Source organism: Dendrobates tinctorius, unplaced genomic scaffold (assembly GCF_039654945.1).
Source record: "Dendrobates tinctorius isolate UK_male_01 unplaced genomic scaffold, ASM3965494v1 ptg000192l, whole genome shotgun sequence".
NCBI classification, from domain to species: Eukaryota; Metazoa; Chordata; class Amphibia; order Anura; family Dendrobatidae; genus Dendrobates; species Dendrobates tinctorius.
In genome coordinates this window covers 4,878,929-5,023,107 of record NW_027361859.1, presented here as the reverse complement: position 1 = coordinate 5,023,107, position 144,179 = coordinate 4,878,929, and the positions used below count along the sequence as shown (strand labels likewise).

At 45.0% G+C, this 144,179-nt stretch overlaps 1 protein-coding gene across 1 annotated transcript; it reads right to left on the bottom strand.

Annotated features, from left to right (window-relative positions):
* Window positions 1-39,647: 39,647 nt before the first annotated feature.
* On the bottom strand, window positions 39,648-143,159 carry LOC141055826 (uncharacterized). Its single transcript, XM_073552544.1, has 14 exons — window positions 143,028-143,159; window positions 135,611-135,771; window positions 135,305-135,481; window positions 135,099-135,222; window positions 134,600-134,694; window positions 127,004-127,094; window positions 124,209-124,369; window positions 122,041-122,202; window positions 121,834-121,957; window positions 121,653-121,750; window positions 121,363-121,453; window positions 86,042-87,637; window positions 49,208-49,213; window positions 39,648-41,583 (listed from the first exon to the last, which is right to left on the bottom strand). Exons 2-14 carry the CDS (start codon window positions 135,686-135,688, stop codon window positions 40,331-40,333), a joined length of 4,056 nt encoding a protein of 1,351 aa, XP_073408645.1. The 5' UTR covers window positions 135,689-135,771; window positions 143,028-143,159; the 3' UTR covers window positions 39,648-40,330.
* Window positions 143,160-144,179: the final 1,020 nt, after the last annotated feature.

The following is a 144,179-nucleotide window of genomic DNA, read 5'->3' as shown; positions in this document are numbered from 1 at the left end:
GAGTTTCATCAGGGTCAGATTCTGGCTCAGTACACTGCGAGGACAATGTAGTGCTCTGAGTGAATGTACCAGCAAAAAATCTAGCAGTGGCTGTGCATCAGTGCACTCCATGTCAGATTCATCTTGGACTGGGGAATTCACGATTTGACTTGATAACCCAGGCATGGTATGTGAAAAGAGCTCCATGGAGTAATCTGTAGTGTGGCCAGCCACATCCTTCACTTTTGGTAGGGGTGAAGGACACAAGGAAAGGTTTTGTTCCTGACCAGGAGCCTCCACTGATGTCTCAGTGCTTTTATTTTTTGAAACTTCAGAAGAGGAGGCGATAGAGCTGGAGGTTGTGTCAGCAATGTAAGCCAAAACTTGTTCCTGAAGCTCCAGCTTTAAAAGCGGTTTACCTACTCCCAGAAAAGGGAGCCTTCGAGGCCTTGTGGAGCCAGATGATGATGCAGGCTCAACACCTCCTGCCTTAGGTGCTATTGTGCTTTTGCCACTACCAGCAGATGCACCACCACCATCAGTACCAGATGGCAACCCCCGCCCACGTTCACGGACTCTTCCACCATACTTCCTCATTTTTTGTAAAATGTACCCAAAATAACACCATCTATATGGTACTGTAAAACAAGGTACAAGGTGTATATAGTATTGGGGAGAATTTGAATCTCCCTACAGATTTTAGGAGGCTGAACTATTATCTCAGGCCCACTATAGATTACACCTCAATTTAACAGGCTGAAATTGGCTGGTATATGACAAAGTGCAAGGTGTATATAGTATTGGGGAGAATTTGAATCTCCCTAGAGATTTTAGGAGGCAGAACTATTATCTCAGGCCCACTATAAATTACACCTCAATGTAACAGGCTCAAATTGACTGGTGTATCACAAAGTACAAGGTGTATAGAGTATTAGGGAGAATTTGAATCTCCGTACAGATTTTAGGAGGCTGAACTATTATCTCAGGCCTACTATAGATTACACCTCAATTTAACAGGCTGAAATTGGTTGGTGTATCACAAAGTACAAGGTGTATATAGTATTGGGGAGAATTTGAATCTCCCTACAGATTTTAGGAGGCTGAACTATTATCTCAGGCCTACTTTAGATTACACCTCAATTTAACAGGCTGAAATTGGCTGGTGTATGACAAAGTACAAGGTGTGTATATAGTATTGGGGAGAATTGGAAGCTCCTAGAGATTTTAGGAGGCTGAATTATTATCTCAGGCCCACTATAGATTATGGGGTACTCGGTACCGGGCCGGTGTCAGGGGGGATGTGTCACAGCGGTGGCGGTGACCCGGTCCGTGGCCCTGGATGCCCAATATCAATGTGATGGTTTTTGTGGTAAATGGAATAGTTCGTGATGCCACCTGTGGTGTTTGGCAAGTAAGATGTTAAGCCAACGCTGCTTACAGATCCGCTGGGACTGATGGTGTGAAGCAGCAAAGATGGTGTAGCTCCCCACAGGTGGAGCTGTAGTCCCTGGGCAGTGTAGGTGCAATGGATCTGGAGAAGTGCAGGATGGTGTGGATGCTGGTACCCAGATGTAACGGTGCTGGAGGTGTTATCGACGAAGGAATGGAGGCCACCAGAACTTGCAGTTTCAAAGCTTTACTCACAGTTTGTGGTACACACTGGTGCCTGCCTCCGTGCCATGTCCTCCGGGGTAAAGACTCAATCAACCTCCCGGGCAAGTCAGTGCTCTCCTCTCCAACATTCCGCCAACATGTTTCCTGAACGACTCCTCCAATGTGCCTTGTCGTGTGAAGCACTCCAGTACTTAGTTACCCTGGAATGCCTCCTGTCCAGATGTTCCTAGAACTCTACTTATATGACAGACAGCTGTAGCCTGCTCGGGGATGCTCCTGGATCCTGGCTCTCTATCCGTGCTGCTGTTGTGTCCCAAGTCTTGGATGGGAGTAGTGCATTTACAGCCAACTATTACACCGGTGTCTGCTGCAGAACCATAAGTGTCCATACAACCTCGGGGACCGGGCCCTGGCCTTGCGCTGAGAACCTATAGGCAGGGTTCCTATCCAACCCACTCCTCCTCTCTGTTCTCTTTACTCCTTTGTTCCGTACTTGTCTCTCCTTCGTATGGATGCTTAGGTTACAGTTCTACGTCTCTCTCCTTCTCCTCGGACCCGTCCTCAGACTCTCCTGACTGACTGTCCTTCTGTCAGACGGCCCCCCCTAAGGGACTGACTTCCTGTCAGACTACCCTCTCAGGGACTGACCTGTAATTCTAAACCTTCCCAACCTTTTATATGGATCTAAACTCCACCCACCTCCCAGCACATCTCGTGTTACGAAGCAAGGACCCACGAAAGGTGCTCTGCTACCCTCTAAGCATGGAGCTGCAATCTGGTCCTTTGCTGAACTATCCTGTGTGTGAATGCAGGTGTTGGAGTGTGGAAAGGAGTTCCCAACTTACCAGGATGGTGGGATACCACACCTTAGGAGAAGGTGCAGTACCTCTGTGGCGACTGAGCCTCAGGGGCGCCACAATTACACCTAAATCTAACAGGCTGAAGTTGGCTGGTGTATGACAAAGTACAAGGTGTATATAGTATTGTGGAGAATTGGAAGCTCTCTAGAGATTTTAGGAGGCTGAACTATTATCTCAGGCCCACTATAGATTACACCTCAATTTAACAGGCTGAAATTGGCTGGTGTATGACAAAGTACAAGGTGTAAATAGTATTGGGGAGAATTTGAATCTCCCTACAGATTTTAGGAGGCTGAACTATTATCTCAGGCCTACGTAACATGCTGAAATTGGCTGGTGTATGACAAAGTACAAGGTGTGTATATAGTATTGGGGAGAATTGAAAGCTCCCTAGAGATTTTAGGAGGCTGAACTATTATCTCAGGCCCACTATAGATTACACTTCAATTTAACAGGCTGAAATTGGCTGGTGTATGACATGGTACAAGGTGTATATAGTATTGGGGAGAATTTGAATCTCCCTGCAGATTTTAGGAGGCTGAACTATTATCTCAGGCCCACTATAGATTACACCTCAATCTAACAGGCTGAAATTGGCTGGTGTATGACAAAGTACAAGGTGTGTATATAGTATTGTGGAGAATTGGAAGCTCCCAAGAGATTTTAGGAGGCTGAGCTATTATCTCAGGCCCACTATAGATTACACCTCAATTTAACAGGCTTAAATTGGCTGGTGTATGACATGGTACAAGGTGTATATAGTATTGGGGAGAATTTGAATCTCCCTATAGATTTAGGAGGCTGAACTATTATCTCAGGCCCACTATAGATTACACCTCAATTTAACAGGCTGAAATTGGCTGGTGTATGACAAAGTACAAGGTGTATATAGTATTGGGGAGAATTTGAATCTCCCTACAGATTTTAGGAGGCTGACAATGATGCTCTCAGTCCAAGTATGGCAGCAGGCAGCCTAATAAGCAGGGCTGCTGCACACAAAAGTGTGGAAAAATGGACGCTTGGTAACTGTGCAGAAAAGAGGAAGAAAAGTATTTTTGCTTTTAAAAAGCAGCTTGCACAGCAGTGTGCAAACAGCAATGCAGCTATCAGGGAGCCTTATAAGGCAGCCTAATAACCAACAGAGCTGATGCACAAAAGATATACCCTCCCCTGTCACTGCACACAAACTGTTGTGTTGTACAGTGAAAATCGCTACCAGCAGAAGCAGTTTTTTTGTTCTTCTTCCCTGCCTAACGCTCTCCCTTATTCTAAATCAACAGCTGCAACCTCTCCCTATGCTAAGATCGGCAGAAGTAAGATGGCGGTCGGCGTGCACGCCCTTTTATAGCCCCTGTGATGCCACACAAAGCCAGCCAATCACTTGCATGCCCGTCTCAAAGATGGTGGTGACCGCTGCCCATGTCATCGCGTTGCCCACAGTGTGCGTCCTCAATCATTGACTGAAAAAGGGCGCTGGAAGTATAATTTGAAACGCGACTTTGGCGCTCTGGTCGCCGACCTCGTGGCCGACCTCACGCTACGGTCGGGTTTAGTTTCATGAAACCCGACTTTAATGAAAGTCGGCGACGTATGAATTTGACCAACCCGTTTCGCTCAATTCTACTTCTCAGTCTTTCTCTTCTGTGTTCTTGACAAGCAAAGGCAGCAGCCAACTTCAGTTGTAAATCCAGATCTTCTAGGATGCTGTCCAGGTCAAGATCCATCTTGCAGCTAGATACAGAAGCCAAAGACTAGGATTTCCTCAGTGCAGTGTCTCTCTCTCTCTCTCTCTATATATATATATATATATAGAGAGAGAGAGAGAGAGAGAGAGAAATTCCATGAGACACGCCTACTGGGTGTCTGATGTCAAGAGAAAGCTACTGGAAAAAATTGGAAATTTCTAATGTATGCACATAAAAAATGCAAACGCATGCAAAAACGCATACACATGCATGTAAATTCTACGTTTTTTTTACGTCATGTGTAAGATGATGCGGATAAAAACCACTGCATTAACATACGTTTGCATGCGTTTTTGCATGCGTTTGGGAATGCGGATGATACGCTGCGGAATCAAACGCAAATGTGAACCTAGCCTAAGACGATGGTGCAGACAACAAGGATTCAGATTCCTGGACCACGGCATGAATTACCTATATGATGGACTCCTCCCCAGAGACGGACTACACCTCAACAAACCTGGAAAACACACATTCACCAGAAGACTCGCTACACTCATCAGGAGGGCGTTAAACTAGAAGAAGAGGGGACGGGAAGAAAAATGTTAGACACGAACATGAAGCCAAGATGGAAGAACTAGATGGAAGAACTAGAAGCAGAAATATCTACAGGTAACTATGACATAGTGGGAATATCTGAGACATGGTTAGATGAAAGCTATGACTGGGCAGTTAACGACAGGGGTACAGTTTTTTAGAAAGGATCGTAAAAATCAGAAAGGAGGAGGAGGGGTTTGTCTTTATGTAAAGTCTTGTCTAAAGTCCACTTTAAGGGAAGATATTAGCAAAGGGAATGAGGATTTAGAGTTCATATGGGTCGAAATACATGGAGGGAAAAATAGTAACAAAATTGTCATTGGGGTCTGTTATAAACACCCAAATATAACAGAAATCATGGAAAGTCTATTAATAAGGCAGATAGATGAAGCTACAACCCTTAAAGAGGTCCTTGTTATGGGGGACTTTAACTACCCGGACATTAAAGGGAATCTGTCACCCTTTTTTTTGCCTTTCAACTGCCGGCATTGACATCACGGGCTTATCAATAGCATTCTGTAATGCTGTAGATAAGCCTCCTATGTAACCTGAAAGAGAAGAAAAACACGTTAGATTATACTCACCGGGGTGGGCGGTCCGGTCCGATGGGTGTTGCGGTCTGGTCTGAGGCCTCCCTTCATGCGATGACGTCCTCTTCTTCCCGTCTTGTAGTGGCTCTGGCGCAGGCGCACTCCTCTGCCCTGTTGAGGGCAGAGCAGAATACTGCAGTGCGCAGGCGCCAGACCTCTCCCGATGCCTGCGCACTGCAGGACTCTGCTCTGCCCTCAACAGGGCAGAGCAGTGCGCCTGTGCCGGAGCCACTACAGGATGAGAGGACGTCATCGCATGAAGAAGGGAGGCGTCGGACCGTGTTTTTCTTCTCTTTCAGGTTACATCGGAGGCTTATCTACAGCATTACAGAAGGAGAGGAGACTCTCTCCTTCAGGCCCTGGGTACCATAATCCTGTAAAAAAAGAATTACAGAATGCTGTAGATAAGCCCTTGATGTCAATGCTGGCAGCTGAAAGGCAAAAAAAAGCGTGACAGATTCACTTTAACTGGGAAACAGAGACCTGCAAAACCCATAAAGGCAACAGGTTTCTCCTAATAACCAAGAAATATTATCTTTCACAATTGGTGCAGAATCCAACCAGAGGAGCAGCACTTTTAGACCTAATACTATCTAATAGACCTGACAGAATAACAAATCTGCAGGTTGTTGGGCATCTAGGAAATAGCAACCACAATATTGTACAGTTTCACTTATCTTTTGCTAGGAGGACTTGTCAAGGAGTCACAAAAACACTGAACTTTAGGAAGGCAAAGTTTGACCAGCTTAGAGATGCCCTTAATCTGGTTGAGTGGGACAATGTCCTCAGAAATAAGAATACAGATAATAAATGGGAAATGTTTAAGAACATACTAAATAGGCACTGTAAGCGGTTTAGGCTGGTTTCACACTTGCGTTTTTTTGCGCAAAAAAATGCATGCGTTTTTTTCCCTATACTTTACATGGGTGTGCATACACATGCATTTGTACGCGTTTGTATGCGCATGCTTTTTTTGTAGTGTGCGCTCGGGTGCACAAAATGCATCCTGTTGCATTTTTTGTGTGTCCGACTTGTCCCAAAAAAATGCATGCGCACGCAATGCGTTTTTTTCACCCAACCACCCATTCTAGTCTATGGGTGCACTGACATGCGCAAAGTAATGCGCACGTTAGCGCAAAAAACCGCATGCGTTTTTTTAAAAAAATGCACACAAACCGCAAAAAACGCATGATGCGTGTTTTATGTGCGGTTGCACTGCGCACGGTGCGCAGTGCAAAAAAAAACGCAAGTGTGAAAGTAGCCTTATACCTTGTGGGACTAAAAGGACAAGAAATAGGAAAAACCCAATGTGGCTAAACAAAGAAGTAAGAGGGGCAATTAACAGTAAAAAGAAAGCATTTAGGCTGTGTGAACACGTTGCGGGTTTTTTTGCGCTTTCGCGGCGTCTTTCCGCTGCGGAATCATCGCAAAAACGCATCCCATGCAATCCTATGGGATTCTGCAATGCTGTGCTAATGCTGCGGATTTTTCTGCTGCAGAATCTCATAGCAGAAAAATACGCAGCAGACTCATACTTTTTGCGGAATTGCGGCGATTCCGCATACATAAGAATGCATTGATCCGCTTACTTTCCTCATGTGCCAATGCCCACCTTGCGTAAAGTAAGCAGATTATGTGCGGATGGTACCCAGGGCCTGGAGGAGAGGAGACTATCTCCTTCAGTCCCTGGGTAACATAGTTCTGTGAAAAAAGAATTAAAATAAAAAATAGAGATATAATTGTGAAGATCTAGAGTTGTGGGTGTTAGTAATCACCTAGGCAGGTTAACGATGCAACAAGTTATATTTGTATCCATGCAAGCATTTCAGTAAGTCCAGGTAGATGACTCCAATGTAATGCCCCCAGTCCACGGGATCAGCAACAAGTCAGTAAAAATAGTCCATGGGATAATTCCTAGGGGAATATAGATCTCACGACCAAAGCCCGAGAAAACTTAGTTCCAAGTTCGATAGCCCATTCATGGGTTCCAGGAGCGGCCTTAACTCTGCTCCTTTCGCTTCAGACCCCAGACACAACTGCTCTCCCCCATCAAGTCTCTCAACTCTACTCCCAACCCCCTAACCAATGTACATTGAATTTACAGCCAGTGAAGTCTCCGGCCAGTCTGGAGTGGTGTGAACCCAAGTGGCCCCCCTGCCGAGAGAAAGAAAGGCGCATATTCCCCCACTAGATAAGGTCATTGCATGTAAATACAACATAAATTGAGGTAACTAGTCATCTGTGCTGGGAAAGTATTTCAGTTCCTCACATTCCTCCCCCACTTTTCCAGCACGGCAAGTATTGGGCTCCAATTCATGAAATTGACTATCCTTCTTCTGACGACAATTACCAGAGTTCGTGGCTTCCTCAGTCTGTCTCGATAGTCCATCAGCAATGCCGTGCTCTCTCCCACACTGGCGGGAGGTTATTTGGCATGTCGAGGTCTTCTGATGCAGCGGGAATGAGGCCTCGGCTTTGGGTTGCGACACTGGTCCAGTGGCACACCAACCCTGCTCCTAAGTTGTTGCCCAGCAACACATCCACAGGTAGGTGTCGCACTACCCCCACATCCACCATTCCCTTGCTGTGTCCCCAGTCTAAATGTAGTCGGGCTGTCCGAATGTTCAGAGATTCTCCTCCAGCTACGTGGACTCGAATGTGCCCGGCATTCCCTGGCGAAGTGTCCCCTGTGTCCGCAGTTATGGCAGCTTAATCCACCTCGCCCTGATGTGGGCCGTACTTGGGGTATTGGGGACCTCCCCCTCTTTTCTCGCCCCCAGCATTCCAGCCCCATTGCAGTACACTGTTCACAGGTTGGAAATGCGGATGACGTGGACCCGAATGGGCCCAGCATTCCCTGGCGAAGTGTCCCATGCGTCCACAGCTATGGCAGCTTAATCCCCCTCGCCTTGATGCTGGCTGTACTTGGGGTTTTTGGAGACCTCCCCCTCTTTGTAGAGTACGAAATCCTCGCAGTTCCTCCTCTCGCTGGACCATGGGTCTCGCTGGCCTCTCGGGAAGCCCCTGTTCCCGACTTGCCGGAGCTGTTCTCCCACACTGCCCTGGACGATTGGCAGACCAATCATCAGCCAATCTTGCAGCCTCCTCCAGACTCCGCGGTTTTCTATCCGCCACCCTTTCCTTTATGTCACGTGGGAGCTTGGACATAAATTGCTCCCGCATGAATATATCCAAGACATGTTCAGCTTCCCGAGCTCCCAGTCCTTCGATCCACTGAGCACATGCTGTACGTAATGTGTTGGCAAACTCCCGGTGCGTATGTGCATTGAGCTTTTCAGTCTCCCGAAACTTCCTCCGGTAGGTTTCAGGTGTGACGGCATACCTCTCCAGTAATGCGCTGTGAATGGTAGCGTAACACCTCTGATCCCCAGAAGACAAGTTATTAAAAGCTTCTCTGGCTTTCCCGGTCAAGCCAACACTCTAAAATCTCGGCCAGTCCTCTATGGACACCGCATGAAGCAGGCAGAGGTTCTCAAATAATCGAAGATGGTCATCAATACCCATGGTGTCTTCATTAAACTGTGGTATGTTCCGGTACCTCAAAGATGCGGGTCCCTCTCTCCCGTTATCCACTGTCATCTGCGCAGAGGGTGGTGGGGTTACGGCTACATGGACACCCAGATATTTGCTTATCACAGCTGCCCGTTCTCTTTCTGTGGCCCGCTCTCCTAGCGCAGCCAGCATCCGCCCCAACTCGGTCAATCGATCCTCTGCCATCGGAATGATTGCCCGCGGCTGTTGTCCGTCCACTGGGCTGTCCTCTTCTACATCTGGACTGATCTCCTCCTGTGGGTGTTCTCGATCCCACTCGTCCAAGCGTTGTATTAGGGCCATCCGGTTGTCCGCCATCGACCACGCCAGCTCTCTCCCAGAGCACAGGGCTCTCAGCTGCTCATACTTGAGTCTCTTGTAGATGGAGTCTGCCATCTCTTCTGCCAAGTCACCATCAGTAACTTTCTCTGTTACGCTGTTCAGAGATAGGTGATCCCACCGCTGCCACCACTTGTGAAGATCTAGAGTTGTGGGTGTTAGTAATCACCTAGGCAGGTTAACGATGCAACAAGTTTTATTTGTATCCATACAAGCATTTCAGTAAGTCCAGGTAGATGACTCCAATGTAATGCCCCCAGTCCACGGGATCAGCAACAAGTCAGTAAAAATAGCCCATGGGATAATTCCTAGGGGAATATAGATCTCACGACCGAAGCCCGAGAAAACTTAGTTCCAAGTTCGATAGTCCATTCATGGGTTCCAGGAGCGGAGTTAACTCTGCTCCTTTCGCTTCAGACCCCCAGACTCAACTGCTCTCCCCCATCAAGTCTCTCAACTCTACTCCCAACTCCCTAACCAATGTACATTGAATTCACAGCCAGTGAAGTCTCCGGCCAGTCTGGAGTGGTGTGAACCCAAGTGGCCCCCCTGCCGAGAGAAAGAAAGGCACATATTCCCCCACCAGATAAGGTCATTGCATGTAAATACAACATAAATTGAGGTAACTAGTCATCTATGCTGGGAAAGTATTTCAGTTCCTCACAATAATCACCCTCCGTCGGCCCCTGAAGTCCTTCCCGCCTCTCACCACGCTGCCTGCATCTTCTGGTCCCAGTAATGCTTTGCGCGAATGACAGCTGATGATGTCACGCTCTCGCGAGCATGACGTCATCTCAAGTCCTTCGCGCAAAGCGTTACTGGGATCAGATGATGCAGGGAGCGCCGCAGAGCAGATTGGGGGCCGTCGGAAGGTGAGAATAACAATATATATTTTTTTATTATTATTTTTAACATCCTATCACATTTCCAAGCAATGCTTGAAATCGCTTGGAATGTGCAAGCATTCCGCAAGCGAAAAACGCTTGCAAAACGCTTGTTTTTCGCCGGAAAAACGCATGCGAATTCGCATGCGTTTTACCCACAGCGGGAGTTGCAGAAATGTTGTGGACATTTCCGCAGCATTTCTGCACATGTGCACATAGCCTTAAATTACTAAAGCAGGATGACACCATTGAAGCTATAAAAACTATAGGGAGAAAAATACTAAAAAAAATCTAAAAACCTAATTAAAGCTGCCAAAAAGGAAACAGAGAAGCACATTGCTAAGGAGAGTAAAACTAATCTCAAACTGTTCTTCAACTATATCAATAGCAAAAGAATCAACAGTGACAGTGTAGACCCCTTAAAAATTTGTGAGGAAAGAATGGCTGTAGATGATGAGGAAAAAGCTAATATATTAAACACCTTCTTCTCCATGGTATTCACGGGGGAAAATGAAATGCTAGGTGAAATGCCGAGAGCAGGGCCGCCATCAGGGTATTACTGCTCTGACTGGCGTATGGGGCCCGATCAGCAGAAGGGGCACGCATCGGGCCACATCTCTTCTGCTGATTGGGCACCAGCGGCAGGATTCTGCTGGTGCAGTAACTGAACCTGCATCCGAGACGCAAGTTCAGTTACTCTATTGCCTTGTGGGCCCGCATGGCAATAGTTAAAGCTGCCAGCCAATCGGAGGCTGTCAGCTGACATCAGCGCGTACGTCGTCGGCATAAGACATCATTGTCATTCGCTGGCACGTGTGTGCTTGAAATGCTGGGAAAGATCATCGCCGCGGGAGCGCAGCTAGGTAAGAAGAAAGGTTTTTTAAAATTTTTTAACTGAAAGCGACAAGCTGCAATATGTTTCACTAGCAGGATGGAGACACATGATGGAGACACGGGGGCAGGATTGGAGACACGGGGGGAGGATGGCAGACACAGGGCAGGAAGGGAGACACAGGGGCAGGATGGGAGTCATGGGGCAGGATTGGAAACATGGGGGCAGAATGGAGACAAGGGGGAGAAATTATGGAGACAAGGGGAATAATGGAGACACAGGGCAGAATGGAGACAAGGGGGAGAAATTATGGAGACAAGGGGAAGAATGAGACACAGGGCAGAATGGAGACGGGGCAGGATTGGAGACACAGGGCAGGATTGGAGACACAGAGGCAGGATTGGAGACACGAGGGCAGGATGGGAGACATGGAGGCAGGATGGAGACAGGGGGGCAGAATGGAGACACGGGTGCAGAATTGAGACACGGGGGCAGAATGGAGACACAGGGACAGGATTGGGTACACGGGGCAGGATGGGAGACACAGAGACAGAATGGAGACAGGGGACAGAATGGAGACAGGGGGCAGAATGGAGACATGGGGCAGAATGGAGACATGGGGCAGAATGTAGACAGGGGGCAGAATGTAGACAAAAGGGCAGGATTGGAGTCATGGGGGCAGAATGGAAGACATGGGCATATATGGGCAGAATGGAGACAAGGGGCAGGATTGGAGACACGGGGCAGAATGGAGGCAGAATGGAGACAAGGGGCAGGATTGGAGACACGGGGGGCAGAATGGAGACACGGGGCAGGATGGAGACATGGAGGCAGAGTGGAGACACGGGGCAGGATGGAGACATGGACGCAGAATGGAGACATGGGGCAGAATGGAGACACGGGGACAGGATTGGGTACACGGGACAGGATGGGAGACACAGAGACAGGATGGAGACATGGGGCAGAATGGAGACATTTAGCATAATGGAGACACGGGGGCAGAATGGAGACATGGGGCAGAATGTAGACAGGGAGCAGAATGTAGCCAGAGGGGCAGGATTGGAGACACGGGGGCAGGATGGAAGACCTGGGCAGAATGGAGACAAGGGGCAGAATGGAGACAAGGGGCAGGATTGGAGACACAGGGCAGAATGGAGGTAGAAAGGAGACAAGGGGCAGGATTGGAGACACGGGGCAGGATGGAGACATGGAGGCAGAATGGAGACACGGGGCAGGATGGAGACATGGTGGCAGAATGGAGACATGGGGGCAGGATGGAGACATGGGGGCAGGATGGAGACATGGAGGCTGGATGGGAGACATCAAGGCAGGATGGAAGACATGGGGTAGAATGTAGGCAAGGGGCAGAATGTAGACATGGTGCAGAATGGAACCAAAACAGGATGGGAGACACGGGGCAGGATGGGAGACACGGGGCAGGATGGGAGACACGGGGCAGGATGGGAGACACGGGGCAGGATGGGGAAACGGGGGCAGAATAGAGAAACGGGGGCAGAATGGAGACACGGGCAGAATGGAGACATGGGGCAGGATGGAGACAAATGGGGCAGGAATATGAGGCAGGATAGAGACAGATGGTGCAGGATCATGGGGCAGGATGGAGACAGATGGGGCAGGATGGAGACAGATGGGGCAGGATGGAGACACATGGGGCAGGATGGAGACAGATGTGCAGGATCATGGGGCAAGATGGTTATGATAGAGACAGATGGGGCAGGATCATGGGACAGATAGGGCAGGATCATGGAACAGATGGGGCAGGATCATAGGGCAGGATGGAGACAGATGTGCAGGAACATGGGACAGATGGGGCAGGATGGGACATCACATGGGAGCAGGATGGGAGAACATATGGCTGGAGCCAGGAATGAGACACGGGTGCAGAATTGAGACACGGGGGCAGAATGGAGACACGGGGACAGGATTGGGTACACAGGGCAGGATGGGAGACACAGAGACAGAATGGAGACAGGGGGCAGTGTTATGAACGAGTCACCGTAGGAGGCAAAAACAGAAATGCTAGCTAAGTCCAGAAAACCAGAGAAGTTGGCAGCTATCAGATTGCAGACCCCTGAACCTATCAACAACAACTAGCAGTAGCCGTGGGGGGTTCCTACGGTGCCCTAGACCCCTCGATCACAGCCGGAGAACTACATAGCCTAAAGACAGAAAGGGAAATCTAAACTGCCCCAGAGCAGACCCCAAAGCAATAGGCAGCCCCCAACATATAATGACGGTGAAGCAAGAAGAAAAAACACTAACACAGATAGAAAGATAGACTGAGCAAATGATGGGGCCCAAGCTAACTAGATAGGACAGGATAGAAAAGCTGCTGTCTGCAATCCACCAAAAACCCTATCAAAACAAGAGCCAACAGACTGACAGGGAAAAAGGCCCTGAAGACGCTAGGCTTCAAAAAGACTATGTCAGTACTCAGGTATTTTCTGAAGACAGAGCAAAAAGACAAAGGAATTCCGCTCACCCCAGCAGGGAATGGCAGAATCCAGAAAAGCAAGGCAAAATTAAACCAAAACACAAATGCAAAAAGCAAGGCAGAAAACTTAGCTTTTGAGGAGCAGGAATCAGACTGGTCTCCTAGAATCCCTCAGAGAAATCACCAGCCAGGCAGAAGGGCGTTGGCTGCCTTATATCCAGTCAGCAATTCCCGTCACCCAGTCATCATCATCCAGCTCAGGTGTTTGATAATCAGCCTCACTACCTTCCTTCACCAGAAGAGGGAGTTCATCAGACCTCAATGGTGAAGGGGAAAATGAACTCATAACAGGGCAGAATGGAGACAGGGGGCAGAATGGAGACAGGGGGCATAATGGAGACACGGGGGCAGAATGGAGACATGGGGCAGAATGTAGACAGGGAGCAGAATGTAGCCAGAGGGGCAGGATTGGAGACACAGGGGCTGGATGGAAGACATGGGCAGAATGGAGACAAGGGGCAGAATGGAGACAAGGGGCAGGATTGGAGACACAGGGCAGAATGGAGGCAGAATGGAGACAGGGGGCAGGATTGGAGACACGGGGGCAGGATGGAGACATGGTGGCAGAATGGAGACATGGTGGCAGAATGGAGACATGGGGGCAGGATGGAGACATGGAGGCAGGATGGGAGACATCACGGCAGGATGGAAGACATGGGGCATAATGTAGGCAAGGGGCAGAATGTAGACATGGGGCAGAATGGAACCAAAACAGGATGGGAGACATGGGGCAGGATGGGAGACACGGGGCAGGATGGGGACACAGGGGCAGAATAGAGAAACGGGGGCAGAATGGAGACACAGGGCAGAATGGAGACATAGGGCAGGATGGAGACAGATGGGGCAGGAATATGAGGCAGGATAGAGGCAGATGGTGCAGGATCATGGGGCAGGATGGAGACACATGGGGCAGGATGGAGACAGATGTGCAGGATCATGGTGCAAAATGGTTATGATAGAGACAGATGGGGCAGGATCATGGGACAGATAGGGCAGGATCATGGAACAGATGGGGCAGGATCATAGGGCAGGATGGAGACAGATGTGCAGGAACATGGGACAGATGGGGCAGGATGGGACATCACATGGGAGCAGGATGGGAGAACATATGGCTGGAGCCAGGAATGAGACACACGGGGGCCAGGATGGGGGATATTATTACCATAGGGGCTAATTATATGTTATTACTGCAGTGATGTATTTATTTTATCTTTTGAGGATACTGTTTTAAATGGGGAGGCGTTCCTGTTACTGTGCAGAGCAACACTGTCGCCTTTCTTTCTTCGTCTGATGTAGTTTAGAATTTGGGAAAAAATAAGTAATGTGATCTGCAAGCGGTGTTATAGATAACTGTGTTATTTCCTGCAGAATCGACCTCTGGCTGGAAGAAGTGACAGCGGTCTGTGCTGGATGAAGATTAAAAGCGAGGATGAAGGACTTCACCTAGATACGTCACTGGTGAGTCAGTGTGTTACCTGTACACTGACACTATACACTATATACTATATACAGCGATCCTGTGTACAATGTCACCAGTGATCACTGTATTACCTTAACATTATACACTATATATAGAGTTTCTGTGCATAAAGTCACCGGTGATCACTGTATAACCTGTGCAATATATACAGTGCTTGTGTGTATAAGGTCCCTGTTGATCACTGTATTACCTGTACACAGACACTGCATACTAAGTACAGATCTCTTTTGTATAATGGCACTTATTATTAGTATTATATATTAGTATTGTTTTCTTTATTACTGATCAGTATTGTAGTATTCAGTCACTATGTGGTGGTAATATGTTGTCCGGCCATGGTGTGGCGGTATTTGTTCCTTGTATGTGCTATTATTTGGTCACTATGTGATGGTAATATGGTGTCTGGTCATGGTGCGGTGGTATTTGTCCCCTGTATGTGATATTATTGGTCATTGTAAAAATTGAAAAATAAATAAAAATATACCTAAATTGTATTGGATCTTTTAACAAATGTTTAATAGGATAAAATAGAGTAGGGCCCGGCTAAAAAAGTCTACCTTGTCGTGGTGGCGGCTTAAAAAAATCTTTTGACTATGGACAGTTCGAGGGATGGAGGCGGGGCTGGGGTGGAGCCTGAGCGGAGTCTCAAGGGGGCCCCAAATAGTAGTGGCAGCCCTGGCCGAGAGACAAAGAAAACCCTATATTAAGGGTCACCAATCTAACCCAAGAGGTGCGAAACCAGCTAAATAAGATTAAAATACATAAATCTCCGGGCCCAGATGGCATAGACCCTTGAGTACTAAGAGAACTAAGTAATGTAATAGACAAACCATTATTTCTTATATTTAGGGACTCTATAGCAACAGGGTCTGTTCCACAGAACTGGTGCATAGGAAATGTGGTACCAATATTCAAAAAGGGCTCTAAAAGTGAACCTGGAAATTATAGGCCAGTAAGTCTAACCTCTATTGTTGGTAAAATATTTGATGGGTTTCTGAGGGATGTTATTCTGGATTATCTCAATGAGAATAACTGTTTAACTCCATATCTGCATGGGTTTATAAGGAATCGCTCCTGTCAAACCAATCTAATCAGTTTTTATGAAGTGGTACGCTATAGACTGGACCAAGGTGAGTCATTGGACATTGTATATCTTGATTTTTCCAAAATAATTGATATGGTACCACACAAGAGGTTGGTACACAAAATGAGAATGCTGGGTCTGGGGGAAATTGTGTGTACCGTATTTTTCGGACTATGAGACGCACCGGACCATAAGACGCACCCCAATTTTCAGAAGGAAAATAGGGAAAAAAATAATAATGTGTCAAATGGGGGTCCGTCTTACAGTCCGAATTCAGCTTACCTGGGAAGGGATCCGGCACAGGTGGAGGAGTGGTCACAGGGGTCATTCAGTGTTCCAGGCTGGTGCAGTGGCGGCGGCTCTGTACTGGGACAGGTGGGCTGTGCTGGGGCAGGTTGGTTGAGCTGGGGCAGCTGGGCTGTGCTGGGGCAGCTGGGCTGGGCTGTGCTGGGGCAGGTGGACTGTGCTGGGGCAGGTTGGTTGGGCTGGGCTGTGCTGGGGCAGCTGGGCTGTGCTGGGGCAGGTGGGCTGGGCTGGGGCAGCTAGGGCAGGTGGGGAGAGTGTGGTGGCAGGCTGTGCTCCGGTGCAGGGGCGGCAGCTCTGCCGGCATTTCCTCGAAGCCCGGAGGTCCCCGCACATCCATTGCTGGCTGCTGCCATGTTGCGGTGGCCTCCGGGAACATGGACGCCGGGAAGATGGCCGCCGGTCCAGGGACGGCGCATGCGCAGGTTCAGATCTCGTCCCGAGATCTCGGGAGATGAGATTCAAATCTCGGCAATGAGATCTCGTCCCCCAGGATCTCGGGACGAGATCTGAACCTGCGCATGCCCCATCCCCGGACCGGCGACCATCTTCCCGGCGTCCATGTTCCCAGAGGCCACCGCAACATGGCAGCAGCCAGCAACGGATGTGCGGGGGCCTCCGGGCTTCGAGGAAATGCCGGCGGAGCCCCCCACGGAGCACAGAGAGATGCTACTCCTGCATCGGAGCATAGCCTGCTGCCACCACCGCACCACAGAGCCCTGCGGCACCCGCACCAGCCTCCAGCCATGGATGGATGCAAATATATTGCGACAATAAGACGAACCCCCCACTGTCCCAAAAAATTTTTGGGGAAAAAAGTGCGTCTTATGGTCCAAAAAATGCGGTAAATGGGTAAGTAACTGGCTTAGTGATAGAAAGCAGAGGGTGGTTATAAATGGTATATTCTCTAACTAGGTCACTGTGACAAGTGGGGTACCGCAGGGGTCGTTGTTGGGACCTATTCTCTTCAACATATTTATTAATGATCTGGTAGAAGGTTTACACAAAAAAATATCGATATTTGCAGATGATACAAAACTATGTAAAGCAGTCAGTACAAGAGAAGATAGTATTCTGATACAGATGGATCTGGATAAGTTGAAAACTTGGGCTGAAAGGTGGCAGATGCGGTTTAACAATGATAAATGTAAAGTTATACACATGGAAAGAAGGAATCAATATCACTATTACACAGTGAACGAGAAACCATTGGGTAAATCTGACATGGAGAAGGACTTGGGGATCCTAGTTAATGATAAACTTACCTGGAACAACCAGTGCCAGGCAGCGGCTGCCAAGGCAAACAGGATCTTGGGGAGCATTAAAAGAGGTCTGGATTCACATGATGAGAGCATTATACTGCCTCTGTACAAATCCCTGGTTAGACCGCACATGGAGTACTGTGTACAGTTTTGGGCACCAGTGCTCAGAAAAGATATAGTGGAACTAGAGCGAGTACAAAGGAGAGCAACAAAATTAATAAAGAGGATGAAGGAGCTACAATACACAGAGAGATTAGCAAAATTAGGATTATTTAATCTAGAAAAAAGACAACTGAGGGAGGATCTAATAACCATGCATAAGTATATAAGGGGACAATACAAATATCTCTCTGAGGATCTGTTTATACCAAGGAAGGTGATGGTCACAAGGGGGCATACCCTGCGTCTGGAGGAGAGAAGGTTTTTCCACCAACATAGAAGAGGATTCTTTGCTGTTAGGGCAGTGAGAATCTGGAATTCCTTGCCTGTGGAGGTGGTGATGGCAAACTCAGCCGAGGGGTTCAAGAGAGGCCTGGATGTCTTCCTGGAGCGTAACAATATCGTATCCTTCTAAAGAAGGATGTAGACCTGGGGATTTATACTGATGGAATATAGGCTGAACTGGATGGACAAATGTCTTTATTCGGCCTTGCTAACTATGTTACTATGTTACAATGGGGTGTACTGAGCAGAGCCGTGTGTGTAAGAGGTGTACGGAGCGGAGCCACATGTGTACATGGTGTACGGAGTGGAGCCTTGTGTTTATGAAGTGTACGGAGCGGAGCCATGTGTGTACGAGGTTTATGTAGCGGAGCGCGCGTGTACGAGGTGTATGAAGTGGAGCCGCACGTGTACGGGTTGTACAAAGTGGAGCTGTGAGTGCACGGGGTGTACGAAGCGGTGCCACGCGTATATCGGGTGTCCAGAGTGGAGTCGCAGGTGTATTGGGTGTACGGAGCGGAGCCGTACGTGTTCGGGGTGTATGGATCGGAGTAACGCATGTACGGGGTGTACGGCGCAGAGCCGTGTTTAAGGTTTGTATGTAGCGGAGGCGTGTGTACGGAGTATATGTAGCAGAGATGTGCATATATAGCGGAGCCGTGTGTATGGAACCTATGTAACAGAGGTGTGTACGGAGCGTATGTAGTGGAGCTTTGTGTAAGGATCATATGTAGTGTAGCTGTGTGCAAGGATCGTATGTAGCGGAGATGTGTGTACAGAGCGTATGTAGCGGAGTTGTGTGTACGGAGCATATGTAGTGGAGCTGTATGTATGGAGCATGTGTAAGGGTTAAAAGTTGACCAGCGATTTCTCATTTTAGAACACCATTTTTTTTAGGGACCACATCACATTTGAAGTCACTTTGAGGGGTCTATATGATAGAAAACACCCAAAAGTGACACCATTCTAAAAACTGCACCCCTCAAGGTGCTCAAAACCACATTCAAGAAGTTTATTAACCCTTTAGGTGCTTCATAGGAATTTTTTGAATGTTTAAAAAAAATTGACATTTAACTTTTTTTCACAAAAAAATTACTTCAGGTCCAATTTTTTTTATTTTACCAAGAGTAACAGGAGAAAATGGACTGCAAAAGTTATTGTGCAATTTGTCCTGAGTATGCTGATAACTGATATGTGGGGTGGAACCACTGTTTGGGTGCATGGCAGGGGAAGGGAATGAGCGCCGTTTGACTTTTTCAATGCAGAATTGGCTGGAATTGAGATCGGACGCCATGTCGCATTTGGAGAGCCCCTGATGTGCCTAAAAGGTGGAAAACCCCCACAAGTGACCCCATTTTGGAAACTAGACCCCCCCAAGGAACTTATCTAGATGTGTTGTGAGCACTTTGAACCCCCAAGTGCTCCACAGAAGTTTATAACGCCCGGGTGTGGAAATAAAAAAATCATATTCTTTCCACAAACATGATCTTTTAGTCCCCAATTTTTAATTTTCCCAAGAGCAGGATAACTTGGACCGCAAAAGTTGTTGATCAATTTGTCCTGAGTAAGCTGATACCCCATATGTGGGATAAAACTACTGTATGGCCACACGTCGGGGCTCGGAAGGGAAGTAGTGATGTTTTGGAATGCAGACTATGATGGAATTGTCTGCAGGTGTCATGTCGCATTTAGAGTGCCCCTGATGTGCCTAAACAGTGGAAACCCCCACAAGTGACCCCATTTTGGAAGCTATACCCCCAAGGAACTTATCTAGATGTGTGGTGAGGACTTTGAACCCACAAGTGCTTCACAGAAGTTTATAAGGCCCGGGTGTGAAAATAAAAAAAATCATTTTATTTCCACAAAGATGATCTTTTAGTCCCCAATTTTTTATTTTCCCAAGGGTAACAGGAGAAATTGGACTGCAAAAGTTGTTGTGCAATTTGTCCTAAGAAGGCTGATACCCCATATGTGGGAGAAAACTACTGTGGGCACATGTTGTGGCTCGGAAGGGAAGTAGTGACGTTTTGGAATGCAGACTTTGATGGAATTGTCTGCGGGTGTCATGTCACGTTTGGAGAGCCCCTGATGTGCCTAAACAGTGGAGACCCCAACAAGTGACCCCATTTTGGAAACTAGACCCCCCAAGGAACTTATCTAGATGTGTGGTGCACACTTTGAACCCCCAAGTGCTTCACAGAAGTTTATAACGTAGAGCCATAACAATAAAAAAGCAACTATTTTTCTCCACAAAAATGATCTTTTTGCCATCAATTTTTTATTTTACCAAGGGTAACAGGAGAAATTGGACCCCAAAAGTTGTGCAATTTGTCCTAAGTAGGCTGATACCCCATATGTGGGGGTAAACCACTGTTTGGGCACATGGCAGAGCTTAGAAGGGAAGGAGCGGCATTTGACTTTTTCAATGCAAAATTGGCTGGAATTGAGATCGCATGCCATGTCGCGTTTGGAGAGCCCATGATGTGCCTGAACACTGGAATCCTCCCAATTCTAACTCCAACCGTAACCCCAACACACAACAAACCCTAATCTCAGCCCTAACCCTAGCCCTAACCCTAACCCTAGCCCTAACCTTAGCCCTTACCCTAGCCCTAAGCCTAATGGGAAAATGGAAATAAATACATTTTTCTTAATTTTATTATTTTTCCCTAACTAAGGGGGTGATAAAAGAGGGTTTGATTTACTATTTATAGCGGGTTTTTATGTTTCGCAGCTGTGACACGATAAAAGATGCTTTTTATTGGAAAAAAATTGTTTTTGCATCACCACATTTAGAGAGCTATAATTCTTCCGTATTTTGACCCACAGAGTCATGTGAGGTCTTATTTTTTGCGGGATGAGTTGACGTTTTGATTGGGACAATTTTAGAGCACATGACTTTTTAATAGCGGGTTATTTCGATTTTTAGGATGCAGAATGAACACAAACCAGCAATTCATGAATTTCTTTTTTTGGGGGGGCGCTTACACCATTCCGCGTGTGGTAAAATTGATAAAGCGGTTTTATTCTTTGGGTTAGTATGATGACAGCGATACCTCATTTATATTTTTTTTTGTTTTGGCATTTTTATACAATAAAGACAATTTTATATAAAAAAATAATTATTTTTGCATCGCTTTATTCTGCGAGCTATAACTTTTTTATTGTTTTGCTGATGATGCTGTATTGTAGCTCATTTTTTGCGGAACAAGATGATGTTTTCAGCGGTACCATGGATATTTGTATGCGTCTTTTTGATTGCGTATTATTGCACTTTTTGTTCAGCGTTATGATGATAAAGCATTGTTTTTTGCTTTGTTTTTTGTTTTTTTAAGGGGTTCACTAAAGAGGTTAACTAGTGGGACAGTTTTATAGGGCGGGTTGTTATGGATGCGGCGATACTAAATATGAGAACTTTTATTGTTTGTTTTTTAATTTACAAAAAAAAGAATTTATTAGGGAATATTTTTTTTCTTTATTTAGGAATTTAAAAAAAATTATTTTTACAAGTTATTTTTTTTTTTTTAACTTTATTACATTGTCCCAGGGTGGGAAATCACTATATAGTGTCAGATCGCTGATCTGACACTTTGCACTGCACTCAGCAGGCACTGAGTAGCCACCTCCCTGCAGGATCCGGGGGCTTGCAGGGAGAAGGCCCTCGGAATAATGCGAGCACATCGTGTTGTTTTGAGGGTCTCAGGGAAGCACGCAGGGAGCCCCCTCCTTGTGCGATGCTTCACTATGTCCCCGGAACACTGCAATCTTATTCGATCACAGTGTTATCAGGGGTGAATGTGCCAGGAGTGGTCCGTGACCACTCCTGGCACATAGTGCTGGGTGTCAGCTGTGATAATCAGCTGACACCCAGCCGCGATCAGCCGCGGTCCCCCCGTGAGCACAGCTCATCGCAATGACGTACTATCCCGTCCATGGGTATTAAGGCCCAGGGCACATGGACGGGATAGTACGTCAAATGTCGGGAAGGGGGTTAAAGAAAGCAGAATTTCTGTGCAAATAAACAGCAGAAAAAATGCAGCATTTACCCTACATGTGAACATGGCCGAAATGTCCAAGCAAAGTGGATGTGATTTCCTGAATACTCTGCCCTCGGTGCGTCTAAAGATACTGCTGAACTGTGCAGTTTTTGTGTGTTTTTTGTCTATAGGCTTCTAAGTGGTGCCTGAATAAAAAGCTTTTGCATTTATACATGCAAAATCAAAGCTTTTCTGTAGTATTAAAAAAACAATAAAACGTGTCTTAAACCTGCCTAAAAAACGCATCAAAAGGTAAAAACACATAAAAGAAACAGCAAACACGCAATAATACTGGACAATGAAGATTTTGCTTCCTGAATGCTTTTAGGTGTATGTGATGTAATTTGAGCTGCTGATCATGAAAATCACCTTGAAATTGTCCTCTCACGTACATTTTTTGTGAAATATTTTCAAGCTGTCCATGTTTTGTCCATAAGCCGTCACCATGACACAGTAGACCCTATTCTACTCTAACCTATTAAAAATAAATATATATATATTTATGTATTTTTCTTTAAGGGAATGAGTCACATACATTTTTTTTAAATTACCATTAACACAACATACAAGGGACAAGTACCGTCACACCATGAAAAGACCACATATTACCACCACATAGTGACCAAATAATACCACATATAAGTAACAAATACCACACCCACATTTCATCATGTGCAGTCCCCTTTACCCCATGTCATCATTTGCAGTTCCTTTTAACCCCCACATCATCATGTGCAGTACCCCTTTAACCCCCTCCCCACATCATCATGTGCAGTTCCCCTTTAACCTCCCCTCCCCACATCATCATGTGCAGTACCCCTTACGCCTTCCCCATCATCATGTGCAATTCCTCATCCTTCTCTAACCCATTTAATTCATTTTGTACAGAAAACAAAAAACATTTTATATGCTTACCTCACAGTTGCTCCCCAGCAGTGCGGTTCTGTCTCCAGTGTCCGGTACATGTTGGGCGGCGCATACGCGATGACGTCATTGCATTCGCGCCGTCACCTGACAGAAAGCACACAGAAGACGGAGGGAGCGGGAACTGCGCAGCCTTCAAAGTAAGATGGCCGTGCACAGCTTCGGGAAAGCTCCCGGGCCCCAGCGCCGGCGTGTGCGCTGCAGCGTGCATCACTTAACTGCACGATGGGACCCGATGAATAGTAGCACATAAACGGGGCCCCGGACCTGCGGGCCCGTCTGTGTACTGCTGTCCACTGGGCCCCATACAGCAGTAAGGGCAGTAATGCTCTGATGGCGGCCCTGCGCATGGATTATAAGAAGCACCACCATTCTATTAAAAAAAGGTGTTTTTTTGCCTTTTTTTCTCCTCAAAACTTGGGGTGCATTTCATAATCCGGAGTGTTTTATAATCCGCAAAATACAGCATATGTATTTTGAGCGATTTTTGAGTTGTGTCCACTTTTTCTATTTTTCAAATAATTTATGAGGCATAATAGCAATTTTTTTATCTACTATCCCTTCCAGGGACACAGTATTTTTATTGATCACCACTTTTTAATATAAAATTTTATATAGATATATATTTTTACATATATGTGCACTTTAATTTTATTATGGGACTGTCATTTTCATCATTTTATAGTCACACAATGTTTTGTCTATCATATTTTAATACTCACATTTACAAAACACATATCTTTTTAATAAGCAGGTATATTTTGCAGATCCTGGCAATTTCACCTTTAATTTTACACACACCCCACTACTATCCACTTAATTTCAACTTCTATTCATAAAGCTCACATAATAGTGTACATATATTTTTATATATACTGTATATTTATATATATATATTTGTCATCTTTTTCACATCACATCTTATAGTGCATTTAGTCTCTGGTTGTCTCATTCAAGCATCAGGTTGCGTCCCAGATCTCATACAGTACATTTGCTCCACTTTAGATACATACACCCTTATTTTTCTTAGACGTTCTGATACTCTGAACATCGTGCCTTGAGACATCACATGTCGCCAGGGGCTGGCTGGCATTTTTCAGTCTGGGGGGCAATCACAAGGCAGTGGTCCTCCTTTTCCCTGCTTATCTCTGGTCATTCAATTAAAGCAGCAGAGATAACAGGCTTTAAAAATATGCTGGTACGTAGATATGGGAACAGATCGGAGCTAGCTGCATAGATATGGGAGCAGAACCGAGCTTACTCCAGAGATATGGGAGCAGAACCGAGCTTACTCCAGAGATATGGGAGCAGAACCGAGCTTACTCCAGAGTTATGGGAGCAGAACCGAGTTTACTCCAGAGATATGTTAGCAGAACTGAGCTTACTCCAGAGATATGGTAGCAGAACTGAGCTTACTCCAGAGATATGGATCAGAACCGAGAATGCTCCAGAGATATTGGAGCAGAACAGAGCTTAATACAGAGATATGGGCGAAAAACCAAGCTTATTACAGAGATATGAGAGCAGAACCGAGCTTACTACAGCGGTATGGGAGCAGAACCAAGCTTACTACAAAGATAAGATAGCAGAACAGAGCTTACTACAGAGATATGGGAGCAGAACCGAGCTTACTCCAGAAATATGGGAGCAGAACAGAGTTTACTACAGAGATAAGGGAGCATAACCAAGCTTACTACAGAGATATAGGATCAGAACCAAGCTTACTGTAGAGATATGGGATATATATAGTGCGATGGCCCCAGTTCCCTCCATAAATATAGTGCAATGGCCCCAGTTGCCCATATATATGGTATGATGGCCCCAGTTCTCCCCACATTTCTAGTATGATGGCCCCAGTTCTCCCCATATATACAGTATGACGGCCCCAGTTATCCCCATATATATAGTATAATAGCCCCCAGTTCTCTCATATATATAGAAGGATGACTCCAGTTCTCCATATTAAAAATAAAGAAGTTTATACTCACCTCGTCCTTATTCCAGGCACTGCAGCCTCCATTTTCTCTTCCGGTTCGCAGAGTGGCATGAGACAATAATGTCATCACGCCGCCTGCGTGAGCACGCTGAAGTCTCAGGAAGCTGCGGTCTGCAGCTTATGAGACAGACCACGGCTTCCACTAGGAATTTCGGGGCCACATACTGGCAAAATTTTTGGGTTCCCTTGAGACTCCTCCCAGGTTCCACACCAGTTCCACCTCCACCTACCCACCACCCACTCTTGGGAAAACCCAACTTCACCACCGCATCCTCACTGATCAGATATTAACAGTTCACATTAAACACCAGATCACATTCATAACCAGTAGCTTCTGTTCTGGCCGAAATAATAATTAAGCTGATACCACGACACGGTAGACTCTTTCGGCCGGGCCCTACTCTACTCTAAACTATTAAAAATAAATATATATAAAAGTATTTTTCTTTAATGGAATGAGTCACATACATTTACATTTTTTTTTTAATAAACCATTAATACCACATACAAGGGACAAATACCGCCACACTTTGGCCAGACCACATATTACCACTACATAGTGACCGAATATTATCACATACAAGGAACAAATAGCGCCACACCATGACCAGACCACATATTACCACCACATAGTGACTGAATATTACAATGCTGATCATTAATTAAAAAAAAACAATACTAAGTGCCATTGTATATAGGAACTCTGTATTTACTGTTGGTGTACAGGTAATACAGTGATCACTGGTGACATTATACACAGGAGCTCTGTGTATAGTGCCAGTGTACAGATAATACAGTGATCACCAGTGACATTATACACAGGAGCTATGTATATCATGTCAGTGTACAGGTAATACAGTGATCACCAGTGACATTATACACAGGAGCTCTGTATATATCGTCAGTGTACAAGTAATACAGTGATCACTACTGCCAGTGATATTATACACAGGAGCTCTGTATATAGTATACAGTGTATAGTATCAGGTACAAACAACCAAGGTGACAAGCATAATACATGTATAGAGACAAAGTCGATGTACTGCAATAATATCTAAAATCGTACATACATGTCTAAATTGGACCTTACAAGGACCAACTGCACAAAAGTGCCAAACAATAAACCACAGTCATATGGTCCAATAAAAAGTGTACTTTATTAAATATGCATTCAAAACAAGTAACAACAGGTACAAGGGCATAGGAGGGGGAACATATGAACACTCAGTGTCCCCATAGCAATCTCAAGGGCTTCAAAAACCACATTCCCCTGCATCCAGCATATTCAATCATGGCTACATAGCTGCCATGTCCTACCCACACCACTACCTATCAGCAAGTGCTATAATAATAATCTCAAACAGGCATCAGCGAAAAGAGTAAAAGGTAGATACCTCAGGGATGCAAAGAGCAGAGGTCTGTCAGCCCACCCCAATGTGCTTTTCGGAGCTAGGAGGCTCCTTCCTCAGGGACGTGTATAGTGTCTGTATACAGGTAACACACTGGCTCACCAGTAACGTCTCTAGCTGAAGTCCTTCATCTTTGCTTTGCTTTTTCATCCAGCACAGACCGCCATCACTTCTTCCAGCCAGGACTTGTCCCTGCATAAAATAACAGTTACCTAGAGCACCAGTTCCAGAGCACATTCCCCACTTTTTCCGTTTTTTTTACACTACACATCTGAATACAGACGTGCACCCACAATCAATGTATAATTTGTTATTATGCTGCCCATCATTCCAAATATAAATTATAATCAACCACTGTGCACCCACTAACTATAAATAGTCACTTTCCTCATTTAATATATAAATTAATTAGCACCTGTACTCTTTTCCTCAGTTCATTACCAGGCACTTCATCCTCAACGCCCCCCACTATGTACCTCCCGCTCTAAGGCTGGGTTCACATGTAGCGGAACTCTCACGGAAATTACCACTAGAATTCCGGAATTCCATTCCGCGGGAAAATCGCATTTTAAATTCCCGCGATTTTCCCACGGAAAAACTAGCATTTTGCAAGCGTAATTAGCTTTGCAGAATCGCTAGTGTTTTCCAAGCGATCTGTAGCATCGCTTGGAGAACTGATTGACAGGTTGGTCACACTCGTCAGACATAGTGTTTGACAAGTGTGACCAACTTTTTACTATTGAGGCTGCCTATGCGGCATCAATAGTAAAAGATAGAATGTAAAAAATAATAATAAAAAAAAAAATATTGTTATTCTCACCTTCCGAAGTCCCGCGCAGCCTTCCCGCCTCTCTCCACGCTCCCGGTCCCAGTAATCCTTTGCGACAATTACCGCGATGACGTCCGTTCTCGCGGGATCGCGACGTCTCGCGGTCATTCGCGATGACGTTGCGCGAATGACCGCGAGACTTTGCGATCCCGCGAGAACAGACGTCATCGCTCGCAAAGGCTTACTGGGACCGGGTGCGTGGAGAGAGGCGGGAAGGCTTCACGGGACGTCGGAAGGTGAGAATAACAATATTTTTTATTTTAAATTCTAATTTTTACAGGGATATGGTACCCAAAGCCCGGAGGACAGTCTCCTCTCCTCCGGACCGTGGGTACCATCCGCAACTGTTCTGCTTACTTTTCGCATGGTGTGCACAGCCACATGTGGAAAGTACTCAGAACAATGTATTCTTATGGGTGCGGGATCGCCGCGATTCCGCGAAATTAATGAGCATGCTGCGTTTTTTACCGCGAAGCGATTCCGCCGCGGTAAGAACCGCAGCATTAGCACAGCATTGCGGAATCCCATAGGAATGCATGAGATGCTTATTTTTCACGTTTTTGCGGAAACGCGAAAAAAACGGTACGTGTGAACGAGGCCAAACCCTTACCCCGATTCATTATATTTACATGCCCCTCCCGCCTCAATTCATTGTCATATCTTTCTCTCCCACCCTCTATTTATCATCAACTGCTTTACCCCACATTCAGTACATCATTTACTCCCCCACTCTCAAAATTCATTATTTGTTCTCCCCATAGATCATCATGTGCTCTCCCCAGCCCCCACCTTCAATTCATCATTTGCTCTCCTCACCCACCACCATCAATTAAATTGCTGTGCCCCATCACTTACACTGAATTCATCATTTGCAGTCCCCGTCCTCTCCCCCCCTTCATCATTTGCAGTCCCCCCACTATAATTTGAAGTCCCCTTACTTCATCCATGGCAGTCCCCTATCACCCCCTCACTTCATCTGCAGTGCACCTTCATCATTTTCAGCTCCCTATCCCCCTTCCATTTCATCATGTGCAGTCCCCCCTTAGACACACTTCATGTGCAGCCTCACTCCCCCATCATCATGTGCAGTCACTCTTACCCCTACATCATCATGTACAGTCCCCCTTACCCCCACTTCATGTGCAGTCCCCCTTACCCACAAATTCATCATGTGCAGTCCCCCTTACCCCCAATTCATCATGTGCAGTTCCCCTTAACCCCCAATTCATCATGTGCATTCCCACTTACCGCTAATTCATCCTGTGCAGTCCCCTTACCCACACTTCATCATGTGCAGTCCCCCTTACCCCCCACTTCATCATGTGCAGCCCCACTCCCCCCATTTCATCATGTGCAGCCCAACTCCCCCCACTACATCATGTGCAATCTCCCTTACCCCAAGTCATCATGTGCAATCCCCCTTACCCTCGTCATCAAGTGTAGCCCCACTCCCCCCACTTAATCATGTGCAGCCCCACTCCCCCCACTTCATCATGTGCAGCCCCACTCCCCCCACTCCATCATGTGCAGGCCCACTCCCCCCACTTCATCATGTGCAGCCCCACTCTCACCCTCCTTCATCATGTACAGCCCCACTCACCCCCCTTCATCATGTACAGCCCCACTCACCCCCCTTCATCATGTGCAGCCCCACTCACCCCCCTTCATCATGTGCAGCCCCAATCCATCAGCCACACTCCCCCCACTTCATCATGTGCAGTCCCACTCACCCCCTTCATCATGTACAGCCCCACTCACCCCCCTTCATCATGTACAGCCCCACTCATCCCCTTCATCATGTGCAGCCCCACTCACTCCCCTTCATCATGTGCAGCCCTCACACCCCCCTTCATCATGTGCAGCCCCACTCACTCCCCTTCATCATGTGCAGATCCCCGCACCCCCCTTCATCATGTACAGCCCCATTCACCCCCCTTCATCATGTGTAGCCCCACTCACCCCTTCATCATGTGCAGCCCCACTCACTACCCTTCATCATGTGCAGCCCCAGCACCCCCCTTCATCATGTACAGCTCCATTCACCCCCCTTCATCATGTGTAGCCCCACTCACCCCTTCATCATGTGCAGCCCGCACTCACCCCTTCATCATGTGCAGCCCTACTCCATCAGCCCCACTCCCCCCACTTCATCATGTGCAGCCCCACTCACCCCACTTCATCATGTACAGCCCCACTCACCCCACTCCATTATGTACAGCCCCACTCACCTCCCTTCATCATGTGCAGCCCCACTCACCCCCCTTTCATCATTTGCAGCCCCTGCACCCCCCTTCATCATGTGCGGCCCCACTCACCCCCCTCCATCATGTGCGGCCCCATTCACCCCCTTTATCATGTGCGGCCTCACTCACCCCCCCTCCATCATGTGCAGCCCCATTCACCCCCATCATTCATGTGCGGCCCCACTCACCCCCCTCCATCATGTGCAGCCCCACTCACCCCCCCTCCATCATGTGCAGCCCCATTCACCCCCTCCATTATGTGCATCCCCATTCACCCCCCTTCATCATGTGCAGCTGAGTCACCCTCGCTTAACCCAGGGCAGCGGGGTACTCGGTACCAGGCCGGGGTCAAGGCGGGAATGTGTGTCACAGCAGCGGTGACCCGGTCCGTGGCCCTGGGCTCCCAATATCAATGGCGGTGATGTTAATGGTGTTAAAGTTTATATGAATAGTTTGTGACGCCACCCGTGGTATTTGGCAAGTAAGGTGTTAGCCAACGCTGCGTGCAGATCCGCTGGGACTGATGGTGTGGTGCAGCAGAGATGGTATAGCTCCCCACAGGTGGAGCTGTAGTCCCAGGGCAGTGTAGGTGCAATGGATGAGGAGAGGCGCATAATGGTATGGAGGCTGGTACCCAGGTGTAGTGGTGCGGGAATAACTGGAGGACACCAGAGTATGCGGTTCCAAAGCTTTACTCACTGTTTGCAGTTCACACAACTGCCTGCCTCCGTACTGTGTTCTCCAGGTCAGGGCTCCAGCCAACCTCCAGGCAGGATAGGATTCTCCCTTCCACACTCCGCCAACATGTACTTTACTGAATGACTTCTCCAATGCGCCTTTAGGGGCGAAGCACTCCAGTACTTAGTTACCCTGGAATGCCTCTCTCTAGGTGTTCCTAATCTCTACTTTTATGACAGACAGCTGTAGCCTGCTCAAGGACTCATCACTATGTCCCGGCTCTCTATTCAGTTGCTGTTGTGTCCCAAGTTTATGATGGGAGCAAGGCGTTAGCGGCTCACTACTCCTCCGGTGTCTGTTGCCGGACATAAAGTTCCAATCAACCTCGGGGACCGGACCCCGGCCTTTGCGCTCTCTGGACTTTAAGGGTTCTCTCTCTTTCTCAACCTGCTTCCCACCATCCTTCTCTTCTCCTTCATTCCGATTTGTTCTATCTCTCTTCTGGAAGGTTAGGTTATCAATCTTATCAGTCTATCTCTCTCTGGTCTTTCTCGTGCCAGCAGCCCAGATCACTGGGACCTGCTGCAGCACGTCCCTCAGACACCCATCTTCTCTCTTCTCTCTCTTCTAACCAACTACCCAATCAATTTCACTCTTCCCTCTCTTTTATATCTAACTCCACCCGCCTCCCCAGCACCTCTTGTGTTACGAAGCCAGGGACCACAAAAGGCACCCTATGACCTTTCCAGCATAAAGCATGGATGGGTCCCTGCTGAACTATCCTGTGTGTGGGGTGCAGGTGTTGGAATGCGGAAAGGAGTTCCCAGCCTACCTGGATGGTGGGGCACTACACCTTAGGAGAAGGTGCAGTACCTCTGTGGCGACTGAAGCCTCAGGGGCGCCACCCCCCTTCATCATGTGTGGCCCCATTCACCCCCCTCCATCATGTGGGGCCCCATTCACCCCCTTCATCATTTGCAGCCACACTCACCCCCTTCATCATGTGGGGCCCCACTCACACCCCTCCATCATGTGCGGCACCATTCATCCCCCTCCATCATTTGCAGCCCCACTCACCCCTTCATCATTTGCAGCCCCCGCACCCCCTTTCACTTTCATCATGTGCGGCCCCACTCACTTCCCATTCATCATTTGCAGCCCCCGCCCCCCCTTCACCCATTTAATTCATTTCATGAAGAAAAAAAAAGTTTGCCAATGCCATACTTACCTCACAACTGCCCGTTCCCCAGTAGCACCTCTCTGCTTCCATGGTCCGGACTCTGCTACATGTCGGCACGCAATGACGTCATCGCGCACGCCTGACACCTGACCCAGAAGTGGAGAGGGAGGAAGCGGGACTGTGGAAGCTGTGCAGCCATCAAGGTGCTGGCCAAGCACAGCTCCCGGCCCTGGAGAGCATGATACACAGTGACGCGGGCGGCTGTGTCTGCTTCCGGCCGTGTCACAGTACAGCGGGCATGGCAGCGCACAATTTGCTGTGCGGCCGGCCCTGTAGAGGTGCTGGGGGAGTGGCCCGGGGTGCACTTGCCTTTCTGCCACCCAGCCCAGCCCGCCCCTGCAGGTCACATGATCGGAGCTTGGATGCCTCACCTTCATTATGCACCAGATCTAGCTTGCGCATCCACCGTTGCAGCCAACAACCACTGATGTCATCAGCACCATAATTTCTCATTGGGCAAACTTAGTATTTAAATTCACACACCTCCTGCACAAAGACACGCCCCCCAAAGAAGCAGGGTGAAACGTGCATCGGGGCATGAAGGCAGAATCTCTCTCACACTCTCCAAGATAGCAGCCGCAATTTAAGGTAAATCTGACATGGGGTTTCACTCTCTTATATCTGCCAGATATCTTTCCGGATAAGAGCAGGTCTCTGATACTTTCTCTATACCAGCGTGTACTTGCAAACGCTGATAGTTGATGTCTAATGCGCAAGCACTTTTCAAGGCGGTGATTGTGCGCAACCTAGTGTTCGATTATAAATATTACATCAATGGATATACAAAAGAGAGTTTTTTCCTTCTAAAGTGCCTTTTGTGTTTCTTGCTTCACTGTGGAGGCTCTATAGGCACTATTTATTAATTTTGCTTTTTAATGTTGATAATGCCTTATTTTTGTTGCCAACAATGATAAGAAATCTATGATAAAGCTTTATATAACTTTGATAAACGTTAATAGTTTTTCTATTTAAGCTTGTGCAATTCAGAGTCTCTATTATTAAAATGCCACCTGATGATTAACTATTATTAACATAATATAATCAATATCCTTGCTGCTAATTATATATTTAGAAGAGTTTTTTTAGCCTCCCCTTTTTCCTAGCACCTGTTCCTAATTTTTATATAAGTGTTAGATTTTATTCATTTCATTCATTAAAAAATTATTAATTTTACTTGTCACTTCTAATTTTTTGCTCATAGATACCCATTCGTGGTCTCTATGGCAAATCTTTTTGTATGAGAATATAAGGCAATATAGAAGTGCTACTCATCCCCATGAATTAGTGTGGATTGTGGACATTTACTATTATTCATCAATATACCTTAGTCTATCTGTACAACATCTTAATCTTCTCCAGAGACTTGAATTCTAATTGCCTTTATGTTCTTTTCATTCCATTATTATTATTATTATTATTATTTATTTATATAGCACCATTGATTCCATGGTGCTGTACATGAGAAGGGGTTACATACAAATTACAGATATCACTTACAGTAAACAAATTAACAATGACAGACTGATACAGAGGGGAGAGGACCCTGCCCTTTCGTGCTTATATGCTGATGGTGGGGAAGGAGACAGTAGTTGATGGGTTGCAGCAGTTCCGGTGTTGGTTGAGGTTATAGCACCGGTAGTGGTGAGAGAGAAGGAGGTAGCGGGGTCATTGCAGGCTGTAGGCTTTCTTGAAGAGGTAGGTTTTCAGGTTCTGTCTGAAGGATCCAAATGTGGTTGATAGTCGGACTTGTTGGGGCAAAGAATTCCAGAGAATAGGGGCAGTTCGGGAGAAGTCTTGGAGGCGGTTGGGTGAGGAGAGAAGGAGGTCTTGAGAGGACCGGAGATTACGTAAGGGAAGGTATCGGGAGATTAGTTCAGAGACATATGGGGGAGACAGGTTATAGATGGTCTTGTAGGTCAGTATTAGTAATTTGAATTGAATATGCTGAGTGAGTGGGAGCCAGTGAAGAGATTTGCAGAGGGGAGAAGCAGAGGAGTAGTGAGGAGAGAGATGAATTAGTCGGGCAGCAGAGTTAAGGATGGACTGGAGAGGTGCGAGGGTGTTAGCAGGGAGACCACAGAAAAGGATGTTGCAGTAGTCGAGGTGGGAGATGATGAGGGCATACACAAGCATTTTACTAGATTGAGGGTTGAGGAAAGGACGGATTCTGGAAATATTTTTGAGCTGGAGGCGACAGGAGATAGAAAGAGCTTGGATGTGCGGTTTGAAGGACAGGGCAGTCAAAGGTTACTCCGAGGCAGCGGACTTCCGGTACTGGGGAAAGTGTGATGTCATTGTTATAGCTAGGTCGGGTAAGGACAATCTGTGAGATGGAGGAAAGATGATGAGTTCAGATTTGTCCACATTGAGCTTGAGGAAGCAAGAGGAGAAGAAGGAGGATATGGCTGATAGACACTCTGGGATTCTGGACAGCAGAGAGGTGACGTCTGGGCCAGAGAGGTAGATCTTAGTGTCATCAGCATAAAGGTGGTACTGGAATCCGTGGGACTTTATGAGTTGCCCCAGACCAAATGTATAGATTGAGAAGAGTAGGGGTCCTAAAACAGAGCCTTGGGGGACTCCAACAGAGAGAGGGTGAGATGAGGAGGTGGTGTGGGAGTGGGAGACGCTGAATGTGTGGTTGGAAAGGTATGAGGAGGTCCAGGATAGGGCAAGGCCTTTGATGCCGAAGGAGGAGAGGATCTGTAGTAGGAGGCAGTGGTCAACTGTGTCGAATGCAGAGGACAGGTCTAGAAGCAGGAGTATAGAGTATTGTCCATTTGATTTGGCTGTAAGTAGGTCATTAGTAATTTTGGTCAGGGCTGTCTCAGTGGAGTGATGGGGGCGGAAACCAGATTGTAGATTGTCAAAGAGCAAGTTAGATGATAGGTGGGAGGAAAGTTCAGCGTGGACGTGCTGTTCCCGGAGTTTGGAAGCGAATGGGAGCAACAATATTGGGCGATAGCTGGACATAGCGGTTGGGTCGAGGGTTGGCTTTTTAAGGATAGGCGTGATTGTGGCATGTTTGAAAGCAGAAGGGAAGGCACCGGACGTTAGTGATAGGTTGAAGAGGTGGGTTAGGGATGGGATAAATGTGGTGGTGAGGTTGGAGAGGAGGTGGGATGGGATGGGGTCGAGTGCACAGGTTGTGAGGTGCGATTTGGAGAAGGGACGATTAAGCTCCCTTTCAGTGATGTTGGAGAGTGAGGTTATGGGGTTTGGGCATTGGTCTGGTATACAAAGGGGTTGTAGTGGTTGAGTGATGAAGACTTGACTTGTTTGGTCAATCTTATTTTTGAAGTGTGTGGCAAAGTCCTCAGCAGAGAAGAGGGAGGTTGGAGGAGGCAGTGGTGGGCGGAGGAGGGAGTTAAAAGTTTTGAATAGCTGTTTGGGGTTGTAAGATAGGGAAGATACAAGGATTGTGAAGTAGGCCTGTTTAGCAGAGGTGAGGGCAGATTTGAAATCGAGTGTTGCCTGTTTGAATGTGGTGAAGTCATCTTGTGAATTTGTTTTCTTCCAGCGCCACTCTGCAATCCTGGACACTTGCCGAAGCTTTTTAGTGGTGTTATTGTGCCAGGGTTGTCTGTTGATACGTCGCATTCTGCCATGAATGAGAGGGGCAACCGCTGATGCGAGAGTGGCTTTGAAGAAAGCAGCGGCACCGTCTGTGTCATGGAGTGAAGATATGGATACCAGTGGTAGAATAGAGTCAGAGAGCGCATGGGTGTCTAGGTGTGCAAGGTTTCTGCGGGGGTGCGCATGTTGCTGGACATGGGTGCCAGGTGAGGAGGACAGGGATGAGAAAGTGAGTAGATGATGGTCAGATAGAGGGAGAGGGGAGGTGGTGAAGTAAGAAAGAGAGCAGAGACTAGTGAAGACCAGGTCTAATGTGTGTCCGTCTGTGTGGGTAGCTGAGGAGGACCACTGAGTAAGTCCAAAGGATGAAGTAAGGGACAGGAGTTTGGAGGCTGCTGACTGAAGGTTATCAGTGGGGATGTGGAAGTCACCCATGATGATAGTAGGGGTGTCAGTTGAAAGAAAATGAAGAAGCCAGGTAGAGAATTGGTCAATGAATGCAGTGGTCGGGCCTGGAGGTCGGTATATGACGGCCACTTGGAGGTTGGAGGGAGAGTAGATGCGGAGAGTGGACTTCAAAAGAGGGGAGGATTAGAAAGGGAAGAGGTGGGATTGGGTTAAAGGTGCAGTTGGAAGAAAGGCGAAGACCCACTCCTCCACCATGTCTATTGCCAGAGCGAGGAGTGTGGGTGAAGTGCAGGCCGCCGTATCACAGCGCAGCAGGGGAGGCGGTGTAAGAGGGTGTTAGCCATATTTCTGTGAGGCCAAGGAAGGCAAGATTGCGAGAGAGAAAGAGGTCATGAATCACATGGAGCTTATTGCAGATGGAGCGGGCATTCCAAAGTGCTCTCGAGAGAGGGAGCAGGGGTTTGGCCGTAGTTCTTATTAGGTAGGAAGGGGTAATAATGGGGGGTATGAGCTGTGGTGGTCCAGGATTTGGAGATATGTCGCCAGCAGTGAGAAGCAGAGAAAGGGAGAGCAGATGGGAGAAGGAGAGTGGGCAGCTTGTTTTAGGTTTCATTAGGACAGATTTGAGGTTGAGGAGCAGTTCAGCAGAGGAGGTCAGGTGGGGAGGAAAGAGGGAAGAGGAGATGATTATTTGGTTAGAGGGTGCTGGGTTTTGCGGATAACGAAGGAGAGTGAGGATTAAAGGAGCAAACACTGAGGGCATATGTAAACATGGTGAAGAAATAAGATAGGTTAAAAGAAAAGCTAAGTCCAAGTAATAAGAAGGGCTTACTCAGCAGACATACCCAAAAGAGACAGGTACATAGTGTGGGGTCCTGACTCCTGCCGAGACTAACTGCCATAGTAATAACTGCATCTTCACGATACTTTTGCTGCAGTGATACTTATGCTGCAGGGAGACACGTGCCTGACCCACACACGTGCCCCCCTAGAAGGCATCTGAATATATAGGACTGAGTAGAGGATCAGGTGAGAGGGATTGTGGGAACTGATTTGGAATAAATTACCAATTGCCTAGCTCACCAAGGGATGCTAGACAATCAAAGGCACAGGGCCTGGCTACATCCATATGCTAGTAACACCTTACACCTGATAACATCTCTACTGGTCCCAACATGGCTATACAGCAGTAAGTATTAAGTTCAATGCAACAATCATTAGCAAACATTCAGTAGGCACTGCTATATACCATTAAATGCAATGTTGCACTAGATGACAGCAAACAGGGATTGTAGCAGTAGCAGAGATTGTACCATTAAATGAAATGTTGCACTAGATGACAGCAAACAGGGACATTATGACAAAACCTCCTCTATGCCAAGATAAAGAAAAGTCTCCATCATTTCTTCTGGTGGTCTTTCTATAGGCGCAGAGTTTCCATCATGCTGGATTGGCCACAGTAAGTCGGTCTCATGGCTTCTCAAAGATTCCTTAACTTTGATAATTATCACCACCAGATTAATAAAAACTACTCTCAAGTGGTTGCTCTGCTGATGATCCTAACTCGGAAGGGCAATAATTTCCAGAACTGATCAAATCTGCTGTTCAAACCCTTCTAGAACTCAATACTGGTTTCTATACTGCTACTGTCCTGACCCATCCTGCTGTTCAAACCCTTCTAGATGTGGCCACTGCCTTTCAGGGCTTATCTACAGCATTCTATAATGCTGTAGATAAGCCCCCAGTCGGACCTGCAAGAGAAGAAAAATAAGTCTCTATGGCAAATCTTTTTGTATGTGAATCTAAGGCAATCTAAGGCAATATAGAAGTGCTACACATACCTATGAATTAGTGTGGATTGTGGACATTTACTATTATTCATCAATATACCCTAGTCTATCTGTACAACATCCTAATCTTCTCCAGACACTTGGATTCTAATTGGCTTCATGTCCTTTTCATTCCATTACGACAAAACCTCCTCTATGCCAAGATAAAGAAATGTCTGTTTGAGCAACAAGAATGGCCATTCCTTGGCTCCATCATTTTTTCTGGTGGTCTTTCTATAGGCGCAGAGAAAGTTTCCATCATGCTGGATTGGCCACAGCAAGTCAATCTCAAGGCTCCTCAAAGATTCCTTGACTTTGCTAATTATTACCACCAGTTCAATAAAAACTCTGAAGTGGTTGATCTGCTGACAATTCTAACTCGGAAGGGCATTAATTTCCAGAACTGATCAAGTCTGCTGTTCAAACCCTTCTAGAACTCAAGACTGGTTTCTATACTGCTCCTGTCCTGACCCATCCTGATGTGGACAGACCTTTCTTCCTTGAAGTGGATGTCTCTGCTATTGGAGTAGAAGCACTTCTCTAAAAATATCTCTAGAGCAAGAAATCATACCTGTGGATTTTTCTCCACAAAATTTTCTCCAGAAGAATAGAATTATTCCATTGGTGACCATGAACTCTTAGTCATAAAATTGGGCACTAAGGATTGGCGACATCTAACAAGCTAATTTCCCAGTGACTATCTATACCACAAAAACCTGGAGTATCTTCAGTCTGCTTGTAGGCTTATTCCCCATCAAGCTCGATGGTCGCTCTTTTTCTCACAATTTGACCATTCTCTTTTGGCTGTTATGGACTCATTTGGAAGGAGCCATAAGAGGGGGAGAGAGGTACTGTTACACACCTGTCATGGAGTAGTAATGAATCACCACACACTCTTGATGAACATTTGCAAAAAGTTTATTTCACATATAGCAAATAAGATAAAAGCACTGATATGGAAGAAGGTGCAGGAAATTAATCAACAAAAAAATAGTGGCAAAAACTTTTAATGTTTCGACCCTGCCAGGGTCTTATTCATACTGTTGCTGGAGACAAATAAAACCAAAGGAAAAAACAATGTGTGCATATACGCTAATGAAAATAAATAAAAAAGCAAGTGCATTAAATAACTAACATAGGGTTCTTAGTAAACACTGTTTTGATCAAAAAAATATAAAGCTGTCCCACCACGGTATTTTAGTATTCAGTACAAATAGGGTGTGGCCTCTACAGAGCTGTGTAGTTCATATATAGACCCTCTTGGGCTGGGTGTCCGTTTGGGACCCAGAGACTCTCTGCCACTATTCACACTAGGTGGGTTTTAACATTAGAGAGTGTAGTTACTGTCCCAAATGGGTACACCTTGCCGTGGTGGGACAGCTTTATACTTTTTTGATCAAAACAGTGTTTACTAAGTACCCTATGTTATTTAATGCACTTGCTTTTCTATGTATTTATTTTCTTTAGGGTATATGCATACATTGTTTTTTTCCTATGGTTTTGTTTGCTTTTATGGCCACTGTGAACATGCTTTTACATCATGCATGTCATTCAAATCTACTTCAGTTCAGTTTTTTTTTGCTGAGACAAATGGCTGACAAGTTCAATTGTTGAAAATAGGAAGTGTGTCTGAGGGTAAATGGTGCCTTGTCTGGTATGTGTTACCAGGCACTCCAGCACCTTCATCAAATGTGTCCTGCGGTTTCCAGTGCATCTGGTACTGTCTCCCAGTAGTCTCCAGTGCTTCCAGTATCTGTTTCCCACATGCCCATGGCCTGTGCTCACCCAGCCCTAAGGCTTGGAGGATTCACCTCACCACATGAGACAAAACAGTATCAAACACTTCCAGATCTTATCTCACAATGCTGTCAGTTCTAATCCTCCCCCCACACTGACTGCCGTTTGATAAGATCTGGAAGAGTTTATAATGATACATAGCTCTGCGGTATCTCTAAATAGTAGCTGTAGACATCAGTGATAAAAGAAGGGTGTATTCTTTTTTTTCTCCTGCATGATGATGCCCACTTATGATTGTTAACCCCATGAAAGGGAAGTACAAGTCCCCACAGATAAATCTCTCGTAGCACCCAGTTGAACTATAACATAAATATTGGCCTAAACTTTATAAGCTATTATCTCTGCAAGGGAGAAGAAAAATTAAATAAAAGCAAAGTTTTACTCAGCTCTGCAGTCAACATTCCATGATGTGGCCAGTTAAAATGCCTAAACTGGTGAAAGGTCTTCTGAAAATCTTGTAGAGCAATGCAAAGCTGGGTAATTATAGTTGTTTCCTATAAAAGGATAATTTCAAAAATGGAAAAGTGTCTTAAACCTGAGCTCCTTAATGTAATTCTGCCTTCAATACTTCTAAACAAGCCATACCAGCTCTCCCTCAACTACACAGGTCATACGGCAATATCTTAACCCATAGACAATTCAAACAATAGATACAAAGAGATGGATATTAGTATTAGAAACAGTTGTTTATTAATCCTTGGTTACAAGTTTTAAAGGGGCGGTCCGACACCTCTCTCTTCTGTGTAGTCTGGTATCAGGTACGAGTAGATGCTGTTGAACTTGATTAGGACAGTTGAAGAGGGAACCATCCAGTCACCTGTTGGTCTCATCTGATTAATAAGACACCATAATTATTAGATGCTTGTTGTCTGACATTTGCCTCAGCAACTGTCCCGATCATGTATACAAGATAAGTGCTGGTCAACCTCTTTAAAATGCAGTTATATTGTTTGCTTTTTTTTGTAAAGTATTCTATACACATGATGAAATATTTTGGATTATTATATCCATTTACTTGCTGATGGCTATTGGTCATTGATAATGATTAAGAAACATGTTGAATGCATTTAGTGATTTAAATTGCTTTCCCTTTTAGGCTTGCGACTTAACTTTTGCTGTACATTTTCTGGTACTCTTCGTCAATAAAATAAATTTATAAATTATGAAGCGGCTACTTCCCTGTGTAATTTCTCTGATATATAAGAATAAATAAATTTGTTTTCCAATTCCCAATCTGAAAATAGCTTCTCCTCTGTGTGTATTCATTGATTTATAAAAGAGTAGATTTACAGGAAGAACAATTCTTTCATGTACAGTAAGACTTGTTTTCTGGGTAAAACTTGTCCCACATTATGAAAATGGCTTCCCTGTGTGAATAATTTTATGTTTAATGAGCTGCCCTTTGAAAGTAAAACATTTTCCACATTCTTGACAAGAAAATGGCTTCTCCCCTGTGTGTGTTCTCTGATGTGCACATAAATTTACTTTCTTATTAAAACATTTCCCACATTCCAAACAAGAAAAAGGCTTCTCCCCTGTGTGAGTGCTTTTATGTTTAGTGAGATCCCCTTTGCAAGTAAAACATTTCCCACATTCTGAACATGAAAATGGCTTTTCCCCAGTGTGAATTTTCTTATGTGCAACAAGATTTCTTTTGTAGGTAAAATATTTTCCACATTCTGGACATGAAAATAGCTTCTCCACCATGTGAGAGCTTTTATGTTTAATGAGATCCCCTTTGCAAGGAAAACATTTCCCACATTCTGCACATGAATATGGCTTCTCCCCTGTGTGAATTCTCTGATGTTCAGTAAGACTTAATTTCTTGGTAAAACATTTTCCACATTCTGAACATGAAAATGGCTTCTCCCCTGTGTGAGTGCGTTTATGTTTAGTGAGATCCCCTTTGCAAGTAAAACATTTCCAGCATTCTGAACATGAAAATGGCTTCTCCCCTGTGTGAGTTCGTTTATGTTTAGTGAGATCCCCTTTGCAAGTAAAACATTTCCAACATTCTGGACATGAAAATGGCTTTTCCCCAGTGTGAATTTTCTTATGTGCAACAAGATTTCTTTTGGAGGTAAAATATTTTCCACATTCTGAACATAAAAATGGCTTCTTCCCTGTATGTGTGCTTTTATGCTTACTGAGATCCCCTTTGCAAGTAAAACATTTCCCGCATTCTGGACATGAATATGGCTTCTCCCCTGTGTGAATTCTCTGATGTACAGTAAGACTTGCTTTCTTGGTAAAATGTTTTCCACATTCTGAACATGAAAATGGCTTCTCCCCTGTGTGAATGCTTTTATGCATAATGAGAGCCCCCTTGCAAGTAAAACATTTCCCACATTCTGCACATGAAAATGGCTTTTCCCCTGTGTGAATTCTCTGATGTATAGTAAGACTTGATTTCATGGTAAAACATTTCTCACATTCTGAACATGAAAATGGCTTTTCCCCAGTGTGAATTCTCTGATGTACAGTAAGATTTGCTTTGTTGGTAAAACATTTCCCACATTCTGCACATGAAAATGGCTTCTCCCCTGTGTGAATTCTCTGATGTGCAGTAAGATTTGTGTTCTTGGTAAAACATTTCCCACATTCTGGACATGAAAGTGGCTTCTTCTCCATATGAGCTTTTTGGTGTTCAGCATCCTTTTTGTTGTTTTTATTTTGCTTATCAGTCTGTAATAAATCAGAAGATAGGACCTGTTGATAAGGAATAGCTGATAGATTTTTGCTATGAAGGGCTGGAGGTTTAACTGGAATAATGTCATGCTCTTCGTATATATATGGTGTGGTACCATAATCAGCTGCTTCAAAATCAGTAACTGTTAGATGTCCCTCTGACGCACAGTCATCTGCCAAGAAATAAAAACAATATTTTCATAAATTTTGCCTTTAGCAACAAATTGTATTAAAATTCAATTACTAGCTAACAAAGACAGGTACAAACTGTAGACTTCAATGTGAGCACTAGTAGTTTATGATATTAAGCCAAGATGTTGCACAATTTTTAGTTCCTCTTCTAATGCTACCTTTTTATAGCTTTATGTTTCAATGTGCTTGTCAATAAATTATTGTAATGAAATATTCAGTGGAGAATCATAAAGAGCCCTGTAAGTCAGTGCTATTAGGTGGTGTCTGTCTCATACACTCCCTGACATCTACATGAATTATAGCACAGAACAAGGCAATGGGGAGGAGCGGGATGGTCGTGTACATAGAAGCCATGACTTTAGAGCAGGTGTAAGGTTTGACTAGTACATGTATTTTTTTTTATGTATTTTCATTACAAAATTAAGGAGAAATAAAAGGAGGAAAAGTGAAACATTGACTTTAAGACCTATATGGAAGCACTGGGACACCTGAAAATTAATTTGAAGCAGTGTCGTTATCCTGTCATGGTTGCCAGTCTCTGGTCCTAGTGGTTATTATCCAGCTTCAGCTACATAAAATGTATTGTATACTCCTTACAGAAAAGTTTGCCCATTTCTGCATCAAGATGAGTCCATTTTTTTGTTCAAAGTACTGAATCTTATACAAAAATATCATATTAACCCCTTCACCCCTCAGACTGTTTTAACCTTCCTTACCAGGCCAAATTTTACAATTCTGACCAGTGTCACTTTATGTATTAATAACTCGGGAACGCTTCAACGGATACCAGTGATTCTGAGACTGTTTTTTTCTTATTCAAAATTTTATAGTTTTATAATACACAACAAAAGCAATCATATCAACCGATTCACAGGAGCACATCATATGGCATACTAGCTACTAAAATAGAGAGTTAAAAACAACAAAATTAGTCCATATAAATAAACAAACTGGCACTTCATAACATACAAATCAAAAGACAAATTTCAAACTTATAGCCAAAAAGGAAGAGACCCAGTAAAATAATATTAAAATAATATATTTTATTGATATATATTAAAATATTGATTAAAAATCAAAAATGCCGAGTAGGAGGCTATTTAAACGCCATACAAATACAGAGTCAACAATAAATAAACATGTCCTTAAAGTTAAATAATTGTCCAAATAGCAGGATAATACAAGACTATGGCCGCTGTAAACATAAGTAAACGCTATCCCAATATAAATATGTGTATTAGTAATATCAAAGTAGAAACGGAATTCAACTAATATTGTGGCCACAATCTCAGTAACATCATACAAGCAATGTCCAAATCTCCATGAGATTCAATCCCATAGACACCGCAAAGACAGCCAAATAGCCTGCAAAAAGTGTAATAAACCCAGCTTATTTACCTATTATAATCGGACATCTGTGACACTGGATGGCGGGACCTCCTCCACCCCAACGCGCGTTTCGCACTAGCTTCTTCTGCGGTCTTTGCGGAATCAATATTTTAATATATATCAATAAAATATATTATTTTAATATTATTTTGCTGTGTCTCTTGCTTTTCGGCTATCTAATATATAAAGCTCAAAGTGTGTATGTTTGTATGTATGTGTGTATGTATGTGTGTGTGCATGTCCGGAATAGGCATCCGCACCGTCGCAGCTACAGCCACAAAATCTGGCACAGTCACACGTCTGGACCCCGAGAGCGTCCTAAGCTATGTTGTGAGGTGAAATTTTAACCCCGCGCGTTCCAATTCACCAAACAATTTTGCCCCTATCTACATACTGGGGAAAAAGTGTGTGCGCGTCAAGCCCCGCCCCTCATTATGATGTCATAATGCCCCTATTTGCATAATGGTGAAGCAGTGTGTATCAAGCCCTGCCCCTCATTATGATGTCACAATGGTTGCCATGGCGATGCTGATGTCATCATAGGTTGCAAGCCCCGCCGCCGCTCATTATGATGTCATAATGGTTGACTATGGGATGGAGGATGTGTGATGGGTATATGGGCACTTGACTATGGGATGGAGGATATGTTTGACTGGTATATGGGCACGGGACTATGGGATGGCGGATATGTATATGGGCATGGGACTATGAGATGGCGGATATGTATGATGGGTATATGGGCACTGGACTATGGGATGGAGGATATGTATGATGGGTATATGGGCATGGGACTATGAGATGAAGGATGTGTGATGGGTATATGGGCACTCGACTATGGGATGATGAATATGTATGATGGGTATATGAGCACGGGCCTATGGGGTGGTGGATATGTATGATGGGTATATGGGCACGGGACTATGGGATGGAGGATAATTATAATTTGCTATAACTAACCACATTTAGTTACTATGCCCGGGCAGCATGATGGGCATAGTATGTATGATGGGTATATGGGCACTGGACTATGAGATGGCGGATATGTATGATGGGTATATGGGCACGGGACTATGGGATGGATGATATGTATGACGAGTATATGGGCACGGGACTATGGGATGGTGAATATGTATGATGGGTATATGGGCATGGGACTATGGGATGGAGGATGTGTGATGGGTTTAACTAACCACAGTTAGTTACTATGCCCAGGTAGCGCCGGGCTCTTCAGCTAGTATAATTATATAAGTCCGAAATTTGTCTTTTAAAATAGAGAGTTGTTTAGCTACATCAAAGCAAACAACTCCATACAGTATCAAGAGTAGTTTGCAAAAGACAATTGACAACCTGTTAAACTAAATAACAAGAATGAGAAGAGAAAAGAGAAGAAATGTTTATAGGGACCAGGAGGACAAATCACTAAGGCAGATGGAGTATGAACTATGATAAGGGCATATCAAATATTGTAAAAGGATAAGGTAGCAATTATCTTAGCTTTCTTTGGTACATCGATGAGGGTAAGAGGGACTCCCAATTAAACCATTTTGCAGCCACTTTGATAGCCCATACACAAGAGGCAGCTATCAGGGATTCCATCCAAAGAACTCTAGCCACCTCCCCAAACCATTCCTCTAGCGAAGGCGGGTCTAAGGACATCTAGTGTCGTGGAATTACCACCTTAGCTGCCTGAAGAAGGTGCCTCAATAATGATTTCTTGAAAGCATTTTTAGCCATGGGAAACAAATTGCAGAATTGCTTCCGGGCTTTTAGAGATTGATACACCCGTCATTTCTTTAATCATTTTAACCCTAGAACGCATACCTGGGGCCTCGCAGGCCCGCCCTGTTAATTGTTTTCTATTTTCTGCAAGATTACTTTAGTTAGAATTTTGAAACTCTAGGTATTCCTCAGGTATATAGTTGTTTGTTATTCCCAGTTGTTCATTTATTTTTATGTTACAAGCATTTCGGTATAACAACTCTTTTTTTGTGAATACCCCATATTCACATACCTGGGGCCTTTTAGGCCCGTACTAGGTTTACATGTGATCCTAAGTCTTTTTGTCTTCACTGTTGCTGGGGAAGACTTTGACTCAGTCTTTATGACTCTGCTGTTGCTATCAAGAGTGTGAATTCTGCCTGACTACATGGTCATGTGATCTTGGGAAGGAGGCTCCCTCACAACGTCATGTGTTTCTGACATCATCATAGGCCCTGAACACTGTTCATTGTGTGCTACTTGCTGAAGAGACTTTGGAGGAAGGAGTCAGCTTTCTTGTTTCTTGAAAAAGAAACTTTCTGAGTTACAAAAATCCAAAAGCTTCTACTGCACCTAAAAGAAAGTGGTGACCTGCTGAAGGTGAGAGGAGGGGTCTGTACTTTGCCCTTAGCACACACACTAACAAAGAGTGTACAACCCTGATTGTAATCTTTTTTTTTTTTTCATTTTAGTCTACTGACTTCTAAGGTTACAATGGCACAGTCTACATCCAGGGGTTTGACTGACCAAGAAATCGAAGCAATCATTTTTGATAGTGATGAAGATAGTGAACTTTCTTTGTCTGATGAAGAGTACATGCCACCAGCTAATGTCTCTACTTCATCGTCCAGTGATTCTTCAGATGATGAAGAAGTAATGGATCCAGCAGAAGGTACAAATAGAACATCCAAAACTAATCTTTTTTGGAACAGTACTGCTGAGGTTCTTGGACGAACCCCATCACATAATATTGTAAGAGTTGCTCAAGGAACTGTAGGAATTCCACAATTCTTGTCCAAGAGATATGTTCTGTAAATTTTTTTCTGATGATATTGTAGATGAGGTAGTTTTGTGTACTAACTTAGAAGGAAAACGTATCGCTTCAGGAAGAAAAAAAACATGGAAAAATATAACAAAAGAGGAACTGTATGCTTATATTGGCCTTACTCTTCTGGTAGGGAGTACAAAATCATACGATGTTCCTATCAGAGAACTCTTTATGAACCCTTTTTCAGATCCACATTACAAAGCTACAATGTCAGTCAATAGATTTGAGGATATTCGGAGAAGCCTTCGTTTTGATGACAAGAGAACTCGTCCTGTCAGTTGTTGCGGTCATTAGTAAAGTAGAAAAGGGACCTTTGAAAAGAGATATTCCTGCAGCATGCTTACTGCAACTTTTATATAAAAAACTTTTAGACAAAAAACATTATTATAAAGAGTTATATCGAATGCGTATATTGGGCGTTTTAAGCCCGTTCAGTTACTCTTTTGTTTTTTTTGCACATAGTAATGTTTTGAATTATTCACATCTTAGGCTGTGTTCCCACTGGCGCTGGGGTCTGCCAGGAGGTGATCCGTAATGGATCTGATCTCTTGGTAACTCCAGTTAAGGCTGCTGGAATGCCGGGATTCCGCCAGCCTTAGCTGGGGTCACCAGGAGGTCAGATCCATTACAGATCTCCTCCTGGCAGACACCGGCGCTAGTGGGAATGCATCCTTACTTTGCAATTTTCAAATAAACTTTGAAAATTATTTTTGTTTGAGTTATTCCATGTTATTTGCACACGGGCCTAAAAGGCCCCAGGTACGTGAAAGTGTAGATTTTTAGGGTCATGCGTTCTAGGGTTAAGAACACCTTACCAGAAGCCCACCATATATGCAACACTGAACCCACCAACACAAGTTGGATACTCTTGGGAACCATTTATGCAAGACCGAAGGAACACAATACCATCTAGATACTATTTTACAACTAGTTTCCCGAGCTTTAGTGGCTATATTAGATTTATGAGAGAGATGGAAACATTTATACCATTGTTCTCTTGTAAAGGTTTGATGGAGTTCCCTTTCCTATGTCTTACAAAAAGGGGGAAGCATATCCAGATCACTATCCAATAGAAGCTTATAGATATCGTCTGAGACTGTTTTATGCAACACATTGTTCTTCATGTTAGTGGTAAATATAGGTTGATATTTTTTGTGCTTATTTGGGAAAATTTCTGAATTTTTGCAAAAATGTTTAAAGTTTTTGCCATTTTGCATCTTTTAATTTGTATGCCCTTAAACCAGATAGTTATAGCACACAGAATACCGTATATACTCTAGTATAAGCCGACCCGACTATAAGCCGAGGCACCTAATTTTGCCAAGAAAAACTGGGTAAACTTATTGACTCGAGTATAAGCCGGGAATGCATTGTCCCCTGAACCCTATCCTGATATACATGGCTCCCCTGTCCCTGTCCTTGTATACATGGCTCCCCTGTCACTCTCCTTGCATGCATGGCTCCTTATCCCCTATCCTTGTATGCATGGCTCCTTATCCTCTATCCTTTTATACATAGTTCCTATTAAAAAAAAATCCTACTTATCTTACCTGCGTGCCCTCAAAGCATCTCGTTTTGACGCCGGCAGCTCTTCCTGCTGAGCGATCATGTGACCCTGCTCATTAAGGTAATGAATATTCACTCCACGCCTATGGGAGTGGAGATGCCTGAATATGCATGAACTTAATGAGCGGGGCCACGTGATCGCTCGGCCGGAAATGCTGCTGGCGCCGAAACGAACGAGATGCAGTGAGGGCGCACTGGAAGGCGAGTAGGATGTGTACTGAAAGCCGGTGGCTGCAGCTGTCACTGTGTGCTATAAGAGAAATGAATATACATTTTTCTTTAGCATTGGCACAGGCTTCAGCCACAGCCGCCGGCTCCTGCCCCTTTGACCCGTTGCTCCCCTTCCCCGCTGGCTCCAGCCTCTGTGAGACTGTGTGCACACGAAGCAGATTTTCAGCGGATCCGCAGCGGATTTTACCACGCAGAAACGTTGCATATCCGCATTGTGATGTACAGTAGCCTTAAAATCAATGAAAAAAAAAACGCTGTGCAGACGTTACTTCTTTTGTGCGATTTTCCATCTCCCCTGTCACCAAATCCGCAGGGGGAAAACCGCAGTGGAAAACTGCACAAAAACCGCAAAAAAAACCGCACGGAAAATGGAAGAAATCCGCAGGAAAAATGCAGGTCATTTGACCTGCGGATTTCTTCCATTCTGCGCGGAAATATCCGCAGGTCCAAAAAGTACGTCTGCACTCAGTCTGACCCGCTGTTCCACCGCTTCTCCGCCCCCGCATTCTGGGACAACTGACTCGTGTATATGCCGAGGGGGGGCATCTTTAACACAAAAAAAATTTGCTGAAAAACTCGGCTATACACGGTAGTTAATAGACAACATTTAACACAAAACTACTTTACATCAGCACAATTTTTTAAACTTTTTTTTGTTAGGAAATTAAAAGGGTTTAAATTTTGATCAGCAATTTCTCAACTTTCCATCAAAATTTACAAAATCAATTTTTGTAAATACCACATCACATTTAAAGTCACTGTGAGGGGCCCATATGACAGAAAGTACCCAAAAGTGACACCATTTTAAAACTGCACCCGTGAAAGTGCTGTAAACACATTCAAGAAGTTTATCAACTCTTTAAGGGCTTCCCAGGAATTAAAGCAATGTGGAAGGAGAAAAATAAAAATTTACCTTTTTCCCTCAAAAATGTTGGTTTATCCCCAAAGTTTGCATTTTAACAAGGATAACAGGAGAAAATGGACATTACAATTCATTGCGCAACTTCTCCTGAGTGCGCTGATACATATGTGGTAGAAAACTACTGTTTGGGTGCACGGCAGGGCTTGGAAGGGAAAGAACGCAATATTGGCTTGAAGAGATAACGGACACCATGTGCAGAGCTACTAATGTGCTGAATCAGTGGAAAGCCCCACAAATGATCCCTATTTTGGAAACTACACCCCTTAAGGAACTTATCTAGAGATGCTTTACAGAATTTTATAATGTTGAGCCAAGAAAATGAAAAAATACAGTTTTCTGTCAAATGTTGGTTTTGCCCAAATATTTCATTTTTTCAAGGGTAGAAGAGGAAAAAGGACACTACGATTTGTTGTGCAATTTCTGCTGAGTTTACCAATACCTTATACCACTAATGTTTGGTCACACGGCAGGGCTTGGAATGGGATGAATGCCAACTGAATTTTGAGGTTAATTTTGGCTGGAATAGATTGCGGACGCCGTGTTATATTTGAAGAGTCCCTGACATGCCAAAACAGCAGACCACCCCCCCACAAGTAACCCATTGTGGAAACTAAACCTCTTGAGGAATTCATCTTGGGGTGCAGTGAGCATTTTTAACCTTCAATTGATTCACAGAATTGTATAACATTAGGCTGAGTAAATGGAAAATTCAATTTTTTTCCACTATAATTTTGCTTTGCCCCCAATTTTTTAATTTTCAACAGGGATAGTAGGAGAAAATGAACAGCACAATTTGTTGCACAATCTCTCCTCAGTACGCCAATACCCCATAAGTGGTCAAAACTACTTTTGAGGTAGAGCGCAATGCTCAGAAGAGAAGAAGCGCTATATTGGATTTCAGATTTTACTGGAATGGTTTGATGGTGCTATGTCACAGTGGCAGAGCTGCGGAGGAGCCAGAACAGCAGAAACCCCCCATAAGTGACCCAATTTTACAAACTACATGTCACGGTTCCACCCCTTAGTGTGTCTGATATGCAGTTACTGATAGCTCAGCCATTCAATCTACTAAAGGGACGTACTGAGCTGTTAGTGTGTTGATTAACAGCTCATCCATCCAATCTGAGACTATGAGGCGCTTGCTGTCTCCAGGTGTTCATTATCCCAGGTGATTGCCAGGCTCCTTACCCGAGCAGTTGCTCCCAGACCTCTGACAGATGTACATTCAGCTACTGTGTGCTTTGTCTCTCTGTGCCTTACGTTCTGTTTGTAGATCTTTCCTTGTCTGACCTTGGACCTTGTTCTGACCTTTGTCTATACAACCCCTTCTATTCTGACCTTGGAACGTTACCTGACTACGTCTTTGTCACATCCATCTGTTTAGGATGTACCTTCCTGGCTTTTGACCTTTGACCTCTTGACCTCTCTACCTCATGGCTAGTCCGTGAGTAGTGACTAGTGTCACATCATGTCTGGCCAATATATTTTTCTTTTTTGCCATAATGGAGCCTGTTCACACGCTCTGTGACCAGATGGCAAATTTAACGCAGATGACTCAGGATCTGGCTAAGAAATGCCAGAGTCTGGAGTCATCACAGTTGCAGGGTCAGATAACTAATTTGATGAAGACCTCCTACAGACCTCCACTGCCGGCAGTGGATGTGACATCAGTAACCTCTGATGTACAGCTGGTCACTCCCAAACTTGTAATGGCCCTCCATGATAAATTTTAGGGAGAGAAATACCAGTTTAGGTTATTCAGTGAGAGCTGTGGGATATTTTTTGCTCTGCATCCCTGGTCGTCAGGGGAGGAGATCCAGCAGGTGGGAATAATCATGTCCTTACTGTGAGGAGGTCCTCAGACCTGGGCTTTTTCCTTGTCACAAGCACCAGAATGATTTTCTATTGACGCCTTTTTTGACAGTATAGGTCTGATATAGGACTAACCCGACAGAATTGAGGTCGCTGAGGCTTAGATCATAAGTTTGATCAGACAGTGTAATGATCTTATAATTTGATGTCATTTTCCTCTTGGTGACTTTGAGGAAATTTACCTTGATGAACGGCTATTTCCTTGATTTATCCAATATTTTATTGCTTTACACCTTTCCAGAAGCAGGAATGAGTCGAATGCTCTCAGGCACTCCACAGGATGAAAGCTGGGTCCATCACTATGATCCTGAGATCCAAGGTTGGAGCCTGGGGTTATATTCTTATATGCTACCACCTTTCTTCCCAACTTTTGAAGGGAAAGAGGGATAAGAGCTTAGGCCACGCCCCTGACCACACCCATTTCACAACTAGTCACACCCATATCCACACCCCAATCGCACCCATTTAGCACTGATGATCACTCTGACTGGTACTGAGAGCACAGTGGCTGGTACTATGGGCACACTGACTGGCACTGAGGAGAAGAAACAAAGAACAAAGAGAAAGAAAGAACAGAGGGAAAAAGGAGAGAAACGAGAGAGAGAAAGAACAGAGAGAGAAAAAGAAAGATCAGAGAGAAAGAAAGAACAGAGAGAAAGACAAAGGGGAAAGAAAAAGAACAGAAAGAAAGAGGGGAAAGAAAGAGAACAGAGAGAGAGAGAGAGAGAAAGAAAGAAAGAAAGAAAGAAAGATTCTATAAAGATACTATAGCAGCCCGGCTCCCATTGTAATGCCCGCCTGAGCCTCCCGATGCAGGACATATCATGATCCGCTCACATGGCATCCCCGATTCCAAGGTGATCCCGCTGTCCACGCTAGTAAGGAGATAGAACAGACCTCAGGTACCTGCATGCCGGGTCCGGAACTAGAAAGGCTGCATCCATTGTTCCCGTGGAGAAGCCTGAGTGGGGCAGACCTTCCCCTGCTGCATGAAGGAAGCATGTGAGAGATGGAGCTTTCTGCTGACAGAAGGGGGCGGGGAGAGACAAAAAGTGCGCACAGCAGCAGGGAGATAAAAGAAAGAGCGCAAAGCAGAGCAGTTTGGCGCCAGGGCAGAGCAGCGGTCAGAGCGGTGAGTGGCGAGCTCTGCTTCTCTTGTCCCCTGCACGGAGTACCAACGCTGCGAGGGGTCACAAAGGAGCCCCGTCACCTGCAGAGCCAAGCGTGTACAGTACAATGCCAGAGAGAACGGCACGGAGCAGTGCAAAGCAGAGCAGAGCTGTGTACATAGAGCTGAGACATGCACACTGAGTAGAGCTGAGCCAGCCATGCAGCAGTCAGAGAGAGACGTGCGAAGCCCTGAGAACATCGGCAGTGTGCAAGGTAGTGCCAGACGTTGCCCGTCGCCAACAGCGGGGACCAGAGAGAAAGGGACATACAGTGTGAGTCCGGTGACTGTCAGAAAGCAAGGCACAGAACACTCAGTGTTAACAAACGTGCCCCATACGAGTGACCGAGGACAGGACAGACCCTTGTACCCTGACCGTGCTGTTAAACAACTTCTGAGCCACGTGGGGCCAGTACCAGATCGTGACCCCTTTTACCATCAGTCACTTTGGGCTCGCTTGACCAAGACTGTGAGGAGAGTTGTGCAGGAGTCTTGTCGAGCTTAAACAGTAGTTGTGGCCCTTACCTTTGTAGGAAACTGCAGTATATGGACTAGGGGCAGTGGACTGTACCGGAGACCTACCACTGTCACCAGAAGACGGGGGGTATTGTTGTCTGCTTGACCCCATTAATGAGGACACTGTGCCAGCTGTTGCCGCCACCATTGAGTTCGCAGCAGGAGCTGCAGTATTGACTTCCTTATACGCTTGCAAATATTTGAACCATTGTATTGTACTGTGATTTAATATTGTTTCTGTCAATACTGTTTAATTTTTTACTTCCCTGCGTGGAGTATTTCCTCTGTAAAGAAATCTGTTAACCCTAGCTCTGCCTGCGTACCGTCACTGCATCCCGCGTTCCTGCTCACAACCTTACACGCTGTCGGAGGATTACACGGTGATGGATCTGAAGCATTCCCTGAAGTGCCTCCATGGTTCTGTCACAATTTCCTCCCGAAATTACCTCATTTCCGGTCAGCTTCTAGCACGTCACTTCCGGGGGTACGTTACGTGCGAGTTTTAAAGTGCTCCTCGGGGCTCCGCCGTGTACTCCTGTGTCCGCGGGAAAAGTAAGCTTCCGGCCGGTACAGCGGGGCAGACTCTCAAAATGGACTGTCCCACTGGATCCAGAATGGTTGGGAGCCCTGTACCACTCTGTATACTCATCAATTTGACCTGTGATTATTTGCACACAGAACACATACCTGAAAATCCAGGACTGTAGAGCGGTGTCTTTCAACTTATAAATTTTGTTATGTTTACTGCCAGTGATGGGTAAATCCAGAAATTGGGTAGCAGAGAATTAACCAACAGGAGTGAGAGTATGCAGGAATTATACACAAATGCAAGATGTCAGCACAATGTAAAAGAATTGTTGGAGTATTCTGAATAACTGAACTCTGAAGTCTCAACACTAAGACAAGGGTACCTGGCCTAAGAAGATGATGTCACAGAGAGGCATCAGGCAACTTGTAAGCCTCAATGAAGAGCACAGCAAAGCACAGCAGTTGTATGGAAAAGTAACCAAGCCTGGCTTGGACACAGCTATCTCCAATGATTAGATCTATCAATGGGGACAGGGGGGACTGGCTCCTTATCAACAATGCAATAATGAAACTGCCGCTACCTGCCTGTTCACCAAGATACAACCTGTACTGAAAAGGCAGCCAGTGATAAAGACATCTCCTGCCTGTCCATTATGTTTCAAACTGCACTACAGCTGCTGCTAATGCCCCTAAACAGCCAGAAACCTTTTGCCTGTCCAATATGTTCCATACTGTGCTGCCCTGAAGATGGAACCCTGCCCTGCGCAGGGTAGATCTAAGAAAAATCTCCCAAAAAGGGATAATTTTTGGACTGTTAAAAGAAGTCATTGCTTTTTTACAGCCCCCAATGTCCTTCTCTTGGAAGGGATACCTACACAGCTCAGAATACAAATTTAGCAAGACATTAAACATATGACCTCCAAAAAATTAATTTCTCATAGCTATAATTATGCATTGCTTGTCATTTGGCATACATAGCAGTACATAACATAGTGTGAGTTCAACAGAATCAAGTATATATTTATACCAATCATTTAATAAGTAAAATATAGAGGCCACTACTTACTTGCCCTATCATCTGAAAGAATCTCTTGTTTACACTCCTCATCAATCCTCACATATGTCTCTGTAGTATTTATATGGGTCAGATCTTCACCCTGAATCAAATATTGTAAAAGTCACAGACAGATGGAGAAGTCACATCTATGATCAGCTCTAATCCTGCCATCTCCACCGTTCTCATTACACAAGTATAAAACATATAATACTGGTGGATAAAACAAGACTGAGCACAAGACCTTCACAGCCGTCTACACATCATAGGGGAGATCTCATGACACCTTCTCTCCAACTACCTGATGATCCTGAGAAACATTGGGATCTTCTTGTTTACAGTCCTGTGGAAGAAGAGGATGGGGACATCTCGCTGGTGTTGTTCTCTTACTGGATAGAACTGGAGGAAACACATACGGGGACAGTCTAAATACACACAGTCCTAATTATCTGTATGTAAAGAACTAATTCAGTCCCTGTATATTACCTGGTGATGTGAGGGGCTGGGGAACCTCCATCATGACGTCCTTGTACAGATCTTTGTGTCTTTCTAAATACTCCCACTCCTCCATGGAGAAATAGACGGTGACATCATGACATCTTATAGGAACCTGACACATACAATGATACCGTCATCCCCCGATCTCTTCATAGTGTTACTGTATAATGTCCCAGCATTCCCAGCAGTGTCACCTCTCCAGTCAGCAGCTCAATCATCTTGTAGGCAAGTTCTAGGATCTTCTGGTCATTGATGTCCTCATGTATCAGGGGGTGAGGTGGAGGCCCAGTGACTGGGCACAGGGGTCTTCCCCATCCCTCAGACACATGGTCCTGACAGCGCTCACTAGAGGTCTTCTTCACTACTGTGTAATCCTGGTTATGGAGAGACAGATTAATAAATCTCACTACAGACATTTCCAGAGCCCTCACCTCTCCAGTTCTGTCCATCTGTTATTCCCATAGATAAGAATGATGTAATGTGATGTCATCAGAATCTCTCACCTCTCCAGTAAGCCGGAAGAGGATCTCTAGGGTGAGGTGTAATATTCTCACTGCCATTTGCTCACTATTCCTTTCCATCCTTGATGGGTCAATCAGGAAAATTCTCTTAGGCCGGCGTCACACTAGAGAGAAATACGGACGAGTGAGAGGCGTAAAAACCACGCATTGCACACGGGCCAATGATACTCTATGGGTCAGCTCCCAACAGCCGTATATTTCTGGCCGTATTTTACGGGCCGAGACAATCGCAGCATGCTGCGATTGTCAGCGTATTCCGGCCGAAATACGCTAATGCAAGTCTATGGGGGCGCAAAAAATACGGATTACACATGGACCAGACGTGTTACTTGCGAGAAATACACACCCGGTGTCCTTTAACAAAAGCCGGCAAATTATTTTGCGAGACAGTAAAATCACACTGACATGTTTAATAAAGAAATGAAAGAATAGATATAGACACATAGAATACATATACAGATACAGTGGGGAAAAAAAGTATTTAGTCAGTCAGCAATAGTGCAAGTTCCACCACTTAAAAAGATGAGAGGCGTCTGTAATTTACATCATAGGTAGACCTCAACTATGGGAGACAAACTGAGAAAAAAAAATCCAGAAAATCACATTGTCTGTTTTTTTTTTCATTTTATTTGCATATTATGGTGGAAAATAAGTATTTGGTCAGAAACAAAATTTCATCTCAATACTTTGTGATTTATCCTTTGTTGGCAATGACAGAGGTCAAACGTTTTCTGTAACTCTTCACAAGGTTGCCACACACTGTTGTTGGTATGTTGGCCCATTCCTCCATGCAGATCTCCTCTAGAGCAGTGATGTTTTTGGCTTTTCGCTTGGCAACACGGACTTTCAACTCCCTCCAAAGGTTTTCTAAAGGGTTGAGATCTGGAGACTGGCTAGGCCACTCCAGGACCTTGAAATGCTTCTTACGAAGCCACTCCTTCGTTGCCCTGGCGGTGTGCTTTGGATCATTGTCATGTTGAAAGACCCAGCCACGTTTCATCTTCAATGCCCTTGCTGATGGAAGGAGGTTTGCACTCAAAATCTCACGATACATGGCCCCATTCATTCTTTCATGTACCCGGATCAGTCGTCCTGGCCCCTTTGCAGAGAAACAGCCCCAAAGCATGATGTTTCCACCACCATGCTTTACAGTAGGTATGGTGTTTGATGGATGCAACTCAGTATTCTTTTTCCTCCAAACACGACAAGTTGTGTTTCTACCAAACAGTTCCAGTTTGGTTTCATCAGACCATAGGACATTCTCCCAAAACTCCTCTGGATCATCCAAATGCTCTCTAGCAAACTTCAGATGGGCCCGGACATGTACAGGCTTAAGCAGTGGGACACGTCTGGCACTGCAGGATCTGAGTCCATGGTGGCGTAGTGTGTTACTTATGGTAGGCCTTGTTACATTGGTCCCAGCTCTCTGCAGTTCATTCACTAGGTCCCCCCGCGTGGTTCTGGGATTTTTGCTCACCGTTCTTGTGATCATTCTGACCCCACGGGGTGGGATTTTGCGTGGAGCACCAGATCGAGGGAGATTATCAGTGGTCTTGTATGTCTTCCATTTTCTAATTATTGCTCCCACAGTTGATTTCTTCACTCCAAGCTGGTTGGCTATTGCAGATTCAGTCTTCCCAGCCTGGTGCAGGGCTACAATTTTGTTTCTGGTGTCCTTTGACAGCTCTTTGGTCTTCACCATAGTGGAGTTTGGAGTCAGACTGTTTGAGGGTGTGCACAGGTGTCTTTTTATACTGATAACAAGTTTAAACAGGTGCCATTACTACAGGTAATGAGTGGAGGAAAGAGGAGACTCTTAGAGAAGAAGTTACAGGTCTGTGAGAGCCAGAAATCTTGATTGCTTGTTTCTGACCAAATACTTATTTTCCACCATAATATGCAAATAAAATGAAAAAAAAACAGACAATGTGATTTTCTGGATTTTTTTTTCTCAGTTTGTCTCCCATAGTTGAGGTCTACCTATGATGTAAATTACAGAAGCCTCTCATCTTTTTAAGTGGTGGAACTTGCACTATTGCTGACTGACTAAATACTTTTTTTCCCACTGTATATACATATACATTATATATAGATATATATAATGTATACACACACGTCATTGAGACACACACACATATAAATATAGATTTATATTTCATAGAGTTCTACATACAGTTGTGGCCAAAAGTATTGACACCCCTGCAATTCTGTCAGATAATACTCCGTTTCTTCCTGAAAATGATTGCAAACACAAATTCTTTGGTATTATTATCTTCATTTAATTTGTCTTAAATGAAAAAACACAAAAAGAATTGTCCTAAAGCCAAATTGGATATAATTCCACACCAAACATAAAAAAGAGGGTGGACAAAAGTATTGGCACTGTTCGAAAAATCATGTGATGCTTCTCTAATTTGTGTAATTAACAGCACCTGTAACTTACCTGTGGCACCTAACAGGTGTTGGCAATAACTAAATCACACTTGCAGCCAGTTGACATGGATTAAAGTTGACTCAACCTCTGTCCTGTGTCCTTGTGTGTACCACATTGAGCATGGAGAAAAGAAAGAAGACCAAAGAACTGTCTGAGGACTTGTGAAACCAAATTGTGAGGAAGCATGAGCAATCTCAAGGCTACAAGTCCATCTCCAAAGACCTGAATGTTCCTGTGTCTACCGTGCGCAGTGTCATCAAGAAGTTTAAAGCCCATGGCACTGTGGCTAACCTGCCTAGATTTGGACGGAAAAGAAAAATTGACAAGAGATTTCAACGCAAGATTGTGCGGATGTTGGATAAGGAAGTTCAAGCTGCCCTGCAGTCCAAGGGTACAACAGTGTCAACCCGTACTATCCATCGGCATCTGAATGAAAAGGGACTGTATGGTAGAAGACCCAGGAAGACCCCACTTCTTACACCGAGACATAAAAAAGCCAGGCTGGAAATTGCCAAAACTTACCTGAAAAAGCCTAAAACGTTTTGGAAGAACAACTAATAGTAGCCGTGGAGCGTTCCTACGGTGGTCCTAGACGCCTCTTCACAGCCGGAGAACTAAATAAGCCTAAAGAAAAAAAGGGGAAATCTAAACTGCCCCAGAGCAGACCCCAAAGCAATAGACTGCCCCCAACATATATTGTCGATGAAAACACAAACACAGACAGAAAGACAGGCAGAGCAAATGATGGGGCCCAACTAACTAGATAGGAAAGGACAGAAAAGATGCTGGCTGCAATCCGCAAAAACCCTACCAAAAATGTCCCAACATGTCTGATAGGAAAAACAGCCCTGAAGTCACTAGACTTCAAAATCCCTATATCAGCACTCCGATATATTCTGAAGACAGAGCAAAAGAGATTTAACCGATCAGGCACAAAAATGGAAATTCAGCAGAGCCCCAGCCGGGGTTGGCTGAACACAAAACTAAGCAAATCAGACAAAATCTCATGGAACAATAACAGAGCAAAATTTAGCTTCAGAAGACAGGAACTGAACTGGAGGACAGTGCTCAGAGCAGAGAAATCACCAGCAACCCTACAGGGTGTCGGCTGCCTTATATCCACTCAGAGATTCTGGATGTCCAATCGCAATCCACCTCTTCAGGTGACAGGTCTCTCCCATCCAAATCAGCTTCACCACCTCCTTTCACCAGCAGAGGGAGCTCATCGGACATCAAAGGTGAACGAGAAAATGAGCTCACAACACAGAGAGGTAAAGCAGGTGAATGAGGGCAGATTTTATAAGCCTTGAAAGGGCCCATTGCTTTTGCCCCCCCCCCGGCTACAAAAATCTGCCCCCAGACACCCCAGAAAAGGCGCATCTATAATATGCGCCTTTTCTGGCACTTATCCTCTCTATTCCAATTGCCCTGTAGCGGTGGCTAATGGGTTAATAAGGAGTTAATGGCACCCTGCTGTAGGAAGGTGACATTAAGCCGATTAATAATGGAGAGGTGTCAATTAGACACTTATCCATTATTAACCCAAGACTATTAAACGGTTAAAAAACACACACAGACATTAATTACAAATTATTTTAATGAAATAAAGACATCTAGTTTTGGACAAGATTTATTCCTCTGCTAATCCAAAACTAAACCATCGACCTGTAACAAAAATAAAACAAAAAAGCAACAATATCCTTACCTCTCTGCTGCTCAGTCATGTCCCCCGCTGCAATCCATCAGAAGGGATTAACTGGTTTACAAAGGGGACCGGTGCTAATGCGACCAGCCCCTCTGTAAACCACTGACAGAATGAATTATTTCATCTCTGCGCAGCCTCCCTGGCTGCCCAGAGATGATCTAATGAGTGTGGGAAAGTTTCTGCATTTTTTCCCATGCTCATCAGTTTACCTGAGGTCAGCCAGGGACTCCGCGCAGCCTCACTGATGCCACTGGCTGACCTGAGGTGAACTAATGAGAGTGGGAAAAAATGCAGAAACTATATATATACTGTATATATATATATATATATATATATATACACACAATATATATATATATATATGCCTCAATGACATGTATATATATATATATACAGTATATATATATGTGTGTGTATATATCTATGTGTATATATCTATTCTTTCGTTTTGGGTTTTAACCTGTCATTGGGCTCCATTATATGTCCATTTTGCAAGCCTGCGAGAAAATCTTGGCATACGGATGCCATACGGAGGATTACATACGGATGCTTACATGTGCAAAATACGCGGCCACACCTTGACAACGGATGACATACGGAGCACTATTCAGGGACCATTTCTGCGTATTATGCAGGGCTGTGGAGTCGGAGTCGGAGTCGTGGAGTCGGAGTCGGAGTTAGTTTTGGTTGGAGTCGGAGTCGGAGTCGGTAGAAATGTACCGACTCCGACTCCAGCTTTAAAAAAAATGTATTAATATTTCATAATTGAACTTTCATATGAATTTTATAAATGTTACTCAAATATATATGTTCTATCAAACTATGAACAACAGTGATAAGCAGTTCTGCTGGAGATAGAGACATTTCTTACTTCTTGTGTGTCACTGTTCTCCACTGCCCTTATCTAATCTTATACTTGGTTAACCTCATGCTGCCCCAACCCCCCTACTTACAATGTATGAAACTGAAAGTGAAAATGTGTTGCATATTCTTAGTAGTAAAGCTCCTCCTCTAGACTAGATCATACTAGGTGTGCGTCTTCCAAGCATCTCACAGCTGCCTGCTACTCAGAAGAGGAAGACTGTAAGAAGTATTATCCTTTCAACAAACTTTGCATCAGTTAACTGTGAGTACATGAGGAATAATAACAGTATTACTGACCACTATATCAGTTGTACGACCTGGCAATAATTTTGTACAATTGTTTTTAGGAAAAACAATTGTCATTTGGATTGTGAACGCAGAATTAAAAACCTGAGAATGTCAAAGAAGCATCACATTAAATCAGCTGTATTTGAACATTTCACCATCACTCAAGATAGAAAACATTATGTCTGTCAGTGTATGACAAATGATCCAGATGAAAACAAATGCTGTGAAGCCAAGATGAGTGCATATTCAGGCAAAGATAAAAATGATCCTACCAGAGCTTCTAATCTAAAGAGACATTTACAGCGCTTTCATCCAGAAGTACTGAAAGCAGTGGATGAGAAAGACTGCATCCAAACCAATGAACCAGTGCCCAGCTCTTCCAGCCAAACAAAGGAGCAGAGAACTTTGCAGCCATCAGTTGCAAGATATTTTGTCAGTGACAAAGTTACTGTGACAATGACAGTAGATACATTTAAAAAACAGATCATAGAGCTTGTTGTAAAGGATAGTGTGCCTATTTCATTATTTTCACGACCAGCTTTTATGTGTCTGAATGGGGAAATGGCCCGCAAGCTTGGTGTTTCTCTGGAGAGAGAGTATTAGAAAATTAGTAATCGAAGAAGCTTTTAAACAAAAGGAAGAACTTAAAAAAACTCTCAAGGGACGCTTTCTGTTTCTTAAAATGGATGCCTGCACACGTCACAGAGTGAACTATTTTGCCATCAATGTCCGATTTGTTTGTGACAAAAATGAAATAGTTACCAAGACATTGGCAGTAAAAGACACCAAAGCTCATCACACCAGTGAGTTTCTCCAGGTCTTGGTGGAAAAGGTTCTGCAAGACTATGAACTTAAAAAAGAGCAAGTTCTTTCTGTCGTAACTGACAATGCTTCAAATATGATAAGTACTATTAAGCTAATGAATGAGAGTAATGATGGTGACCAGCAGCTAGAAGAACATTCTGGGTCCACAGACACAGAAATGTTTGAAATAGAGGAACACAGTATTGTAACTGAGGAGCAAACTGAAGTTGCTTCAGATGAACAGCAACATGATAGTTTAGATGATCTTGTTGAAACTGTGTCAATATGTTCTTTCATTCATCACATGCGCTGTGTTGTGCATACACTACAGCTGGCTATAAGAGACAGTCTGCAAGAAGGACATGCTGCTGCACTGATTGGCAAGGTGAGAAAATTGGCTACTGTTGCCAGAACCCCTAAAGTTGACACAATTTTGAAGAGACGTGCTGGAAAAGGGGCAATTATTGATCAAGCCACACGATGGGGCAGTACTTACTTAATGATTCAGCGCTTGGTTGAACTGAAAACCTTTCTTGTAGACATGGCTAACCCTCAACTGACGCTAAATGAAAGTCAGTGGAATCAGGTGACTGAGCTGGAAAAATTGCTAGAGCACCCATTTACAGTGACTACAAAATTACAAGCAGAGGACTTAACTCCAGGTATTTTCTTAAAGGAGTGGAAGAACCTGATGTTTCGCCTGTCCCAAAGAGGAGGGTTAATTGCAAGTGGCATTGCTACATCAATGAAACGGAGAGAGGAGCTACTATTACAAAATAACATTCTTTTGGCAGCTGTTTATGTAGACCCAATGCATCGGATTCTTCTAGATGATCAACAGCTAAGTAAAGGAAAAGAAGCTCTGTTTGAAATAGCAGTAAGGATGAAAGGGTTGCAGAACAGTCAGGAGGAACAAGAAGAATTTGGTTGTCCTGACATCTTCACCCTCATCATCAACTGATGAAGAATTTAATTTCGAAAAATATTTGGATCACAAGGCCCGTGCAAAGCGTTCTCACATAGAAGAAGAGTCATCCCCATCAAGAAACACAGCCAGTACATTTCAGCAGAATTTTTCATGTGCACTAAAAGAAATTGAGAAATTTGACCGTTCATCAAAAATAACAGTGCAACAAGCGATTCCTCTGTATCCTGACATTGTCAGAGATGTTGCCCGAGTGGTTACTGCTTTGCCACCAACACAAGTTAGTGTAGAGAGGTTGTTCTCTGCTCTCAAAATAATTAGATCAGATTTGAGGGCATCCATGAAGGAGGATCTGACAGAGGCAATACTTTTTCTGAGGACAAATTTATAGATTTCTTCTTATTAACTGCATAAAAGTGTTTATTGCATATTTACTTACAGTTTAGAAAAGTTTATAAAAGTTATTTGCTATATTCTAATTGTATTCTAATAAATGTAGTTTTTGCTCTAAGTGGTCTGATTACTTATATGATGGTGAGAAACTGAATAAGCACGATGTTTAATATTTTACAACAGTAAATTTGTTGTTATGAATTGGCCATTTATGAAGGAGTCGGAGCCTGATAAAATGTCGGAGTCGGAGTGGCTTACCGACTCCACAGCCCTGGTATTATGACCATACAATACGGTTCGTATTTTTATACGTTAAGTGTGACTCCAGCCTTACATAGAAGATCTCCACTGAGAGGATAAGATATTGTAGAGACCTGAATTGGACGAAGAAGAGCTAATGTAACATCATAAAGAATCCGGTGTAATAACACAATTACTAGAAACTTTATATCCAATCACTGGCAGCAGAAATGATGCTGACATGTATGGCACCCAGGCCCAAAAGTTACCCTGAGGACCAGAGCAATTTAGTTATGCCCTGTTCACATAAAAAGTAAGAAATGTTCTACTCTGGGCCAGTCTGGAGACCAAATTCGGTCATTCCAATGAATGGATTGGAGAAAAAAAGATTTGGTCAGCATATAGATGGCATCTGTGTGATAGTCTTTTCTTTACAGACTGCTTGCTGAGAATTGCTTGGGAAACTGCCTAATGCACCTCTGTGTTTTTATCCCCTTGGCAATGTACAGTGTGTCCGTAAAGTCATGGTGCATTTTTGACAGTCAGTGGAAAGCAACAAAAGACGATAGAAATGTGAAATCTGCTCCAAATACGGACACACTGTATAAGGCAGCGCTACATACAGGGTCTCGAAAAAGAATTCATACCCCTTGACATTTTTCATATTTTTTCATGTTACACCCACAAACTTAAAGGGAACCTGTCACCCCCCCAGGCGTTTTTAAGTAAAAGAGCCACCTTGTGCAGCACTAATGCTGCATATTGTCAAGGTGGCTCTTTTATTTAGCGTCCCTTCCACCGCAGAAAGAAGCGCTTTTAAAATGAGTCAGACCGGGGGGGCAGGTCTTTCCCCCTCTGACACCGACGCCTCGCAGCCATCATTCATTTCCTCCTTATGTCTTTGCTCCCCCTCTCTGTGTTCAATTCAAATGCTGGCGCCTGCGCTGTAATATATTTTCTGGGGCATGCGCAGTGACCGCTGCCCTTCTCTCACATCACTTCATGGCCTGGCTATCGCGCCTGCATGGAGGCGCTGCCAGAGATCCCGCCCCGCAGTCGCTTATGATTTATTCACACTGCAGGGCTGGGAATCTTGGGCATGAGAGCCACAGATAACTACTGCGACTGAGCGGGGAGAGATGAGGAGACCTTGTGTGGGGAAGATACTAAGGAGAGAATGTTCTTAACAATTACAGCAATATTGGCCTCCATGTAGTCATATAAGTCACAGGTCAGACCCCAGCGACCAGCAACGGGGGAGAACGTGTGTATTCAGGGGGGAAACATGGAGAACGGAACAGCACAGAGATGGTAAAGAGCATTTATTATATGGGGAGGAAAAATGGCCGAGTGTGACCAGCGGCTAATCCTGAGAGAGAATAACGGGGCTCCAGCACCTACCTCCACCTGCAGAGCCGCACTCCACATATATGGCTGCTCTGTGCACACAGGACCTGGGATGAGGTCACAGGAGGGGAGGAGTCAGGGGTCACATGATCAGGGGCCTCAGTGTATGCAGGACTCTGCTGTGCTGGTTGTCATGGTGCTGGATGAGGGGAAGTTTCTGTGTGGGGTCAGGAGAGGTTTACAGGGGGATGTAGCAGAGCCGTGTGTGTACGAGGTGTACGGAGCGGAGCCGCGTGTGTACGAGGTGTACGGAGCGGAGCCGCGTGTGTACAAGATGTACGGAGCGGAGCCGCGTGTGTACGAGGTGTACAGAGCGGAGCCGCGGGTGTACGAGGTGTACGGAGCGGAGCCGCGTGTGTACGAGGTGTACAGAGCGGAGCAGCGTGTGTACGAGGTGTACGGAGCGGAGCCGCGTGTGTACGAGGTGTACTGAGCGGAGCCACGTGTGTACGAGGTGTACTGAGCGGAGCCACGTGTGTACGAGGTGTACTGAGCGGAGCCACGTGTGTACGAGGTGTACTGAGCGGAGCCACGTGTGTACGAGGTGTACGGAGCGGAGCCACGTGTGTACGAGGTGTACGGAGCGGAGCCGGGTGGGTACTAGGTGTACAGAGCGGAGCCGGGTGTGTACTAGGTCTACAGAGCAGAGCCGTGTGTGTGCGAGGTGTACGGAGCGGAGCCGGGTGTGTACTAGGTGTACAGAGCGGAGCCGTGTGTGTACGAGGTGTACAGAGCGGAGCCGGGTGTGTACGAGGTGTACAGAGCGGAGCCGGGTGTGTACCAGGAGATGGCACAGGATCCATGATGCAAACAACTGGCTAAGGATGGTTTCACATTTACGTCTGTTTGCGCAGCATTTCATCAGCCGCAATCCGTATGCATCATGTTTCCTTATCTTTAACAAGCTGACGACTGAGGTTAATATTCTGGGAAGGAGCCAATAGCCATAAAGGTTCCCAGGCTATTAATATCAGCTCACAGATATTTGCTTAGCCTTTACTGGCTAGTTTACAGGGGAACCCCAGAAAAAAAATTGACATGGGGTCCCACTATAAAATCGAACCAGCAAAGGCTAGGTAGACACCTGTGGGCTAATATTAATAGCCTGGGAAGTGGCCATGAATATTGACACCCCCAAAGGCTAAAAACATCAGCTCTCAGCCGCCCCAGAAATGGCGCATCTTATAGATGCGCAAATTCTGGCACTTAGCCTCGCTCTTCTCACTTGCCCTGTAGTGATGGCAAATGGGGTTCATATTTGTGGAGTTGATGTCACTTTTGTATTGTCAGGTGACAACAAGCCCACAGCTTAGTAATGGAGAGGCTTCTGTAAGACACCCATCCATTACTGATCCTATAGTTATATGGTAAATAAACACACAGCCAGAATAAGGTCCTTTATTTGAAATAATCACACAGATTCCTTTATTGAATCTTAATTAACTATGCTAGCTGAATGCCTAATCCACGACTCCCTTGTCTCCTGCAGCAAAAATAAAATAATAAACCAACATATACTCCCTGTACGACGTAGTCCATACCTAGTGTCCCACAATAATCTCACATGTAGAACAGTCACATCGGGAGATGTGACCACTCTACCCGGCCTCCGCCGATATACTCACAGGAGGTAATCGTTCCCACAGTGTATCAGTGCACTGCAATGAGAGTTCATCAGCTCCAGTGCTGTCAAGGCACTACCATTGTGTGAGAACTTTCCCATACAGAGGTGCCATAAGTGAGTGCATTGGAGCTGTTGAACTTCACTGAATTCTCACTATTCAGTGATACACTATAGGAGCGATTACCTCCTGTCAGTGTATCGCCGGAGGCCGGATGACATCAACGTGGGACACTCGGGATAAATGTACTACGGTGGACAGGGAGTATATGTTGGTTTATTATTTTTGATTGCTTGCAGGAGACGTGGGCATCGGGGATTGATTAGGTGTTTGGTGACTATGTATTTTGCATGTGATTATGTCAATGTTTTGATTTTTTTTACAATTGAACACAGGCGCCGGATGATGAGACTATTCTCCCATAATCGGCTCATGCCATCCCTGTATATGTGACTGCAGACATAGCCTGATGGGAGTAGTAGTCCCATCAGACGAAGCCTAAGTACAATTACTATGGGCTGCTAGTCGCATGGGTACACACTAGGGTGACCGCAAAAAATCGATGTCAGAATTTTGTCCGTCTGGACCCCACAAAACGATTCCCCTTTCCAGATATTGAGATAGCCAAAATTTGAGCTCGATCAAACGACGTTAACCCGTGCCGCTCGTCGCTCAAAGTTTGAAAAAATCCAAATTGAGGTATTTTAAGATTTAGGTATTTTGCATAGTCTAGCGTGCTCTGATGGTTCATCTGTGCTACTGAGCAATTTATTAGCCATTAACAACTTTTCATTGTCTGTAATGGTGGGATCAAAAAACGATAATCCCACCAACTCTGCATTCAAATACCACAAATGGTTCGAAAATTTGGTCAGGGCTATTTCTGCAATGTTGTTGTCACATTCTTTATAGTCTAACAGACTATGCAAAATACCTAAATCTTAAAATACCTCAATTTGCAGACACCCACAAACAGCCACACACACACATGCAGACACAGACACACACATATTCTCCATTCTCACATATTCTCCGCCCACACCCACTTCCTCCTGATATCATTTCCTTTTCTGCAGCAGTTTTGGCAGCAAATTCACAATCCTTTTTACAACTGTGGTTTTGATGTGGATTTGACTGAATCAATTGAAGTCAATGGGTGCAGAAACGCTGCAGATCCGCAAAAAGATGCTGCAAATAAGGACGGAAATTTCCGCAGCATGTGCACAACAATTCAGGAATGCCATTGATTAACATTGCTTAAATAATCACTTGCGTTTTTGGGGCATTTCCGGGCGGAAAAAACTCTGCGGAATAGCAACAAATCAGCAACGTGTGCACATAGCCTTAGGATTTACTTTATTGGTACAGTACATGCAAGTACCACCCATCTCAACATGGACATATGATTGTACTTATTCCGGGATATTGTAGTTTTCCATTTATGAGCCCCACACAGCCTCCCAATATACAGCATTAGCCCCACACAGCCTCCCCATGTACAGCATGAGCCCCACATAACCTCCTCATGTACTGCATGAGCCCCAGTTTCCCCATATACTGCATGAGACCCCACACAGCCTCCCCATATACTGCATGAGACCCAACACAGCCTCCCCGTATACTGCATGAGACCCCACACAGCCTCCCCGTATACTGCATGAGACCCCACACAGCTTCCCCATATACTGCATGAGCCCCACACAGCCTTCATATATACAGCATGAGCTCTACAGTCTCTCCACACACTGAAAGAAGCCCCACACAACCTCCCATATACTGCATGAGGCCCACACAGCCTCCCCATATATTGATTGAGCCCCACATGGCCTCCCCATATACTGCATGAGCCCCACACAGCCTCCCTATATACGGCATGAGCCCCACATACCTCCCTATATGTGGCATGAGCCTCACACAGCCTCCCTATACACTGCATGAGCCCCACACAGCCTCCTTATATACAGCATGAGCCCCACACAGCCTCCCTATATACACACTGCATGAGCCCCACACAGCCTCCTTATACACTCCCTGACAGAAGTAATGTCGCTTCCATGTTATGTAAATAAAAGCTTATAACCTGACGTTAAATTCATCCACTGGTTGTATAAACTATTCTTTTGCAAGGCTACGTTCACGTTCACACGTCGCATTTTTTTCGCGCAAAAAAATAAGCGTCCCATGCAATCCTATGGAATTCCGCAATGTTGTGCTAATGCTGCAGTTTTTTCTGTGGCGGAATCGCTTTGCGGTAAAAAACGCAGCATGCTCATTAATTTAGCGGAATCACAGCGATCCCGCACCCATAGGAATGCATTGTTCTGCTTACTTTCCACATATGGCTGTGCACACCATGCGAAAAGTAAGCAGAACATTTGCGGATGGTACCCACGTTCCGGAGGGGAGGAGACTGTCCTCCAGGCTCTGAGTACCATATCCCTGTAAAAAATAAAATTAAAATAAAAAATATTGTTATTCTTACCTTCCGGTGTCCCGAGCAGCCTTCTCGCCTCTCTCCACGCTGCTGGTCCCAGTAATCCTTTGTGAGAATGACTGCGATGATGTCGCGATCTTGCGGGAGCGCGACATCTCGCGGTCATTCGCGCAAAGGATTACTGGAACCGGGAGCTTGGAGAGAGGCTGGAAGGCTGCGCGGGACGTCGGAAGGTAAGAATAACAATATTTTTTATTGTTTTAATTATTTTTTGCATCCTATCTTTTACTACTGATGTTACATAGACAGCATCAGTAGTAAAAAGTTGGTCACACTCGTCAAACACTATGTTTGACGAGTGTGACCAACCTGTCAATCAGTTCTCCAAGCGATGCTACAGATCGCTTGGGAAAACGCTAGCATTCTGCAAGCTAATTATGCTAGCAAAACGCTAGTTTTTCAGCGGGAAAATCACGGGAATTTAAATGCGATTTTCCTACGGAATGGAATCCGGAATTCTCGCGGTAATTTCCGCGAGAGTTCCACTACGTGTGCACATAGCCTAAGCTGAATCCCTCCGAAATGTGGTTTAGGTTAAGAAAATAAATTGCCATCAAGTCAGAAATATTGATCATTAAATGGACACAGAATGGTCAGATTTTGGCAAAACAAAAGTTTTGTCGCCCACAGAAAGTAATTCCTGATGACTTCATTAATAAATTGTATGAATCATTGTTGAACTGCATGGATGCAGTCCTTCAAGCTCATGGAAGTCACACAAAATATTAAATATGACTAATAGCACCACAACTTCATTCACCAATATTATGCAACATATATTTGTATTTTAAGTTAATTATTTGTTTGAATATCACATTACTTTCTGTGGGCGACAAAACTTTTGTCTTGCCAAAATCTGACCATTCTGTGTCCATTAAATGATCAATATTTCTGCATTGATGCCAATTTATTTTCTTAACCTAAACCACATTTCGGAGGGTTTCAGCTTTCAAAAGAATAATTTAGACAACCAATGGATGAATTTAACGTCAGGTTATAAGCTTTTATTTACATAACATGGATAAGCGACATTACTTCTGTCAGGGAGTGTATACCGCATGAGCCCCACACAGCCTCCCCATGAACAGCATGAGCCCCACACAGCCTCCTCATGTACTGCATGAGTCCCAGTTTCCCCATATACTGCATGAGCCCCACACAGCCTCCCCATGTACTGCATGAGGCCCAGTTTCCCCATATACTGCATGAGACCCCACACAGCCTCCCATATACTGCATGAGCCCCACACAGCCTCCCCTTGTACTGCATGAGGCCCAGTTTCCCCATATACTGCATGAGACCCCACACAGCCTCCCATATACTGCATAAGGCCCCTACAGCCTCCCCATATACTGATTGAGTCCCACACAGCCTCCCCATATTTTGCATGAGCCCCACACGGCCTCACTATATACTGCATGAGCCCCACATGGCCTCAATATATACTGAATGAGCCCCACACAGCCTTCCCATATACTGCATGACAGTATACAGCCTTCCCATAGCCTCACCATGTGCTGTATGTCACCCCCATAGAATCCTAATGTGCTGTACATCACCCCCATAGAATCCCCATGTGCTATACGTCACCCCCATAAAATTCCCATGTTCACCCCCATATTCACATGCTCACCTCGGTCCCGTTCTCTGGTGCCCCACTTCTGCTTCTGCCTCCACAGTGCTAACTCTCCGGCGGTACATAGCTAATGTGATGAAATGATGTCATCACGTCAGCTGTTTCACACGCTGATTGGTGGAGGAAGTGGCTTGAGGCCCCTCCTCCACCAATGCTGACTGCAGGAGACAGCGAGTGAGTGGGTGGGCATGGTGCGGCCCGCAGGCCTCAGGTTTCCAGCCCCATGGCTGTCTTGATCCTGAAAGATAAGAAAAATAAGTTTTATTATACTCACTTAGGGGGATTGTCAGGTACGGTCTGGTCCGATGGGTGTCGCAGGTCTGGGTCCAGTGCCTTCCATCCGCTTGATTCCTTGCTCCCGTTTCTGCGCAGTCGTACTTCTCTGCCTGTTGAGGGCAGAGCAAATTCAAGCAGTGCACAAGTGCTGGGTCTCTCTGTCATTTCCCGGCACCTGCGCACTGCAGTACTTTGCTCTGCATTTATTGTCAGTGTACAAGTAATACAGGGATCACCGGTGACATTATACACAGGAGCTTTGTATATAGTGGACAGGTAATGCAGTGATCACCGGTGACATTATACACAGAAGCTCTGTATATAGTGTCAGTGTACAGGTAATACAGTGATCACTGGTGACATTATACACAGGAGCTTTGTATATAGTGGACAGGTAATCCAGTGATTACCAGTAACATTATACACAGGAGCTCTGTATACAGTGTCAGTGTACAAATAATATAGTGATCACTGGTGACAATATACACAGGAGCTCTGTACAGAGTATAGTGTCAGTGTACAGGTAACACACTGACTCACCAGTGACATCTCTAGCTGAAGTTCTTCATCTTTGCTTTTCTTTTTCATGCAGCCCAGTCTGCCATCACTTCTTCCAGCCAGGACTCGTCTCTGTATAAAATAAAACATAGTTACCTAGAGCACGGCTTCCAGAGCACATTCCCCTCTTTTTCCCTTTCTTCTACACTACACATCTGAATACAGATATGCACCCACCATTAATACATAATTGGCTATTATGCAACCCACCATTCCAAATATAGATTATAATCTGCCATTGAGCCCCTTCTAGCTATACATAGTCACTTTCCCCACCTAATAAATATATAAATTAGCACCTGTACTCTTTCCCCCAATTCATTATCATTACCAGTCACTGCATACTCAACGCCCCTCACTATGAATCTCCGGCTTTCCAGACTCATTATATTTACATGCCTCTTCCGCCCCAATTCATTGTCATGTCTTCTCTCTCACACTCTCTATTCATTATCAACAGCTCTACCCCCACATTCAATACTCCCCCACCCTCAAAATTCATGATTTGCTCTCCCCAACCCCACCTTCAATTCAGTTGCTGTCCCGTCCCTCACTCTCAATTCATCATTTGCAGTCTCCCATCCCCTCCCCCCACTTCATCATGTGTAGTCCCCTTCCCCCACTATATCATGTGCAAACCCCTTTTACCCCCACCTCATCATTTGAAGTCCCCTTTAACCCCCACTTCATCATTTGCAGTCCCCACTACCCCCACACTTCATCATGTTCAGTCCCCTTTACCCCTTCATAATATGCAGTCCCCTTTACCGCATGTAATTTGCAGTTCCTTTTAACCCCCACATCATCATGTGCAGTACCCCTTTAACCCCCTCCCCACATCATATGCAGTCACCCTTACTCCTTCCCCCATCATGTATGATTCCTCATCCTCCCCTAACCCATTTAATTCATTTTGTACAGAAAACAAAAAACATTTTATATACTTACAGGGGCGGACACAGACTGTAGTGGGCCCCTGTGCAAGAAATTTTTCGGGGCCCCCCCGTCCTTCATAGGGCAATAAAGTTATGTAAACATATACAGTAGATAGGTAATATATATAGGCACCCCCGTTTCCCTTTGTTTCATAATGCTCTCCCCCCATATGCGGCCTACTTTTGGCATAGTGCTTCTCGCCATATGTGGCACTCCAGATTATGCTGCTTCTCCCCATGTGTCCCCCCCCAGTTTATGCTGCTTCTCCCCCTATGTGGGCCGCCCGATTCATCTTTCATCTCCCCCCCATGAGTCATCCCATTCATGAACAGCAAAGCATCTCCCCCAGAGCGCCCCCCATTCATGAGCAGTCATGCTTCTCCCCAGGGCCCCCCCATTCATGAGCAGCCATGCTTCTCCCCATGGGCCCCCCATTCATGAGCAGCCAAGGCCATGCTTCCCTTTTCCCCAGGCCAGGGGCCCCCCATTCATGAGCAGCCAGGCCATCATGCTTCAGTTCTCCTCCAGGACGGAGCCCCCCAAAATCATGCCTGCCATGTTCAGTTCTCCCCCACCCCAGGAGCCCCCCAAAATCATGCCTGCGCCTCGGTCCCAGTCCCTCAGTCCTGCTCAGCTCTGGCAGTACTCTTACCTGGAGCAGGCAGAGCAGGCCAGACCAAGAGGATCCATCCATTCCACACTGTCCAGTGTCCGCACCCTGCACATTCCTGAACTGCTGCAGCATATGGGTAGGGGCAGGGCTGCCACTAGGAATTTCGGGGCCTCCGTAAAACTCCACCCAGGCTCCACCCCAGCCCTGCCTCCACCCTTCAAACTGTCCACAGTCCCACCACCATCTCTTGGAAAACCACTTCTCACCAATCACACATTAACAGTTCCCATCACCAGATCACATACTGTATATAGCAGGCAGATATTTTTTTTCGCCAAAATATTTTTTAAACCACCATCACAACACTGTAGACAATTTTGGCCGAGCTCTACTCTACTGTAACCTATTAAATATTTGTTAAAATATGCAATACAATTTAGGTACATTTGTATTAATTTTTCAATTTTTAAAATGACCATTAATATCACATACAATGGACAAATACCACCCCACCATGACCATACACAATATTACCACCACATAGTGACCTATAATTAATATCACATACAAGGAACAAATACCGCCACACCAGGACCAGACTATATATTACTACCACAGTGACCGAATAATATCACATACAAGGAACAAATACCACCACACCATGACCAGACCACATATTACCACCACAAAGTGACCAAATAATAGCACATACGAGGGACAAATACCGCAACACCATGTCCAGACCACATATTACCACCACATAGTAACTGAATACTACAATACTGATCAGTAATAAAAAAAACAATACTATCACCATAAGTGCCATTATACACAGGGGATCTGTACTTACTATCCAGTGTCTATGTACTGGTAATACAGTGATTAATGACATTATACACAGGAGCTCAGTATATAACGTACAGGTAATACAGTGATCACTGGTGACATTATACACAGGACCTCTGTATATAGTATACAGTGTATAGTGTCAGTTTATAGGTAACACGCTAACTCACCAGTGACGTCTCTAGGTAAAGTCCTTCATCCTTGCTTTTCATCTTTCATCCAGCACAGATTGCCATCACTTCTTCCAGCCAGGGCTCGTCTGCAGGAAATAACACAATTATCTAGAGCTCCACTTGCAGAACACTACTTATTTTTTTCCCAACTTCTACACTACACCACATGAAGAAAAAAAGGCAACATAGTATCACTCTACACAGTAACAGGACTGCCCCCCATTTAAAACAGTATACTCAAAAAATAAAATAAATACATCACTGCAGTAATAATATCCTTTAATTAGTCCCTATGGTGGTAATATCCCCCATCCTGGCCACCGTGTGTCTCATTCCTGGCTTCAGCCATATGTTCTCCCATCCCACCCTCATGAGTATCGATTGTGCCCCATATAATCTCCCCATCTGTCTCCATCGTATCCATTCTGCCCCATGATCCTGCCCCATCTGTCTCCAATCCTGCCCCCTGTGTCTCCAATCCTGCCCCATGTCTCCATTTTGCCCTGTTTCCAATCATGCCCCTCGTGTCTTTCATCCTACCCCTTTGTCTCCAATCATGCCCCCTGTGTCTGCAATCATGCCCCCTGTACCTGCAATCTTGCCCCCATGTATTTTATTCTGCCCCCTGTGTCTCCAATCATGCCCCTTGTGTTTTCCATCCTGCCCCAGTGTCTGACATCCTGCCCCCTGTATCTCCAATCCTGCCCCCTGTATCCAATCCTGCCCCGTCTCCACCCTGCCCCCAATGTCTCCATCCTGCCCCCAATGTCTCCACTCCTGCCGTCTCCATCTTGCCCCCAATGTCTCCAATCTTGCCCCGTCTCCATCCAGCCCCCGTCTCCATCGTGCCCCATCTCCATCCTGCCCCCAATGTCTCCAATCCTGCCCCATCTCCATCCTGCCCCCGTATCCAATCCTGCCCCATCTCCAATCCTGCCCTGTCTCCAATCCTGCCCCATCTCTAATCCTGCCCTGTCTCCATCCTGTCCCATCTCCAATCCTGCCCCATCTCCATCTTGCCCCTAATGTCTCCAATCATGCCCCCAATGTCTCCTTCCTGCCTCCAATGTCTCCATCCTGCCCCATCTCCATCCTGCCCCCAATGTCTCCTTCCTGCCTCCAATGTCTCCATCCTGCCCCATCTCCATCCTGCCCTATCTCCATCCTGCCCACATCTCCAATCCTGCCCCGTTTCCATCCTGTCCCGTCTCCAATCCTGCCCCATCTCCATCTTGCCCCCAATATCTCCAATCCTGCCCCCAATGTCTCCATCCTGCCCCCAATGTCTCCATCCTGCCCCATCTCCATCCTGCCCTGTCTCCATCATGTCTCGTCTCCAATCCTGCCCCATCTCCATCTTGCCCCCAATGTCTCCAACCTTGCCCCCAATGTCTCCAATCCTGCCCCCAATGTCTCCAACCTGCCCCATCTCTATCCTGCCCCCAATGTCTCCATCCTGCCCCATCTCCATCCTGCCCCCAATGTCTCCAATCATGCCCCGCCTCCAATACTGCCCCCGCCTCCAATCTTGCCCCTGCCTCCAATCCTGCCCCATCTCCAATCCTGCCCATCTCCATCCTGCCCCATCTCCAATCCTGCCCCGTCTCCATCCTGACCCCAGTGTCTCCAATCCTGCCCCCGTCTCCAATCCTACCAGTCTCCATCTTGCCTCCCCCTGTCTCCAATCTGCCCTGACAGGATGGAGACACATGGTCCGTGTGTCTCCATCCTGCGGGAAACATAATAATTAAATAAAAAATTTAAAAAAATTCTTAACTGGCCGCCTCCTGCTGGAAGATGCAGCTCCTATGTGAGCTGAGCTAAAGGACCTGTGGTGATGTCATCGTCATGTGATCAGGGGGCAGAGCTGATCAATGGTGAAGGCCTGTGATCAGCTCTGCCCCCTGATCACATGATGATGACGTCACCACAGGTCCTCCAACGGGCTTCGGCGCTGCTCTCCTCTCCTCCTGCGCTCCACATGGCTAATTTGAAAACTGAATAATTAGCCATGTGGTGCAGGAGGCTGGAGGGGCCCCCCTCTCCCCCGTTCAATGAACCGTCTGCACGGGCGGTAGGTCCGCCCCTGTATACTTACCTCACAGTTGCTTTCCCAGCAGCGCGGCTCTGCCTCCAGGTAAGATGGCCGTGCAGATTCGGGAAGGCTCCCTGGCCCCAGCACCAACATGTGCGCCGCAGCGCGCACCACTTGACAGCACAATGGGGCCCGATGAATAGTAGCACATAAGCGAGGCCCCGGACCTGGCGGCCCCTCTGTGGTACTGCTGTCCACCGGGCCCCAAACAGCAGTAAGGGCAGTAATGCCTTGATGGCGGCCATGCGCATGGATTATAAGAACCACCATTTTATTAAAAAAAAAATTTTGTTCCTATTTTTCTCCTCAAAATTTGGGGTGCGTTTCATAATCCAGAGTGTCTTATAATCTGCAAAATACAGCATACGTATTTTGAGCTATTTTTTAGTTGTGTCCACTTTTACTATTTTTCGCATAATTTGTGAGGCATAATAGTAAATTTTGATCTACTATCCCTTCCAGGGACACAGTATTTTTATGGATCACCCCTTTTTGATATAACATTTTATACAGATATATATTTTTACATATATATGAACTTTTAATTTTATTATGGGATTGTCAATTTCATCATTTTATAGTCACACAACATTTTGTCCATCATATTTTAACACATTTACAAAACACCGATCTTTTTAAGAAGCAAGTATATTTTGCAGATCCCGGCAATTTCACCTTTAATTTTACACACACAACACTACTATCCACTTAATTTCAACTATAAGGCTGGTTTCACATTAGCGTTGAAACGCTACGCACTGCGTCGGTAAGCCCCGCCCCGATCTGGCTCCCTGCCCGCCCCATCCGGGATCACCGCCTACTATCGCATTTGCACGCATGCGATCGGCTCACCCTATCTTTAGCATAGGGTGCGCAGATCATGCGCTGCCAGTGTGAAAGTAGCGTGCTGCGCACTTTTGATGGTGCGCCATGCGCGCCGAAATGCAACATGTAGGATCGCATTGAGGATCCTCAGTCTGCGATCTATATGTGTCTGCTACATCTATGGGCTTCTTTTTGGCAGCATTGAGATGTCACAGGTAATATGATCGGAGCTTGGATGCCTCACCTTCATTATGCACCAGATCTAGCTCATGCATGCACCGTTGTAGCCAACAAGCACTGACGTCATCGGCACCATAATTTTTCATTTGGCAAATTTAGTATTTAAATTCACACACCTCCTGCCCAAAGACACGCCCCCGAAGTAGCAGGGCGAAACGTGCGCATCAGGGCACGGAGGCAGAATCTCTCTCACACTCTCCAAGATAGCAGCCTCAATTTAAGGTATATCTGACATGGGGTTTCACTCTCTTATATGCTAATTATGCAAATTGTCTCTTCAGAGAGGAAGAGGACTAGAACTCTAGTGCCACCTATTGGAGATAGCAATCCTAGAAGTCAATGTCGACCCTTTAACGAGCCTTGTTACATGACTTAGAATAAAAGCCAATCCAGAATCTCAATTTGCAGACACTGTGTTTCGGGGGTACTGCCCCTCGTCATTGCAAAGTGTGAGATCTGGTTTGGCTGTGTGAGAGGCGTCTAACCGATATCCAAGAAGTATCATTTCTCCTTGCGGAGAATGACATGCTAAGCATGTTGAGATGAGGAGACTTAAACTCTCTTATATGTGCCAGATATCTTTCCGGATAAGAGCAGGTCTCTGATACTTTCTCTATTCTAGCGTGTACTTGTAAACGCTGATAGTTTTTGTCTAATGCGCAAGAACTTTTCACGGTGGTGATTGAGTTTTTTCCTTCTAAAGTGCCTTTTGTGATTCTTGTTTTACTGTGGTGGCTCTATAGGCACTATTTATTAATTTTGTTTTTTTAACGTTGATAATGCCTTATTTTTGTTGCCAACAGTGACAAGAAATCTATGATAAAGCTTTATATAACTGTGATAAACTTTGATAGTTTTTCTATTTAAGCTTGTGCAATTCAGAATCTCTATTATTAAAATGCCACCTGATGATTAACTATTAGTAACATAATATGATCTATATCCCTGCTGCTCTTTGAGTTTTTCTAGCCTCCGCTTTTTCCTAGCACCTATTCCTGATTTTTGAACAATAATTGATTAAATAAATAAAATATATTAATTCTTAATTTTACTTGTCACTTCTAATTTTTTGCTCATAGGTACCCATTCATGGTATCTATGCCAAATCTTTTTGTATGTGAATCTAAGGCAATATAGAAGTGCCACTCATCAGTATGAATTAGTGTGGATTGTGGACATTTACTATTATTCATCAATATACCTTAGTCTATCTGTACAACATCTTAATCTTCTCCAGACACTTGGATTCTAGTTGCCTTCATGTCCTTTTCATTCTATTGTGACAAAACCTCCTCTACGCCAAGTTGAAGAAATGTCTGTTTGAGCAACAAGAATGGCCATTCCTTGGCTCCATCATTTCTTCTGGTGGTCTTTCTATAGGCGCAGAGAAAGTTTCCGTCATGCTGGATTGGCCACAGCAAGTCGGTCTCAAGGCTTCTCAAGAATTCCTTGACTTTGCTAATTATTGCCACCAGTTTAATAAAAACTACTCTCGAGTGGTTGCTCTGCTGACGATCCTAACTCAGAAGGGCATTAATTTCCAGAACTGATCAAATCTGGTGTTCAAACCTTTCTAGAACTCAAGACTGGTCTCTATACTGCTCCTGTCCTGACCCATCCAGATGTGGACAGAACTTTCTTCCTTGAAGTGGATGTCTCTGCTATTGGAGTAGGAGCATTTCTCTCTAAAAATATATCTAGAGCAAGAAATCATACCTGTGGATTTTTCTCCACAAAATTTTCTCCAGAAGAATAGAATTAGTGACCTTGAACTCTTAGTCATAAAATTGGGCACTAAGGATTGGTGACATCTTCTTAAACTAGCTCATTTCCCAGTGACTAACTATACCACAAAAACCTGGAGTATCTTCAGTCTGCTTGTAGGCTTAATCCCAGCCAAGCTCAATGGTCACTCTTTTTCTGACAATTTGATTTCATCCTCTTTTGGCTGTTATGGACTCATCTGGAAGGAGCCATAAGAGGGGGAGAAGGGGGGGCGTGGCCTGCATGCAGACCAGAGAGGCCACATAACTCACAGGCTCCTGCTTCTCCGGACTTAAACCAGCTAATAACAGCACTCTATATTACCTCTCCTCCTCCCTGTGCACAGTAACGGCTCCTGGAAGGTCCTGGGCACATGATGACCAGAGGGAGAGCGCAGAAACGCAGTTCCCCGCCGAAGCTCCCGGACTTCTTCCCCCGAGGACAAACTGCACATGCTGCAGGTAAAATGGCTGCGGCTTCCCCCTCAGCTTCCTCCCACTCATTGGGTGGCTCTGGGGGGAGGGGGGCTTCTGATACAGCAGCCTGTCTCCTATTACTAAAGGAGACATGAGAGACTTTTTGGCCTCCATTCGTGCTTCCCTAAAGGAAGACATGCAGTCCATGCTGCAGGAGATAAGAGGGGAAGTCTCGTCCCTGGGGGAGAGAACTGCTCATGTCGAGAGCAAGATGGCTGAATATGCCAAGACTATAAATGCACTAGTGGATGAGAACGAAGCTTTGAGATAGGATATGGCTGTGGTCCAGGATAAGATGTATGATCTGGAAGATAGATCACGGAGGAATAATGTGCGTGTCAGGGACATACCGGAGGAAATTCCAGATAAGGATCTGGCTGACTTTTTGCTTAAATTCATGCAAACTGTACTCCCAACCTTGCTCCCCAGGGATTTCCTGATTGACAGGATACATAGACTCCCCAAACCCCGGCATGTGGACCCAGCCTTGCCCAGAGACACTTTGGCGCGCGTCCACTTCTATACTACCAAAGACGCCTTCATGCAGGGGATGAGGAAACCCCGAGCTCCCTGCTGAATACCAAGGCTTACAGGTGTTCCCAGATTTATCAGCGTCCACGCTGGCAAGGAGGCGAGAATTCGCTCATGTTTGTAAAGCACTACGTGATGTTCATATCCAATACAAATGGGGATTCAATCCTGTCAGGCTGATAATATCTTATGAAGGTCGTGGTGTGGTCTGCCAATCTCCCAAACAGGCTGAGAACAAGCTAACCGATTGGAAGATTTCCTTTGCTCCCCGCCAGAACCCGATGGGAAAGAAAATTGTTCAGGACTGGATTCAAACTTGAAGAGGAGGATGAGATGCTGTCCGGATGCAGGACTCTGCTGTGAGGGTGCTACGGATTTTGCCACCGTTTTTTTCTTTTTGCTCCAGCACCCCGTCCAAGATAACTCCCAGTTATTTTCCATCTTTTTGGGTGTGAACCTTGGAACTGCCCTGAGCTGGCATTTACCTGCGGTCTAGGACTGACCATTCAGACGTTTCACTGCCTTTGGCCTAGTGGCTGCATGACTTTGTGTTTAGAATTTTTTTTACTTTTCTCTGTGTTTTCTTTCCCTTGTCTCCTGTTTTTTAGGTGCACCTCCGAGATGGGTCTTTTTAATGTGGTTACTGTGGTTCTCTATGTTGCCAACACACGAGCCCAGATGCAGGTGATATGGGTTCATGAAGATGTATGTGTGATAGCAAGTTTTATAATGTATAATTATGAGTGTTACCATTATGTCTTTAAATGTTAGGGGGTTGAACTCCCCCTGTAAGAGGTCCATCCTATGGAAAGAGGTGAAAAAATCAGGTGCAGAGATTATCTGCCTGCAGGAGACGCATCTGATAGAAGCTGATAATTTTAGGCTGCATCACCCACAGTTCTCTAATATTTACTTTGCTAATAATAACACTAAAAAGGCTGGAATGTGCATCATCTTTAAAAATACATTAGCCATCAATTGTATCCGGAAGGTAGCGGATCCTGTGGGCAGATTTCTGTCCCTCATATGCACATTGAATGGCGAGTTGCATACTATCACAGTCATCTACGCCCCAAATCATTCGCAACAGACATTTATCCGCAAAGTACTACATAGAGTGGATGGTCTGGCGCAGGGTGAAAAGATATACTGTGGAGACTTTAATCTTCCCATGGACAGGGATCTAGACTGCTCACGAGGTGGCATTCGGCCTAGGGGGGAGTTGAAAGGCATAGCGAAAGAATATCATCTACACCAGGGGTCCCCAACTGCCGGTCCGCGGCCCAGCACCGGGCCGCTGCAGTGCCCTTGCCGGTCCGCGGACACAAGGGGAGCCAGGGGCGGTCAGTGGCGTAGCGGGGGCTGGGGCGGCGCGCAGCAGTTCTTAGCGGCGGCCAGGGAGCGATCCAAGCAGCTCCGCTGCCTGCAAGAGGGAATAGCAGGAGCGGAGCTGCAAGGACCCGTCCACTGCGTCCAGCTTCCTGCCCGCCGCCTGCGCTTCCTGTCTCTGACTGACACAGAGAGGAGCGCGCCGCTGCTGTGTCAGAGCGAGGAAGCGCGGGCGGCGGGCAGGTGAGAGGAGAGAGGTGGTGTGTGTGTGTATATCTGTCTGTGTGTGTATGTGTGTGTGTGTGTGTTGGTCTGTGTTTGTGTAGCCTGGCCCTGGAGGAGATGGGGACATGAGGAGAAGGCCATGAGGGGAGTGATGGAGATGGCAGTGATGGGGTGAAGGCAATGATGGAGAGATGGCAGTGATGGGGTGAAGGCAATGATGGAGAGATGGCAGTGATGGGGTGAAGGCAATGATGGAGAGATGGCAGTGATGGGGTGAAGGCAATGATGGGGAGAAGGGAGTGATGGGGTGAAGGCAATGATGGAGAGACAGCAGTGATGGGGTGAAGGCAATGATGGAGAGATGGCAGTGATGGGGTGAAGGCAATGATGGGGAGAAGGGAGTGATGGGGTGAAGGCAATGATGGGGAGAAGGGAATGATGGGGTGAAGGCAATGATGGGGAGAAGGGGGTGATGGAGCACTTATTCAAAACCTATGGTGAGTTGAGTCACATTATAAATGTTATTTAATTATAAGTATGCACTGCTACACTACAACCATGTCCATAGCCCCGCCCCCTTATGACCAAAGCCCCGCCCCTGCCACACCTCCATCCCCGCCCTGCCGGGCCATGGAAGAATGATCTTGCTTGAAACCGGTCCCTGGTGCAAAAAAGGTTGGGGACCACTGATCTACACGATTTCTGGAGGTACTCCCACGCGAGTGAAAAAGATTATACCTTTTATTCCTTCCGACACCGTACATATACTCGGATAGACCATATTGGCAGACTCGTCAACCTACTCAGGTAGCAATCGATTCATATCTGCAATCAGTTAATTTACCGCGTGTATCCCAAGAACAATTATTATTGTTAAACGCCCATTTACAGAAGAGGAGATCAAAAAAACTATTAAAAGCAGTAAGCACACGCCGCGCCTGGTCCGGATGGACTTTCAAATGAATATTATCGCGCTTTTCAGGAACTTCTGGCCCCATATCTATTGAGGTTGTTTTCAAGTTGGCGGGATTGAGGCAAAGTTGCTGCCCCTAATTTGGAAGCTACTATTACCACTCTCCCTACGCCAGGTAAGACCCCTGATAGTCCTGGGAATTTTAGACCCATTGCTTTATTGAATTGTGATTTAAAGATATATACCAAATTGCTAGCCTCCTGCCTTCATTTGATAATCCCCTCTCTTGTCTCTCCTGACCAGGTCGGTTTTGTGGCTGGCCGGGAAACCAAGGATGGTACCTGCCGAATGTTGAATCTCATTAGGGTGGCGGAACTGTCGGGCCTTCCCAGTGCATTCCTGTCCTTGGACGCTGAGAAGGCCTTTGATAGGGTGCACTGGGGATATTTGGGAAGTGTTCTTAGGAAGTTTGGTTTGGAGGGCCCCATCCTATCGGCGATTTTAGCCATATATTCCACCCCATCTGCCAGAGTCCTAGCCTCTGGGTTTGTATCTTCCCCCTTTTTGATCACTAACGGGACGCAACAGGGATGCCCACTATCCCCCATTATATTTGCATTATGCATGGAGCCACTGGCGGAGAAAATCCGTCTTAACTCTGATATCTCAGGTTTGATAGTGGGCCCGGCTGCTCACAAGATCGGTCTTTACGCGGACGACATCATCATAGCCTGTGTGGACCTGGAGCGGTCATTTTCGGCCGTCATGGTTGAACTAGAGGAGTTTGCGTCAGTATCCTATTACAAATTGAATGCATCCAAATCACTGGTATTCCCTGTCGCGGTCCCCTTGGTCACCAAAGCTAAATTAGAGAATAAGTTTCCCTTTCGTTGGACTGATCAGGGTATCCCTTACCTTGGTATAAAGCTTACACACTCTCAACATATCATAGAGGCGAACTATACTGCTTTATTCAGACAGATAATGACTGAGCTGTACACCTTACATCTGTTTATGACCTCCTGGGTGGCTAGAATTAATATTTTCAAGAGGAAAATTCTCCCCAAGATATTATATTATTTCAGATGTCTCCCTTTGAGGGTCCCAAGCAAAATTATAACAAACCTTCAGCGCTTAACAAACAAATACATATGGGCCCACAAAACTCGAGTGGCCAAGTCCCTTTTGTATTACCCTTATGATCTGGGGGGAATGGGATTGCCAAATTTGATGGCGTATTATAAGGCCTCAGTGGTAGCGGGGCTGCGGGATTGGTGGCAGCTAGATAAGGATCATAGATGGTTGCAAATCGAAAATTTCTATGCGACTAGAGGCTCCACCCGATTTATATTAGACGTTGAAGCCTTTGGGCCGCGGCCTTGTAACCTCCCTCTACCAACCATGTCTACTGCACTGCATTTTTGGAGACAGACGGTCCCGACTCTTATTAAAATCCCGTTAACTGAATGAAGTGTCACTGAAGGCGCTAGAATTACATATCCCGTATATAGATTTACAGCCATGGGTACTGGCTGGGGTAAAATCACTTCATCAGCTGTGTGATGGCACAGCGATTAAGCCGTTTGACCGCCTAGTTGCAAAACACCCAGATATTCGACATAGATTTTATCAGTTTTTGCAACTAAGACATCTTATACACACTACACAACCGTCGTACTTCTTTAATTCTAACCTAGACCGTACAGTAAATGGCCTCTTCCTGGTGCCCGGACCTAGTACTCACAATGTATCTATCTTGTATAGAGCCCTGAATGATCCTGACCCAGAGGTTAAAATGCAATTCATGAGACAATGGGAGGATGACTTGCAGGTCACCCTAGCGCCTGATGGGTGGCGGGAGGCGGTGTTAGAGGTTCGGAGAGTTTACTCTTGTTTAAACCATCTGGAACAATTGAAAAAAGTCCACTTACGCTGGTACTATTACCCAGTTAAAGTTGCTCACTTTGGCCCTCAGTGCTCTCCATTGTGTTGGAGAGGCTGCGGTATGTTGGGGACACTTAGCCACATGTGGTGGTCGTGCCTGAAATTACTAAATTTTTGGGCTAGCCTAGAGGACGTGATAGCTGAGGTAACTGGGATCCGGATGGCCTTACAACCCAGTAGGGTTTTATTGCATATCGGTTTGGATGAGATCCCGTATGTGTTGAGAGGAGTGGTCTCACATTTGTTTATAGCCACTAGACTGGCAGTGGCATCCAAATGGAGTGGCCAGCACTCCGACCATACAATTTGTGATTGACAGGATGAACCTTCATTGCCAATACGAAAGGGCTCTGGTATTATCTGCGTCATCTAAAAAGAAAAAGTCCCAGATTTGGGAACCATGGCTTGGTAGCAGTCTCTCCTTCAATCCACCGTGATGATGCTTGTGCTACTTCGATTCAGGGTCTGATATTCCCTGCCCGCGAGGAACCCTGCTATGTGTCTAGCTTATATGCCACTTTGATATTCAGGAACCTGCACTTTAGCAGGTCAGTTTCTGTTAAGACCTTTGATCTAAGTAATTTAGTTGTATACTTAGGTGTACCTACCCCCTTTTCCCCCCTTATTCCTTGCCTCCTACGTTTGTATGTCTGTTTTCTTGATGTATTATTAACCTACTCTGCACCGTTTGCGGAATTGATGTGTTTTCCTGTTTAACTATGTAAAATTTCAATAAATATGATTTTGGAAAAAAAAAAAAAAAAAGAGGGGGAGAAGGGTACAGTTACACACCTGTCATGTAGTAGTAATGAATCACCGCACACTCTTGATGAACATTTGCAGAAAGTTTATTTCACATATAGCAAATAAAACAAAAGCACTGATATGGAAGAAGGTGCAGGAAATTAATCAACAAAAAAATAGCGACAAAAAAACTTAACGTTTTGACCTTGCCAGGGTCTTATTCATACTGTTGCTAGAGACAAATGGCTGACAGGTTCAAGTGTTGAAAATATGAAACGTGTTTGAGGGTAAATGGTGCCTTGTCTGGTATGTGTTATCAGGCACTCCAGCACCTTCGTCATATGCATCCTGCGGCTTCCAGTGCATCCAGTATCTGCCTCCCGCTGTACTGTCTCCCAGTAGTCTCCAGTGCTTCCAGTACCCGTTTCCTACATGCCCATGGCCCGTCCTCACCCGGTCCTAGAGCTTGGAGGATCCACCTCACCACATGAGACAAAACAGTATCAAACACTTCCAGATCTTATCTCACAATGCTCTCAGATCTAATCCTCCTTCCACACTGACTGCCCTTTGATAAGATCTAGAAGAATTTATAAAGATACTGCAGAACTATCTCAAAATAGTAGCTGTAGACATCAGTGATGAAGGGAGGGTGTATTCTTTTTTCTCCTGCATGATAATGCCTACTTATGATTGTTAACCCCATTAAGGAGAAGTAAAAGTCCCCAGAGATAAAACTCTCGCAGCAAAACTATAACATAAATATTGGCATAAACTTTACAAGCTAAAATCTCTGCAATGGAGAGGAAAAATTAAAAAATAAAAGCAAAGTTTTACTCAACTCTGCAGTCGACATTCCATGATGTGGCCAGTTAAAATGCCTAAACTGGTGGAAGGTCCTCTGAAAATCTTACAGAGCAATGTAAATCTAGGTAATTTAAAAAACGGAAAAGTGTCTTAACAAACCTGAGCTCCTTCATGTAATTCTGCCTTCAATAATTCTATACAAAACAAGCATTCTATATACATGATGAAATATTTAGGATTGTTATATCCATTCTACTTGCTTATGGTTAGCGGTCGTTGCATACAGACATTTGCGAATCATTATTGTTTAGTGATCTAAATTGCTTTCCCTTTTAGGCTACTTTCACACATCAGTTTTTTGCCGTCAGGCAGGATCCGGCTATTTTTAGAAAAAACGGATCCGGCATAAATTTTGGAGAACTGTAGAAACGGATCCGTTTTTTTGCTGGATCCGTCTAGCAGGTTATATCTGTTCCTGGGGGCTGGCCAATTGGATCTGAGCATGCGCAGACTTAAAAAAACCGGATCCGGTGGCTGGATCCGTCTTTTTCTGGATCCGGCGCATTCCGGCGCCCATAGACTTTCATTGTAGCAAAAAGCTGGAAGCGCCGGATCCGGCGCTTCCGGCTTTTTCGCCGGAGACAAAAAACGTTACAGTAGCCGTTTTTTCCAGACGCCGGAATGAGACAAGTTGCCGGATCCGGCAAAAAACGGATGAAACGCAATGCCATCCGGCACGATCCGGCGCTAATGCAAGTCAATGGGGAAAAACTGGATCCGGCATTGCATTTTGCCGGATCCGGTTTTACAAAAAAAAGCCGGATCGCGCCTGAAGGCAAAAAACTGATGTGTGAAAGAGGCGTTAGGCTTGTGACTTAACTTTTACTGTAAATTTTCTGGTACTCCCACATTCTGGACATGAAAATGGCTTCTCTCCTGTGTGAGTTCTGAGATGTGCATCAAGATTTAAATTTGTTGGTAAAACATTTCCCACATTATGAACATGAAAATGGCTTCTCATCTTTGTGAGTCTTGTTATGTGTAACAAGATTTGTTTTGTTTGCAAAACATTTTCCACATTCTTGACATAAAAATGGCTTCTCCCCTGTGTGACGTCTCTGATGTGCACATAAATTTGCTTTCTTGATAAAACATTTCCCACATTCCGAACAAGAAAAAGGCTTCTCCCCTGTGTGAATTTTCTTATGTGCAATAAGATTTGTTTTGGAGGTAAAACTTTTCCCACATTCTACACATGAAAATGGCTTCTCCCCTGTGTGAATTCTCTGATGTACAGTAATATGTGCTTTCTTGGTAAAACATTTCCCACATTCCGAACAAGAAAAAGGCTTCTCTCCTGTATGAATTTTCTTATGTGCAACAAGATTTGTTTTGTAGGTAAAATATTTTCCACATTCTGAACATGAAAATGGCTTCTCCCCCATGTGAGTGCTTTTATGTTTAATGAGATCCCCTTTGCAAGTAAAACATTTCTCACATTCTGTACATGAAAATGGCTTCTCCCCTGTGTGAATTCTCCGATGTACAGTAAGACTTGATTTCTTGGTAAAACAGTTTCCACATTCTGAACATGAAAATGGCTTCTTCCCTGTGTGAGTGCTTTTATGTTTAATGAGATCCCCTATGCAAGTAAAACATTTCCCACATTCTGCACATGAAAATGGCTTCTCCCCTGTGTGTATTCTCTGATGTACAGTAAGACTTGTTTTCTGGGTAAAACCTTTCCCACATTCTGGACATGAAAATGGCTTTTCCCCAGTGTGAATTTTATAATGTGCAACAAGATTTGTTTTGGAGGTAAAATATTTTCCACATTCTGAACATGAAAATGGCTTCACCCCCGTGTGAGTGCTTTTATGCTTACTGACATCCCCTTTGCTAGTAAAACATTTCCCACATTCTGCACATGAAAATGGCTTCTCCCCTGTGTGACTTCTCTGATGTACAGTAAGACTTGCTTTCTTGGTAAAACAATTCCCACATTCTGAACATGAAAATAGCTTCTCCCCTGTGTGAGTGCTATTATGTTTAATGAGATCCCCTTTCCAAGTAAAACATTTCCCACATTCTGCACATGAAAATGGCTTTTCCCCTGTGTGAATTCTTTGATGTACATTAAGATATGATTTCTTGGAAAAACATTTCCCACATTCTCTACATGAAAATGGCTTCTCCCCTGTGTGAGTTCTCTGATGTGCTGTAAGATTTGTTTTCTTGGTAAAACATTTCCCACATTCTGCACATGAAAATGGCTTTTCCCCTGTGTGAATTCTCTGATGTACATTAAGATATGATTTCTTGGTAAAACATTTCCCACATTCTGAACATGAAAGTGGCTTCTTCCTTGTATGAACTTTTTGATGTTCAGCATCCCTTTTGTTGTTTTTATTTTGCTTATCAGTCTGTAATAAATCAGAAGATTGGACCTGTTGATGAGGAACAGATGATAGATTTTTGCTGTGAAGGGCTGGCGGTTTATCTGGAATAATGTCTTGCTCTTCATATATATATGGTGTGGCACCATAATCAGCTGCTTCAAAATCAGTAACTGTCAGATGTCCCTCTGATGCACAGTCATCTGCCAAGAAAAAAAACAACTTTTTTTTCATAAATTCTGCCTTTAGCAACAAATTGTATTAAGATTCAATTACTAGCTGACAAAGACGGGTACAAACTGTAGACTTCGATGCGAGAACTAGTAGTTTGTGATATTAAGCCAAGAGGTTGCACAATTTTTAGTTCCCTTGTAATGCTACCGTTTTATAGCTTTATGTTTCAATGTGCTAGTCAATAAATTTTTGTAATGTAATGATCAGTGGAGAATCATAAAGAGGTCTTTAAGTCCGTGCTATTAGGTGGTACCTGTCTCATACACTCCCTGACATCTACATGAATTATAGCACAAAACAGGGCAAAGGGGAGGAGCGGGATGGTCGTATACATAGAAGCCATGACTTTATTGCAAGTGTAAGAATTGTTTAGCTACATCAAAACAAAACTACTCCATACGGTATCAACAGTAGATTACAAAAGACAATTGACAACCTGTTAAGCTAAATAACAAGAAGGAAAAGAGAAGAAATGTTTATAGGGACTATGAGGACAAATCACTAAGGCAGACGGAGTATGAACTATGATACCGACATATCAAATATCGTAAAAGGATAAAATAGCAATTATCTTGGTATATTTTGGTACATCGACGAGGATAAGAAGGATTCCCAATTAAACCATTTTGCAGCCATTTTGTTAGCTGCCTCTTGTGTATGGGCTATCAGGGATTTGGTGATCTCTAGCTACCTCCCCAAACCATTCCTCTACCAAAGATGTGTCTAAGGACTTACAGTGTTGTCGAATTACCACCTAAGTGGCCTGAAGAAGGTAATTTCTTGAAAGCATTTTTAGCCATGGGAAGCTTAAATAGTAGAATTGCTTCCGGGCTTTTAGAGTTTGACACCCTCGTCATTTCTTTAATCGCTTTAAGAACACCTTACCAGAAGCCCACCAGGGCCGGGCACGCCCACTATATATGCGACATCGACCTACATGGGCCCCACATCACCAGCACAAGTTGGATACTCCCGGGAACCATTTATGCAAGACCGAAGGAACACGATACCATCTAGACACTATTTTATACCTAGTTTCCTGAGCTTTAGTGGCCATATTAGATTTAGGAGAAAGATGGAAACATTTATACCATTGTTCTCTTGTAAAAGGTTTAATGGAGCTCCCTATCCCACACCTTACAAAAAGGGGGAAGCATATCCGGATCACTATCCCATCGAAGCTTATAGATATTGTCTGAGACTGTTTTTAGCAATACATTGCTCTTCATGTTAGTGGTAAAAAAAAAATTTGTGTTTTATTTGGGAAAATATCTGAATTTTGGCAAAAAATGTAAAACTTTTTGCAATTTTGAAACTTTTAATTTGTATGCCCTTAAGGCTGCTTTCACATATCAGTTATTTGACTTCAGTTACAATCCGTCGGATCGACGGATCAGTCGCAGATTGTGAAAAACTGATGCGACGGATCCGTTTTTTCATCCGTTTGTTCCGTTTTTTTGACGGATCCATTTTTAAAAACGCCCCCAGACAGATAGATAAACAGATCTACAGATAGACAGATCTATAGATAGACAGATAGAATAAATATATAGATATATCCATAGATATATCTATGGCTATATCTATGGACATATCTATGGATATATCTATAGATCTATATATCTAGATATTTATATATCTATAGATATATCCATAGATATATCTATGGAATATCTATGGACATATCTATGGCTATATATCTATGGATATACACTACCGTTCAAAAGTTTATGGTCACTTAGAAATGTCCTTATTTTTTAAAGAAAAGCACAGTTTTTTCCAATGAAGCTAACATTAAATGATTCAGAAATACACTCTATACATTGTTAATGTGGTAAATGACTATTCTAGCTGCAAACGTCTTGTTTGTAATGCAATATCTTAGGGGTATAGAGGCCCATTTCCAACAACCATCACTCCAGTGTTCTTATGGTACTTTGCGTTTGCTAAGTGTGTAAGAAGGCTAATGGATGGTTAGAATATCCTTGAAACCCTTGTGCAAGTATGTTAGCACAGCTGAAAACAGTTTGGCTGATTAGAGAAGCTATAAACCTGACCATCCTTTGAGCTAGTTGAGAATCTGGAGCATTACATTTGTTGGTTCCATTAAACTCTTAAAATGGCCAGAAAAAAAAGAACTTTCCATGTGAAACTCGACAGTCTCTTCTTGTTCTTAGAAATGAAGGCTATTCCATGTGAGAAATTACCAAGAAACTGAAGATTTCCTACAACGGTGTATACTACTCCCTTCAGAGGAGAGCACAAACAGGCTCTAACCAGAGTAGAAAGAGAAGTGGGAGGTCCAGCTACACAACTGAGCAAAAGGACAAGTACAATAGAGTAGTTTGAGATATTGACACCTCACAGGTCCTTAACTGGCAGCTTCATTAAATAGTACACGCAAAACGCCAGTGTCAACGTCTACAGTGAAGAGGCAAATCCAGGATGCTGGCCTTCAGGGCAGAGTGGCAAAGAAAAACCCGAATCTGAGACTGGCTAATAAAACGAAAATATTAATATGGGCAAAAGAACACAGACATTGGACAGAGGAAGATTGGAAAAATGTGTTATGGACAGACGAATCCAAGTTTGAGGTGTTTGGATCACACAGAAGAACATTTGTGAGACACAGAACAACTGAAAAGATGCTGGAAGAGTGCCTGATGCCATCTGTCAAGCATGGTGGAGGTAATGTGATGGTCTGGGGTTGCTTTGGTGCTGGTAAAGTGGGAGATCCGTACATGGTAAAAGGGATTTTGAATAAGGAAGGCTATCACTCCATTTTGCAAAGCCATGCCATACCCTGTGGACAGCGCTTGATTGGAGCCAATTTTATCCTACAACAGGACAATGACCCAAAGCACACATCCAAATTATGCAAGAACTATTTAGGGAAGAAGCAGGCAGCTGGTATTCTATATGTAAATGTATATGTAGCGCTGGAGTCCTGGGTTCGAATCCCACCAAGGACAACATCTGCAAGGAGTTTGTATGTTCTCCCCGTGTTTGCGTGGGTTTCCTCCGGGCACTCCGGTTTCCTCCCACACTCCAAAGACATACTGATAGGGAATTTAGATTGTGAGCCCCATCGGGGACATTGATGAAAATGTGTGCAAACTGTAAAGCGCTGCGGAATATGTTATCGCTATATAAAAATGAAGATTATTATTATTATGTAATGGAGTGGCCAGCGCAGTCACCAAATCTCAACCCCATTGAGCTTTTGTGGGAGCAGCTTGACCGTATGGTGCACAAAAAATGCCCATCAAGCCAAACCAACTTGAGGGAGGGGCTTCTGGAAGCATGGGGTGAAATTTCTCCAGATTACCTCAGCAAATTAACTGCTAGAATGCCAAAGGTTTGCAATACTGAAATTGCTGCAAAGGGAGCATTCTTTGACGAAAGCAAAGTTTGAAGGAGAAAATTATTCTTTCAAATAAAAATCTTTTTTTTGAACCTCGTCAATGTCTGGACTAGATTTTAAATTCATTTGGCAACTCATTTGATTAATAAAAGTATGAGATTTCATGGAAAACACAAAATTGTCTGGGTGACCACAAACATTTGAACGGTAGCGTATATCTATGGATATATATCTATGTATATATCCATAGCTATATATATATATATATATATATATATATATATATATATATATATATATATATATATATTTTTTTTTTTTTTTTTTTTTAAAAAGGAAAACATTATGGCGTGGGGGAAAGCCAGGGGCCAATATCTGTAACCTGGGAAGGGGACAATACCCATGGCCCCTCCCAGGCTATGAATATAAGTCCGCAGCTGTCTGCATAGCCTTTACTGGCTATTAAAATAGGGGGACCCCCTATATTTTATAGCCAGACTGGCTACACAGACAGCTGCAGGCTAATATTCATAGCCTAGGAAGAGGCCATGGATTTTGCCCCCCCAGCTACAAATACCAGTCCGCAGCCACCCCAGAAATGGCGCATCTCTAAGATGCGCCAATTCTGGCACTTACCCCCTCTCTTCCCACTGCCGTGTAGTGGTGGTATATGGGTCAATAAGATGCCTATCTATTATTAATCTTATATTAATAAACGGTTTAAAAAACCACACACATAAGAATAAAGTATTTTAATTACATAAAACACAACACATTTTTTCATAATTTTTATTACATGCCCAGATCCTAGCAAAGCCATCGATCACCTGCAAAAGATTAAAAAAACAAACCAACAATATACTCCCTGTCCGACATAATCCCATTAATAACGATTGTCCCATGACGATCTCCCCTACAGAGCTGTCACATTAGCAGATGTGACATCTCTATAGGCCTCCGATGACACACTGACCGGAGATAACCCTCCAGCAGTGTGTCATTAAAGATAAGCCTCTCGTTTTACGGCACTACAGCGTGAGAAAATTCTCACACTGTAGTGCCGCAAAGTGACAGGTGAACTCAGATAACCTGTCGGTGGTGGAGTGATACAATGCGGAGGATTATCTTCGTCATTGTATCACTGGAGCCCCTGGAGAGCAGTCGCATCTGCTGATGTGACACCTCTCTATGGGAGATCATCCTGGAACAATCATATTAATTGGATTATGTCGGACACAGGGAGTATATTGTTGGTTTATTATTTTAATGTTTTTTCAAGTAATCGAAGGCTTCGGGGATTAGCAGTATATGGTAAGTATGAACTATATATGTGTGTATGTGGGATTTTTTTTTTTTTTTTTTTTTTACATTCAACACATTAGCTGGATGATGGGACTACTACTGTCTCATCATTGGCTAATGTGTCAATCACTGTCACTGTAGCAGGCATAGCCCGATGGAACTTGTAGCCTCATCGGATGATGCCTGCATACACACACACAGCCCCGCACAGACCCGCATACCCCCGCACAGCCCGGCATTCCCCCGCACAGCCCCACATAGGCCCCCCCACAGCCCCCCGCACAGACCCCCACAGCCCCGCATTCCCACACAGACCCCCGCACAGCCCTGCAGACCCCCGCACAGCCCCACGCAGAGCCCCACAGACCCCCCACATGCATAGCCCGCACACACCATACACGCAGTGTCAGAGCATGCGCAGTTTAAAAACAGAATCCGTCGCCGGATTCCGTCATTTTTCAGACAGCGATGGATCCTGCGCCCATAGGCTTCCATTCTATCAAAAATCGGACCGATGATTCATGGAGCTGCTTGTGGCATCCCCTCACCACGAGCACCTCCATGAATCATCGGTAATTATGATCTAATACAAGATTTTGGTTGCATTTAAATTATTGGCTTTGATGTCTCAGGGATTTTAGGGTTGTTCCTCCCTGCTCAGGACCTTATTTACAGAGTTACCATACACTTGGTTATCCTCAGCAGTTTATATGCAATGCAACCTTCCTTTGCTGGGGCAGTGCTGTTTGATTGAGTCTGTTATTGTCTATTATATAACAGGACATTCAGGTTTAGTTATATTTGTCATCGATACACCTTATACCAATATATATTAGCTTTTTTAAGCACTGGCAATTGATTGCTATGTTGAATGATTTTACTTTTATGGCAGCATATGACTGTTATTTACAGTAGATTTTTCCCTGCATTATGTTGTAATTGTATACAATTTGGACTGTTGTAACTATTTGCCCCCATTGAGCACTGTTATTTCTGTGTGCTCTAGCGTCCCCATAGACGGCATTTTGCTTTTTTATTCTATTTTTGTATTTTTAACAAGCATGAAATAAAATTGTTTTTATTGATTTTGGGATCGCTTCTTTGTCCTATATATACATTTATAGGATGGTTTGACACTGAGCTAAGGTTGTAGTTACACTTTGTCTCCAGTTCCCTGTCTAGGTGCTTTATTGTTTTGTCTCTCCTGTTTTTGCCCCGGCTTGTTTACTTGCTCTGTCTCATTTCTCCGCTCCGGAAGTGGGCTTTGGACATTGCACTTGTACTGCCCGCCCTGACCTCGGACTTTCTGACCACACCTCTGTATTCGCTCTTGTCAGCTGCTGCAGGTCCGGGCACTGCCCTGGAGTATCAACTGTTGACTACCCTAACGACCCAAGCCTAGCCTCACCATCTTAGGCTCTAGTGAAGGCAAGATAGTCAGTTAATTCCACCCCTCAATGGTAAAACCCGCCTAACAGGCAGCACTTATCCACCTTCTCCACATGCAATCTATCAAAATCTCACTGCGTGAAACATACCATGGATTTTGAGGTGCAACATGTTTTTCAACTCCTTGGCATCACAACCAATTTTGACCTTAATAACTGATCTTTTCTTCTTTTTTACCTTCCTATTATCACGTTCTAGGAGCTATAACAATTTAAAGAAGTGACAGTCACATGAGGGTGGTTTATTCAGAATGAGTTATCAGTGGCATCATTTCTGTGCACATACGAGGTGCATTCATTAAAGATTTCCCCTAACCCACATCTGTTTATCACAGGACGCTGAAACTGCACATGTGTAATGATACAAGTCTCTATAGTTATGTGCCAATTTGAAACTCAGAACTGAGAACGGTCTTGATTTTGCAGGTGCTGAAGTGGAGTGAGGTTTGATAATGGACCCATAGGAATACAGAGCAGTCATCAAGTTCCTTTACTTGAAAGCCCGCACACCAAAGGAGATGTTGGATGACATAAAAGAGGTTTATGGTAATGATTCCCCATCATACGATGTAGTCAAGAACTGGCATTGTAAATTTAATTGTGGTTGGACTTCGGTGCCAACAGCTCAAATTCCAGGGCGATCTCACTCTGCTATTGATGAACACACCATCTAGCAAGTGGAGGTCGCCATTTTGGAATATTGCCGTCTAACCATTCATCACCTAGCCCAAAATGTCAAGATTAGTGTGCAGTCCACAGAAAAAAATCATCCAAGACCATCTTCAAATGCAAAAGGTATCCGCTCGCTGGGTTCCCCGGCTGCTCACACCTTCCCAGAAGCAGGAATGAGTCGAATGCTCTCAGGTTCTATTGATGATGTGCCATGGAAACCAGGAGGCCTTTTTAAACAGACTGATCACACAGGATGAAAGCTGGGTCCATCACTATGATCCCGAGACTAAAGTCCAGTCGATGCAATGGAAGCATCATGATTCATCACCTCCAAAGTCACCTGCCCAATCCTCAGCAGGTAAAATTATGCTCACAGTATTTTCAGCACAGCGTAGTATTGATGGATTTCCTAGTAAATGGTACTGGGGCATACTATGCTTAACTGCTGCGGAAATTGCAGGAGGCCATTAAAATCAAGAGATATGCTCAAAGTTGTCCACCTTGTGCAAGACAATGCACCAGTTCACAACTCGCATGCTGCCCAAATGGAAGAATGCTCCTGTGGCTTTGAAATTCTACCGCATCCCCCTTATTCACCCGACCTCGCATCATCGGACTTCCACCTCTTTCCATCAATGAAGTTATTCTTGAAGAGCAAGCATTTTCCAGATGATGAGACTGCGATTTCACAACGTGGCTTTTGGAGCAGCCTGTTGACTTCTACAAGCGAGGTGTTTACAGCTGCTTAAAGAGATGGGAGAAGTGCGTGTTCCAGGGTGGCACCTATGTAGAGAAGGACTATTAACTGTGCCAAGTTTTATTGCTCTCAGTCCACAGGAAGTAGGTCTGGGGAAATCTTTCATGAACGCCCCTCGTATATCTTATTAAGACACTTTTTATTCATTCTTAATGGCTAACGTTTTTTTAATAAAAAAAATGCAAAAGCCATCCCTCCTCATCACGACAACCGTAGATGGGACAGTCCTAACTCTAATATTAAAAACCTTACTTTGTCAATTAACATGCATGTAGATAAGGACTAAGAGGGATTGAGCACAACTACTGTACATCCATGTCATTTTTTTCTGTGTGTTTGCATCATGTACATATAAAGGTGTGGCCTGCCTTTCTTTTGAGTTGGGCATTATTGATGTGGTCTCCCTAGGCTGTGTGTCCACTAGTTGGGCTCAGTCCTTCTCAGCCCTTACATACATGTCACTTGACAAATGGTAAGGTTTTTAATATTAAAGTTAGGACTGTCCCAACTATGGTGGCTGTCAAGAGGCGGGATGTTTTTTGCATTTTTTTTTGCATTTAATAAACATGTTAACTAATCCCCTTATATTATTTTTATGCACTATGCTATTTATTTATTTACTGCAGGGTATACAATCATTATGTTTTTGCATTTGGCTTTTATACATCATTATAAGTACCGTGTTTTACGGATTATAATACGCACTTTTTTTCCCCCAAATTTGGGGGGAAAATGGAGGTGCGTCTTATAATGCGTATGTACCTTACCGGTACCTTGCTGCAGGCCGCAGGCTCGGATGAGGGGGTGCCTGACGGTGCTGCGGGGTGCTCCGCTGACTTTTTGTGAAAGGCCAGAGCCCCCCGCAGTTCCATGGTTTCCTGTGCAGTGGATTCCGGGAAAATGGCCGCCGGGGGGGGGTAAGCATGCACAGATGGAGATCTCGGCACCAAGATCTCGTGTGAGATCTCAGCGCTGAAATCTCATCTCCCGAGATCTTGGTGCCAAGATCTCCATCTGCGCATGCGTCGTTCCCCCGCGGCCATTTTCCCGGAGTCCATCGCACAGGAAACCGCGGAATTGAGGGGGGCTCTGGCCTTTCACAAAATGTCGACAGAACCCCGATCCGCACAGCAAGGTGCACCCTGCAGCATGGAAACCCCCCTCATCCCAGACTGCGGCCTGCAGTATCACCTCACTCCTGCCTCCTCCAGCAGCGACCCTGCTTCACCGTAGTCACCATCCCCAGTAAGCAATAAGACGCATGAATTATAAGAATCACCACATTATTAAAAGAAGTTTTTTTCCTATTTTTTCCTCAAAATTTGGGATAGGCCTTATCCGAAAAATATGGTAGATGCAGCTCCTCACCAGCCAGAATCAGTGATATCTGGTCTGTGTCCTTTCTTGAGAAAATATCCTGAGATCTAACTCAATGAACTACTATGTTAAAAAGCTGGACCAGTAGCAGGATTTGGCCCATTTTGCCATTAGTCTACTTACTGCCCTGTCCAGCCTCAGGAAGGGTACTAAGTGCAGCAGATGGCAATGTCACACTGAAGCAACAAGATTCTCCTCCACAGGTGTGGAGAACCTTACCTTACACTGAATCCAGCATATTGTACATCTGCATTCACACTCCTACAGCTTGTTCCACTCACTGAGGTAGATTCGTGAAGTTGCAGATCAAGGTGAGTGCACAAGCCCAAAGCGTTAGCACAGTCGGGTGGAAGGCACAGGGTAGACCATAGGGCCAAAACAGAGGGAAACGGCTAGCCCAAAAAAGGAAAGCAGAAGAACCACCAGTATTGTGTAAGGATAAATGCACAATGTGAATAATGATTGTTCATATGCCTAAGGCAACCAGTGCGATAATCCTGGTGGCTAGTAGAGTGTTAACTCTCGGGACTGAGAGGCTACAGAAATCACAGGAGAGCTGAAAAATAACTGCACAATCTGAACAGTCCAATAACAGTTTGCTATGCTTTTATTGATTTACTAATTCATACATTTGTTAAAGAACCCAAACTTTTACTAAAAATTAAAAAAATGTTTTTAAAATAATAAAAATAATAAATATTGTATTTTATGTCTGCACTAATAAAGTTCATTTTTTAACATACGCACACATTTTTAAAATATTTTTAAAGTACTTAAAATAAATTCTTTTAGATATATATCTTTCTAATTTTTTACTTGTATCCCCAAGTTGCTCCAGGATACGTATGGGCACAAACATAACCGCTTGCCCTGTAACCAACAAACTGTCCAAACCTTAAATTACAATAACCGTGACTTTTAATATTACACATCCAATTTGTACCTTTTTCTCCGGTATATACAATATCTGACGTAACTTTATTTGCCAGCACACTATGTAACGTTGAGACATTCTAGTCATTTAACGAACACAGAGACATAATACACATAGGGTCACAGTTCATCAATGGGACATAGTAGGGGGGGGATGTGTGGGGGTGTACACATAGCCGGGTCAGAGGTGCAGACAGCCACCCTGATGAAGGACGGAGTCCTTTGAAACGCTCTGGTCTTTTGGCCTTCTCACGCACCCGTCGCTTAGTACTGGTGATGTCACCCAGACCACGCCCCCGCTAACCTCTGGAAGCATACTGCCGCCTTTTCAGCACCAGTACCTGGAGGAAACCTGCAGGCACAGGAGGACACTCCCCAGGCCTCTCACCCTCCACACGGAGCCTGTACCTTCACTGGACCCCCAGCATGTGCATCGTGCTCACCGCCATCCCAGTAAGTAGTTCTTGATTATCTCTCATTCATATATATTTTTTCTGACCACCAAGACAAGGGTGTATCTCTACCTGGCCTAAGAAGATGATGTCACAGAGATGCAACAGGCAATTTTTAAAACTCAACGCGGAGCACAGCAGAGAACAGCAGTTGTATGGAAAAGTAACCAAGCTCAACATATTCCACAATGATATATGTCATGTGGAAAGAAAGTGAAGAGAACAGAAAAGATAAATTGTTAAAAAATTATTCTTTATGGAATATATTAAAAAATAGGAAAATTAAAAAAGACAGGGCAATAGGCCTCCAAAAAAGAGGGGGATAAGCTGCGGCAAAGTAAACAAGGACGTGAAAGAAACCATAAATAACCCTATAGGTATGTATAAATACAAAAAGGTTCTTACATGCAAATTAGTCACTACAAGAATCAACATGCCTTAGTAGAGGACAATAATCACCATTGTTTGTTACTACTAAGTTTTGCAAAAAGCAATACTGCACGTGAATACACAGAGGTTCTAACATGCAAATTAGTCACTACAAGGTTCAGCATGCCTCAGTGAACAAAAATTAGCCATTGTTTTGTTACTACTGAGTATCTGCAAAAAGAGCAGCATTGCACATTGCCCGTGTGACTGTTAGAAACCTGGGTATAAAGTTGGGTTAATAAGTTGGAATAAACCAGGGAGCTGCACAGAGTAACAAGATTATAATGGATGTGCTTATGTATAAAGCAAAGGACTGATGGTTAGTACCTGATATTAAGACGTGTGCCGGGTTAGGTGCAGCATCCACCAGTGAAAGATTATTGATTGCCGCAAGCTGTCTCCCCTCGCCCGACGAGCGCCGTTTCGCTAAGTAGCTTCTTCCAGGGGCGTGGAGATAAGGAGGTGTCAGAGGAATATTTATGCCGAGGTGCTAGATACCGGGAAGGAGTGTAAAGGAGCTTCCATTGGTCTATTGCAGCGCACGTCAAAAAGTGTCGCCTCCTTTTGCCAATGGGACTTGCGCAATTGCGCTCTGTGGCACACAAGTGAAGCACAATGCGTGTCACTATTCAGAGCACTTCCGGTGGTCAGTAGGAGGATTCAAGACTAGCGCATGCGCATTAGACACTGGAAGTATAAATATAGACTCGACTGGATTAGAAGGAAGGGACAGGACACAAAAATATGTAAATGAGAGAAGTGAACTGAGGATGAGTGAAGCTAGAGGTGTGTGTGAATGTGGATGAAGAGGAATGAACCCGTGTGTGCACATGAAGGACCTGTTAGGGGCGAGTGTATGAATAGAAGAGGCATGTTAATACACCAAAAAGTGGAATGAGAATAAATTACCCGACATTATACCCAGGTTTCTAACAGTCACACGGGCAATGTGCAATGCTGCTCTTTTTGCAGATACTCAATAGTAACAAAACAATGGCTGTTTTTTGTTCACTGAGGCATGCTGAACCTTGTAGTGACTAATTTGCATGTTAGAACCTCTGTGTATTCACGTGCAGTATTGCTTTTTGCAAAACTTAGTTATTTATACATACCTATAGGTTATTTATGGTTTCTTTCATGTCCTTGTTTACTTTCTTTGCCACAGCTTATCCCCCTCTTTTTTGGAGGCCTATTGCCCTGTCTTTTTAATTTTCCTATTTTTTAATTTATTCAGTAAAGAATAATTTTTTAACAATTTATATTTTCTGTTATCTTCACTTTCTTTCCACATGACATATATCATTGTGGAATATGTTGAGCTCAGTATTGAAGTGACCTTGCCTAAAAGAAAGGACTATGAGATTAATTTGGAAAAGTAACCAAGCCTGGCTAGGACATGTGATTAACACAGCTTTCACCAATGATTAGATCTATCAATGGGGACAGGGGGGACTGACTCCTTACCAACAATGCAATAATGAAACTGCCGCTACCTGCCTGTTCATCAAGATCCAACTTGTACTGAAAAGGCCGCCAGTGCTAAAGACATCTCCTGCCTGTCCATTATGTTTCAAACTGCACTACAGCTGCTGCTAATGCCCTTAAACAGCCAGAAATCTTTCACCTGTCCATTATGTTCCATACTGTGCTGCCCCGGAAATTGAATCTTGCCCTGCGCAGGGTTGATCTAAGAAAAAAAAAACTTCCAAAAAGGGATAATTTTTGGACGGTTAAAAGGGGTCATTGCTTTTTCACAGCCACCAATGTCCTTCTCTTGGAAGGGATACCTACCAAGCTCAGAATACAAATTTAGCAAGACATTAAACAGTTTCCCCCAAAAAATTAATTTCTCATTGCTAAAATTATGCATTGCTTGTCATTGGCATACATAGCAGTACAGAAAATCAAACATATATTTATACCAATCAGTGAATAAGTAAAACATAGAGGCCACTACTTGTGATGGAAATACATATATTTCATATATATCTCACTTGCATATATCCTTATATACTGATATACACATGTATACACACACATATATATATACGCTCACAGCTAACATCTCTAATATGTGACCTATAATTAACTGTTTAGAATGGCCTGACTAACTCATGACCCAGACTAGTGCAAGCCGGATTAGGTCCTTGGTACTTTCCCAGATATCGAGAAGAGGAAGTAACAACAGATGTTTGAAACTGATGTCTGGTTTTTGCTGATTTTGCTATACAATGGACAGTAAATCATATGATGTTTAAGTCACCCTCATGACGGACACCCATATATGTTCATGTATTCAAACCAACCATTTAGATAAGAAGTTCAGCCTTATGTTAATGGGGTAACCACCCTTTTCTACAGGCATCTATAAATATATGTATGTACAATAAACTAGCAGAGTTCTGCTGGAATGAGTTGTTGCTAACAAGGTGTTTAGCTTCTTCTTTTCCTTGAGCGCTCAATAAGACTCTGTTCTAATTAGGACAGGCAGCAATACACACAGAGATATATCTATATCAATCAAATTTCCACAACATTTTTGGGGCACCAACGCGAGGCTGTGGATGAAACGCACGGGGACTCTGCTGACGGGAGAGGACGGAGGTGCCGGCTAAGGCCTTGGGTCATGGGGACGGAGATGCGCTACTCCATAAGTAAGGTAAGAAAATCTAGTTATCTTACCTGAATGTCCCCTGTGTCTAGTCCGGGTCTGTACCTCTAGCTGGTCAGGTGTGGTCACCAAACCCAGGTAGTGTAAAAGTCCACGCCTTTATCTAAACCCTGGGATATAAGCCAAGTTGTCTGCTGTGGTCCTGTATGTGTCTAGATCCGGGAGACAGCTGGTGGAACTGTGACTGATTTGTGCTTGTGGTTGCTGAGAAACCGATAACAGGGCGTTGAATCTCTCTGACTAAGTTAAGACGATCCCTGCACCACACACGGAGGTTTTAGCTTAGGAGGGATATCACAGGTGAATTCCTCTGGGTAAGCGGTCACGGTCCCCGCACCACACACGGAGGTGTCAGCTTCAAGGAGGTGTCACAGGCGAATCCCTCGGCTGTCACGGTTCCCGCACACACACGGATGCTGTCAGCCTGGAGAGATATCACAGGCTGATCATTGGAGAGATTATCACGGTTCCCGAGTGCACGTGGATGGTGGTAATCTAGTGGGATATCACGGTGCCCGTCTCCCACGATGGAGGGTGATATATCCCGGTGCTAACAAAAGCGCCACTGGTGATTAGCAGTTATCGGTTGCCAGCAGCATACGTGTCACAAAAAAGGGCTTCGATTTCTCCCAGGACATCTATATGTGCATCAACCTGTGAATTCACTGCTGTTTTCCATGAAGATCTGAAGCAGAAAAATTTTTTTTTCCTTTTCTTTTACACTTCCTCTTTTGCCTATAGGGTGCGTCCCTGATATTTTTCATATTGTCACACTTTTGTTCTGTACTCTGCTTTTCCCCTGTTTTATCTTGCATTTGGTGGGTCTTTTACTGTAGTGTGAGAATTTTTGGGAAAGCTGGGTTTTTGAGTATATACTGTTTGTCTCAGCTTGCTCTTTTGTTTCCATTGTTCTCAGAAGATTTTACTGAGAGACACAGGCAGAGGAAAGGGGAAGTGTGTATCCTGCATTTGTACACAGACGTTTTATTGTTGGAAGTTGTACTGAATTTTGGACTTTTGATTACTTTTTAGAGTGTTTTTTCCAGGATTTTACCAAGTTCTTGATTATTCTTTTTGTTTTCTTTCTTTTTTCTCCATTTTCCTGAGTTTCTTTTGAAGGGTTTTTTTTAATAAATATTTTGGTTTGTTTTTTCCTTCCTTTTTAAGCAAGTTTAAAAAAAGGGTTGCAAAGTTGTTGTTTTTTTTGAAGTTCACCTTTTTTTCTGAAGCTTTTGAAACAGACATAGTAGATGTCATTCAGAAAGTTAAGTATGTGTATTTGCAAGAACAGCTTTTAAGCTGTAGCATGACATGATGTATTGAAAAAGATAAAAACAGGATTTTTGGGTTGCTTACCGTAAAATCTGTTTCTCGTAGCCTTCATTGGGGGACACAGAGACCATGGGTGTATGCTGCTGCCACTAGGAGGCTGACACTATGCACAAAAAAGTTAGCTCCTCCTCCGCAGTGTACACCCCACCGACCGGCAGGGAATTCCTCAGTTAGTGAGAAAGCAGTAGGAGAAGTAACAGAATAGATTGAAAACAGAACAAAACTCAACTGTAACCAATCAACCAAAGCAAGAACAGGAGTTGTAGAACATGGGAGGGTGCTGTGTCCCCCAATGAAGGCTACGAGAAACAGATTTTACGGTAAGCAACCCAAAAATCCTGTTTTCTCGGTCGCCTTATTGGGGGACACAGAGACCATGGGACGTCCCAAAGCAGTCCCTGGGGTGGGAAAACAAACTTCCATCAGGCCAGCGGACTCACCACCGCAGCCTGCAGAATCCTACCTAGGCTGGCATCCGCCGAAGCGTAGGTGTGGACTTAGTAGAATTTCAGAAACATGTGAACCGAAGACAAGGTTGCAGCTTTGCAAAGCTGCAGCGCGGAAGCTCTGTGGCGTACCGCCTAGGAGGCACCCACTGCCCGGGTAGAGTGCGCTGTGATCCCTGGAGGAGCCACTCAATGCTTAACCCGGTAGGCCTCCAAAATTGCCGATCTGATCCAGCGAGCAATAGTGGCCTTTGAAGCTGGGTGACCTTTCCGCGCCCCATCTGGAATGATGAAAAGACTGTCTTTCGCAAGGAAGTCATCCTAGCTAGATAGACTCTCATCGCCCTGACCAGATCCAGCTTGTTCAAGGACCGCTCCCGAGGATGAGTTGGACTCTGACAGAAGGACGGCAGAACAATATCCTCATTGAGGTGAAAAGAGGACACCACCTTCTGAAGGAAAGAGGGCGGAAGCCGCAGAAGTACCTCATCCTGGTGAAGTACCAAATAAGGAGAGCGGCAAGAAAGCCGCCAATTCCGACAGGCGCCGGATGGAAGTGATGGCCACCAGAAAAGCTACCTTCCAAGAAAGGAGAGAAACGGAAACATCCCTGAGAGGTTCAAAAGGAGGACCTTGCAGAACCTCAAGAACCAGATTAAGATCCCATGGATCCACGGGCACTCGGTACGGAGGAGCCGTGTGAGCCATGCCCTGAAGAAAGATTTTGACCTGAGGGCAGGAGGCCGTCTTCTGAAATAAAATGAACAGCGCCGAAACTTGACCCTTCAAAGAACTGAGGGCAAGCCCAGCATCCAGCCCTGCCTGAAGAAACGCCAGAACAGAAGGGAGCGAAAAACACATGGGCGCGATGACATTGGCCTTACACCAAGTGAAATAGGTCTTCCAAGTATAGTAATAAACTTTGGAAGATGATGGCTTTCTGGCTCGGATCATGGTATGAATTACTTGATCGGAGAATCCTGCCCGTTTCAAAACCTTGGTCTCAACAGCCACGCCATTAAAGTGAGCGGCCAAGGATTGGAGTGGCAAATCGTGCCTTGAGACAGCAGATCTGCCCTGTCTGGAAGCTTCCAGGGGGCATCCGCGAGAAGGTTGACAATGTCCGCGAACCAAGACCTTCTGGGCCAATTCTGCGATGAAAATGACTGGAATTCCTTCTGCTTTGATCTTCAACAGCTTGGGAAGAAGAGGCAGGGGAGGGAACAGATAGGGAGTTCAAACTGTGACCAAGGAACGGCCAGAGCGTCGGCGCCCACTGCCAGAGGGTCTCGAGACCTGGAACCAAACTGTGGGACTTTCCTGTTGAGGCGAGACGCCAGCAGGTCTACATCCGGGGTTCCCCATCGACGGCAAAGCAGATGAAACACCTCCGGATGTAGGGACCAATCTCCCGCCGTGAGACCCTCGCGGCTGAGAAAATCGGCGGCCCAGTTGTCTACACCGGGAATGTGTACCGCGGAAATTGTCGGAACGGAAATCTCTGCCCAATGAAAATCTTGGACACTTCTGCCAGGGCTGAGACACCGTGTCCCTCCTTGGCGGTTGACATATGCCACCGCTGTGGCATTGTCTGTCTGAATCCGGAAAGGCAGGCCCCTGAGGAGCCTCTCCCAGTGGACGGGAGCCAGATGGATCGCTCGTATCTCTAGGATGTTGATCGACAGAGCTGATTCCTGAGTCGACCATCGACCCTGAACAGTGTGATTGCGGAACACTGCACCCCAGCCGAGGAGGCTGGCATCCGTTGTTACAATCTGCCAGTGAATGGGAAGAAAAGACCGACCCAAGAGGATGAGAGGTGACGTCAACCACCAGTTGAGTGACCGCTTGACCCGGTATGAAAGTCGAAATGGGTGATCCAGGGAAAGGACAGACCTGTTCCCCCGAGACAGGATGGCGTGTTGGAGAGGTCTAGAGTGAAATTGGGCAAAGGGAACCGCCTTTATTGCCGCCACCATCTTTCCCAGGACTTTCATGGTTGTTCGGAGAGACGGAAGTCGTATGATCTGCAACAATCGTACATCCCGCTGCAGAGAGCCAATTTTTTCTTGTGGGAGAAAAACCCTCGATCGCCGAGTGTCGAACAATAGACCCAGAAACACAAGACGTTGTGTCGGGACAAGACAGGGCTTCTTCCTGTAGACGAGCCACCCGAAATTGGACAGGGTGTCGAGGACGATGGTAAGACTTTGGCTAGCTTGATGAAAGGATGGAGCTTTGATCAGAATGTCGTCGAGGTACGGAAAGAGAAGGAGACCTCTGATTCTCAACAAGGCCATCAACGCCGCCATGATCTTTGTAAATACTCTGGGTGCGGTGGCGAGACCGAACGGCAGTGCAACGAACTGGTAATGTTCCTGGCGAATCGCACAACGCAGGAACTTCTGATGCCCGGAGAATATGGGAAGATGTAGATAGGCATCTTGAATGTCTATTGAACACATGAACTCCTGCATCTCCATGGAAGCGATTACCGACCAAAGAGACTCCATTCGGAAGTGACGCAGTCGGACTCTCTAGTTGAGTAACTTGAGGCCCAAGATGGGCGAACTGTCCCGCCTTCTTTCGGTACCACAAACAGGTTTGAATAAAATCCTGTGAAACGTTCTGATTCGGGAACGGGCACAATCACTCCGGAATTGAGAAAAGCGATGGACACAAAGAACCCCAGAACTAAGGCAGGATCCTTTGGAGGTCGGGACTCGAAAAAACGATCCCGGGGACAAGAAACTAAGTCTATCTTGTATCCTGATGATACAACTTCCCTGACCCAAGTGTCCTCTACTGAGGCAAGCCAGACGTCTCTGAAGAAAAGGAGTCGACCTCCTAATTGGGAAGGACCCCCGGGGGTCCGTTGATAGACATGCTGATGTGGACCGTCCAGATCTGGACCTGGAGGATCTGACCTGGGAGGAGTGAGATCGCCAGGAAGGACTGGGTCTGAAAGGCACCTTCTTCCTATCCTGGCATGCCTGCGGTCTCTGTTGGTTAGAGAAGTTCTCTGCCGTATTGAAGCGGCGGGAAGACCGAAAGGGCCGAGACTGACGTCTTATCGGAGGTCTGCGAGGCTTGGACTGAGGGAGGAGGGAACTCGTGCCCCCAGTGGCGTCCTTAATAATCTGGTCCAGCTGGGATCCGAAGAGCCGCGCTCCCTGAAAAGGCAGATTGGAAAGGGACTTTCTTGAAGAGAAATCCGCCTGCCAAGCTTTGAGTCAAATTGTACGTCGGACTGCCACCATGTTGCTTGACGCCTGAACTGCGCAGGACGCGGCATCCAAGGAGGCAGAGAGTAGATAATCCCCTGCATGGGAGATCTGGTTGGCCTGATCAGCCAAATGCCCTGGTTGGGCCTTATCTAGGATGCCCTTGCGGAGATCCTCTGCCCAAGTGGCTATGGCCTTCGCTACCCAAGTGAAGTGAAGGCTGGGCTTAGCACCGCTGCAGCCACTTCAAATGCTGACTTTGCTAAAGATTCTATAATTCTATCATTAGAATCTTGTAACAACGTCACACCTGAAATCGGGAGGACCGTGTTGTTAGAAAGTCTGGACACGGGTGCGTCTACCGAGGGGGAAGCAGACCAGTTATCGGTGAGCTCTTTGGCAAACGGATACAGCACGCCGAGGCGCTTCCCTCTTTGAAAGCGCCTGGTTGGATTTTCTCTTTCCCTGGTAAGAGTCTTGCCAAACTCAAGAGTGGGAGGCGAAGACCCTGGAAGGTGTTTCTGCCCGTCTGAACGAAACCTCCTGATCTGAGGATTTTGCAGGGGAGTCTGAGATTTCGAAGGTGTGGTGAATCGCAGCAATGAGGTTCTGTACTATAACCTTCATGTCCGCGTCCTGGTCCGAATCCAGCTCTAAAAGTGCTTCACCTGACTCAGGTGAGGAGGCACGGGAGGGCGACTGCTGGGAAGGACTATGTGGGGATGTGAGGCCAGGAGAGGATTCCGGCCGGAGATCCTGCCTGGGTCTTTTGCGGCTTCTGCTGGCTGGCTCAGATGGAATGTCTTGCGACCTGCAGGACCCTGCAGAAGTGTCCAGGGGCAACCTATCAAGAATGGCCACTAGGGACTGAGACACTCTGGTGAGGTCTGCCACAGATTGTGAAAGAGACGAGGCCCAGCCAGGGATGGGGAATTCGCTTTCACGTGGCACAATAGATGGCTCCTGAACGGGGTCAGGGAAGTTTGCGATTGCAAGAGGGGCATGCGACGAACTGGACTAGAGTGCCAGTGGGGGCCGGCGGCCGGCTACGCTCAGAGTTAGACATAAAGATGGAACAGAAGGACCCTGAAGAAAAGCCGTAAGGTTGGGGAACAGAAAGGCAGAGGAGGGTGTCAGTCTGCAGTTGCAGAACTACTCACGGTCCGGTGTCCCCCAAAGCGCTGTACCAGGCTTGTGAGAATTGCAGGACCCCAGCAGGGGATAGCTGACATCTGTCTATCGTCTCCGGCTGACAGGCTGCAAAGATGGCGGCAGCCTGAGGTGGATGAAAAAACGCGGTTCAGGAGGGCCAAGAAGAAGGGCGGAGTTAGTCAACTGAACTAAAGGAAACCGCCCCCCTTACCCAGCCACAGGCCAAGAGAGGCGGTGGGAGGGCCTAGGAACGGGCGGGAGCGCAGCCGGCCTATGAGTGGGCGGGGGGCGTGGCCGCGACGGGCGCGAAGGCCTAAAATGAAGCCGGGGACTAAATTAGAGACGGCGGCCGCCTGTCAGCAATGGGCGGCGCGGAAGTGCCGCAACGCTGCAGCGGCCACACACAACGAAGATGCCGCCAGAACCGCGCCGGAAGATGAATCCCCCGATGAATACAGGCGGGGGGGAGACAAGGCCCGCACCGCAGTCGGGGCCTAGGTGAAATGCGGCGACCGTCGAAGGCGCGGGCCGCATCCTGCAGCGCTGCCTTGGTGCCGCTCCAATGTATCCTTGCGGTGGTTTGCTCCGTGCGCTGCACCTCTGCTCCAATAAAGGTACCTTCTTTATCCAACGCTGTCTGTTAATCTTTCCCGTGTCTGCGCCTCTTCCGACCGACAGGCTCTGGTGGGCGAGTGGGTGGGAGGCGTTTGGCAAGGACCATCCGTCGCTGGCCCGCATCTGCGCCGAGCTTCTGGTCCGCACGGAGAGCTATGAGGATACGGGGTGGCAGTACACGCCGTACTCATAGTCTCTTTGTGGGAGTACAGTTGTGACTCTTCACACTGTATCCCTCCGGAAACCTGAAAAGGAACGACGCACACTGAGGTAGATAAGGGTCTAATGAAAGACCCGTGTCCACCTCCTACTGACACTAAGCTAAACTGAGGAATTCCCTGCCGGTCAGTGGGGTGTACACTGCGGAGGAGGAGCTAACTTTTTTTGTGCATAGTGTCAGCCTCCTAGTGGCAGCAGCATACACCCATGGTCTCTGTGTCCCCCAATAAGGCGACCGAGAAAGGGACATTTAGCTAGTTGAGCTGAATTGCCGCCTGCATTTTTTAAAGTGCACATATAGAGGAAAAAAAATGGGCTAAAAAAAAAGTAGCCAGCTCACCAACCACAGCCACAGCACGGAACCTCGTCTGGACGCAACGATAGTTGATAGTAGACAAAAACATGAGGGGCGTTCCAGCTGATAAAATTTCTTGCTTTGTTGAAAAAATTAAAATAGTACAGCGGCTTACTCCTCAAGAGTAGATGGATGTGCAATGAGGCACTTAGACACCAGCTACGCGTTTCGACCCTACAGTCATGGCCAAAAGTTTAGAGAATGACACAAATATTAATTTTTACAAAGTCTACTGCTTCATTTTTTCTAATGGCAATTTGCATATACTCCAGAATGTTATAAAGAGTGATCAGCTTAACAGCAATTACTTGCAAAGTCAATATTTGCCTAGAAAATTAACTTTATCCCCCAAAACACATTTCAACATCATTGCAGCCCTGCCTTAAAAGGACCAGCTAACATCGTTTCAGTGATTGCTCCATTAACACAGGTGTGGGTGTTGATGAGGACAGGGCTGGAGATCAATCTGTCATGATTAAGTAAGAATGACACCACTGGACACTTTAAAAGGAGGCTGGTGCTTGGCATCATTGTTTCTCTTCTGTTAGGCTAGTTTCACATTAGCGTTTAAACGACGCGCGCACGGCGCCGCTTAAGCCCCGCCCCGAGCCGGCTCCCTGCCCGCCCCATCCGGGATCACCGCCTACTTTCGCATTTGCACGCATGCGATCGGCGCACCCTATCTTTAGCATAGGGTGCGCAGATCATGCGCTGCCAGTTTGAAAGTAGCGTGCTGCGCACTTTTGACGGTGCAGCACGCTACTTTCACACTGGCAGCGCATGATCTGCGCACCCTATGCTAAAGATAGGGTGCGCCGATCGCATGCGTGCAAATGCGAAAGTAGGCAGTGATCTCGGATGGGGCGGGCAGGGAGCCGGCTCGGGGCGGGGCTTAAGCGGCGCCGTGCGCACGTCGTTTAAACGCTAATGTGAAACTAGCCTTAACCATGGTTATCTCTAAAGAAACACGTGCAGTCATCATTGCACTGCACAAAAATGGCTTAACAGGGAAGAGTATCGCAGCTAGAAAGATTGCACCTCAGTCAACAATCTATCGCATCATCAAGAACTTCAAGGAGAGAGGTTCCCTTGTTGCCAAAAAGGCTCCAGGGCGCCCAAGAAAGACCAGCAAGCGCCAGGACCGTCTCTTAAAAGTGTTTCAGCTGTGGGATCGGGCTACCAGCAGTGCAGAGCTTGCTCAGGAATGGCAGCAGGCAGGTGTGAGTGCATCTGCACGCACTGTGAGGCGGAGACTCTTGGAGCAAGGCCTGGTCTCAAGGAGGGCAGCAAAGAAGCCACTTCTCTCCAGAAAAAACATCATGGACAGACTGATATTCTGCAAGAGGTACAGGGAGTGGACTGCTGAGGACTGGGGTAAAGTCATTTTCTCTGATGAATCCCCTTTTCGATTGTTTGGGACATCTGGAAAATGGCTTATTCGGAGAAGATGAGGTGAGCGCTACCACCAGTCTTGTCTCATGCCAACTGTCAAGCATCCTGAAACCATTCATGTGTGGGGTTGCTTCTCAGCCAAGGGAATGGGCTCTCTCTCAGTCTTGCCTAAAAACACAGCCATGAATAAAGAATGGTACAAAAATGTCCTCCAAGAGCAACTTCTCCAAACCATCCAAGAGCAGTTTGGCGATCAACAATGCCTTTTTCAACATGATGGAGCATCTTGCCATAAAGCAAAAGGTGATAACTAAATGGCTCAGGGAACAAAACAGAGATTTTGGGACCATGGCCTGGAAACTCCCCAGATCTTAATCCCATTGAGAACTTGTGGTCAATCATCAAGAGACGGGTGGACAAACAAAAACCTTCAAATAAAGACAAAATAAAAGCATTGATTTTGCAAGAATGGACTGCTATCAGTCAGGATTTGATCCAGAAGTTGATTGAGAGCATGCCAGGGAGAATTGCTGAGGTCCTGAAGAAGAAGGGTCAACACTGCAAATATTGACTTGCTGCATTAACTCATTCTAACTGTCAATATAACCTTTTGTTACTCATAATATGATTGCAATATTTCTGTATGTGATAAAAACATCTGACAAACACACGTAACAACGTGAGGGCAGCAGATCATGTGAAAATATAATATTTGTGTCATTCTCTAAACTTTTGGCCATGACTGTACATGGGTCTTTATCACAGCTGCAAATTACTAACATAATTCAAACCTTATACTTAGTGCTGACCAATGAGAACTGCAATGTAAATCACATGAACAAGCCAAAGGTCCTGTGAGCATTACTACAATGCCTACTTTCCATAGAGACCAATGACGATATCACCTTCTATCACATGTTCTAATAGAAAGGTCCTGTGTGAAAAACTCCACATTCTCTAGGTTTGCAAAATAATACCACATAAAAACAAATTGATTGATATATATACAAATATTTAAAATATAGCAATAACCATCAATAATGATACATGATCTCTGTTCTTTTGTTTAACCCATTTGGATCGCTAGACCCCAGACAGAATATCCAGAAAGCCTCTCTTGTAAGGAGACGTCTTTTTCCATCCCACCACGCTTTGAATTTTTAACCCATTCAATTCCTGCAACTGACATCGCCTCCAAATCCCCATTATGCTGCATTAGAAAATGCTTAGACACCATAGAAATGTTACGTGTATTGCTACTATTATTCTCTACATCCCTAATATGCTCCAGGATGCGAGTTTTTAGTTTCCTTGTTGTGCAGCCTACATAGGATAAATTGCATATTTTACAGTGTATCTTATAGACCACATTTTCTGTATTGCAATTAATAAATTGTTTGATGTAATACCTCTGAATATTACCTGAGTCATTGAATTTTTTGTTTTTTGTGCATATCTGCACATTTTACATTTATTAGAACCACATTTATAAAAGCCGGTGGTTTTTAGCCAATCATCCAAAGATGCTGCAGATGTAAAGAAACTAGGGGATGCAATATCTCCAATAGAGGGAGCTCGTCTAGCAACAACATTGGTGCCAGCATCTAATATTTTTGCTAATGTTTCATCCTCATAGAGGACTGGTAGGCATTTTAAAAAATGCTCTTTATTTTGTCAAATTGCAGACTATATTCAAGACTGACAAATATTTTTTTATTCACGTCTCTTCTTTTTGTAAGATTCACATTAGTTTTTGGTTCCAATAAATCTTTTCTGTCCCTATTATCTGCCCTGATTTTAGCTCTTTCTAACATCCAATTTGCATAGCCTCGTTTTTTCAATTTTTTGTGTAGCGCATCAAATTCTTTATTTTTCACTTGTTCCTCCGTGTATTTTCTTTTTAACCTTATATGTTCTCCAACGGGAATAGATTTAATTACATGCCTAGGATGTCCACTTCGGGCATGCAATATGGTGTTCCCTGTAATAGGTTTACAGTAAGTATTAGACATAATTTCCTGTCCTACATTTCCCCGTAGTTTTAGATCTAGAAATGATATTTGGGTTTTATTGGATTTGTGAGCGAATCTGATATTGTAGGTATTAGAGTTAATGTAATCCATAAATGCTGGTATGGTAGATACATCACCCTCCCAGATAATGAGGGTATCATCGATGTATCTACCATACCAGTGGATACACTTCACTGAATAAATGAATTGTTTTTCCCAAAATGGCATGGTCAAATTATCCAAGGATGGGGAGTATTTAGCTCCCATTGGGACTCCAGACTTCTGTAGATAAATAGTACCATCAAATGCAAAAAAATTATGTTTAAGGAGAAAACAACACAACCTGCAACAAAAAATTAATCAAATCTTCTGAATATTCAATATAGCTCCGTAAGAAATACTCCAGAGCTTCCATAGCCAAATTATGCGGGATGCATGTATACAGCGATATAACATCGCAACTCAGCCATACAAAGTTTCCTCGCCATATTTTATCAGAAAAAGTGGCTAAAACATCCCTAGAATCTTTTAGGTAGCCTGGTAGGCTCCGTACCATTGGCTGAAGAAGAGAATCAGCCCATTCACAAAGATGCTCATTTGAAGACCCAATACCCGATACAGTGCCAATAGAAATAAAAAGAATTTTTTGGGACATTCAAAAAACGTAGGAGGCGTGCCGGTAGGAAACACCGGAGAAGCGCGAGGAGCAATCACCAGGCACAGGAAGAAAAAAAATGAAGAATTAAATGTACTGAATTTATCTTCACGGACTCTTACACAAGATCATCTGGACATTCTGGCTTTAGGATTAAATTATGCACTTGATCAAAATTTTTACCTTTTTTTGACAATTTTAGATTTCAATAAATTTATTAGAAATCTGACAATTAAAAAACATTTTTTTGCTGAGACAGAGAAAAAAGAAATAAAAGAATGTGAAATTTCACAGGAAACAAATATTTATCAAAAACCAGACTATAGAGAACAATTATCTATCCTAAATCTACAGTCTTTAGAATCTGAAAATGGTGTAGGTGACACAGACAAAGTTAATCAGTCTCAACACTTAAATGTTAAAAATCCTTATTTTTATCCGATACAAAGTAGAGGGGAGTGTATGGTTAAATTTCAGGAAGTTCTAGAAAGAGAACTAAAACAACTGAAAAATGACATTTCTACTGATACTCGTGTCAAAAAAAAAAAAAATTCAGCAAAAAACAAAAAGCTGCATTGACAGACCTGAAAAACATGACAGATAAGTGATAAGGGAGGTATGGTGGTAGTCCTTAACGCTGAAGATTATAGAAATCAAATGTTAAAACTTTTATCTGACAATGAGGTTTATGAGAAATTAATCTCTAATCTAACAAAAACCTATAACAAAATAGCTGAAGATATAGTCATGGAAGGTCTTAATATGGGCATATTAAACAAAAAACAAGCTGAATATTTGATAGCTCAAAATCCGATTTTGCCAATCATATATGGCTTGCCCAAAATTCATAAAATTGCAGATATCCCTCCTATGAGACCAATTGTATCGGGTATTGGGTCTTCAAATAAATATGGCGAGAAAACTTTGTGTGGCTGAGCTGCGATGTTATATCGCTGTGTACATGCATCTCGCATAATTTGGCTATGGAAGCTTTGGAGTATTTCTTACGGAGCTATAATGAATATTCAGAAAATTTGATTAATTTTTTGTTGCAGGTTGTGTTTTTTCTCCTTAAACATAATTTTTTTGCATTTGATGGTACTATTTATTTACAGAAGTCTGGAGTCCCAATGGGAGCTAAATACTCCCCATCCTTGGCTAATTTGACCATGGCATTTTGAGAAAAACAATTCATTTATTCAGTGAAGTGTATCCACTGGTATGGTAGATACATCGATGATACCCTCATTATCTGGGAGGGTGATGTATCTATAATACCAGCATTTATGGATTACATTAACTCTAATACCTACAATATCAGATTCACTCACAAATCCAATAAAACCCAAATATCATTTCTAGATCTAAAACTACGGGGAAATGTAGGACAGGAAATTATGTCTAATACTTACTGTAAACCTATTACAGGGAACACCATATTGCATGCCCGAAGTGGACATCCTAGGCATGTAATTAAATCTATTCCCGCTGGAGAACATATAAGGTTAAAAAGAAACTGCACGGAGGAACAGGTGAAAAACAAAGAATTTGATGCGCTGCACAAAAAAACTGAAAAAACGAGGCTATGCAAATTGGATGTTAGAGCCAAAATCAGGGCAGATAATAGGGACAGAAAAGATTTATTGGAACCAAAAACTAATGTGAATCTTACAAAAAGAAGAGACGCGAATAAAAAAATATTTGTCAGTCTTGAGTATAGTCTGCAATTTGACAAAATAAAGAGCATTTTTTTTTAAATGCCTACCAATCCTCTATGAGGATGAAACATTAGCAAAAATATTAGATGCTGGCACCAATGTTGTTGCCAGACGAGTTCCCACTATTGGAGATATTGCATCCCCTAGTTTCTTTACATCTGCAGCATCTTTGGATGATTGGCTAAAAACCACTGGTTTTTATAAATGCGGTTCTAATAAATGTAAAATGTGCAGATATGCACAAAAAACAAAAACATTCAATGACTCAGGCAATATCCAGAGGTATTACATCAAACTATTTATTAACTGCAATACAGAAAATGTGGTCTATAGGGTACATTGTAAAATGTGCAATATATCCTATGTAGGCTGTACAACAAGGAAACTAAAAACTCGCATCCTGGAGCATATTAGGGATGTAGAGAATAATAGTAGCAATACACGCAACATTTCTATGGTGTCTAAGCATTTTCTAATGCAGCATAATGGGGATTTGGAGGCAATGTCAGTTGCAGGAATTGAATGGGTTAAAAATTCAAAGCGTGGTGGGATGGAAAAAGACGCCTTCTTACAAGAGAGGCTTTTTGGATATTCTGTCTGGGGTCTAGATATCAAAATGGGTTAAACAAAAGAACAGAGATCATGTATCATTATTGATGGTTATTGCTATATTTTAAATATTTGTATATATGTCAATCAATTTGTTTTTATGTGGTATTATTATGCAAACCTAGAGAATGTGGAGTTTTGCACACAGGACCTTTCTATTAGAACATGGGATAGAAGGTGATAGCGTCATTGGTCTCTATGGAACATAAGCATTGTAGTAATGCTCACTGGACCTTTGGCTTGTTCATGTGATTTACATTGCAGTTCTCATTGGTCAGCACTAAGTATAAGGTTTGCATTATGTTAGTAATTTGCAGCTGTGATAAAGACCCAAGCAGGGTCGAAACGCGTAGCTGGTGTTTCAGTGCCTCATAGCACATCCATCTACTCTTGAGGAGTAAGCCGCTGTACTATTTTAATTTTTTTAATAAAGCAAGAAATTTTATCAGCTGGAACGCCCCTCATGTTTTTGTCTACTATTTTTTAAAGTGACAGCGGATTTTACAGCATAGAAGGTACTGAGAGTTAATGTGAACAGGAAAAGATTATTTTTTTTTACATACACAATAGAGGAAAAAGTGTTTTCAGCGGAATTCTAATCTGTGCCGTCTGAGAGGTACCCCGTTTCCCACCCAGGGAGAAGGCACCACAAGTCCAAGCATGCCTTCTATGACTTCAGAAAAGGGGAAGGAGTCCGCACCCCCCTCCCTCTCCTCTCTCCCCACTCTTCCCTCCATCTCCACTCCCACCTCCCCTCCCTCTCTATCTTCTCCACCCCCGCCTATATCTCCTCCTTCATCCCCCTCGTCCTCTCTCTCTCTCCTCCTCCTCCTCTTCTGTCTCCTTCCTCCTCTCCACCCCTCTTTCCTCTTCCTCATCTTTCTAATCTGTCCTCCACCCCTCCCTGCTCCTCACCCTCTCTCTCTCTTCCATCTCTCAGTTCATTGTCACCAGCTGGCCCAGTGCCAAGTCCAGACAATGAGGTGTCCCTATCTCCACAGGGCACCCTCTCTAAAGAGCCAGCTATTATACCAGGAGAAGAAAGTGAATCACTCCCCACAAATAACACCACAGGTGCCCCCCCCGATACAACAGCTAGCAGAAGGGAGGTGTGGGCCATCAGCGACTGCAGTTGCTAGGTCTGAGAATGAGGAACTTATGTGCCAGACTTAGCTGCAGTCTCAGAGGGGGGGGGGGGGGGGGGGGAGGGAGTACCCACACACAAAAAGGAAAACACACAATGGCACAGTTCCTCGTCTGATGACTATGAAGAGGGGACATCATACACGCTGCCTAGTACTAGGGGGGGGGGGGGGGGGGAGACCCACAGACACCAAGAAGACAGGGGCAGAAGATAGAGCCAGAACTCTTAAACTATGTGCCCTTCATCCCTAGTCAAGTGTTCAGTATACTGAAAAATCTGCCAGACCCAGATATAGACCCCATGCCATTTTGCCGAAGAATGCAGCAGAGCCAGCAAACATATGCTGCAACCTGGATTGATCTATGGTCCATAATGGAAATAAAAAGCAGGTGAAATACTCTGGCCAATCATGAAGGAACACTTCAAGCTTCCATCAGAATTAGATGTGCACTCCTGGGAGTCAGGATCAAAGCTAATTGAGCAGCTCAGAGAGTGGGCTAAAGCCAGACAAGCACTCAGCCTACATAACATGAGCCAGGCCAAGACAGTGTCTGTAGACGAGTTTCATGGCAGAGTGAGGCAAGTATTCCAAGTTTTAGGCTTCAATATTTATGATCAGATACACGGACAAATGTTGGCACAGGCCTTTGTGCATGGACTAAGAGAACCAATCAAGAAACTGCTGATAGTGGCCAGGCCTGAGTACAGGTCAATAGCAGTAGATGCCCTGCTCGCAGTAGCCAGAAGAATTGAGTCCCACTCAGGAGTGCGGAAGACAGCCCCTCCTATGGTGGCCACTGATGCGGAAGAGCAACCACTGCGCAGAGGCAGGAGACCTGCCAGGTGTTACAACTGTGGCAAACCTGTCCATTTCCGGAACGAGCGCACAGCACCTCGGCAGCCCAGGGCATCACGCAGAGGAATAGGCCAATAAAGAAATGCAGAAGACAGTGAAGAACCCTGTCCATAGGACAGAGGCAAGCCAGGTCCGCAAGACGTCACACCCCTGACATGTGAAACCCCATCAGCGGACCCAATACCTCAAATCGCTGGGGGCTGTCATATCTTTCCTTGTGGACACTGGTGCAGTCAGAAGTGTGATGAGGCATGTGGAACTCCCCGACCCCACCAGCCTATCCTGTGTCTTGTGTGGGGACTGAAAGTCAAAGCAGACATTCCCAGCTTACAAGCCCCTGAGCGTGTGGACACAGCCAGGACACTCCATCCTGTTCCAGTTTATGGTGGAGACCTGCCCACCCCACCTGCAGGAACTGAAGGTGATCTAAGTGTTCCATGAAGGTGTGACCATGACATCTTCTCCACCCCAGACCCAAGAAGAATCAATCAAACGCCTCGAACAACTGGTGCAGGCCTACCCAAAGAGGTGCTGGACATAGCACCCGGAAGCCTATGGTCCAAGGGAGACTTCAAGTTGGGCCAGGGCGGGTGTCACTCAAGACTGGAACCCCGTACCCTCACAAGGTCCAGCATCCCCTGCCCATCACCCAGAGTCGAACTGTCTCTGACCAACTGGAGGTCTAACTGGAACCGCTGCTCAAGAAACGGCTTAAGAACTTTGGCATGGGCCAGGAAACTCTCAACCCAGAGGGACCATACCCACTTCGTGAAATGGCTGCACTGCTTCCGGCTCCAGCGCCAGAGGATCATCTTGGACAAGATTCTGAAGGTGCTCCCTGAAGTTTATCCAGGCCCTGGACCAGAAGACATCCATTCAGCAACTCAAACTGGTTAACAAATGCTGCAAGCTGGATGAAAGGAACGACTGCTGGCTGGTAAAGAAGACGCCCCAGCAAAAAGACCCCCTGTGAGAGCAAGAAAGCTCAACTGGACGTCATCTCTGCTGAAGAGGACCCCAGTAAATGGCTTGTTTTCCTGCCGGCCCTGTGCCAGAAGATGGGAGTCCCTCACGGCATTGTGAAGAGCAAGGCCAGATTGCGCCGCCTCATTCATGGGAATCATCGTGCAGTCCCAGTTTTCCCGATCAGGAGGAAGACAGTGAAAGGAGAACCAGCCAGGTTCAGAATGGTGCATGACCTGAGGGCTGTGAACAAAGCAACCGTGTTTGAAACCCCAGTTGTGCCAGATCTGCACACTCTGCTGTCAAACGTGCCAGCCACAGCAACTGTACTCACGGTGATGGATCTGTCCATTGCTTCCCTCAATGTTCCCCCCCACCTGGACGGCCAGTTCCTGTCTACTTTCACGCACAAGGGGGTGCCGAACACATGGACAGTGATACCCAGGAGGACCCAGGACAACCAGCTCACCAAAGCATTTTCCTCCATCCTCGTCAACTGGATTGCAGAACATGCAGAAGTCATCGACATCGCTACCTGCACAGCCCTTTCCTTGTCTCCTCTACTCTACTCTACCTGGCAGAGCAGCAACGCAACTTCTGGAAAAACAGAGTCCAGTGGTGTCAAAAACAAGTTACGTCCCTGAAGACACCCTATTGCCCGCCAGACGAAACGCTTGACAGATGACCGGAAGACCGCTGAGGAGAAGATGGCTCCCTCCACAACTCTGAAGATGCAGGCCTTCCTTGGACCAGCTTCGTACTGCAGAACTGGTGCTCCAATCTTAATGCAGCCTCTGTATGATTGCAACAACGCAACCCCGTTCCTCCTGTTGTTTGCAGCCTTCATCTCGTACAGGAAACTGAAAGACTTCATAGTCTCTGCGCCAGCTCTAGGTCTCTCTGACTACGGGAAGCCATCCCGTCTTTGCCGAATGGAAAACGAAGGACAAAGATGGAGGAGGTCATGCTACTAGCATCTTAAAACAAACCCACGGAGGAAAACCAGAGGCCTATAGACTACCTCTCTGCCGGCCTGGATCCAGTTGCAAGGGGGGCCCTCCTGCATGAAAACAATATTTGCAGCACATGCCCTCCTGACAAGGCTGCTGATGTCATTCTTGGACAACCACTGGAGATCCGCTCTCCACCACTCTTCAGTGCTCTCAGCTGTTGCCCGTCTCTACTCCCACTCCCAAGGGGGGGATGCGGATACGGACACTTCAGAGAAAAAAAATCTCCAAGATACCGTAGATGGCTCCAGTTTTGCAGATGATGAAGGAAGGTTCCACACGGGATGTGCGGTGACCAGCAATCAAGACATCCTATGGTCCAGAAATTTGTCAGTCCAAGAAGCGGAACTGATAGCGCTGATGAAGACCTGCCAGATTGCGAAGGACAAGACTGCAAATGTCTATACCGATTCCAGGTATTCGCATGGCATAGCACACGACTTCAGACCCATCTGGGCTGCAAGAGACTTCATCACAGCAAGCGGGTCAACCGTGAAGCATCATGGAGCCATCAGGGACCTGCTAGACGCTCTTCAACTACTAAAAGTGGTGGCAGTGTTAAAGGTCAAGGCACATGAAAAACTGAACACAGTAGAGACACGGGGTATCAACATGGCAGACGTGGCAGCCAAAGAAGCAGCCAGAGGAAGACAATATGGAAAAATGGGAGAGGTCGTAGAGCCGGACGGCCACTACATGACGACTGAAGACGAGAAAACCTGACAAAATGACTTTCTGGAACCTGTACAAGAAATAGCAGGACCAGACTCGAAAGGAGGAGAAGGAATGCTGGATGCTGAAGGGCCAAAGCACTGGGCTCCAAAAAAACTGTCTACCTCAAACATCTACCTCAAGACAGACCCAGTCTACCTCAAAGTATGAACCCTATGGTCGTTCAATGGGCACATGGCCCCACACAGATGAATGACCTGATTGGACTGGACTCCCACCGTAACAGCCAAATTTCCAGCAGCTGTCTGGCCCCCGACAAATGCAACATCGGACAAGTGGGAAAAGTTCCCCTACATCATCTGGCCTGAAGCTTTCCCAGTAAGGAACCAGTTGGCGAAGACTACTGCAAAGAAGCTACTCTCAGAGATAGTGTGCAGGTATGGGGTTCTAGAAGTGATAGCAAGTGATCAGGGATCCACATTCACAGCAAACTTGACACAAGATATCTGAGCAGCAGTAGGGTCAGACTTAGGCATACACACTTCCCACCACCATCCCGCACCATAGACTAAGTGGGACATGTAAGAGCAGCATGCTAAAAAAAATTGCCCAAGAGACAGCCAAACCATGGCATTAGACACTCCCATAAGCTCAGAAAGAGCTGTCACCAATATGAAATTTTATTTGGCTCTAACCCAGGTTAGAGGTATTTTTTCCCTCGGCAGTTGACTATGCAATGTGATACTTTGTCTGCATGCATAATTGAATTTACCAAGAGTCTTGCTCATGTCCATTCTCGAGTTTTTTTCCATCATTGCCAGGTCCAGATTCGGTGCCTGGTATGCACGCCCTGAAGTCAGGAGACTGAGTGTTGGTGGAAAAAGTTCGTAAGGAGAGCACTCGATCCCAAACTTGATGGCCCTTCTCCAAGTGCTGACGCCACCAACCTGGAGGAGAAATCCCCACCTGGATCCAAGCACTGCATTGCAGGGAAGCCCTCATACCAGAAGATACACCTGAGCTGGAATGATGCTGTGGATTCCCTACCTGACTGAATAAATTACCTACCTGATAGAGAATACACATCACTGACTGCATAGACTGCTAACTAAGAGACTTTGATTACATTGCACCAAACCCCCGTTAGGGACAGATCTCCTGACCTCCCATTTGCGGAAGTCTGTGCGGAGGGGGGCATATGTACTAGGCATGTGTCAGCCCACTGGCAGCATAAAAGAGTTGCAGCGCTTTGGGTCAGGAGCAGGATTTTAGGGTAAGTGATATCTAAGGGGGGATTGTGATGGAAATATATATATTTCATATAGATTTCACTTGCATATATCCTTATATACACATGTATACACATATATATATATATATATATATATATATACACACACACACACACACACACACACACACACAGCTAACATCTCTAATATGTGACCTATAATCAACTGTTTAGAATGGCCTGACTAACTCATGACCCAGACTAGTGCAAGCCAGATTAGGTCCTTGGTACTTTCTCAGATATCAAGAAGATGAAGTAACAACAGATGTTTGAAACTGATGTCTGGTTTTTGCTGATTTTGCTATACAATGGACAGTAAATCATATGATGTTTAAGTCACCCTCATGCCAGACACCCATATATGTTCATGTATTCAAACCAACCATTTAGATAAGAAGTTCAGCCTTATGTTAATGGGGTAACCACCCTTTTCTACATGCATCTATAAATATATATATATGTACAATAAACTAGCAGAGTTCTGCTGGTATGAGTTGTTGCCAGCAAGGTGTTTAGCTTCTTCTTTTCCTTGAGCGCTCAATAAGACTCTGTTCAAATTAGAATAGGCCGCAGCACACACAGAGATATATATCTATATCAATCAAATTTCCACAACATACTCACTTGCCCTTTCGTCTGAAAGAATCTCCTCTTTACACCGCTCATCAACCCTCACATATGTCTCTGTAGTATTAACATGGGTCAGATCTTCACCCTGAAACAAATATTGTAAAAAGCCACAGATAGATGGAGAAGTCACATCTATGATCAGCTCTAATCCTGCCATCTCCACCGTTCTCATTACACAAGTATAAAACATATAATACTGGTGGATAAAACAAGACTGAGCACAAGACCTTCACAGCCGTCTACACATCATAGGGGAGATCTCATGACACCTTCACTCCATTTACCTGAGGATCCTGAGGAACATTGGGATCTTCTTGTTTACAGTCCTGTGGAAGAAGAGGACGGGGACATCTCTCTGGTGTTGTCTTCTTACTGGATAGATCTGGGGGAAACACATACGGGGACAGAATTCATTCTTTTCATGCAGAAAATTATAGGCTGTGTTTATTTAGTCCTGTCTATTACCTGGTGATGTGAGGGGCTGGGGAACCTCCATCATGACATCCTTGTAGAGATCTTTGTGTTCTCCTAAATACTTCCACTCCTCCATGGAGAAATAGACAGCGACATCCTGACACCTTATAGGAACCTGACACATACAATGATACAGTCATCGCCCCGATCCCTTCATAGTGTTACTGTATAATGTCCCCGCATTCCCAGCAGTGTCACCTCTCCAGTCAGCAGCTCAATCATCTTGTAAGCGAATTCTAGGATCTTCTGTTCATTGATGTCCTCATGGATCAGGGGGTGAGGTGGAGGCCATCTTTTCCATGCCTCAGACACATGGTCCTGACAGCGATCACTAGAGGTCTTCTTCACTACTGTGTAATCCTGGTTATGGAGAGACACATTAATAAATCTCACAGGGCTGTGGAGTCGGAGTCGTGGAGTCGGAGCTCATTTTGGTGGAGTCGGTATAAAATGGTCCGACGCCGACTCCTAAAATATATAATAAATTGGGTACAGTAATTCAATGCAGGATGTGCTGAATATTTTTTCATAGGAATTTGGGAAAGTTATGAAATGTCCTATAAATGGCTGTTCTATTCCTGATCTAAGGCTACATTCACACACAGCGTTTTTGCTGCGTTTTTTGAGTATACGTTTTTCAGCTGCAAAAGCAGATCAGCTTTTTAATAAAACGCATCACCTGAAAGGTTTTTGAGCTCATAGATAATGTTTTCAATAGCAAAAGCAGATTAGAAATCTGCTCTATCTATCCATTTATCCATATCTGTCTATCCATATCTTATCTGTACCAAAAAGAATGAAAGCCGGGTATCACACAGACTAACACTCCTATTTTTTAGCATCAGTCAGGTACACCTCATAGCTGCCCAAAAGGAAGCCCAGGACAGGCATTGCTTGTCTTCAGTAACACATTTACATCAATTGATAGTTGGAATAAATAGACTGCATTCACCACATCTTAAGGTGCAGGCTTTAATTTTCAAGTGTAGTGGTGTGCAGTATAAGGTTCTGCAGCAGCTGAGGTGTGCAGTATGCGATTCTGCGGAACAGTATGAGGTTCTGCCCCCCCCAGTTTTGATCCTGGCTAAAACCGTTTCTTAGAGATATGGCGAACCCTCAGGTAACCCTAAATGAAGGTCAATGGACACAGGTGGCTGAATTGAAGGAATTGCTTAATCACCTATTTACCGTGACTAAAAAATTACAAGCTGAGGATTTAACTCCTGGCATTTTCATAAGGGAGTGGAAGAACTTGCTATTTTGCCTGTCCCAAAGAGGAGATTTAATCGCAGATGGCATTTCTGCTTCAATGAAACGGAGAGAGACACAGCTATTGGAAAATAAATTTTTCTGGCAGCTGTTTATGTGGACCCAAGTCATCGTATATTGCTCGATGATCAACAGCTTACTAAAGGAAAAGAAGCTCTGACTGAGGTAGCAGTTAGGATGAGTGGCTTACAGGAGGACTGCCAGGTGCAAGAGGACTCGGGTCCTGACAGTGCTACTGCTGCCATATCTTCATCTTCATCAGATGAGGAGTTTGACTTTGACAAGTATTTGGATGATATGGAGCAGGCAAAGCGTTGCTGCAAGGAAAAAGATTTCACTCCGTCTCCTATAGCAAGCAGATTGACCATATTTCAGCAAAATGTTTCACTTGCTCTCAAAGAAAAATTCAACCGTTCATCAAAACTTACTGTGCATGAGGCAATTCCTTTATACTTGGAAATTGTTAGAGATGTTGCCCATGTGGTTACGGCTTTGCCTCAAACCCAAGTTACTGTAGAGAGGTTGTTCTCTGGCCTTAAAATTATTAGGTCAGATTTTAGGTCATCTATGAAGGAGGATCTGATGGAGGCAATTCTATTTCTTAGAACAATTTCATAGACTGCACAAATGTTATTTATTATGTTTTTGTTGAAAACTGTGTTTTGCCACATACATAGTTTATTACATAGTGTTATATATATATATATATATATATATATATATATATATATATGTAATCGATATTTCATAGTGTATTACATATTTACAATTTATTACAGTTTTTTGTGTTGTAAAGTTGTATTCCAATAAATATATCTTATGTTCTATCTAAATGTCTTGATTATTGTATCATAAAAATGATTAAATGCCTGATGTTAACATTGTACTACAATACATTTTTCACTTAAATATAAGCAATATATGTTGGAGTAGGAGTCGTGGAGTCGGTGGAAGGGAAATTGAGGAGTCGGAGTCGCAGGTTTGGCTTACCGACTATTCACTACAGACATTTCCAGAGTCCTCAAATCTCCAGTTCTGTCCATCTGTTATTCCCATAGATAAGAATGATGTAATGTGAAGTCATCAGAATCTCTCACCTCCCCTGTAAGCCGGAAGAGGATCTCTAGGGTGAGGTGTAATATCCTCTCTGCCATCTTCTCACTATTCCTTTCCATCCTTGATGTGTAAATCAGGAAAATTCTCTTATACAGAAGATCTTCACTGAGAGGATAAGATATTGTAGAGACCTTAATGGGAGCTAGATCATAAACATAATATAATCATCAGTAACATCATAAAGAATCCTGTGTAATAACACAATTACTAGAAACTTTATATCCAATTACTGGCAGCAGAAATGATGCTGACATGTATGGCACCCAGGCCCAAAAGTTACCCTGAGGACCAGAGCAATTTAGTTATGCCCTGTTCACATAAAAAAGTAAGAAATGTTCTACTCTGGGCCAGTCTGGAGACCAAATTCGGTCATTCAAATGAATGAATTTGAGAAACAAAAATGTGGTCAGCATATAGATGGCATCTGTGTGATACTCATGTTTTACAGACTGCTTGCTGGGAAATGCTTGGGAAACCACCTAATGCACCTCTGTGTTTTTATCCCCTTGGCAATATATAAGGCAGCACTACATACAGGGTGCGACGGATCGCACATGGGAAGGGGGTGTTGACTTCGCTCACCTTGGGGGAGGGGAGAGAAGGGCCCAGCAGGGATTGGCTCTCTGGTGCCACCACTTGCCCAGGTCAGTCAGGGAACTGCACCGAGGGCAAATAGTCGCCGGAAAGGCTTCCCTTATATGTACGAGTTATTGAGGTGCTCCCAGTGAGGGAGGATATACATCACCAGTCCAGGCTGGGGATATATATATATATATATACATACACACACACACCTCCCGGCTGTCACTGTCAGGAGTTCCTCACTAACACAGTACGGTGTGCCACTAGTTCCTCGTTCGAAATAAGCCCCATCCAACAGCAGGCTTATATCAAGTCAGAAACCAACCCAGGTAGTGTATAATATGGCCAACTGAGCGTGCGGACGTGGGGATTCGTGAATCGAGATAAAAGACAAGCCCAAAATTTATTTTATATTTAATCGCTGAAAAGGCGCACTAGAAATATACAGATATATACATATACAGAACAATATACAAGTATGCAGTCAAGAGTGTAGTACAAGGGTAGGGTATAGATAGGTTAGGAGGCACTGATGGATCACAGGTCCCAATCTTAGTTACGGGCTTTCCTGGCCGCGTCAGGTAACGGATCCTCCTGCCAGTAGAAAACTAAATCCAAAATGAGGGTCTAGCTTACATCTCCTAGGATGTTCCCTCCCACACTGTGCGCCCACCCCTGGGCTTGTGCAGCCTCTCTCCTCTCATATCTGAGAGTATGATTTTCTGTCCAGAACCGTGGAGGTTCATAACTTTCCGCCAAAGCTCTGTATGAAACGGCGGCGGTGCCACTGGATTCTGCTGGATTTTATCATGCCTACCATATGCAATTCCTGGTAGCTATGCTATGTAACTCAATAATGCAGAGTGCTACAGGTGGCTGCCGTGCATGGGCGTGTGAGGGAAGGAATGCCAATTCCAATTATGTGCTCGGCTAGTCTCAGATATTGCATTGTCATTATAGGTCATTTCCCAGATTCACTACCTCAGAGCCTTGCTGTGACCTGTGGTGCCCGAGTTAAACAAAGGAATCCAGTTTGGCTCACGGGGGGGGGGGGGGGGGTAGTGTGGCTGATCGCAGCCAGGTGTCAGCTGTGCCAGGAGCGGTCACAGACTCAGGACAAATTGTTCAACAACTTTTGGGGTCCAATTTCTCCTGTTACCCTTGGTAAAATAAAACAAATTGGATCTGAAGTAAATTTTTTGTGAAAAAAAAGTTAAATGTTCACTTTTTTTTAAACATTCCATAAATTCCTGTGAAGCACCTGAAGGGTTAATAAACTTCTTGAATGTGGTTTTAAGCACCTTGAAGGGTGCAGTTTTTAGAATAGTGTCACTATTGGGTATTTTCTCTCATATAGACCCCTCAAAGTGACTTGAAATGTGATGTGGTCCCTAAAAAAGAAATGGTGTTGTAAAAATGAGAAATCGCTGATCAAGTTTAATCCTTTTAATTTCCTAACAAAAAAAATTGGTTCCAAAATTGTGCTGATGGAAAGTAGACATGTGGGAAATGTTACTTATTAAGTGTTTTGTGTGACATCTCTGTGATTTAAGGGCATGAAAATTCAAAGTTGGAAAATTGCAAAATTTTCTACATTTTTGCCAAATTTCTGCTTTTTTCACAAATAAACACAAGTTATATCAAAGAAATTTTACCACTACCATGAAGTACAATATGTCACGAGAAAAAATTGTCAGAATCACTGGGATCCAGGGAAGTGTTCCAGAGTTATTACCTCATAAAGGGACAGTGGTCAGAATTGCAAAAATTGGCCTGGTCATTAACTTGCAAACCACCCTTTTGGGGTAAAGGGGTAAAACAGCCAGAAATCTTTCACCTGTCCATTATGCTCCATACTGTGCTGCCCTGGAGATGGAACCCTGCACTGCACAGGGTAGATCGAAGAAAAAACTCCCAAAAAGGGATAATTTTTTGGACGGTTAAAAGGAGTTATTGATTTTTCACAGCCCCCAATGTCCTTCTCTTGGAAGGGATACCTACCCAGCACAGAATACAAATTTAGAAAGACATTAAACAGATGCCCCCCCCCCCATTTTAATTTCTCATAGCTAAAATTATGCATTACTTGTCATTTGTCATACATAGCAGTACAGAACATAGTGCAAATTCAACTGAATCAAACATATATTTATTACAATCAGTGAATAAGTAAAACATTGAGGCCACTACTCACTTGTCCTGTCATCTGAAAGAATCTCCTCTTTACACCGCTCATCACCTCTCACATATGTCTCTGTAGTATTAATATGGGTCAGATCTTCACCCTGAAACAAATATTGTAAAAGTCACAGACAGATGGAGAAGTCACATCTATGATCAGCTCTAATCCTGCCATCTGCACCGTTCTCATTATACAAGTATAAAACATATAATACTAGTGGCTAAAACAAGACTGAGCACAAGACCTTCACAGCCATCTACACATCATTATTAGTGTAATTACAACTAGTAGAATACCTGTGGCTTCGCTTGCGGAAAATATGTTAAATTGTTGCTTATGGTAGCTAAAGTAAAATTTTCATTGTCACCCTGAAATTGACATTTTCAGAGTGCTACAGTAAATTTTTTTTTCCACTTTAAATTTATATTATTTTGTGATTTTCCTAATTTGTCATAACATTGATGTTAACAACAACTTTTTTTTTCATTTCAACATTTTTACTGATTTTACATATTCAATACATATTATGTAGTATGAAAGATGTGGTTCAGCAGGTAGATCTAAAGGTGGCAAAGTGACGTTGCCATTTGAGCAGCACATACCAGGCGATTCCAAGTTAAAGCTCTTTGCTTGACAATATTTGCATATTATCTCCATTTTGCCAATTATGACTTTCTAATGCGACCTATAGTCTTGAAATGGGTTGTAGTGAAATGCTTCCAAACTCAAATCAGCCTGCCTACATCTTTGCACACGTTGCATATGTCGCATGCGGTCATTTTCACAATGTTCATCCTATTGTTCAGATGTTTCCATATTCCTTGCTTCAGCCTGCCTTATCCGATTCTTGTGACGACAACATCCCCGTTGCTCTGTCTCAGCCGCCTTACATTTAGCCTGTCTCATCCGCTTCTTTTCAAGCCGCGAGTCACGTTGTTCACTTGTCTCAGCTCTTTGACGCAATTTTGCTTTCTTAGCTTTTGGATGAACTTGCCCAATGGTCGTTTTTTGGGGCGGCATTTTAAAAAACAGTCCTTAGTATTATGACCCTTTAGTATTCACCTGACACTGCTAAGAGATGTAAAAGGATGAATAGTAAAGACAGAGCAGCCCTCACTCAGTATTACTATGACCTGAAGGAACTCACATCTCAGTAATGAAAACCGCCTCACAGGCAGACTTGTCTAGTTGCCCATAGCAACCAATCAGAGCTCAGCTTTCACTTTACCTCAGCAGCTTCAGTGATGAAAGCTCCCTGTATAGTAAGCAATAATGACAATGAGGCATTTTTCGCCAGACCAATATTGTTGCTCAGTAAGGCTGCTTGCACACACTTCACCTCAGCAGCTTCAGTGATGAAAGCTCCCACATGCATGTGATCCGTTTGTTTGTTCGTGCGCAGTGCAAGTGTCCATAATGTATGTGAGTACACATGTGCCCTGTTCGTCCGTGTGTGTAGGGTGCATCCATCTGAGTGTGTTTGCATGCGTGTGTGGTCCTTGCGTGCATGTTTGTGGTGTGCATGTGGTATTTATGGGGTGGTGTTTGTGATGTGTGTGTCTAGAGTGGTCTGGTGTTTGTGTGGTGTGTTGTGGCATTTGTGTGGTGTTGGGCTTGTGGGTTGGTGTATGTGTGCTGTCTGTGTGATGTTTGTATGGTGCTTGTGAAATGTTTGTGTGTTGTGTGTGGTGGTGCAGCCCCTTTAACAGCGACTCTTTTGGCGCCGTCGCTATAATCCGTCCCTGTCAGTCACAACTATTTTCCCTTCAGCAATTTTACTTTCACCTTCACATTTCTCCATTATATGTATAGGGGGGCGCTAGTGAGATTTAACGTGCGCAGTATTCTGCTCCTCTGGGTGGAGAGGGGGCATGCCAAATTTCACCCAAATCGGGTGAGAACTGTGGATTTGTATAGAGCAGGCTACTACAGATTTTGCGTTATATACCTAACTAGCTGAAGAGCCCGGCGCTGCCCGGGCATAGTAACTAACTGTGGTTAGTTATAACAAATTATAATTATCCTCCATCCCATAGTCCCGTGCCCATATACCCATCATACATATCCTCCATCCCATAGTCCCGTGCCCATATACCCATCATACATATCCTCCATCCCATAGTCGAGTGCCCATATACCCATCATACATATCCTCCATCCCATAGTAGAGTGCCCATATACCCATCATACATATCCTCCATCCCATAGTCGAGTGCCCATATACCCATCACACATCCTCCATCCCATAGTCCCGTGCCCATATACCCATCATACATATCCTCCATCCCATAGTAGAGTGCCCATATACCCATCATACATATCCTCCATCCCATAGTAGAGTGCCCATATACCCATCATACATATCCTCCATCCCATAGTAGAGTGCCCATATACCCATCATACATATTCTCCATCCCATAGTCCCATGCCCATATACCCATCATACATATTTGCCATCCCATAGTCGAGTGCCCATATACCCTTCACACATCCTTCATCTCATAGTCTCGTGCCCATACACCCATCATACATATCCTCCACCCCATAGTCCCGTGCCAATATACATATCCGCCATCCCATAGTCCCGTGCCCATATACCTGTCAAACATATCCTCCACCCCATAGTCCCGTGCCAATATACATATCCCCCATCCCATAGTCAAGTGCCCAATATACCCAACACACATCCTCCATCCCATAGTCCCGTGCCCACATATCCGTCATACATATCCTCCATCCCATAGTCGAGTGCCCATATAACCATCACACATCCTCCATCCCATAGTCGAGTGCCCATATACCCATCATACATATTCTCCATCCTATAGTCGAGTGCCCATATACCCATCACACATATTCGCCATCCCATAGTCGAGTGCCCATATACCCATCATACATATCCTCCATCCCATAGTCCCGTGCCCATATACCCATCATACATATTCTCTATCCCAAAGTCGAGTGCCCATATACCCATCACACATCCTCCATACCATAGTCCCATGCCCATATACCCATCATACATATTCTCCATCCCATAGTCCCATGCCCATATACCCATCATACATATCCTCCATCCCATAGTCCCGTGCCCATATACCCGAATATGTATGATGGGTATATGGGCATGGGACTATGGGATGGAGAATATGTATGATGGGTATATGGGCATGGGACTATGGGATGGAGGATGTGTGATGGGTATATGGGCACTCGACTATGGGATGGAGGATATGTATGATGGGTATATGGGCACAGGCCTATGGGATCGTGGATATGTATGATGGGTATATGGGCATGCGACTATGGGATGGAGAATATGTATGATGGGTATATGGGCATGGGCCTATGGGATCTTGGATATGTATGATGGGTATATGTCATCATAGGTTGCAAGCCCCGCCGCTCATTATGATGTCATAATGGTTGACTATGGGATGGAGGATGTGTGATGGGTATATGGGCACTGGACTATGGGATGGAGGATATGTATGACGGGTATATGGGCACTGGACTATGGGATGGAGGATGTGTGATGGGTATATGGGCACTGGACTATGGGATGGAGGATATGTATGATGGGTATATGGGCATGGAACTATGGGATGGAGGATGTGTGATGGGTATATAGGCACTCGACTATGGGATGGAGGATATGTATGATGGGTATATGGACACGGGCCTATGGGATCGTGGATATGTATGATGGGTATATGGGCACGGTATAAGGGAGAAGAGATCTCGAGTGATAGCTAGACACAGAGGGAGGGATTTTTGAGGATTGGTGTGATTAAGGCATGTCTGAAGGATGAGGGAAGACACCATTTGTAAGTGAGAGGTTGAAGAGGCGTCTAGGGTTGGGATGAAGACTGTGGTGAGGTTAGGGATGAGGTGGGACAGGAGCTGGTCAAGCGTGTAGGCAGTGAGATGTGATCTTGAGAGAAGGGTGGAGAGCTGATCTTCTGTCATGGTGGAGAAGCTGGTTTTGGAAAAGCAGGGCTGAGCAGCTAAGGCTAGTTTCACACTAGCGTTTTGGAGCGCAGCGACGGCCTGCGCACGGCCGCCGCTAAGCCCCGCCCCCTGCCACGCCTCTGCCGGTAGCTCCGCCTACCGGCGCATGACGCTGCATGCGCCCTGCGTCCCCTATCTTTATCACTGGGGGCGCAGGCCGTGCGCAGTATGCGTTTGGCGGCGCATGCGTCCTTTTGACGGTGCGCCGACCTGCGCCAAACGCAACCTGCTGCAGTTTGGTTGCGCCGGCGCACTGTCAAAAAGGCGCATGCGCCGCCAAACGCATACTGCGCACGGCCTGCGCCCCCAGTGATAAAGATAGGGGACGCAGGACGCATGCAGCGTCATGCGCCGGTAGGCGGAGCTACCGGCGGAGGCGCGGCAGGGGGCGGGGCTTAGCGGCGGCCGTGCGCAGGCCGTCGCTGCGCTCCAAAACGCTAGTGTGAAACTAGCCTAAGAGGGGCATTGGGGGTTGCGGGCCACAGCTTACTCTAATCATATCGATCTTCTGCTTAAAGAAAAAGAGGAGATGCTGGAGGACAGTGTAAAGAATTGAAAGTGTTGAAAAGCTGTTTAGGGTTGTGAGACAGGGAGGATATGAGAGATGAGAAGTACTGTAGGTTTCTTTTGCGGCAGTGAGCGTGGACTTGAAGCTGGTGAGGGACTGCTTTGATGAAATGCTCGGCAGAGTGGGATCTCTTCCATCTCCGCTCAGCGACCCTAGAAACCCTGTCTCAGTTTTTTGGCCAGGCTGGTCAGCCAGGGCTGCCTGTTGATTGTACGAGTTTTGCTATGCGTGAGGGGGGCGGCCGAATCAAGTGTTGCTGTTATTGTGGGGTTATAAAAAGTGTCAGCAGCATCTGTGTCATGAAGGGAAGCTATATCTGTAAGAGGGAGAAAGGACTCAGAGAGTGATTGTAAGTTGAGGTGTTTGAGATTTTTGCTAGGGCGAGTGAGTTTGTGGAGGGGGGTTGCACATTGGGAGAGGAGAGGGAAGAGAATGTCAGTACGTTGTGGTCAGACAGAGGGAGGGGTGAGTAAAACTGGTTTCACATTTGCGTATCTGTGCGCAGCGTTTGATCCGCATGCATACATATCTTTAACATGGTGTATGAAGGGACATGCGTTTGCATGTGTTCGCATGCGGATGTGTACACATGCGTTGTTTCGCGGTGTGTGGCAGGGCAGGGCGCAGCGAACGCAACATGTTGCATTTTTTGAGGTGTCAAAAATCCGTCAAATATGCGCAGGCATGCGGATGCGTTCGATATGCATGCGTACTTCAGACTGAACAATCCTCCAATTGACTGCCTCTTCCTCTGTAACAACTTCTCCAACCACTTCTAGCCTACCATCACAGCCCAACACCCCCCAGATCCCAAAAGTAAAGCCATTTTATTTTTTGTTATTTTTTTGTCAAATGTCCTCTTGTTGTTATGTTTGTTAATAAAAATTCTTTTAGTTCACAATACCTGTTTCTTTATCTTTTTATTTAACATGTGTGTATTGTTGAGTGAAGTATTAACAGGTGTTACAGTAAAGGTGTTTATTACTAAAGTTACAGTCAAGGTGTTAGCATTAAAGTCAGCAAACAATACAGGTACATAACATCACAGTTACATAATATTACAGGTCCATTTAACTTAGCGGCTTAAACCATTTTGTCGTGCCATGCCAAACGTCCAATATCTGAAACAAAGTAGACCGCAAATTTATCCCTCATTTCAGCAACTTCCACTGTTGTCCTCAAAGGGTGATCTTGGTAACCCTGCAATGTGGTATGAACAGGTTCATCAAGTTGTAATTGTTGTCGCTCTTTCACCAGGATGTAATTGTGCAGAACACACGCTTTCACAACTCATCAATTGTCTCAGTTTTTAGATTGATGGCTGTTTCCAAAATGCGCCAGTTAGATACCAGCAATCACTGGCACACTCCACAGTTCTTCGTGACCTTGTCAGTCGGTATTATTATTATTATTATTTATATAGCACCATTGATTCCATGGTGCTGTACATGAGAAGGGGTTACATACAAATTACAGATATCACTTACAGTAAACAAACTAACAATGACAGACTGATACAGAGGGGAGAGAGGACCCTGCCCTTTCGGGCTTACATGCTACAGGATGGTGGGGAAGGAGACAGTAGGTTGGTGGGTTGCAGCAGTTCTGGTGTTGGTTGAGGTGATATCACCGGTAGTGGTGAGAGAGAAGGAGGTAGCGGGGTCATTGCAGGCTGTAGGCAGGTAGTTGTAAATCCTTTTGGTGTGATTCAAGTCCAACTTGAGTACGGTTTTATGAGGTTGGCACACATTTGAAACGCCTCATCCCCAACCACAACAAACAGCATTGCCGGTCCTTCAGTGTTTGGAAGAGGTCGCGGCTGTGGAAAATTAAAATTATTCCCATACAAACGTTGGCCCATGTCAGAGTTTTTGAAATTCTGTGAGCCATTTCCTCATCCAAATGAGTCAAAGGCCACGGTCACAAATCGACAGTCAGCATCTGCAATCGCCATGAGAACAATAGAAAAATATTTTTTGTAATTGAAATACTCGGATCCACTTCCAGCAGGTTTCCTAATCCGAATGTGTTTGCCGTCCACAGCGCCCAAACAATTAGGAAAATTACAAATGTCCTGGAATTTTGCAGCATTTTCCAGCCAGAGTTCAGTTGTGGATTGGGGGAGGAATTCTTCGTGAAGAACGTCACATAAAGCACGGCAGGTGTCTCCAACAATCCCAGAAAGCGAGGACACTCCAATCCAGAATTGAAAATGTAGAGATGATAAGGTCTCTCCTGTAGCCAGGAATCTGCTGAACAGAAAATGGAAAAAAATTAAGTACATGGCTTTTACAACAATAATAACGACATGTGCTTGTTTTTCAAAATTACGTACCTCAGGGTCACCAACAGACGATCCTCAGCAGGAATTGCTCCATGTAGTTGTGTGTCCTGCCTAGTGATGGATCCTCTTACACGTAGCAGCAAGTCATTAAAGCTCTGTTCCGACATTCTCGTGTAGTCGAAAAACTTCTCCTGGTTTTCACACAGCACAGTGTACAAGGAGTGGTAGGCTCTACGGCTCTCTCAGACATCAACGATGGAGTGTTGCCAAAAGCGACGATGACGTCTTCGTCATCTTTCTCTTCTTCTTCACAAGCAAAAGCAAAGGCAAGAGCCAATTTCAATGACAAATCAAGATGAAGAAGGAAGCTCTCCACGCTAAGATCCATCTTGAAGCTGGATAAGCAGCAAAAGACAAGAATTTCATCTGTGCAGTGTGTCTATATATAAAAATCCCATGAGACACGTCCATTGGGTGTCTGGTGTCAAGGAAACTCTACTGGAAAAGCATTGGAAATATCGAACGCATGCGCAGAAACAACGCAAATGCATGCAAAAATGCATACAAACGCATGCACACGCAGCCTTTTTTTGCCGTCATGCGTAAGATTATGCGGATAAAAAACGCTACCTAAACATGTGTTTTGCATGCGGATGATATGCTGCAGACTCAAACGCTAATGTGAACATATCCTTAGTGAGATTATAGGGGAGATCTCATGACACCTTCACTCCATCTACAGTACCTGAGGATCCTGAGGAACATTGGGATCTTCTTGTTTACAGTCCTGTGGAAGAAGAGGACGGGGACATCTCTCTGTTGTTATCTTATTGGATAGATCTGGAGGAAACACATACAGGGACTGAATTCATTCTTTACATACAGATAATTATAGGCCATGTGTATTTAGTCCTGCCTAGAGTTGAGCGACTTTGGTCGGATCGGGTTTCATGAAGCAAAATTTGTTTCAGATGAAACTGGTCCGACTAGGGCAAAAAAAAGTCTGAGTTTCGTCCGAAACCCGACCCCAATGCAAGTCAATGGGGAATAAAAGTCGGCATTGAGTGGATGAATGTCATCCACTCAATGCCGACTTTTATTTCCCATTGACTTGCATTGGGGTCGCGTTTTGGACGAAATTCAGACTTTTTTTTGCCCTAGTCGGACCGGTTTCATCTGAAACAAATTTTGCTTCATGAAACCCGATCCGACCAAAGTCGCTCAACTCTAGTCCTGCCTATTACCTGGTGATTTGCGGGTCTGGGGAACTTCCATCATGACCTTCTTGTACAGATCTTTGTGTCCTTCTACATACTCCCACTCCTCCATGGAGAAATAGACGGTGACATCCTGACACCTTATAGGAACCTGACACATACAATGATACCGTCATCCCCCGATCCCTTCATAGCGCTACTGTATAATGTCCCAGCATTCCCAGCAGTGTCACCTCTCCAGTCAGCAGCTCAATCATCTTGTAAGTAAGTTCTAGGATCTTCTGGTCATTGATGTCCTCATGTATCAGGGGGTGAGGTGGAAGCCCTGTGATTGGGCTCAGGGGTCTTCCCCATCCCTCAGACACAGGGTCCTGACAGCGCTCACTAGTCTTCTTCACTACTGTGTAATCCTGGTTATGGAGAGACACATTAATAACTCTCACTACAGACATTTCCAGAGTCCTCACCTCTCCAGTTCTGTCCATCTGTTATTCCCATAGATAAGAATGATGTAATGTGACGTCATCAGAATCTCTCACCTCTCCAGTAAGCCGGAAGAGGATCTCTAGAGTGAGGTGTAATATCCTCTCCACCATCTTCTCACTATTCCTTTCCATCCTTGATGGGTCAATCAGGAAAATTCTCTTACATAGAAGATCTCCACTGAGAAGATAAGATATTGTAGATACCTGAATAGGAACTAGATCATAAACATAATATAATCATCAGTACCATCATAAAGAATCCGGTGTAATAACACAATTACTAGAAACTTTATATTCAATCACTGACAGCAGAAATGATGCTGACATGTATGGCACCCAGGCCCAAAATTTACCCTGAGGCACAGAGAAACGTAGTTATGCCTGTTCACATAAAAAGGTAAGAAATGTTCTACTCTGGGCCAGTCTGGAGACCAAATTCAGTCATTCCAATGAATGGATTTGGAGAAAAAAAAACGTCGTCAGCATATAGATGGCATCTGTGTGATACTCATGTTTTACAGACTGCTTTCTGGGAATTGCTTGGGAAACCGCCTAATGCACTTCTGTGTTTTTATCCCCTTGGCAATATATAAGGCAGCACTATATACAGGGCCTTGAAAAAGAATTCATACCCCTTGACATTTTTCATAATTTTTCATGTTACACCCACAAATGTAAATGGATTTTCTTGGGATTTTATGTGACCCCCTGTTTTACCTGCTCAAGTTTTAATCTGCAACTCGCTCACTAAGGCCTCTTTCACACATCAGGTTTTCGCCGTCAGGCGCGATCCGGCGCTTTTGACAGAAACCGGATCCGGCGAAATGCAATGCCGGATCCGGTTTCCCCCCCATTGACTTGCATTTGCGCCGGATCGCGCCGGATGGCCATGCGTTTCATCCGGTTTTCGCCGGATCCGGCAATGTGTCGCGATCCGGCGTCTGGAAAAAACGGCTACTGTAACGTTTTTTGTCTCCGGCGAAAAAGCCGGACACGCCGGATCCGGCGCGTCCGGCTTTTTCACACAATGAAAGCCTATGAGCGCCGCAATGCGCCTGATCCGGCGAAAGCCGGATCCGGTTTTTTTGGTCTGAGCATGCTCAGTAGCTCTGCCCACAAGACATATATAAAAGCAAGACAGTGGGACCCACAGCCACACCCAACATGCCACCCAAGAAAGCAACCAAGCGCAGCAGGAGAAGGCAGGAGACCACTGCAGCACCATCAGCACCACCACCACCCCAAATGGAGCAGCAAATGGAACATGCTGAGGAGGGGAGGCCAGCAGCAGATGAGAGACGGTAATTATCAAATCCCCCATTCCTCCAAACTAGGGCTATTGAATATCAAGATATTCATTGGCCCTTTGTTTCTCTTTATTCAACAGCCGCCCAATAGATGCAGCAGCAGCAGCAGCAATGGCAGCAGCTGGAACACCACCCACAGGCATGGAGTGTGGCCACCAGGAAGACAGCACATCATCTTCTGGGAGCCCTCCCTCGCATCGTCAGCGTTTGACGGTAAGTTTTTATTTCCAAAATCCATCATCTCTGTAATATATGTCTATTCATTGCCTTTTATTTCAAAACAGGATTCACAAGATGAAGAGGAGCTCCCAGAAGAAGAAGGAAGGGGTGGACAGACACTTGGAGTGGGCTCACAATTGGTAAGTTTTTTGCATCAAACGCAGAAACACAACATCACACTACACACAACACATAGAAAACAATGTTCTGCAGACCACACACAGCAAACAAATGCCTACATCCAAAGACATAACTTTTTTTGTTTTCTTCTCTAGTCTTTCCAATCTGGTGCTCAGCCAAGAGGTCCTCGCAGTGCCTCCCAGGGTCGTCGGCGACAGCAACGCGGCGGTCACCAGCGTGTAAGTATAAATATTTTTGCTTTGTTTTTTGGCACTTTTTATTTCATTTCTTTTGTGGAGGCTAATTATGTTATTTTTGTCTTTTTCTTTAACAGCCTTCACAGCGTGCTCCCGACTCTGACGGTGAGGATGGAGGACTCGATGTGGACCACCTCATCGATCTCGTCAGAGAAAGGGAGCCGCTCTGGAATATGGCTGACCGCCGCCACGCTGACCTTATCGTTACCCGACGACTCTGGGAGGAAATCTGTTCGCTCCTTGTGGGCCGCTGGGAGGACCTCGATGTTCGGGCCCAGATTAAAGAGCGTAAGTATATACAGTACCGGTTGCTTGATGTAAACCAGTGTTTCCCGAACTCCAGTCCTCGTGGTCCCCACGGATCATGTGTTCAGGATTTCTATTTACTATGGAAATCCTGAAAACATGACCCCTGGGGACCATGAGGACTGGAGTTTGTGAAACACTGATGTTGTATACTAACCACTCCTTTCTCGTTTCAGGGAACAGAATTGTGAATCGGTGGCGGTCTGAGAGGGATCGTTTCAAGAAGGAGTTCAATAAAGAGATGCGGGCCCCGAGTGGATCTGGAGGACGCAGGAGCAAGTACAAGTACGCACAAGCCCTGTCTTTCCTCCGGGAAACAATGGTCACTAGAAGGTAAATATTACACACCACATGTGAAAACAAAATGTTAGATGTAACTTTTTTTTTTCAGCCAGGGCCATACCATGTCAGTATTTTAATTGTTTTTTTTCTCTTTATTCCACAGCACGGTGAGCAGCACTCGGGAGCCTGCACGATTGGACCCTTCTGAGGCGATCCCTGAGGAGACCGGCACCGAGGGACACTTCGACCGCCCCGGTACATCTGCACCTTCCCAGCCTTCCCACACATTCGACCCATCTGTCCCATCCACCAGCACAGGAGCATCGTGGCCGCCTACATTACATGAAGCTGCTGGTGAGGAGATCGCTTTCCCTTTACCCCACCCTTCTGCCCCTGCCACCTCTAGTACACCTGCGGGTACTGGGCGGCAGCGGCAGAGGGGTCAGGAAAAGAGTTATGCGCCAGAGTTCTTGCATCTGAATGCATCTTTCCAGAACTGTCTAAAAGTCTTGTCAGAGCAAATCTCCGCAGGCTTTCAGCAGATCAACTCCAGCATTCTGGAGGTGAAGACACTTCTGCAAACCATGCATTCAGAAGCAAGATCTTCGCCAAACCACACCTTTTTCAGGTCTGTTGTGGAGCGCATGGCAACACTATCTCCTACCCAGCAGATGCATGTAATGCATTCGTGCCACGGTGTTCTACAGCAGGTTACCTCCCAACCTCCACCTCCCACCACTGTAGTTCCTCCACCTGCACCCCCTCCAGCCACTTTCCATCCTCCCCCTCCTATTACATCTGCACCCCCTCCAGCCACTTTCCATCCTCCCCCTCCTATTACATCTGCACCCCCTCCAGCCACTTTCCATCCTCCCCCTCCTATTACATCTGCACCCCCTCCAGCCACTTTCCATCCTCCCCCTCCTATTACATACCAGCAACCTCACCAGTACCAGCAACCTCCCCAGTACCAGACATCTCCCCAGTACCAGACATCTCCCCACTTCCAGCAACCTGCCCCGTACCAAACTCCTTCCCCGTACCAAACTCCTTCCCCGTACCAAACTCCTTCCCCGTACCAAACTCCTTCCCCATACAACTTTCCATCAACATCATCTGCTCCTACAGTCCCTGCCCAACCCTCCACTCCACCGCCCACCACCTCTTCTGCCTCCCACATGTCCACCCATTCTGTAGCTTTTTCCACACCATCACCTCTAACTGTTCCTTCCCCACCACGATCCCAGTCCTCTCTCCACACTCCCATTGTCGAAGTGTCCCGCAGCCCCTCCAGCAGTATTTCCACCCCACACTACACCGAGTTATAATGTTTTTTTTGTAATAAAAATGCCCATTTGGTTGGTTTCAAACCTTTATTAAAAAAGTTTTTTTAACTTTAAAAACAGTTTACACAAAAAAAAATATTTTAAATAAAAGTTAAATTATTGTTTACACTGGTTGTCTGTCATTTCTTTCTGCGGCGAAATATGTTTAAAAAAAAGGTTAAATACAGGGTATTTAAAAGGTAAAAAGGTATTCAAAACCAGGTATATAACTGTGGGTAAATTTTAGCTTTTTGCCACAGTTGTGTTCCTGGTTGTGTTTGAAGCAAAGTATTTCACCTGAAAAGTTGTGTTTATTGTTGGTGATTTCCTAACAATGTACACAACTTTTGTTAAAAGGTGAAATACTTTGCATAAAACACAACCAGGTACACACCTGTGGCCTAAAGCTAAAAATAGTAAGACCATGACAAGAAAGCCAACTTTGGTTGGCAAAGGTATATACTGTTGGTCCAGAAGGTACACAAGTTTGGTTAGGGCACAAATCTTTCACACTCTGTCATCCTGCCAGTGTACTCTGCCTTGAGGTGACATAAAGTATAGTGCAAAATTGTCCCTCATTACTGAAACCGTCACAGAACTTCTAGTGGTAATATTTCCAATGACAACATCCATCTTCGCCAGTAACTTGCTCTTCTCTCCAACCTGCACTTTCTCCTCTACAACCTGTCAAAGAAGGGCTGTAGGAACATGCTATATATAGTTTTCCAGTAGCCAATCCCGTTCGGAAGGCCACAAGGGTCAATTTTAAAAACCAGATCCGGCGTAATCCGTCGAAAAACGGATAGAAAAACGGATGAACCGGATGAGACGGATCCGGTTTTGTCTGTCAAGAACAAGACGGATCCGGCAGAAAACCGGATCCGGCACATCAGGTTTTACAAAACATTTGCCGGATCCGGCATTCCGGCACGACGCCGGATCGCGCCTGACGCCGAAAACCTGATGTGTGAAAGTAGCCTTACATACAAGTTAGCTACAACTGAGCACAGGTTTTTGAGGTAAAACAAGACAAGTTTTATTTTCTAGACTAACATTCTAGTACATGCGTTTTCGCTGAAAACATCCCATTAATAAGCATAAATCATAAAGTAAGCATCAATCCATCACCGGATATTGTGGCATCACTCCGAGATTGGGGGACTTCAAAACGATCACATTGGGAGGAACCGGGAAAAACACTCTCAGCACATCTGCTTGACCTCAAATTATGTCCCGATCCCTTCTGGAAAGTCCCTTGCTTTTATACATGTCATGTGACTAAATGTTTCTGATAACATTAGTGCAATCGCAGTACAACCATCTAGAATATTCTGGCACTGGATCACGTCGTGTGTTCATGCACAGTTACTTTGTTTTCAAGGATTCTATGCTCATGACTATGAGTTATTCATACCAGTATTTTCCAGTTTATTCCACTTATGCAAGAGCAGATTTGACCTTTTATAACCTTATGCTCAAAGACTGAAAGAGGGCAAAGAACCTGATTGATTACTGTTACGTGCTACAGAACCACTCAGCACCCAGAATATGTTGTGCAGTTATATGTATGAATAATAGGTTCCAGGTGAGATGCATGTCCCTAATGTATCAGCCCACAGGCTGTGCCCCTGGGCAGAGGGGACACGATATTCTCCTTTTGTCCACCCTCCCCCCACCTTTGTAATTCCCACAGTAAACATCGTCAGGCTCCGGCCACCTGCGGCTATTGTAATGCATGTCTGGCCTGCCGCTTTTCTATTGGACTGCCCTCTGTATCTGTGTGATATATTCTGTGTCCTGTGAGTAAAGTGTTGTCAGACTGGAAATACATGGAGAAGCAGTGATCTTTTATATGTGCCCATCTAACCCAAGGATTACAGCCAGCGTCATTCATTCAGACTCCAGCCAACGCAGAGCGGACCTCCGAAAACACGGGGTGGTACTGAAAGAGGTACCCCAGCTTGGTAGACCCCATTACAATTACTATTCGTATTGATCAAATATCTATCTATTCAATACACTCCCAGACAAACTTGTCCCATTTGTATCACACCCCCTAACACAAAGTAGCAAGTATTTGTGAAGTGTTAAGGAAAGGATACATGTTTTCATAATTATTTTAACAATATAAATGTAACAATTGTGCCATGCATTTGTATTCAGCCCCCTGTAGTCTGATACTGCTACATAAAATTCTGAGTGACCAATTGCCTCCAGAAGTCACAGAATCAGTAAATTGAGTCCATCTGTGTGTAACGTCTATTCTGTAAAACTACAAGGCCTCAGAGGTCTGTGTGAGAACATTGGTGATCAAAGAGCATCATGAAAACCAAGGAACCCACCAGACAGGTCAGGGATAAAGTTGTAGAAAAGTAAAGTAGGGTTAGGTTATAAAAAAAATAGCCCAAGCTCTGAACATCTCACGCAGCACTGTGAAATCCATGATCCAAAACTGGAAGGTGTATGGCACAACTACAAACCTACCAAATAGTGATGAGTGAACGTGCGCGGATAACATGTTATCTGAGCATGCTTGAGTGTTATCCGCATATCTTGGGCATGCTCGGATAATATTTCAAGTCCCTGGATAACACCAGAGCATGCACGTTATCTGAGCACATTCGCTCATGACAACTACCAAGACATGGCCGTCCACCTAAACTGACATACATCCCAAGCAAGGAGAGCTCTAATTAGAGAAGCAGCTAAGGCTGGTTTCACATTTGCGTTAAAACAACGCTGCGCCCTGCGTCGTTAAGCCCCGCCCCGAGCCGGCTCCCTGCCTGCCCCATCCGGGATCACCGCCTACTTTCGCATTTGCACGCATGCGATCGGCGCACCCTATCTTTAGCATAGGGTGCGCAGATCATGCGCTGCCAGTGTGAAAGTAGCGTGTTGCGCACTTTTGACGGTGTGCCGTGCGCGCCGAAATGCAACATGCTGCAAGTGCATCCGATAACAGAATCACGCACACCCATACAGGTCTATGGGTGAATATGAAACAACGGACTGCGCTCAGATGTCAGTCTGATTACCAGGAACACAGACAATGGCGAAGATGAAGTTAAGGTTGATTCAAGAGACATTAGCACAATCAGTCTGATTCTCTCGCATGAGAGAACTGACACCTGTGTGACTCCAGCCTTAGTCGAATACACAACAAATCTGGCCATTATCAAAAAGTGACAAGAAGAAAACCATTTTTAAACGCAAGAAATAAGAAGTCCCATTTTCAGTTTGCAAAAAGTCATGTATGGCGCACAGCCAGCAAGAGGAAGAAGGAACCCTGGACAAATGAACAAAAAGCAGAACTTACAGGGCTAAAGGCAAAATGCTATGTGTGGTGGAACACTCACAATGCACCTCATCCTGAAAACACCATCCCCACCGTCACACGAAGCATCATGCTGTGGGGAGGCTTCTAAGGAGAGAACGTTCTTAACAATTACAGCAATATTGGCCTCCATGTAGTCATATAAGTCACAGGTCAGACCCCAGCGACCAGCAACGGGGGAGAACGTGTGTATTCAGGGGGAAACATGGAGAACGGAACAGCACAGAGATGGTAAAGAGCATTTATTATATGGGGAGGAAAAATGGCCGAGTGTGACCAGCGGCTAATCCTGAGAGAGAATAACGGGGCTCCAGCACCTACCTCCACCTGCAGAGCCGCACTCCACATATATGGCTGCTCTGTGCGCACAGGACCTGGGATGAGGTCACAGGAGGGGAGGAGTCAGGGGTCACATGATCAGGGCCTCAGTGTATGCAGGACTCTGCTGTGCTGGTTGTCATGGTGCTGGATGAGGGGAAGTTTCTGTGTGGGGTCAGGAGGGGTTTACAGGGTGGATGTAGCAGAGCCGTGTGTGTACGAGGTGTACGGAGCAGAGCCGTGTGTGTACGAGGTGTACGGAGCGGAGCCGTGTGTGTACGAGGTGTACGGAGAGGAGCCGTGTGTGTACGAGGTGTACGGAGCGGAGCCGTGTGTGTATGAGGTGTACGGAGCAGAGGCGTGTGTGTACGAGGTGTACGGAGCGGAGCCGCGTTTGTGCGAGGTGTACGGAGCGGAGCCGTGTGTGTATGAGGTGTACGGAGCAGAGGCGTGTGTGTACGAGGTGTACGGAGCGGAGCCGCGTTTGTGCGAGGTGTACGGAGCGGAGCCGCGTGTGTAGGAGGTGTACGGAGCGGAGCCATGTGTACGAGGTGTACGGAGCGGAGCCATGTGTACGAGGTGTACGGAGCGGAGCCGCGTGTGTAGGAGGTGTACGGAGCGGAGCCGTGTGTACAAGGTGTACTGAGCGGAGCCACGTGTGTATGGGAAGTACGAAGCAGAGCCACGTTTGTGCGAGGTGTACGGAGTGGAGCCGCGTGTGTACAGGGATTACGGAGCGGAGCCACGTGTGTACGAGGTGTACGGAGCGGTGCCACTTGTGAACGGGGTGTATGGAGCGGAGCCATGTGTGAACGGGGTGTACAGAGCGGAGTAGCTTGTGAGCGGGGTGTATGGAGCAGAGCCGTGCGTATCAGACACTCCCATTACTTTGCTAAAATTGCTGTCAGCTCCAGTGTCTTCTCCATGAGACCTCACAAGAAATGCAATCCCGCTTAGTCCCCCAATCTCTGTGAGGCCCCTCACATCTCTGATCAGGATCTGCAAATCGCTCTTCAGCTTCCTCTCAGTGCCTGCGAGTGGGTCCCCTTTCCCCACTTGCTCAGGGCCCTGGCACTTGCAACACTTACCTCTTCCGGTTCCTCCACTGCCGAATCTTCCATCTGTGACATTTCAGGTCAGAGGGTGCGATGACGT

Coding starts and splice junctions, on each gene's coding strand:
- LOC141055826 (XM_073552544.1), bottom strand. CDS start 135,688: ATGGAAAGGAATAGTGAGAAGATGGTGGAGAGGATATTACACCTCACT. Junction 127,095..134,599: donor ATGTTCCTCAGGATCCTCAG/GTACTGTAGATG, acceptor TATTTGTTTCAG/GGTGAAGATCTGACCCATAT. Junction 121,958..122,040: donor TTGAGCTGCTGACTGGAGAG/GTGACACTGCTG, acceptor TGTATGTGTCAG/GTTCCTATAAGGTGTCAGGA.